The sequence below is a fragment of the Medicago sativa genome, chromosome 3, assembly GCF_051527215.1.
Source record: "Medicago sativa cultivar Bolivia chromosome 3, Bolivia_mono, whole genome shotgun sequence".
Classification (NCBI taxonomy): Eukaryota; Viridiplantae; Streptophyta; class Magnoliopsida; order Fabales; family Fabaceae; genus Medicago; species Medicago sativa.
The window spans coordinates 27769106-27913284 of NC_140751.1; the positions used below are offsets into that span (position 1 = coordinate 27769106).

At 33.1% G+C, this 144179-nt stretch overlaps 10 protein-coding genes, 3 long non-coding RNA genes and 3 pseudogenes across 36 annotated transcripts; 3 read left to right on the plus strand and 13 right to left on the minus strand.

Moving 5' to 3' along the window:
* The first annotated feature begins 15931 nt into the window (after positions 1-15931).
* TOPII (topoisomerase II) lies at positions 15932-24669 on the plus strand. Of its 2 annotated transcripts, XM_085751449.1 has the most exons (19): positions 15932-16567; positions 18095-18387; positions 18488-18554; positions 18646-18916; positions 19002-19201; positions 19408-19617; positions 19724-19837; positions 19988-20098; positions 20817-20981; positions 21076-21417; positions 21511-21644; positions 21742-22090; positions 22173-22359; positions 22446-22495; positions 22585-23031; positions 23132-23294; positions 23404-23483; positions 23568-23646; positions 23775-24669. In XM_085751449.1, the coding sequence occupies exons 1-19, from the start codon at positions 16028-16030 to the stop codon at positions 24488-24490; spliced, it is 4518 nt and encodes a 1505-aa protein (XP_085607575.1). In that variant the 5' UTR covers positions 15932-16027; the 3' UTR covers positions 24491-24669. The 2 variants fall into 2 exon arrangements, with proteins under 2 accessions (XP_085607575.1, XP_085607574.1); XM_085751448.1 differs by having other exon boundaries at positions 19724-20098.
* Positions 24670-25521: 852 nt separating this feature from the next.
* Positions 25522-29371, minus strand: LOC146936876 (cation/H(+) antiporter 28-like). Its single transcript, XM_085751450.1, has 4 exons — positions 28864-29371; positions 27622-28620; positions 26852-27430; positions 25522-26292 (listed from the first exon to the last, which is right to left on the minus strand). The coding sequence occupies exons 1-4, from the start codon at positions 29041-29043 to the stop codon at positions 25669-25671; spliced, it is 2382 nt and encodes a 793-aa protein (XP_085607576.1). The 5' UTR covers positions 29044-29371; the 3' UTR covers positions 25522-25668.
* Positions 29372-29726: 355 nt separating this feature from the next.
* On the minus strand, positions 29727-30398 carry LOC146936877 (uncharacterized). The gene has a single exon (XM_085749294.1). It carries the CDS (start codon positions 30396-30398, stop codon positions 29727-29729), a length of 672 nt encoding a protein of 223 aa, XP_085605420.1.
* A 7160-nt stretch (positions 30399-37558) lies between these two features.
* Positions 37559-38823, minus strand: LOC146936878 (uncharacterized). Its single transcript, XM_085757748.1, has one exon. It carries the CDS (start codon positions 38642-38644, stop codon positions 37703-37705), a length of 942 nt encoding a protein of 313 aa, XP_085613874.1. The 5' UTR covers positions 38645-38823; the 3' UTR covers positions 37559-37702.
* Positions 38824-41000: 2177 nt separating this feature from the next.
* LOC146936879 (uncharacterized) lies at positions 41001-46378 on the minus strand (annotated as a pseudogene).
* LOC146936880 (putative disease resistance RPP13-like protein 1) lies at positions 46266-51059 on the minus strand. The gene is made up of 2 exons (XM_085751451.1): positions 47084-51059; positions 46266-46528 (listed from the first exon to the last, which is right to left on the minus strand). The coding sequence occupies exon 1, from the start codon at positions 50241-50243 to the stop codon at positions 47109-47111; it is 3135 nt and encodes a 1044-aa protein (XP_085607577.1). The 5' UTR covers positions 50244-51059; the 3' UTR covers positions 46266-46528; positions 47084-47108.
* LOC146936881 (putative disease resistance RPP13-like protein 1) lies at positions 50264-50848 on the minus strand. The gene has a single exon (XM_085749295.1). It carries the CDS (start codon positions 50846-50848, stop codon positions 50264-50266), a length of 585 nt encoding a protein of 194 aa, XP_085605421.1.
* Positions 51060-52179: 1120 nt separating the features above from the next.
* On the minus strand, positions 52180-57310 carry LOC146936882 (protein TAB2 homolog, chloroplastic-like; the record flags this gene model as incomplete). The annotated part of the gene is made up of 5 exons (XM_085749296.1): positions 52180-52508; positions 53200-53343; positions 53633-53804; positions 55264-55333; positions 56847-57310. Coding segments are annotated over 5 exons (1110 nt in total), but the record flags the coding sequence as incomplete, so codon positions are not given.
* A 1697-nt stretch (positions 57311-59007) lies between these two features.
* LOC146936883 (putative disease resistance RPP13-like protein 1) lies at positions 59008-76567 on the minus strand. The gene is made up of 2 exons (XM_085751452.1): positions 72600-76567; positions 59008-59270 (listed from the first exon to the last, which is right to left on the minus strand). The coding sequence occupies exon 1, from the start codon at positions 76419-76421 to the stop codon at positions 72624-72626; it is 3798 nt and encodes a 1265-aa protein (XP_085607578.1). The 5' UTR covers positions 76422-76567; the 3' UTR covers positions 59008-59270; positions 72600-72623.
* Positions 59083-92729, minus strand: LOC146936884 (putative disease resistance RPP13-like protein 1 pseudogene; annotated as a pseudogene). 2 transcript variants are annotated; one of them, XR_015030756.1, is made up of 2 exons: positions 88702-92682; positions 59083-59270 (listed from the first exon to the last, which is right to left on the minus strand). The product of XR_015030756.1 is annotated as a putative disease resistance RPP13-like protein 1 pseudogene, transcript variant X2 (transcript). The 2 variants fall into 2 exon arrangements; XR_015030755.1 differs by lacking the exon at positions 59083-59270 and adding an exon at positions 88088-88330 and having other exon boundaries at positions 88702-92729.
* LOC146936885 (uncharacterized) lies at positions 59438-64030 on the plus strand. Of its 17 annotated transcripts, XR_015030773.1 has the most exons (6): positions 59438-59805; positions 59945-60016; positions 60377-60508; positions 60836-60916; positions 61589-61835; positions 62566-63953. It is a non-coding gene; the product is annotated as an uncharacterized LOC146936885 (long non-coding RNA). The 17 variants fall into 17 exon arrangements; XR_015030764.1 differs by having other exon boundaries at positions 59804-60016; XR_015030768.1 differs by having other exon boundaries at positions 59804-60016; positions 63230-63953.
* On the plus strand, positions 64816-66889 carry LOC146936886 (uncharacterized). Of its 2 annotated transcripts, none has more exons than XR_015030774.1 (2): positions 64816-64938; positions 66499-66758. It is a non-coding gene; the product is annotated as an uncharacterized LOC146936886 (long non-coding RNA). The 2 variants fall into 2 exon arrangements; XR_015030775.1 differs by having other exon boundaries at positions 64825-64938; positions 66476-66889.
* LOC146936887 (uncharacterized) lies at positions 85679-100358 on the minus strand (annotated as a pseudogene). The gene is made up of 7 exons (XR_015029981.1): positions 100349-100358; positions 99289-99550; positions 96995-97035; positions 94972-95060; positions 86515-86614; positions 86176-86302; positions 85679-86009 (listed from the first exon to the last, which is right to left on the minus strand). The product of XR_015029981.1 is annotated as an uncharacterized LOC146936887 (transcript).
* Positions 100263-113060, minus strand: CYL1 (alpha-N-acetylglucosaminidase family / NAGLU family). 3 transcript variants are annotated; one of them, XM_085751454.1, is made up of 20 exons: positions 112785-113060; positions 111291-111364; positions 110659-110870; positions 110454-110575; positions 109696-109781; positions 108606-108700; positions 108058-108139; positions 107758-107864; positions 106444-106474; positions 106038-106155; positions 105194-105244; positions 104125-104234; positions 103923-104025; positions 103573-103671; positions 103040-103150; positions 102486-102549; positions 102305-102410; positions 101861-102098; positions 100991-101069; positions 100263-100839 (listed from the first exon to the last, which is right to left on the minus strand). In XM_085751454.1, the coding sequence occupies exons 1-20, from the start codon at positions 113004-113006 to the stop codon at positions 100604-100606; spliced, it is 2346 nt and encodes a 781-aa protein (XP_085607580.1). In that variant the 5' UTR covers positions 113007-113060; the 3' UTR covers positions 100263-100603. The 3 variants fall into 3 exon arrangements, with proteins under 3 accessions (XP_085607580.1, XP_085607579.1, XP_085607581.1); XM_085751453.1 differs by having other exon boundaries at positions 102305-102549; XM_085751455.1 differs by lacking the exons at positions 100263-100839; positions 100991-101069; positions 101861-102098 and having other exon boundaries at positions 102301-102549.
* A 904-nt stretch (positions 113061-113964) lies between these two features.
* LOC146936889 (uncharacterized) lies at positions 113965-115206 on the minus strand. The gene is made up of 3 exons (XR_015033214.1): positions 114579-115206; positions 114413-114484; positions 113965-114322 (listed from the first exon to the last, which is right to left on the minus strand). It is a non-coding gene; the product is annotated as an uncharacterized LOC146936889 (long non-coding RNA).
* Positions 115207-136821: 21615 nt separating this feature from the next.
* LOC146936890 (putative F-box protein At3g21120) lies at positions 136822-140229 on the minus strand. Its single transcript, XM_085751456.1, has 2 exons — positions 137498-140229; positions 136822-137151 (listed from the first exon to the last, which is right to left on the minus strand). The coding sequence occupies exon 1, from the start codon at positions 140188-140190 to the stop codon at positions 138850-138852; it is 1341 nt and encodes a 446-aa protein (XP_085607582.1). The 5' UTR covers positions 140191-140229; the 3' UTR covers positions 136822-137151; positions 137498-138849.
* Between the last annotated feature and the right edge of the window lie 3950 nt (positions 140230-144179).

A 144179-nucleotide genomic window follows, 5' to 3' on the forward strand; every position in this document is an offset into this window, starting at 1 on the left:
GGGTTAATAAATTAACAGGAGACTTATCTATGATTATATTATATGTTGTAAACCAACATAGTTTTAACATTAACAGTATACACTATTAAGCTATTTGTATTTAATAGGAAAATATCCTTAATATACCATTTATATAAGTGTGATATCTATGAATAAATTAGTAAACATTAAAAAGTAGGAGATAACCATAAGGGTCCGTTTGGATCAAGAATTAGGAGGGGAGGGGAGGAATTTTAACGGAGGGGAGGGAATGGAAGATATTTTAATTAAAAATGTGTTTGGTTCACAAGGGAAGGCCAGGGAGGGATTTTAAAATTATTTTACTGTTTTATCTTTAAACTTAATTAAATAAGGATAATAAAGTAACGAAACAATAATGATGTAATCGATAACAACATGATGTAGACGATGAAATAATGGATTAATAATCGGGTTGTTACAAGGAAAAATTGTTAATAATATGGAATAAAAGTTGTTACAATAAAAAATTGTTAATAATCTATACTATATATAAAGGAAACTACCCCTTTCAGCACATTTTTGGGTTGGAATTTTCTTTCCAAAAATACTCTTAATTTTAAATACAAGTAACGCATGTAACAAATAGATAAGAATAAATTTAAATATTAAAACAAATGTAACAAACACGATATGAATATATGTTTATCTGTTTTTTTTTCCTTTTATTATTTAAAAAGTATAACAAAATTAGATGATTATATTTATACTTACTTTTTCATTATTCCAATTATACTCTTAAACAATTTTTTTCTATAATAAAGATTATTGTTTGCGTCATTAAAAAAAGCAACACACATTTGTATTTTTATTTTTAATCAAAACCAAAATTTCATAAAAAAAATACCGTTCATAATTTTCAAACGTTAGCGCAATAAAAAGAACGGAAAGACGGGCACGGAGTGCCCGTCTTTTCGCTAGTATGGAATAAAAGTTGTTACAAAATAATATAACCTATAACCTAATAATAGTAAAAGTTGTTTCAAGCAGTGTTTTGAAACTCGGCTCGGACCGGTTGAACCGGGAACCGGTGGGTAGGCCGGTTCGAGCAAGTCATTGGATCGGTCATGCAATTTGCTCGGCGAGAACCGGCCAAAACCGGTAAAAACCGGACAAAACCGGTGACTCGGCCGAATTTTTGGTTGGACCGGTTCATGTTTTTTTTGCTGAAAAAATCAGAAACGAAAAATAAAAGAAAATTAGAATTAATTAGTCATTAATAAGAACAATTATGTAATTATGTATGGTTTAATATTGATTAATGTCAATTATACACGAATTAACTACTAATTAACACCAATTTCGATTTCCATGAGCTAGAGTAAATGCTGATTTGACTTTTAATTTTTTAGTAAAAACCAGAATATAAAAAAGTCAGGAACCGAATAATTTTTTAGTAAAAACCAGAATATAAAAAAGTCAGGAACCGAACCGTGCACATCAAAATTAAATAGCTAGAATCTTAACCAATGCAGCTACAATTTGTTTGTCTTAACAAATGAAATAGATTGTACATATGTAAGCATATTACATTTTCATTTTTTAAGTGAAAAGAACACATCATTTTTTTTTCTGAACTCATCATTATTTATTTTGACAACAAAACTCATCATTATTAAATATAATACCTACACAATAATAATAATAATAATAATAATAATAATAATAATAATAATAATAATAATAATAATAATAATAATAATAATAATATCATCTCTCGCCTAAAGAAAAATGTACACATCAAATTTTTTTTAGAAAATCTACCTATTATATTAATATTAATATATATGCAAAACAAAATCAATTTCCTTATCAACAAAATATAACTATACTCTTTAAAAAAATATATAGATATATAAATATTAATATACATATTACATGTCATTTTTTTAGTTTTTAAGTGACCGAGTAATCGGTTCAATCCGATTTAATCTAGTTATATACATAAAAAAATTAATCGTAAGACCGAGTCAACTTACCGAGTTTTTCGGTTTAATCCGGTTCAGTCATGCGGTTTAACCAGTGACTCAGTGGTTCGACCATTAACTCATTGACCCAATACCTATGCCGAGTCGATGACCGAGCCGAGTTTTAAAACTATGGTTTCAAGGATAATATAACATAATAATAATAATAATAATAATAATAATAATAATAATAATAATAATAATAATAATAATAATAATAATAACAACAACAACAATAACAATAATAATAATAATAATAATAATAATAATAATAATAAATGTTGTTACAAGGATAACATTGAGATTTAAAATTAATACAAGATAATTTTGACAGTGCAATAAAATTTGCTCATCTCCCCTCCCCTACCCTCCTCTTCTAAAAATTGAACCAAACACTTCAAATTAAAAATTTCCTCTCCCCTCCCCTCCAAAACTCTCGAACCAAACGGACCCTAAGTAATAATTATTGTGAATTTATTTTACTTTAAGATTAATAGTGGAGGTTTTGCTATCAGTTGATTACTATCATACTGGTTAAATTATGGTATAAGACAATGTTTAATATAATAATATAATCGACTACAAGAATTATTGTTAGGCTCGATATAAATCATATAGTATTGATATATTTCTCTTGCATATACTTGACACATAAGAAATTAATTTTGGTGATTCATAATCAACATACCTCCTTGTTGAATGCCATATTATGGATATAGTTTTATATATATTATTATAATTATTAATCAAAGTTCAATAGTTGTACCCCCTAGCTAGGGGTCCTGGCAACACCTGCATGGAACATGGGTCCATATATTACTTCTAAAAAAATCTAAATGGAACTCGTAGAACTTTTACGAATTTATTTTAACAAAAAATATTCACTCTTTAAATATCCACTATTATAAATATCTTTTTTTTTTTGAAATATACTATTATAAATATCTGATCTAAGTAAACCAATTTTTTTGTGCGGTAGTAGTCTTCTTCGTTCTGAATGTATATTTGCATAAACAACCATCAAAATTTGAAGGCCTTATTGGCAGCACAAATCAATATGAATAAGTTGGTAAAATAGGAGTAGTATTTTTAGGCGAGTTAGGGCTAATTTTTTGTTGGCTCAAAGATGGTGACATAAACTCTAATTTTATTTTTGGCTTAATAGCAGTTTTAGCCCCCCTAAGTTTCAAGAAGTTGCGATTTTGGTCCTCTAAAAAAAACTACAAAACTGCAAGAAAAAGAGTAGTAAAATTGTCAAGATCCAGAACGAGAGAGAAGATATGGTAGAGGACCTAGGCTTGTGATGTTGCTTACGAGTATTTTGAGAACCTATTTCAGAGACAAGGTGTGTATGAGCCTACTTGAAGTACATCCACGTCTTCTATTTCATCAAAGGTGCCATTTAGTTTACACCACCAAATAGAATGCCCCAACTTACACTACTAAAATAACACCTTGTAACAACTTTTTCATCATATAAGATCCGGACCATTAGAATAAATTTATAATATATCAATGACTTATATTGAGGTGATGTAAGTTGGATCAATGTATTTGGTGGTCCAAACTATATTTTACCTTCATCAAAAGATAATCTAGACTTGTAGTAGCTCAACTAATTTGAGTTAAAAGAAAATGAGTTGGACGATATAAAAATAAATATTAATCTAACAACCAACTGTTAATATTTATCATTAAAAAATTTCATAAAACGAGCTTATGCTAGCTTTGAAATAAATAGATGTGGACAAGGCTCATGACCGCCCGGATTTTTTTCCAAACATTTTTGTGAAATTATGGTAAATTATGGTGAGGGATTTTTTGAAGCTGGGTGTAGCTGGTTACATAGGGTTTCATTTTCTTCGATCTTGAATGAGACAAATATTATTTTCAAACCTGTTTGTTTGACCTTTTGAAATACTAGTGTGTATACCGTGCATGGCACGGGGAGAAACACTCTTGAATTAAATTAAAAATAATTTCTTACACTACAAACACGAAAAAGGAAAAAATTGAAATTAAGAGGATTTACTTAAGATTCACACTACACATAAAAGAATAGTATCATTCAACAAAGCACAATAATTGCTAATAATGAGGAGAATAACAACCATGGTAAAGATACAATGTAGGCATTTTAAATAATTTGGTTTAACTCCACTACAAATCCAACCAAGACAATCGAATCGGGTAGAATAAATCAATGTTGACAAAAGGAATGATGGAATAAGGAATGAAGGAATAGACACGTGGAATTTGATTTTATTATCCAACATAGCTTTATTAGACATATTTACATCAAATTTTCAAGATAAAAAAAAAAAACTAATGAATTATTATATCATGCTTGAATTTGTTTCCCGCATGCTTGAATAGAGTATCGGAGCTCTCCAAATTTGTTTCTTCACTTTTCATTTTGGCGATCATGCTTGAATTTGGCTCCCGCATAATTATCTAGTCGAACTCAAGGCTCTTTTCTAAGCTTTTACTTGATCCAAATTTAGTCTTCTTAACTTCTCCAATATTAAGCAACCATCCTCATAGCTATTATTTTGCCCGAATAAATCTACCATTGCCAAAAAAATGAAAAAAAAAATTGAAAATTTGAGACCATAAATGAAGGATAACTTGAATGTTAACCTAAAGTAAAACTTTAAAACATATAACAAATATACATATAAAAGAAATAAAAAAGTTTATTTTTTATAGTGGTAAACCAATAAAAGTGGAATCCTTGAGGGTTGATTAAGGCACCAAGTCGTGATAACCATGAGCAAAACAAATTTTTTTTTTTTGAAGGGAAACATGACTAAATTTTTATAGTTTTCTTGATGCATAACCACATTAACAAAAGGCTTTATAAATAATTTGAGCATATATATAATCACTGACATAAAAAGAATTAGAATACCAACGTGATTTTACCCAACTTGCATAAAAATAATTTGATTTTTGCTTGCTTCTACAAAACTACTCTTAATCCAAGTGGAGAAAGATATCCTCTATCAAAAGAAAACCAAAAGGTTAAAAGGAAGCCAAAGAGATTCATTAGAAAATTGGCAAATTAACCATAATATTTCACAACCGAGTATTATTATACACCATAACAAAACCAAATTCACGACTTTTGCAATTCAATTTCTATTTTATGTGGCTCATGATGAAGGCTGCTGTCATAATTAGCATCTACAAAAACAAAATAAATTTATAAAATAAGGGGCAACATGTGGCCAAGACATAAACCCGTAATCTTTCAGTCATATCACAACAGTTGCGCCAAGGCTCCCCCTTAAAAACAAAATAAATTTATATCTTTATATAAATTACAAAAGAGTTCTTAATTAAGCTGAAACGGTCATTCTAAGTTTCTAGCAATGCAAACACGAACACTAACATCATAAATACAAAACTGAATGGTTGATGTGTTTTCAATTTAAAAATATTCCCGTAAAATGATAATCTGCTTCTAATTTCTTTTGAAAGGATACCCATAAAAAAATATTGAAAACATAATAGCAATTAATGATGAACTATTTCCTATGTACTATCTCACTATTAGTTAAATACTCCCTCCGGTCCTATATATAAGAAAATTTTCAAAAAATTTGTTGGTCCTATTTATAAGAAAATATCACAACTTTTAAGGTGTAGTTATTGCTTAAAAGACTTCTCTACCCTTTATTTAATGTTTGTCTTTTTAATATTAGTGGGTGTATTTAATGCTACACAATTTTATGAGGGTATATTTGTAAAAATATTCAAAAAGTTACACTAATTAATGAGGGTATTGGTTTTGATGTTTTTTGGTTTTTCTTCTTATATTAAGGACCGGAGGGAGTATTAATTTATTTATTTATTTTTTGACAAAACGATATACTAATTAGTTGATACTAGATATAGATTATGATAACAATTCTGACATATATTCATAACTCTTTTTTATTTAAATATTTTACTATCTAATGTGTTGTTATAGGTATATTACTAGATATAATAATTAAGGTAACATAACATCCCCTTATAATCTTATTTATCCCCCATACATATTAAGCCAAATTGTTATACTTCACTTATAAATATCTATTATGACAATATAAAACATTAATTGTCTAGGTAATTAATTAGGATTAAGAAACTCAATAAACTAAATCACTTAGAAATAATATCTACTTATTATTCATGTCTACGTTATTAAAATGTTAAAGTAGTAACTTAATGACAATAATTGTAAATATTAGGTGTATCCTTAGATAAATCTCTTAGATTGAATATTTGAATACACTAATTACATTATTATTTTTTTCTACTAACTCGTGAGAAACCGAATAAACCATGGTTTTAGATTTATTTGGGGTTATACAAAATAATTGATTTATTGCCGAATAAACCATGATTTTAGATTTATTTGGGGTTATACAAAATAATTGATTTATTGCCTTGCAGCAATATATGGTCAACACATAATAAGATGTGATATTTTTATTTACACCGACTAATATCTTATTAACTTAATAGTGGCATTGTAACATATTAACTATTTTTGATATAACCAGCAACTAATGTAAAATCATAAACACATCAATTTAAGAGTAACCTTATTATTGCTAGTTTAGTTGATAATTTAAGTTAGTTTTAGTGTTAATCATGATTAGATGATTGATTACACTTTGTTTTAGTTTGTTTTAAAGTTTGTTACAAATTGGTTACAAGTTTTAAGCAATAAGGGTTATAGTTGTTACTTACTTATGCTTCAAGTAACATAACACTAGTGTGTATATAAACCTATCCTTTGTATTTTTTTCACATCAATCAATATACAATTTTCTTTCTTCAATCACATTATCTTTTTCTCTTCTCATTCTCTCTCAAATTCACAAATCAACAAAACCCTAACAAACCCTAAAACTGCTTCAATTTTGTGTTGCTTGTGAAACAAGCTTTGCTGCGCTAACAATTATGCCAAAAATATTAGGTGTGATATAACTTTAATTGTCATGCTATAATATATATACTATCTAATTAATCTTAATATGTTACGTTTAGTTTATATATTTGAACATTTAGTATTTTAGAATTGATAATTAGAATATAACAATTAGTGTTACATAATATCGTTTATAAAGTTAGAATCTGTTATTTGATCGAGATTGCAGTTGTTACGCTTGGTTGAGTGTCTCTGACCCCAAGCGAAATGACCATATGTGGTCTTTATTTATTTTATGTGATATAGATAATTTATGTTTATACAAACAAACATTTTAAACCCAAACATTTGATTATTTACTATTGTTAAAATTATATAAAATTGGACACAAATAATCAATTTAATAATTAAATATCAATCAATGGCTGGATCGATGATTATTCAAGAAAATGGTTGTTAACTCATATATATCTAACAATTCCTATATATATTTGAAATAATTTGTAAAAAGCAAAATTTAAATTTGAAATTACATATAAAAAGATTTGCCCGCTACTTTTTTCATTTTGTGTTTTCATTTCCCTCTCTCTATCTCCTCTCTCTCTCTTTCTCTCCGAGTGCAATGGTGTTCGATCGGGAAGATGACATTCAAATCAAAAAAGGAGTTCAACATCTTAGAAGAGATTGGGTGGGCATCATATGTCATCCTAGACTGAATCTTCAAGGTTTCGACAACAATGCTATTCGAGTATGTATTTAACAAAATTTCCAATTTCCTTTTATGTAAATCAATGAGATATAAGTTTATTGTTAGATTCAGGTTTAAGTTAAATTCAATTTCACGATTCAAGTTAAATTCAAGTTAATTTTCACGATTTCAAGTTAAATTCAAGTTATATTTCACGATTCAAGTTAAATTTTCAAGTTAAATTCAAGTTATATTTCACGATTTCAAGTTAAATTCAAGTTATATTTCACGATTCAAGTTAAATTCAAGTTATATTCAAGTTAAATTTCACGATTTCAAGTTAAATTTCCTTTTCTCATAGATTTACCTAATTTTGTTTTTAATTTCGATTCAAGTTAAATTGAATTTCATAATTTCTGGATTCAAGTGAAATTCAATTTCATAATTTCTCGATTGAAGTTAAATTCAATTTCACGATTCAATTTCATAACTTCACGATATTGTGTTGATTGATTGATGAATTTGTAGGTGTTGTGTTAATTCAAGTATCTTGTGTTAAGTTTACGTGTTTAGATTCATTTAAGTTGATTCTGATATTAATTATTGTTTAACCTGAATCTTGCAGAAAAGATACGATCGTCTTCGTTATGACAGTGCTAGTAACAGAGCGTACTTAGCTGGTCTACCTGACATTGATTTGGAATGGAGTAGTGATGATGAAGAGCCACTTGAAGTTCCACCCGTTAATATTTGGAATCCTAATGAAATTGTACCGTTCAATCCTGCTCCTACTATTCATGTTCCAAATGTTTCTGCTGAGAAGGAGAAGAGTGAGAAGGAGACTGTTCCTGAAAGTGAGAAGGAGAAGACTCAGGAGGAGGAGACTGGTACTGAGGAGGACAAGACTCAGAAGGAGAAGACTCGAGAGGAGGAGAATGCTAATGTTGATTCTGGTGGTTCTGTTTCTGCTGATAATGATATTCATAATCTTGTTGATGGTTCTGATGATGCTCCTAATGGTGATTTTTCTTCTGCTGTGAATGTTAATGATAAGGAGAAGACTCATTCTCAGACTGAGGAGAACAAGACTCAGAAGGAGAAGACTGGTACTGAGGCTCAGGAGTAGGAGACTGGTTTGAACAATAATCATGAGGAGGTCATGAAGGTGCTTGATGCATTGACTAAGAAATTAAGCGGAATCAAAGAAGATAGTGAGTTCACAATGAAAAATTCTGAAGACATCAAGAAAAGTATTGAAGATATCAAAGCTAGAGTGGGAACCGTGGAGACAGAGCTTGTCAATTTCATCCAAAGCTACAGAAAATAGGAGACTTATCTACTCTTTAATAACCACAAAAAAATAGAAAATTGATACTATGTTTAGTTTTTAGCAACCAAAAAAACATAGCTAGTTTTTAGCAACCAAAAAAACATAGCTAGTTTTCACTTCAAGTAAAATCATATAGTACTTCTTTCCCATCAAACTTGGCCGTGTTGTGGTTTTCTCAAGTAATGCTAGGCTATATTGGATTGTGGAAAGTAGTCATTTGTCACTGTATATGTGATAGGTGAACCTGTAGTCCTATTCATGCAGAGCATTTATATGAAACTCACAAACAATACTAGGATCTTTGTATTACTATATTTATAATTGGGATCAGAAACCGCTATACTTGTGATCCTAAGTACTGCATATGGACATTTGGGTGCTATTCTAGCTAGTATCAAGGAGATTCTATAGGTAGAAGGTTTGTCGCTCTACATTAGAGCTTCTAGCAGAAACATAATGTGGTCGTGGCTGCAAAATTATGATATACTATTATGGTAGGGTATAACAAATTATGATATACTAATTAGTTTTTTTTTTTTGACAAAATGATATACTAATTAGTTGATACTAGATATAAATTATGATAACAATTCTGACATATATTCATAGCTCTTTTTTATTTAAATATTTTACTATCTAATGTGTTGTTATAAGTATATTACTAGATATAATAATTAAGGTAACATAACATCCCCTTATAATCTTATTTATCCCCCATACATATTAAGCCAAATTGTTATACTTCACTTATAAAAATATCTATTTTGACAATATAAAACATTAATTGTCTAGGTAATTAATTAGGATTAAGAAACTCAATAAACTAAATCACTTAGAAATAACATCTACTTATTATTCATGTGTTAAAGTAGTAACTTAATGACAATAATTGTAAATATTTGGTGTATCCTTCGATAAATCTCTTAGATTGAATATTTGAATACACTAATTACATTATTATTTTTTTCTACTAACTCGTGAGAAACCGAATAAACCATGGTTTTAGATTTATTTGGGGTTATACAAAATAATTGATTTATTGCCGAATAAACCATGCTTTTAGATTTATTTGGGGTTATACAAAATAATTGATTTATTACCTTGCAGCAATATATGGTCAACACATAATAAGATGTGATATTTTTATTTATACCGACTAATATCTCATTAACTTAATAGTGGAATTGTAACATATTAACTATTTTTGATATAACCAACAACTAATGTAAAATCATAAACACATCAATTTAAGAGTAACCTTATTATTGTTAGTTTAGCTGATAATTTAAGTTAATTTTAGTGTTAATCATGATTAGCTGATTGATTACACTTTGTTTTAAAGTTTGTTACAAATTGGTTACAAGTTTTAAGCAATAAGGGTTATAGTCGTTACTTACTTGTGCTTCAAGTAACATAACACTAGTGTGTATATAAACCCATCCTTTGTATATTTTTCACATCAATCAATATACAATTTTCTTTCTTCAATCACATTATCTTTCTCTCTTCTCATTCTCTCTCAAATTCACAAATCAACAAAACCCTAACAAACCCTAAAACAGCCTCTGTTTTGTGTTGCGCTAACAATTATGCCTAAAATATTAGGTGTGATATAACTTTGATTGTCATGCTATAATATATATACTATCTAATTAATCTTAATATGTTACGATTATTTTATATATTGGAACCTTTAGTATTTTAGAATTGATAATTAGAATAGAACAATTAGTGTTACATAATATCGTTTAAAAAGTTAGAATATGTTATTTGATCGAGATTGCAGTTGTTACGCTTGGTTGAGTGTCTCTGACCCCAAGCGAAATGACCCTATGTGGTCTTTATTTATTTTATGTGATATAGATAATTTAGGTTTATACAAACAAACATTTTAAACCCAAACATTTGATTATTTACTATTGTTAAAATTATATTTTGTCAAAAAAAAAATACTATTGTTAAAATTATATAAAATTAGGCACAAATAATCAATTTAATAATTAAATATCAATCAATGGTTGGATCGATGATTATTCAAGAAAATGGTTGTTAATTCATATATATCTAACAATTCCTATATATCTATTTGAAATAATTTGTAAAAAGCGAAATTTAAATTTGAAATTACATATAAAAAGATTTGCCAGCTACCTTTTTCATTTTGTGTTTTCATTTCTCTCTCTCTATCTCCTCTCTCTCTCTTTCTCTTCGAGTGCAATGGTGTTCGATCGAGAAGATGACATTCGAATCAAAAAAGGAGTTCAACTTCTTGGAAGAGATTGGGTGGGCATCATTCGTCATCCTAGACTGAATCTTCAAGGTTTCGACAACAATGTTATTCGAGTATGTATTTAGCAAAATTTCCAATTTCCTTTTCTGTAAATCATTGAGATCTAAGTTTATTGTTAGATTCTGGTTTAAGTGAAATTCAATTTCACGATTCAAGTTAATTTTCACGATTTCAAGTTAAATTCAAGTTATACTTCACGATTCAAGTTAAATTTTCAAGTTAAATTCAAGTTATATTTCACGATTTCAAGTTAAATTCAAGTTATATTTCACGATTCAAGTTAAATTCAAGTTAAATTTCCTTTTCTCATAGATTTACCTAATTTTGTTTTTAATTTCGATTCAAGTTAAATTCAATTTCATAATTTCTTGATTCAAGTTAAATTCAATTTCATAATTTCTCGATTCAAGTTAAATTCAATTTCACGATTCAATTTCATAATTTCACGATATTGTGTTGATTGATTGATGAATTTGAAGGTGTTGTGTTAATTCATGTATCTTGTGTTAAGTTTACGTGTTTAGATTCATTTAAGTTGATTCTGATATTAATTATTGTTTATCCTGAATCTTGCAGAAAAGATACGATCGTCTTCGTTATGGCAGTGCTAGTAACAGAGCGTACTTAGTTGGTCTACCTGACATTGATTTGGAATGGAGTAGTGATGATGAAGAGCCACTTGAAGTTTCACCCGTTAATATTTGGAATCCTAATGAAATTGTACCGTTCAATCCTGCTCCTACTATTCCTGTTCCAAATGTTTCTGCTGAGAAGGAGAAGAGTGAGAAGGAGACTGTTCCTGAAAGTGAGAAGGAGAAGACTCAGGAGGAGGAGACTGGTACTGAGGAGGACAAGACTCAGAAGGAGAAGACTCGAGAGGAGGAGAATGCTAATGTTGATTCTGGTGGTTCTGTTTCTGCTGATAATGATATTCCTAATCTTGGTGATGGTTCTGATGATGTTCCTAATTGTGATTTTTCTTCTGCTGTGAATGTTAATGAGAAGGAGAAGACTCATTCTCAGACTGAGGAGGACAAGACTCAGAAGGAGAAGACTGGTACTGAGGCTAAGGAGTAAGAGACTGGTTTGAACAATAATCATGAGGAGGTCATGAAGGTGCTTGATGCATTGACTAAAAAATTAAGCGGAATCGAAGAACATAGTGAGTCCACAATGAAAAATTCTGAAGACATCAAGAAAAGTACTGAAGATATCAAAGCTAGAGTGAGAACCGTGGAGACAGAGCTTGTCAATTTCATCCAAAGCTACAGAAAATAGGAGACTTATCTACTCTTTAATAACCACAAAAAAATAGAAACATAATGTGGTCATGGCTGCAAAATTATGATATACTATTATGGTAGGGTATAACAAATTATGATATACTAATTATTATTTTTTTGACAAAATGATATACTAATTAGTTGATACTAGATATAAATTATGATAACAATTCTGACATATATTCATAGCTCTTTTTTATTTAAATATTTTACTATCTAATGTGTTGTTATAAGTATATTACTAGATATAATAATTAAGGTAACATAACATCCCCTTATAATCTTATTTATCCCCCATACATATTAAGCCAAATTGTTATACTTCACTTATAAATATCTATTTTGACAATATAAAACATTAATTGTCTAGGTAATTAATTAGGATTAAGAAACTCAATAAACTAAATCACTTAGAAATAATATATACTTATTATTCATGTCTACGTTATTAAAATGTTAAAGTAGTAACTTAATGACAATAATTGTAAATATTTGGTGTATCCTTCGATAAATCTCTTAGATTGAATATTTGAATACACTAATTACATTATTATTTTTTTTCTACTAACTCGTGAGAAACCGAATAAACCATGGTTTTAGATTTATTTGGGGTTATACAAAATAATTGATTTATTGCCGAATAAACCATGATTTTAGATTTATTTGGGGTTATACAAAATAATTGATTTATTGCCTTGCAGCAATATATGGTCAACACATAATAAGATGTGATATTTTTATTTACACCGACTAATATCTTATTAACTTAATAGTGGCATTGTAACATATTAACTATTTTTGATATAACAAACAACTAATGTAAAATCATAAACACATCAATTTAAGAGTAACCTTATTATTGTTAGTTTAGTTGATAATTTAAGTTAGTTTTAGTGTTAATCATGATTAGCTGATTGATTACACTTTGTTTTAGTTTGTTTTAAAGGTTGTTACAAATTGGTTACAAGTTTTAAGCAATAAGGGTTATAGTTGTTACTTACTTGTGCTTCAAGTAACATAACACTAGTGTGTATATAAACCCATCGTTTGTATATTTTTCACATCAATCAATATACAATTTTCTTTCTTCAATCACATTATCTTTCTCTCTTCTCATTCTCTCTCAAATTCACAAATCAACAAAACCCTAACAAACCCTAAAAATGCTTTTGTTTTGTGTTGCTTTTGAAACAAGCTTTGCTGCGCTAACAATTATGCCTAAAATATTAGGTGTGATATAACTTTAATTGTCATGCTATAATATATATACTATATAATATATATACTATCTAATTAATCTTAATATGTTACAATTAGTTTATATATTGGAACCTTTAGTATTTTAGAATTGATAATTAGAATAGAACAATTAGTGTTACATAATATCGTTTAAAAAGTTAGAATATGTTATTTGATCGAGATTGCAGTTGTTACGCTTGGTTGAGTGTCTCTGACCCCAAGCGAAATGACCCTATGTGGTCTTTATTTATTTTATGTGATATAGATAATTTAGGTTTATACAAACAAACATTTTAAACCCAAACATTTGATTATTTACTATTGTTAAAATTATATTCTATCAAAAAGAAAATACTATTGTTAAAATTATATAAAATTAGACACAAATAATCAATTTAATAATTAAATATCAATCAATGGCTGGATCGATGATTATTCAAGAAAATGGTTGTTAATTCATATATATCTAACAATTCCTATATATCTATTTGAAATAATTTGTAAAAAGCAAAATTTTAATTTGAGATTACATAAAAAAAGATTTGCCCGCTACTTTTTTCATTTTGTGCTTTCATTTCCCTCTCTTTATCTCCTCTCTCTCTTTCTATCCGAGTGCAATGGTGTTCGATCGGGAAGATGACATTCGAATCAAAAAAGGAGTTCAACTTCTTGGAAGAGATTGGGTGGGCATCATTCGTCATCCTAGACTGAATCTTCAAGGTTTCGACAACAATGCTATTCGAGTATGTATTTAGCAAAATTTCCAATTTCCTTTTTTGTAAATCATTGAGATCTAAGTTTATTGTTAGATTCGGGTTTAAGTTAAATTCAATTTCACGATTCAAGTTAAATTCAAGTTAATTTTCATGATTTCAAGTTAAATTCAAGTTATATTTCACGATTCAAGTTAAATTTTCAAGTTAAATTCAAGTTATATTTCACCATTTCAAGTTAAATTCAAGTTGTATTTCACGATTCAAGTTAAATTCAAGTTATATTCAAGTTATATTTCACAATTTCAAGTTAAATTCAAGTTAAATTTCCTTTTCTCATAGATTTACCTAATTTTGTTTTTAATTTCGATTCAAGTTAAATTCAATTTCATAATTTCTGGATTCAAGTTAAATTCAATTTCATAATTTCTCGATTCAAGTTAAATTCAATTTCACGATTCAATTTCATAATTTCACGATATTGTGTTGATTGATTTATGAATTTGTAGGTGTTGTGTTAATTCAAGTATCTTGTGTTAAGTTTACGTGTTTAGATTCATTTAACTTTGTTAAAAAAAAATTCCTACCAACCAAAATTCTAAACCTAATTGTAAAAAATATTCACATTTATTACCTAACATACTTCAAAAGATACTCTAGTGATTTTTTTAGATGAAGAAAATACTCTATTGATGAAAATCCATGAAATCCTAAAATAGACTTTAATCAAAACTATATATTTTTCACAGCTGCAAAACCAACACACACCTCACACTTCTTCCAGTATCTTCTTTTGACCAACCCGTGACATGTAATAAATCAAACCGACCCGACCCAAACCCGGTATATTCACTCACAAATTACACAAAACGAACGTTACAGTCTAACACCCAAACCCGAATCCAAATACCCGAATTGAAACAAAATCTCGTTCAAATTTCATTCTCCCGCTTCAAAGTTCAAACCCTGATTCAAATTTCAAAACCCAAAGACAACCGTTAGATTCTTTCTTCCATTTTCAATAAATCAAACCCTTTTCTTTCATTTCCATTCCTCACAACAAACTCATTTCTCATTTCAACTTTCTCTCTCTAGAAACTTTCTCTCTCTAAAAACTTCCTCTCCGACGACACTACCTCCGTGTCAACCACCATGGAAAAACGCCCTCTCCATTTCGATAAACCACACACACCTCACACTTCTTCCAGTATCTTCTTTTGACCAACCCGTGACATGTAATAAATCAAACCGACCCGACCCAAACCCGGTATATTCACTCACAAATTACACAAAACGAACGTTACAGTCTAACACCCAAACCCGAATCCAAATACCCGAATTGAAACAAAATCTCGTTCAAATTTCATTCTCCCGCTTCAAAGTTCAAACCCTGATTCAAATTTCAAAACCCAAAGACAACCGTTAGATTCTTTCTTCCATTTTCAATAAATCAAACCCTTTCTTTCATTTTCATTCCTCACAACAAACTCATTTCTCATTTCAACTTTCTCTCTCTAGAAACTTTCTCTCTCTAAAAACTTCCTCTCCGACGACACTACCTCCGTGTCAACCACCATGGAAAAACGCCCTCTCCAACCGTCCACCACCGCGAACATTCCTTCGAAAACAATCGAAGAAATGTACCAAAAGAAAACACAGCTCGAACACATTCTCCTCCGTCCCGATACCTACGTCGGTTCAATTGAAAAACACACTCAAAATCTCTGGGTTTACGAAAACGACGAAATGGTTAACCGTTCAATCTCCTACGTTCCCGGTCTCTACAAGATCTTTGACGAGATTCTCGTCAATGCTGCTGATAACAAACAGCGAGATCCATCCATGGATTCGTTGAAAGTAACGATCGATCCGGAGTCGAATACGGTTTCTGTTTACAATAACGGTGACGGTGTTCCGGTTGAGATTCATCAAGAAGAGAAGGTTTATGTTCCGGAGTTGATTTTCGGTCATCTTCTTACGAGTAGTAATTATGATGATAATGTGAAGAAAACTACTGGTGGAAGAAACGGCTATGGTGCTAAGCTCACGAATATTTTCTCTACTGAGTTTGTTATTGAAACTGCTGATGGACGGAGATTGAAGAAGTATAAGCAGGTAGTGATTCATTTCTTGTTTGATTTTTTTTTTTTGTGAAGATTTTGTTGTTGATTTTAGCGGTGGATTTGGTTTTTGATTTGTTAATTGTTCGGTAATTTTGTTTTATTGAGTTTTTATTTGAATTTCTTTGAATTTTTGGGTTTAGAATCTTGTTAGGGTTTTTAGTTTTTGATGTTGTGAACTGAAATTGATATTGAATTTGTTGATTTAGGGTTCCGATAAGGTTTTTAGTGTTTGGTGCTGTGAATTGAACTTGAATTTGTGGATTTATGATGATTCTGTTAGGGTTTTTAGTGTTTGGTGTATGAACTGAAAACGATTTTGATTTTGTTGTTGATTGATTCTAAAGGTTGATTTGATTTTGAATTGTTTTCTTGAGTTTAATTTGTACTTGTTTGTTTTTTTTAATTTTTTTTGGAGTTTTAATTTTTGGTGATGTGAATTGAAATTGATTTTGAATTTGTTGATTTAGGCTTCTGCTAGTGTTTTTAGTGTTTGTGGATTTTCAAAGGAATTTTTGGATTTATGATTTTGCTAGGGTTTGAATTTTTGGAATTTTTGGATTTATGAATTTGTTGACTTAGGATTTTGCTAGGGTTTTTACTTTTTAATAAATGTTTGGTGCTTTGAACTAAAATTGAACTTCCTGATTCAAGATTCTGCTAGGGTATTTACTACTCCCTCCGTTTCTTTTTATAAGCAAATTTTACTTTTTAGGTTCATTCAATTAATGATGTATGTGGTCCATAATATGAACCACATACATCATTAATTGAATGAATCTAAAAAGTAAAATTTGCTTATAAAAAGAAACGGAGGGAGTATTTCATATTTGGTGTTATGAACTGGAATTGTACTTGTCGATTTACGATTTTGGTAGGGTTTCTACTTTTTAATGTATGGTGAAATGAGCTGGGATTGAATATGTTGATATAGGATTTTGCTTAAGTTTAAACGATGAACTGAATTTGAATTTGCTGTTTTAAAATCAGGCTAGATATTGTAGTGTTTGATTAATGAACTCAAGTTTTTGTCGGTCTGATGATATTTTGGTATATGCTCAATAGATGCCTCCATTTTAGTGCATACAATGTAAAATTGTTGCATTTTATGTGTAAAGTTAGGTATATTAATTGTGGGTTTAGAATCCTGTTACAGTTTATAGTTTGAAGGAAATGAACTAAGGTTTGGAATATTTGATTATTACTGTTATGTTGATTTTCAATTTTACATTTCTGCTATCATTTTTGTGTTAACAAACCATTATCGTTGCAGTATTTATTTGAATTGTTGGTTTTTGATTTTGGTGCTATCATTGTTTCGGCTAGTGCTCTTACTTTGGTGCTAACATTGCAGAATTATTCGGATGTTTGTTTTAGTTTTTCTTTCATTTGATGAATGGTTTCTTGTTGCTTTGTTTGTTAATAAAAAAGCCTAATTCTCTGATACTTTAAGTTCACCTTCTATGTATGAGTTTTTGGACAGTTAATGAATCTGTTTGGGTTAAATTTTTGTGTTATGAAGGTGTTCACAGACAATATGGGGAAGAAGTCTGATCCACTGATAACCAAATGTAAAGCTAATGAGAACTGGACCAAGGTGACCTTTAAGCCTGACTTGGAGAAATTTAAAATGACATATCTTGAAGAGGATGTTGTAGCTTTGATGAAAAAGCGTGTGCTGGACATGGCAGGGTGCCTTGGAAAGACTGTTAAGGTTGAACTCAATGGCACAGTGATTCGTTTTAAGTCTTTCAAAGATTATGCTGAGCTCTTCCTGAAATGTGCTGAGAAGTCCAAACCCAATCCCCTGCCAAGGTTTGTTGCTATAGAGACATGTAGTTGAGAACTCAATCTGCGTGTGGGTTGGTGTATTTTCCTTTGTTTTTATCTAACATGACTTGGGTTCTGTTATTAGGACTCATACCAAAGTAGGTGATAGGTGGGAGATTTGCGTGAGTCTAAGTGATGGGCAGTTTCAACAGGTGACTAGTGAACTTCTAAAGTATAGTGTAACTTGCAGGTTCATTGATGTTTATTTCTTGTCTTACTCACCTTAATTTTTTTCTTCACCAGGTCAGCTTTGTTAACTCCATTGCTACAATCAAGGGTGGGACTCATGTTGATTACATCACCAATCAGATTACTACCTATATAATGAACAAAGTGAATAAGAAGAAGAAGGATGCCAATGTGAAAGCTCACACTGTGAAGAATCATTTGTGGGTTTTCGTCAATGCTCTAATTGACAACCCTGCTTTTGATTCTCAAACCAAGGAGACACTGACAACTAAACCAGCTAGTTTTGGTTCGAAATGTGATGTTCCAGAATCGATGCTGAAGGATGGTTAGTAGCTCCTCATTTGTGTTTTTGTACTGTGATCGATCAACAGGATGGTGGTTAGTAACACATGTATTGTAAATCTCTGCAGTTGAAAAATCTGGAATAGTGGACACCCTCCTATCATGGGCAGATTTCAAGCAAAGTAAAGATTTGAAGAAAACTGATGGAACAAAGACTCAGAGGCTTCGTGGGATTGTAAAGCTTGAGGATGCCAATGATGCTGGCGGAAAGAACTCTGATAAGTGTACTTTGATATTGACAGAGGGAGATTCTGCCAAGGCTCTTGCTGTAAGTTATCTATTGTCTATAAACAAATACAATTAGTAAAAGTATTTTTCAAAGTTTGGTCTGACCATTTTTCGTTTTAGTACATGAAGAAAAGGTAGAAGCATATAGTCATTTTACATTTAATTAAAGCCCATCACAAATTCCTACTATTGTACAAAAAATAAAAAATTACTTGATGTAATTTGACAATTTTTTTTTTCATGAAGATGGCTGGGCTCTCTGTTGTGGGTCGAGACCACTATGGTGTGTTTCCATTGAGAGGCAAATTGCTCAATGTGCGGGACGCTAGCAATAAGCAGGTAATGGAGAACGAAGAAATTCAAAATATAAAGAAGATTCTTGGACTGCAGCAAAACAAAGAGTACACAAATGTGAAGTCTTTGAGATATGGTCATTTGATGATTATGGCTGATCAGGTGAGAGCTATTAAAAAATCATAGTATTTTAGTGCATGATTACATTCTATGCGTGGTTTTCTTATTCCCCCGAGGTTATAATAGCTCAACTTTATGTGTGATTTAGGATCATGATGGCTCTCACATCAAAGGACTATTGATAAACTTCATTCATTCATTCTGGCCATCACTGCTTAAAGTTCCATCTTTTATGGTTGAGTTTACCACTCCCATTATAAGGGTTAGTATTATTAATGCTGTATGTTGTATATTTGATAATGAAAACAATGAGCTGTTCATACCGTTGAGTAGCAGATCCCTTTCTGTTCTCATCCTTCATTTATCCCTTTCTCTCTTTTTTATGATGAGATACATTTATTTTGCTATGCAGGCTTCTCATAAAAATGGGACAAAATTGTCATTTTATTCTATGCCAGAATATGATGCGTGGAGAGAAAGATTGGGGAACACTGCAAATGCTTGGGCGATAAAGTACTATAAGGTTAGTTGTTGTGAGCATGGAGAACCTCCATATATTTTTACACTTAAAAAAGTATAAACCACTATACGGGGGATGATTGGGAACTATTTCTAGCCTGTTTTCCTGATATCTATGGGCAAATTTTAGTCTGTTGGTCCGACTCGAAGAGGTTGGCATCAGTTTTTGTTTAAGCTTGCTTCCAGCCTCTTTTAGAGTGTGTTCTACATCAGACGGGATATCTCTGCTTCCATGGTGTGATATTGGTGTATTTTTTCTGCAAATCAGGGGTGTAATTTTTCTGCATATCATCCTTTGCCTGCACTATTAGTAGATTGGTTTGCTTGTTGGTGCTGTAAAGTTGGGCTAACGTGGCTGGTTGTTGTGAAGTTGACTTGTTTGTTGGGGACAAAATGTCGGTTATGCATCATATAATCTGTGTACATTTTGCTCATATAATTTGCTAAGTTTTTATCACTAAGTTTTGCTTTTCAAAAATAAAACTAATTGAATATGTTTCATAAATTATTTTGGACATTTATTTATTAAAACAATTTGAACAAAGTATAATTCTGTTATTCCTGCCATGGCTCTGCAACCCGCGACACATGAAACAATTGCTAGTTTGAGTTGTAGGAGATCAACAATTTGATCCTTTTTAGATTTTCTTCATGCCAAATTAAATTTTGCCCTTATAATTCTCTCTCTCAATGTTTGCTTATTGTTTTTGTTGTTTGTATAGGGGTTGGGTACAAGTACTCCCCAGGAAGGAAGAGAGTACTTTAAAGATCTTGATAAGCACAGAAAAGACTTCATTTGGGAAAATGAACTCGATGGAAATGCAATTGAGCTGGCATTCAGTAAGAAAAAAGCTGAAGATAGGAAGAACTGGATGCGTAGTTTTGAGGTTTGATTTTTACAAATATGAAAATCTGTTTACATAAGCGTACTCTTCTAGAATGTATATTTAACATAAAGTTTACCATTCTCTGATGTGACAGCCCGGTACTTGTCGTGATCATGAAGCCAAACTTATAAGCTACAAGGATTTTGTTGACAAAGAGCTTATATTGTTCTCAAGGGCAGATCTCCAAAGGTCCATTCCCTCTATGGTTGATGGCCTTAAACCTGGTCAAAGGAAGATTCTTTTCTGCTCATTTAAGAAAAATTTGTCCAAAGAAGTAAAAGTTGGCCAATTTATTGGTTATGTGTCTGAGCATTCTGCTTATCACCATGGTGAACAAAGTCTTGCTAGCACAATTATTGGAATGGCACAGGATTTTGTGGGCAGCAACAATATCAATCTTCTCACACCTAATGGTCAATTTGGGACACGTAACTTGGTGAGATGAACCGGCATAGTTTTTTTTTTTTTTTTTTGTATTCACAATGTTTCTTTCTTAAAGATGCACTTACCGAATTATTTTCTTTTTCAGGGTGGAAAAGACCATGCAAGTTCCAGATACATCTACACTCAGCTAAATACTGTAACCCGTAGCCTCTTCCATGCTGATGATGATAAGCTTCTTGAGTACTTGAATGAGGATGGGAGATCCATTGAACCAAACTGGTATTTTGTTTCTCTTTCCTTTCCAATGGTTATTTTGATTGTGATTCGTATGTAACAACTAAGAAACCTCATTCAATTTCTGCTTGTCACCACGCAGGTACATACCAATTATTCCTTTGGTTCTTGTCAATGGTAGTGAGGGAATTGGGACAGGTTGGAGTTCTTTCATTCCTAACTATAATCCACGAGAAATTATTGCCAATGTTCGACGTTTGTTGAATGATGAGGAAATGGTGCCTATGGATCCATGGTACAAAGGATTCAGAGGAACCATTGAGAAAAGCGCCAAGGAAGGAGGCTATATAGTCAATGGCTCGGTGGAGGAAATAGATGATCTAACTTTCAGAATCACAGAGCTTCCTATTCGAAAGTGGACTCAAGATTATAAGACGTTCCTTGAACTAACAACTGAAGGGGCGCCTAATGTGAAGGATCCTCTCATTGAAGTAATACGACCTATACCTTTCTCACCAAACACACCATAGGATAATTTATGCTGTATTCAAATGTAAATTTTCTTTTTTGCAGGATTTTAAGCAAAATGGGGATGATGCAATCGTAGACATTGAAGTCAGGATGAAGGCAGAAAAAGTAGCTGCAATAATGCAAGAAGGATTGTTCAAGAAGTTTAAATTGACCAGCACTATTAGCACAAGCAACATGCATCTTTTTGATGCAGAGGGAAAAATTAAGAAATTTGACACCCCAGAACAAAGTATACCCTTCTATGCATAATTATTGAATCGCAATATTATGTAATGTTTTTCATGCCACTCACTTTTTGTGTCATTTCTAATGCAGTTCTTGAAGAGTTCTATCCACTTCGGCTGGAGTATTATGAGAAGAGAAAGGTGTATTATTGTGGCAATTATGTGGTTTTTTCTCTATATCCTGTACCGATTAATATATGAACTGAAATTAAAGTTGTGCAATTATGCAGAAATATATATTGGCCAACCTTGAACGACTTCTGTTGATTTTAGACAACAAAGTTAGGTTCATATTAGGGGTTGTGAGTGGTGAAATTATCGTAAGCAATCGGAAAAGAGCTGAATTGTTGATTGAGCTGAAGCAGAAAGGTTTTACTCCCATCCCGAAGAAAGGTAAATCTGCAGAGCCACAAGTTGCAGGGGCTAATGATGACAATTCAGAAGATCAGGAAGATGGTGAGCAGGAAACTGCATCTAAGTCTGTCAATGTTGAAGGAGCAACATGGGGTGACTACGAGTATCTTTTATCCTTGTCTATTGGTACTTTGACCCTTGAAAGTGTTCAGAAGCTGCTAGATGAAAAGGCCGACAAGGAAAACGAGTTTGAGATTTTGATGGGAACCCCATCAAAGTCACTGTGGTTGAAGGATCTAGACGAGCTTGAAAAGAAACTTGATGTAAGAGACAATTACTTATTTTGGTTAGTTGTATTTAAAATAATGAATGTCTGTATTATTACTTTCTTTTATTCATATTTATATTTTACTTGTGTTTCAGGAGCTTGATAGAATAGAGGCAGAAGAGGGTCAAAAGCGTTCAAGCATGTCAAATAAAAAGAATCGTTTGGCTACAAAACCTGCAAAAAAGCCACCACAGCCGCGAAAGAATACTAAGAAAGCAAATGTTGAGCCAGAGAATGACAATTCTTCAATGGAAATTGGTAAACCCGAGTTGTTTTATAATTTGATTTGATTAATATTAATATTATGTGTAATCTTTTGAATTTTGACATCCATTCGAGTATGAACTGTCTCAATTTGCATCATCAGAGAATGCTGTTGAAGTTGTAAAACCAGTTGAAGTTGCAAAACCAAAAGGACGAGCAGGTTCTAAGAAGAATGCTCAGAAGGTATGTCAATTGACAATTTCCTGTATTGAATGTTTTTCTTCCAATCATGTTGAGTACTTACACTTGTGCTATATATATCATCAGGAAGCTGATGACGAAATTCTATCTCTTCAAGAACGCCTAGCTGTGTATAACTTAGAATCATCTGGTGAAAAGTCACAAGGTAATTTTTTTTTTTTGTTGGGATGAATTAGTTAAATGTGTTCTGAATCATCAATTAATTTTCGACGCTTGTACATATAAAGTACATATGGTTACACCTAGTATTGATGTTAGTGTTTTCTTCCACAGCCATGGAAGAAGAACCCCCTGTGCCGCCTGCTGGGAAGAAACAGATTAACAAAAGGGGTGGTGCTAAAAAGAAGTCAAATACCATAGTGTTGGAATCAGACAGTGATAACGAAGTTAATGATGTTGAAGATGACGATGACGACTTCGAAGTTCAAGAAAAGGCTGCTCCAGCTAAGAAGGGTGGGAGAAAGCCTGCTGCTCAAAATGCCAAGAAGGCTGCTGCTGAGGATGATGAGTTTGAAGTTCAAGAGAAGGCTGCCCCGGCTAAGAAGGGAGGGAGAAAGCCTGCTGCTCAAAATGCCAAGCCACCTGCAAAAGCAGCTGCAGCTCCCAAGAAAAGAAATGTAGGTAGCAAATCAACATTGGGTCAAAAATTGTTAACTGATATGTTGCAGCCAGCTGAAAGTATAGGTACATCACCAGAGAAGAAAGTGAGAAAAATGAGGGAGTCACCATTTAACAAGAAGAGTGGTTCTATGTTGGGAAAAGCTGCTAACATGGATATAAGTCCAATTGCAGATTTGTCTGAGGGATCTACTTCTAACTCTCCTACTGCAGAGGATGAGGTGGTTGAGATTGCACCACAGCCAGCAAGGGCTAGACCTCAGAGGGCCAATCGTACTCAAATGAAATATGTAGTGAGTGAATCTGAGAGTGACAATGAGTCTGATGATGAGGATGCAGAGTTATCAGATTTTGATGAAGACGACGACTAGACTATTCGTTTGATTGCATTACAATGAAGTTGGAATTTTATGAATTAGTGAAACTAGATGGTGGCTGGCTGTGCTGTTATTCTGTAAAACTTTGATCTGTGTCTTGCAGATTTTCATTTTAGTTTGATGTTTCTGAACTTGAATGAGTTTGCATGAATGAATCAGATTTATGACTCTAACCATATTTTTTTCTATCCCTTGAATTAAATTGTTCAAAAGTTAGTTTGTGTATATTGAGGATTTCTTAGTTCTTATATATTATATAGCACTAATTATGCAACATTTACGCTTTTCTGAATCCCTTCCTGCAAAACTGACTCGGGAGTTTTCTATTTCTGTATGGTCAAAACTGAGACAGTCATAGAGGACACTCTTTTTAAAATAAAGTTCACCCTCCTTCTCTTCCTACAATGACCTATTCCTTCAAATGATTTTAAATAAGGAAGGTGTCAGCCGCATATGCAAGATGTTTCTCCATGTATGCAGTTTTGCCTCCAATTGGAGAACTGTGCAAAACATTAATCATCTAACTGCATCTGTTTCTCTTGATCTGGGAGGATGATGCGGTATCCAACTAATCTAGAGAATTTTGCACTTCTATCAACTTGAAATCTTATTATAGTGAGCTTTACTGCTAGATGTCGTGCAAGATGGTTAGCAAAGCTGCACAGGCAAGTGCTTCTTTGTTATCTGGCCCACCAATGAATATGACTGCTAAATCTTGTTTCTTGACATCTTGATAAACGTTCAAATGATCCAAGGCCTCTGCATGTACAAAATACTTTATAAAATTTCTTCATTTTGAAAATTCTCCAAATTTATTATTCAAACAATGAAACTTGATAGAGGAATTTAAAATTACATTACAACGAAACAATCCTGCATCCAAACACACTCTTATGATTCATACATTTGAATTGAATTAGTCACAAATTAGTTTTTATATATTTTGAAGATTTCTTATATTAACTGGCATCATTTTAATGAGTGGTTGAGTGGATTATCTATTACTAATTACACATCATTTGCACTTTTCAGAATCATTACCTGTACGTATATAAAAAATTGACTAACCAGTTTTCTATTTCCTTGTTTGCTACATACAGTTGTTTCTACTTCTACACTACCTATATCAATTTTTCTATTTTTTTTCCTTCTTATGGCTACCATCTAACCATCTAAAACCTGTTATATGACATGATAGAAAAGTCTTCATCTAATCCATCTATATCTCCTTTAAGTCGATGTTGTTGTATGATCAAAACTGAGACCGTCATTGAGAAATCTGGTCCTGAAAGAACATCCCCTATAGGTCCAAGCTCCGGACACTGTTGCCAATCATTCATACCTCTTGTTAATATAGAGTTCACACCTCCTTCTCTTCCTACAATAACCAATGAGTATTTCCCTTCAAATGATTTCAAAATAGAGAATGTCTCAGCAGCACTTGCAAGATGTTTTTCCATGTATGCAATTTTGCCTCCTATCACATGTTTTTCGTAGAATTGTGCGAAACATTCATCGTCTAACTGCATCTCTTTCTCTTGGTCAGGGAGGATGATTCTGTATCCTACTAATCTTGATGATTCTGCACTTGAATCTACTAGGAATCTTATTGCAGTGAGCTTTACTGCCGGATGTTGAGTGACACGGCTGGCATAGGCAAGTGCTTCTCTATCATCTTTTCCACCAATAAATATGACTGCCACATTTAGTGTTTTTTGACTTCTTGATAATTGTTCGAATGATCCAAAGCCTCTATCTACTAGAATCCCAACAGAACATGCGGCACCTCTTAGTACCTGTTCAAACGAATATTATCTATAGGGTTTGCTACATGTACTGAAAATGATGCCATATTATACCTGTTTAAGTGTCTAACTATTATCGGTATCTAATGGAGATAATAGCTTTTAGTTTTGATATAATGATATTTTGACACGAATTTTGACAATAATTTGGATGTTTAAAACATTTCAAATATGTGGTTAATTAAGTAGTGGATGGTTAATGAACATGACAAGGTGTCACAACTCATTAACCATCTATTGAACGTAACCACGATTTTGGACGTCATTAGTCACAATTTTCAGGTGTTTAAATATAAATGATACTCACTAACCATCTTAATTACGATTAAATATACACGATTTCCATGTGTTCAAATATACACTGAAAATCGTGATTAATTACATTCGGGGAATGATTACCGAGTTATGATACTTTGTTTTATATTCATTAGTCATCCCTCTAACGTAATTAACCAAACCACAAATTTGAATTGCGATAGCCATCCAAAATATTGTCGATTTTTGTCAAATTTGTGTCAAAATACGACAACTCTAGCTATAAAGACATTACCTTTCTGTTCACATATCTGAACCCTTGATTACCACTATCCAATGTTCCATCCTGACGTTGACGCCTATGGAATGGTAATATGACAAGGGCAATCATCAAGTCCTCTGCTAAAATACAAATATCTTGTGGCATGTTATTAATTGTTGACAGTGCCATGGTTCTTTTCAATGTAATACCTTCACCACTATCTAAAACATGCGCTTGAAATGCATTTGTTACTTCCGTGTCTTCTACAGTTTCTGTGTGCGCTCCGTCACCCCTCTCTAAAGTTTCTGATATTTCTTCTGTTAGTTCTATCATGTCGGTGACATATACTAGAATACCAGGATCAGCTTCCCCTTTCGAAATCTCCATAAAGTTTATGGAAGCAGGAACATTGTGAGGTCCATGAACACATAAGAGGATCCTTAGTTCGCTCGATGGATCCAGTGATTGAAGCGCTAAGCGATGAGTAGGTACCTTTTTCCTTGCACGTCTTATAATTTGTGCTACAACTGATGGTATGTACAAAACAGTGAAAAAGATTGCCAATATCATCCCAATGGCCGTCGACCTACTTGTTGCTCTACCACAACCCATCTGTTAATATAGTACAAGAACAAGATATGAATGAACCTATATTATACTGAAGTAACTTATATGCAAAACATGATTTCAGTGACTTGTGTTATACACAACAACAATCAATGGCTATTTTCTCATTCTGAAAATGATACATCTTTTCAAGATGAAAATAGTAAAAAATATGGAATCTAAGCATAAGGATTTACCACTTTGACAGCCAAGTAGATATGCAAATGACCCTTTGTAGTAAGAAGCAATCCTATAGCAGTTGCTTCAGGCCAACGAAATCCCTCTGTGGCACCAGAAACAAGTGCACCACCGACTTTTCCAATTATTGATAAAACTATAAGCATAAGTATTTGTGTCCATGTGTTAATATTACCTGCCTCAAAGTGCCTCAAATCAGCTTCAAACCCAACCCACAAGAAAAAAATTGGAAAAAAAATTGTATTCAACAAATAGTTGATTTTGGTGATAACCCATTTTGAAACCCTACCTTCCCTAGGAAAACAAACACCTACCAAAAATGCACTTAAAAGTGGACTAAAACCATTTAATGATGAAGAGGCACACATTAACACCACAAATGCAAGTGAAAGTATCAAATGTGGACCTTTCATATGTCTGCCTTCTGGATTTTCATTATCAACCCAACTCATAAAAAACGGCGATACTAATAGTGTGAATAATACTTCTCCCAAAACTGCAAAACCCATTATGATCTTTTTTTCAAACTCAATATCAAAGGCCAAATCATCACATGATTCGGGTAGTGGAACGATTATGTAACAAATGGAAAGTAAAAAGTAGCAAAAAAAATCCGAGTACATTGCAGTCGCGATTGTAAGCTTCCCGATATCCGACTTTCCGATTTTGAGCTGCGTTAGCAAACGCGTCAACACTGGTGAACCTGTACTAGCTAGTAGAAGGGAAAGAGCTGTTATGAATTCTAATATTTTTTCTCTGTTTGGGAAGTAACTTACAAAAGGGGAGAAAAGAATTCCTAGTAAGATTGTTATGCAAATTCCTGGATAAGCAACTCTAACATGTCTTGGTGGTTTTTGTAATAGTATATAAGGGTCCATTTCTATCCCTAATGCAAACATGTAACACATCATACCAAAATCAATTATAAATCCAAATGTCCTGTTGAATTTCTCAAATAGATTGCGTACAAATCCTATGTTTCCAACAACTATTCCTACCTGCATTCATATACAAGAGAGAAAAAAAAAAATCATAATCATTATAAGAAAAAATTCATTTTCAAATCCTATTTTTTTGTCTAATAAAGTAAGCTTTATAGAGAAGATTAGTCATATGCAGAGACATCATTATCGGACAAAGAGATCTCGTCTCGACTATGTTGAGATCTCAAACTCCAAACAATTATATGCAGCATAAACAATCATATAATGAAAATCGATTTTTAAGATATAGAAACTTACAAGTATGTCAGAAGTGATTCGAGGATGTGAATAAGGCTTTGTCAGAAAATGCAAACCATTGCACATAATCACCATAGCTATAAATAGAAAAAAGTTTTTTGCTGCTTCAACAGTGAGATTAGTCAACTTTTCACCACATGCAGGGGGTTCTGGTGGCGGTGGCATGGCAATACTATCCATATTAACAATCCAAAATCAACCTCTCTTTCTTTTATTTCTTTGTCTAGATTATCTTGTTTCTTTTCTTCTTCATTTTCTTTGAAGTTTCAATCACTAAGGACAACATTTTCTTTTTTCCTTGTAACTTTTGTTTAGGTATTGAATAATTGTCAAAAAAATGTTTTTGTGAAAACCAATGGTTGTTATTTCTTAGCTTTATTTAAGGAGAAAATAGAGGAGCACTCTAAGGACATCAAAGACATACAAGGTGGTATGATAGTGGATCTTTGAGACATACAGTGTGTGGAAAACAATGAACCGTAAAACATGGATACATCACAAATGTAACGCTTCATCCCTATCACTAATTCATTACATACAAAAAAAATTCATTAAATTGTTGAAAAAAATCATGTGGCTTAAACAATATGGGCCATTCGTCAATTTGTAAAAACTTTCAGAATCAATATAAAGTTTGATTACAAAAAAAATGATATTGCCAATACAAAAAAAAGTATAAGTATTCAAAACACACCAAAAATAAAATAAAATTTCAATACACCAAATCCGTTTTATATCCAAATCCTAATAGACAGTAACGAATGACAATTCAAATATAAAGATAAGTACATATGACAATTCATTCTCAAATCTTAGTAATCTTGTTCAAAAAAACAAAACCTAGTAATAACAAAATGTGCCCTTCATTCACTTGTTCTAGTTGACAACTTAAACCTACATAGAGGGCAAGAATTGCCTATTTCCAACCAATCACTAATACATTTCGAATGAAATATGTGCAAACATGGCATACTAACGCAAACTTTAAAATCTTCTAAACAAATAGCACATTTTCCCTCTTTTTCAACTTCCTCCAATCCCTCAACACATGACTTTGCCGCAGGAACCAATCCAGTATCTTCTTCATCTTCGTTGCTTTCATTACTTTCATCACTTTCATCATCAAATTCAAAATCAATATCATCTTCATCACTTTCATCTTCACTATCCCTTGTTACGCCAAGATCGACTCGAATAGAAAGAACCCTTTGATTCTTATGTGTCATGTTAACCATTTTACGAGCACATTCCAAGAGTTTTGATACCACAACCCAATAAGCATCTTGAGGAATGTCAATTTGAGAAAGCCATGATACAATAATAGTTTCTTGCATCAATTCATCCTTCGACACATTTGATAACGTGTGATACTCTATTTCAAAAGAAGTTTCAAAATTTCTATTCAAAACGAACATATTTGTGCACTCAAGCTCGATATTGAAATACCAGTCATCAGGGCATGATGAAATATTTTGTGTGTCATAATCATCGGTGGAAGAAAAGTTTGGGTATACATCGCAAAGGTATTCAGCCATGGATGGATGACCTGTGAAAAATAATGAGAGGGTATATTATGAGAGGAAACTGGTCGCAAAGGAAACTGGTCGCAAAATAAACGTAGAGAGGATTTGGGAACAAATAAATACTGAGAGTAGGGTTAAAGAAAGAATGAAAGTTGTATATATAACTGATATGGAGAAAATCTGGTGAGATTTAATTATAATATATATATATATATATATATATATATATATATTATTAAAATTGATTTGAAACAAAAAAAAGTTAGAGTTTGTTTCAAATATAATATTAAAGATCCAATTTTTCCAGCTAAATTTAAGGATCCAAATTATATCAATAATATTTTATATTGAGATTTGATAAAAAATTATTTTCTCAGAAATATATTTTTACTTTTCAGAAATAAGAAATTAAATAAAAAAATAATGTAACTAATTTTTTTAATTTTATTTTATATATAACCGATACGGAGAAAATCTGGCGAGATTTAATTATAAACAAAGATATGGTTTAATTATAAGGAAGATAATCATGTCCTTGTGAGTTTAGCTCAGTTGATAGGGACAAATGCATAAAATATGCAAGGTCAAGGGTTTGAACCCCGGCCACCACCAAAAAAATAAGGAAGATAATCATTTTTACATTTCGTAAACAAAGATATGGATGGATCAATATTTTTTTTTGACAAGAGATGGATCAATATCTTTACGTGGTTTAATTATAAAAACTAGCGTAAAATCGGTGTTTTTTTTTATGAAATTTTAATTTTTATTAAAAGTAAAAATATAATTGATATTTGTTTTTAAATTATAACAAATCAAACTAATATTATCTATTTCAATGAAACCAACAATATAACAAATAACAAAAATACATAATCTAAATTCTAATTTTTTTAATGACACCAACAACAATCTTTATTATAGAAAAAATTGTTGTTTAAAGGTATAATTGAGATAATGAAAAAGTAAGTATCGATACACTCATTTAGTTTGTTACACTTTTTAAATGATTTTTTTAATGACATCAACAACAATCTTTATCATAGAAAAAGTTGTTGTTTAAAGGTATAACAACAATCTTTATCATAGAAAAAGTTGTTGTTTAAAGGTATAATTGAGATAATGAAAAAGTAAGTATCGATACACTCATTTAGTTTGTTACACTTTTTAAATGATAAAGTAAAAATTGGACATTTGTGTTTATTTCACTTATATTTTAATATTTAAATTTATTCTTATCTATTTGTTACATGTGTTACACTAACGTGCCCGTCTTTCTGCTATTTTCATTGCATTGATGTTTAAAAACTATGGATTTTTTATTTTTTTTTTATAAAATTTTGATTTTGATTAAAACTAAAAATATTAATGTTTGTTGATTTCAAGTTATAACAAACCATGATTGTATATTTCAATGACACCATCAATAAAATAAAAATATAATCTAAATTCAAATTTTTATAATGACACCAACAACAATCTTTATCTTTGATATCGAAAAGACGGGCACTACCGTGCCGTCTGTCCGCATATTTTACCGTGCTAACGTGTGTGTATTTTATTATGTTTGTTTATATAATTTTGATTACAATTTTTAAATTTTTAAATATTAATGGAATTATTCGTACATCGATTTATCTATAAATTTTTGTCAAAGTATAAAACAAAATTATTTATCAACTTGACATATTTTGGTTTGTCTGTACATAAAACAAAAATAAAATAACGATAATTTTCTTATTGATTATATTTATAGTGACATATATTTGATCTAATTTGTTATACTTTTTTTGTAAGGATAAAGGAAAATAAAACTTGACATATACTTATATCGTGTTTGTTACACGATATATTTTGTGTGGTAACAAAAAAATATTGTGCTTGTTATATTTTTTTAATATCTGAATTCACTCTCCTCCATTGTCTTTTTTAAATGATAATTAAAAAAAAAAACAGACATATACAATTTGTTTTAATATTTAAATTTACTCTTTTGTATTTGTTATATGTGCTATTTAAATTGAAAGTTAAGAGTAATTTCAAAAGGAGAAAAACGTCAGCCAAAAAAAGCAGAACAGACTACTCTCTTTTTTTTTTTTTTTTTGACAAGAAAGACTATTCTCTTTATATAGTATAAATATAGATATTTTGAGAGCTAGTTTCTTCTAATATCTCTTTTTTTACAAAAGAAAATTAATATTTTTTATGAAAAATTAAAGGATTAGTACAAAAGGTATGTCAAATTATGACAGAGAACTAGCGTTATATATAACAACTTTTGTAAGGTCATGAACAACTATATTAATCTGTTAAAAAACTTGACTATGAAAAACAAAGCGAACTACTATGACAATTAAGTAAAATAGATTTTTTTTTTTAACAAGGCAAATGAAATTTTGTAAAAACCAACACACCTCTCTCCTTCACAAGGAATGCATAAAGAGAAGTTCAATGAATCAAAGAGTATATACAAGAGCAAAAGTCACCAACTCACGAAAAAACGAAACAAAAAATTGAGGATTAACCCAAAAACATAGTAGGGTTAACCCACCAATCGTGAAAATCAAAATTTATACATCGTTTTCTTGATTTAATTCTCTAAAAAGATAGTAACTTTAAATTATCGAGGACCTTGTGCCTAGCCTCCTCCTTTTTTGGAAAAAAGACGAGTAGTACGCTCTCTCCAGATCACCCACATAGAAGCTAATCAAATATCATGCATATTAGACCTTAGTCTTGTGTAGAACTCACACAACGAGTTAAACATTAACACATGTTCAAAGAGATATGGAATTCATAGAAGAAATTCCTAACCAATTGAAAACAAGATTCCAAATGTTGTCAAAATGATGTCAGTTAAAGAACAAATGGTCAACTGATTCCGCTTTCCCGCACCCGAAAATACAAATGTTTTTATTCAGTTGAATGATCCCACACTGAACCAAATTATTTCCATCGTAATACAGTTCCAGAATAGTTGGCAAGCAAAAATCGAATGTTTAAATGGACCGTTTTATTCCAAATGATATAATGATAATCACAAATAACAGACTTCGTTGTTGTCTGAAGATGATACACCCCTCAGAAATTATAAACTCTATCATAATATAATTTCTATCTCCAACAATCAACCACACACCCTGGAGAACAACGTTAGCCAAAAGAGCCCATCATCCCCCCCCCCCCCCCCCCCAACTCCTCCTTCATGCATAAAGCCTACACTGTCATATCCAACCATCTCTTCCTAAAGCCACATTAACCTCCTTATTTTTTGCTAATTCATATAACCTCATTAACCATTCACGAAATGCCACATTCCCTTTCCACACATATGCCCAAACACAAAGTGTTGGACCCATCTCATACCTTTTGCAAGAGGTTATTATCAAACCATCTCCCCACCGCTATCCCATCCTCACGATTAACTGCCCCCCACTGCTTCCACCAAACAAACCCTAAACGACCTCCATCTCTCATCCTACTATCCTCAATCTTGTATCTAGCATTCTAGCTGATTGACCTTTAATCCACAGACTATCATGCTCCAGATGCACCCTCCAACATCATATCTCTAACAACACCAAATTAAATTACCTAATAGTACGAACCCTCAATCCTTTATTTTCCTTTGTTAAACAGACTATGTTGCAATCATTCCACAATACTTCCTAATTTCCTCACCCCCCAAAAAGCTTTTAAATAAAGATTCAAATGAAAAGATGATACCAGTGGGAGCCTTGAAGATAGAGAGGAAGTAAACTGAAAGAGAGGACATAACAAATGTCAAAAGTACCAAACGACTTGCCATATATAAATGCTCGCGTTTTCCATCCAAAAAGTCTACTCCTAATGCGATCAAGTAAGGGATACCAAAATTGTAGGCACCGAGAGTCTTCATCTGTGAAGCCCGGATACGAGATACGATACTGCACCGATACGCCGATACGGAAAAATTTCAAAAATCAAGATACGATACGGCTGAGATACGTTAGTAAAAAAAAATTATATAATTAAATGTACAATATAATTATAACCTTTTTTTTAATATGCAAATATATTAACAAACAAAAGAAATCAGTCATAAGCTTGTAGCACATTAACATAAATATAAATAACATTGACGATTAAGAGAGTGATGATTAGTCAATTACATACACAATATATCATAAAAAGAGCACCATCAGTGCTATACTATATCCAAAAGGAACATTGTTAGTACTATACTATATCGATAAAAAAAAGCACTATATCCAAAAAAGAACACATCAGTACTCAAGAGTTAAGTTATTTTAGTTAACATTAATTGGGAACTATCGGGGCAGGTAGCGGTGAAAGATAATTATCGGATACTCTCCTGATACGTATCGGGAAGTATCAGATAATTATTTTTTAAAAAATAAAATTTAATCTTCGGATACTCTCTTGATACGTATCAGGAAGTATCGGGCAGGTATCGATGCAAGATACGCAGGGGATACGATACGTCATCCATTTTGAAGTATCGGGGCTTCACAGGTCTCCATCAATAGGCAACCTTAGGTAAACAACCTTAGTTCAAAACAAATGCCTCCGCGTTCATCCAAGAATTAGAACCATTCAACCAAAAAAAAAAAAAATGCTCTTATAAAATTTCACCTTTAACCTCGAAATAACATCAAACAGAATCAGCACCACTTTCATCACTCTACCACTAGACTAAATTTTTTCTCCCAATAACAACATATATATTCAGCAACTTGCAGGTGAGTGATATTGATAGAAGCATCCCCTCCCATCTTGTAACTAGTAGATAATCCTTCTGATATTGTCGCACTCAACATCACATCCAACCCTTCATCCGTTAGTACAAACAAAAATGGAGAAAAAAGGCCCCCTTGCCTCATCCCCCTAGTTCAGGTCCTAGTTCAGACCAATCATGAAATAACTAGGGATGGCCACACATCTACTACTATGTGGGTCAAGTCCCTCACTACCTTTCAATTTTTTTATATAATAATAATACTTATATACTACTCCACCGAGGAACAAAGAGAAGGACTGGTAAAAAGCCCTTACTTAGTGCTATGGGAACTCTTTCTAACACTCTCTCTTTCATTAAGTGAAATCTATATGGGTACCACACTTTATAAATAGATCATGTATAAATTGGCGAGACCCACATGATTTTCATTTAATAGGAGAGTGAGTGTTAAAGAGAGTGCTAGAAAGAGAGTGTTTCTAGCATTTTTAAAAAAATAATATCTCAAATTGCAAACTTCATTCCACAAAAATAAAATAAAAATAAATAGTACCCATTAGTATAATTTACGTTTAGATTTGTCTTCGATATTACTTGTGGCAACTGTCACTAATAAAATAGTTTTATCTGTTGTGAGTAATATGAAGAATCGGATGCGTCGTATGAGAGATGAATCATTAAGTAAATTTCTGGTACCTTGAAAGTGATATTTTTTATTTACATTGAATTCAATGAGAAAACTGTCCAATGTATTCAGAGTATTAGAAGTCGTAGAGAACAATGTATTTTATGATTTTCTTGGCCCTATTTAAAAAAAATGAAATTCTAATTTTTATAGTGGAGCTTTCTTAATTTTTCTTTTAAATTTCTCATATATATATATATATATATATATATATATGCGCGCATGCATGCATGTATGTATGTATTTATTTTCGTTTTACCGGAATTTGAGTCTTTGATACTCCCGCGAGTCCATCAACTATCCTACAACTTCGACCATTTAAATCACCATGTGGCTAAAGATTTCATCTTTTGGTTCTCCAAGTCCCTACCTTATCGGACAGGTTGCTACTCTCTCACTAGTTTTTTGTTTTGAAAGAACTCTCTCTCACTAGTTATAAGTAGTTCTTACATTTTTCACAAATGGTCAGTGACATAACATGTGCATTTATGTAGATCTTGTTAAAATGTCTATTATTTTTGTGTTTAACTTTTAATATTACAGATGCAATAGTATAATTAAAGGGTTGCGATGTAACCAAAAAAAGGGTTGTGTATGTGAGTTTTAGGTATGCATTATCACTCGTCTACACAAAAAATAATATGTTCGGAAAATGATGCACCTAGTAATTAAATAGCATAGGATTAGGGCTTATCGTACCCATTTTTTTTTATTGCATATGTCATACTTCCTCCGTCTCACAATAATAGTTTCTTTAGCATTTTTTCTTTTTTTCAAAATAATTGTCACTTTAGAATAGCAATGAAGCATTTATTATTTTTTTTCCATTATTATACCCTTATTTATTGAATTTCAACAAACTTAACTATTCCACTAACTACAATTAATAAGGGTATTTTAGTAAATGATATTAATTTTACCATTGAAATCAACACAATCAATCATTTCCTTAATAACTGTGCACAAACCTTAAACGACAATAATTGTTTCATTCAATAATTTTTATTAGACCGGAGGGAGTATATTATGGGACCAAATTTTTATTAGACAATAGTTGTTTCATTCAATAATCGAATTTAGGTTCTCTTAAACCATTCATCGTTTGATGAAACTTATTAATCAATTGATGAGTTCAATTTTATTTAATATCTAAAACACTATAAATAATGTATATAGCTCTATAATTCTCTAATTCTTAAAGAAAGAGACTTGATCAATTCAAAACTAGAGTTATAATAAATTAAAATGCATTTAATCCTTCAAGAGCGTTGGCTATATGATTTCAGCCAATAGTTGGGTACATCCTTTTGGGTGCTTGATTTGTGGGAGTTTTAGCACTAGGCCATTTAGCATTGCTGAGTTAAAAATTAAAATTTCAAGCTAAGACAATTTAATCACACTACTGGTTTTTTACAGTTAATTTAACGATCTGTCATTTTTATTATCAATTGGGGGACATTGTTCGGTGTTTATGATGGGGAAAAAAATTAAATTAAAGGACTTTAATTTGCTAACAAAGAAAAAAAAAATAATAGAGTAAATAATAGAGAGACCTTTGCTAATATATCATGGCTCAAGAAAAAAACTGTATTGTACATAACCTCAGTTAATATAGCTATTCCTAGTATATTATAAGTGGTGGAAGAAGTTTGTTAACCAAAATATAGTCTGAAATCTAATTACTGCATATACAATACTTACATAATTTTGCATTAGATTTATTGGATTGGATGATTGGTGCATGAAAATGTATATGGCAACATCATAGAACATAGTATAAACCTTAACAAGAGTCTCAAACCTTGATAAACACTTGTTATCTGAATAAAGCAGAATGAATAACTAGACCAAAAAAAAAAAAAAAAAAAAGCAGAATGAATAAAACATTACAAATCAAGTAGGCAATTGAAACCTACACAAAGGGCAAGAATTGCCTATGACCAACCAATCACGGATACAAGTCATATGAAACATGTGTGTACATGGTATTCTAACACCAACATTAAAATCTTCAAAACAAATAGCACATTTTTCTACTTCTTCAACTTTAACCACCTTCAATCCCTCAATAAATGACTTAGCCACTGGAACAAACCGATTATCTACTTCTTCAACCTCCATTTCCTCTTCATCTTCTTCCAAATCATATCCTCCGAAATCATCTTCATAATAAACTTCAGAATCATCTTCTTCTTCAGCCTCCATTTCCTCTTCAACTTCTTCCCATTGATATCCTCCGTAATCATCTTCATAATAAACTTCATAATCATCTTCTTCTTCAACCTCCATTTGCTCTTCATCTTCTTCGAGACGATCGTTCCATTGATATCCTCGGTAATCATCTTCAAAATAAACTTCATAAGCTTCTTCATAAGTTTCACTTTCAATAGCCCTTGTAATAGGAAGAGTCAACCCATTATCTTCCTCTTCAACCTCAATTTCCTCTTCATCCTCTTCCAAAGGAATTGTAAGTGAAAAATCAACTCGAATACAAAGAAACCTTATGTTCTTATAAGTCCCATTAACCATATCTCGAGCACATCGCGAGATTTCTTCTGCCACCAACACAAAATATTCTTTAGGGATTTGTATGTGAGAAAGCCACGATGGAATTGTAGTTTCTTCCATCAATTTATCGATTGAAACCTTACCGAGGGTGTGACGTTCAATGTATTCTACAGATCGATGATTTGCATCAGTCTGAACCAATATTTTTGTGTAATCAAACTCTATCCTGAAGTACTTATCATGAGGATGCGAAGAAATATTATTGGCGTCAAAATCGGTGGAAGACATATTTGGGCGTGCTTTGCAATGGTATTCTTCTTCATCCATGGATGAATTTGAAAAGAAAAAATAACGAGGGTAGAAGAAATTGGAATTTTACTGTGAGTAGAAAAGAGAGTTTTTGTTCCTGGTACAAGAATACAAAGGAGAGGGTTTGGGAACAAATATCGAGAGGTAGGTTTTTTTTTTAAGGATCAAGAGGTAGGGTTAGTCGTATTTAAAAAGAAGAGAAATTGATCTCGATGTGTGGATAACGGAGCAAGACTTGACAATAAAAAGATGGATAGGGTTGGCAATCAAGCAATTGATCTTTTGAGAAATTAAAATTTTAAATACAGAGTAAATCTTTTTTTGAGAGGGGTACGGAGTAAATCTTGGGAATCAAGTATGAGTATTTTGTTTGTATTAGATTTTTTTTTGCTTCTTGTATATTAAAAATCTTTTTAGATTTTCTAGGAATAAAAATCTTTTTTGTTGACGTAATATTTTAGAATTTATTTTAAAGGATTATTTCAAAAATATTTTGTATTATTTCCTTAAACAATACCTGGAAAACCCCAGAATAAAATCCATCCAAACCTCACCAATTCGAATTTCAGTTTTTTAAATGTGACGATTTTTTTTTCTTTATTTTTTTTACACTTTTAAATGGTAATCGCGATTATTGTGACATGGGATAACATTAGGGTTGAAAATAGGTCGGATCGGTCTACAAATGCATACAATCTAGCCAACTCAGACATTTGGCCCAGACCAGCCCAAACTATTTTTTAAAATAGTGAAAGCTATTTTTTGGGCTTAAATACAGTTTTATCCCCTATTTTGGCTTAATTTGGATTTTATCCCTATATTAAAACTTGGTATTTTGCTCCCTCCACCATATTTGAGTTCATTTTCGCTAATGTGGCAGTGATAGTGTGAAATATATTATATAATTTTCTGGTTTCACTCATTTTCTGCATCTATACTATATATAAAGAAAACTATCCATTTCAGCACACTTTTGGAATGGACTTTTCTTTCCAAAAATACCCTTAATTTTTAATTTTAATTTTAAATACAAATAACACATGTAACAAATAGATAATAATAACTATACTATATATAAAGAAAACTACCCCTTTCAGAACACTTTTGGGTTGGACTTTTCTTTCCAAATATGCCCTTAATTTTTTAATTTTAATTTTAAATACAAATAACACATGTAACAAATAGATAAGAATAAATTTAATTTAAGGAGAAAACTTACACACAATTTCTTATGAACTATTCTTACTGTCAGCCAATTATAAAATAACACGTGGATTACTAATTCATGTCACAAATCGTCCCCGTTAACCCTCTTTTACCTCCGTTAACCACATATCAAACTCATAAAAAACTAGCACAAAACAAAAACTCACATTACTTTTTTATCAGCCGATTTTATGTTGTACATCTGTGTTGTTCCCCTCAATACAACCGACAAAGATTGCCAAGTATTTTCATATCCCTTCCACAAAAAACAATATTTCCATATTATTTTATTACTTCCACAAAAAACAGTATTTCCATATTATTTTATTATTTTATTAATATAAGTTACTCTTCCTTAGCCTTTGATCAATTGTAACAAACGTGAGCAAAAAATAATGGTAAAGATTGGACTTTAAATCCTCTAAAAAAAAAGATTAGTAACAAACGTGAGCAAACAATAATGTTAAAGATTGGACTTTAAATCCTCTAAAAAAATATTAGTAACAAACCTGAGCAAAAAATAATGTTAAAGATTGGACTTTAAATCCTCTAAAAAAAGATTAGTAACAAACGTGAGCAAAAAATATTGTTAAAGATTGGACTTTAAATCCTCTAAAAAAAGATTAGTAACAAACATGACCAAAAAATAATGTTAAAGATTGGACTTTAAATCCTCTAAAAAAATATTAGTAATAAACGTGAGCAAACAATAATGTTAAAGATTGGACTTTAAATCCTCTAAAAAAAATATTAGTAACAAACGTGAGCAAAAAATAATGTTAAAGATTGGACTTTAAATCCTCTAAAAAAAAAATTAGTAAAAAACGTGAGCAAAAAATAATAATGTTAAAGATTGGACTATAAATACTCTAAAAAAAAATATTAGTAACAAACGTGAGCAAAAAATAATGTTAAAATTAGACTTTAAATCTTCTGATAAAAAGATTAGTAACAAATGTGAGCAAAATATAATGTTAAAGATTAGACTTTAAATCAAAAAGATTGTAACAAATGTGAGCAAAAAATAATGTTAAAGATTGGACTTTAAATCCTCTAAAAAATATTAGGACTCAAAATATTTTAAAAAAAGTTTTGTTAGCACTATAATAAATATTAATAAGTAGGGTTCTCCCAGTTAATAGTTCGTTCTCACATTGTTTAGTTTTTCTCAACCACTATCAACCCGCTGTATCAGAATTCAGAATTAACCTGTTTAGTTACAACAAATCAAAGTCCATTAATTTGATGGATTATATATTTGACTTTGCTGGTTTATAACAGATTATGATTTAAATTGTTTACGATTAATTCTAAGAATTATTTGACTTTGCTGGTTTATAACTGCTTATACAAACTATGATAGCATGACTTTTTTTTTTATATAAAGAGAACCGTGATTTTTTTTAATTATTAAATAAAGGGAAAATAAGCAATAACATCCCCTGCCGTTAAGCTCCTTCCACTGCCGTTTAAAGGAATAAAACATTTCTTTTTTCTTTGTGATTTCAAACATTCTGCATGTATACAATTGATAAACTGCTCCCATGGCCTCGATCCAATACCCAACAAAATATAGTGAAATCAAAGTGTTAAAACCATTTAAACAATTCAAAATTGTTAAACAATAATCACACTCATGTTACCAACAACTAAAAACAGAAACACTAGAAAGCTTCAAACCACCATCTTTTGTTTTTGGTTACATTCAAACACCATTTGAAAGGTCATAAAAAGAGAGGACCGCTAAGAAGTATGGATACGAACACCGACACCAGATACAACACAGATACTGACATGCCAATAGCGTTGATAATTTGAGAAAATCACATAATTTAGGGTAATTATATTTGTGGATGCGGATGCAACACGTGTTCAGACACATCTAATATGAGGAGTGCATGTGATTCATAGGCGAGGAGTAATATCATAATTCATATATGGTTGAATGAGCCAAAATTATACCAACAAATGATGATGTTCAAAAATTGAATGACATAATTACCAATTAGTTTCCAGAAGAATAACATAATTTGTTGTCATTTAATGAGGTTAAAGGGGATACTCATAACTTATATCAACAAGAATTCCTAAACTCAACTGCTCAAGGAAGTATCCCACCACATATTTTAAAGGTAAAAAAAGGTGCACCTTTGATGTTGTTGCGAAACGTAGATCCTAAATATGACCTGTGTAATGGAACACGATTGTTATGTCATGATTTATTTAAGAATATGTTGGATGTGGAAATCCTAACAGGAAGCAATGCTGGAAAAAGAGCATTCTTGCCCAGAATTAAATTAAAAACAAATGCAAGTTCATGACTTCCCTTTGTGCTTAGTAGAAAACAGTTTCCTGTTAGACTAAGCTTTACTATTACCATAAATAAGTCACAAGGGAAGACCATTCCCAATGTCGGAATCTATCTTCCACGGCATGTTTTCAGCCATGGTCAATTATATGTAGCTTTATCAAGAGCAGTTTCTCAACATTCAACAAAAGTTCTCATTAAAGAAGGGAAAATAGAAGGAGAAGATACAAACTTTACGAAAAATGTGATTTTTAAAGATATTCTTTTATTGCAATCATATACAATGTTTCTTTTACGTAACATTTATACATTTATTTATGATGTTTCTTTTACACAACACACACATTTATGTTATGATGTTAATAATTACTATTAGAATAAACAATAAATGATCATTATTTTACCTTAATTTTATATGCAGGTAAACTAAAATATGTTGAGTTCAAAAATAATTTTGTTATATGTCTTGACAATATTTTGTTTATAAATCAATATATCAATAATTTTCATAATATTTAAAAATTTAAAATTTTTAATCAAAATTACATAAACAAGCATAATAAAATAATCATATGTGTTAGTGCAGTAGAAAGAGCGGACAGACGGGCATGATAGTGTCCGTCTTTCCGCTAGTTAAAATAAAAAAGGTTGTATTCAATGCTCTTTAAAACACACAACATATATGGCTACCCACATCAATACACGCGTATGTTTTCTTTGCCATTTATTCTTCTTCTCATTCTAGCTTCTCACTAGGCTTTTAATCGAAAAAATTGTACAACTTTTAATCAAAAAAATGAAAGAAAATAATAGGCTTTTTCATCGGAAGAAAAATATTCACCAAAAATAATTGGTCTAAGTACATGCTTTCCCATGAATTGGTTTGAAAGAAAAAAAGAAGATAAAAAAAATCACCAAAAAAAAAATTGGTTTGAGTGAAATTCGCAACAAAGAATTTTTTTTGTTAAGAAATGAAAGATACAAGTGGATTCAAAAAAAAGTTCACAATAAAAAGGAAAAAAAACGTGATGTATACAACTGTGTATTTTGAATAGTATTGAATGCAGTTTTTTTTTTTAATGCGCTAAAATTTGAAAACTATGAACTATATTTTTTTTTTATGAAATTTTAATTTTAATTAAAACTAAAAATATAGATGTTTGTTGCTTTCTAGTTATAACAAAACAAATTAGTCCTCGTGAGCTTAGCTCAGTTGTTATGCACAATGCATAAAATATGCAAGGTCTGGGGTTCAAACCCCGACCACCACAAAAAAAAAATAACAAACCAAATTAAACATGATTATCTATTTCAATATAACAAAAAAATATAATCTAAATTCTTTTTTTTTTTTTTGACGTTGAAAAACAATTTCATTAACGAAAGTCTGGCAATAAATCAAATGCCAAGACTGCAGAAATACAAGGCGGAGTTTCTTCGACCCATATGCAATCTAAATTTTTAAGAGCATATTTAGCTAAATAATGAGCAGCTTGGTTGGCTTCACGCCTAAATTCTTTTATTATGGCACCAACAAAAATCTTTATTATAGATTCTTCAAAAAAAAAAATCTTTATTATAGAAAAAGTTGTTTAAGGGTATAATTGGGATAATAAAGAAGTAAGTATAAATATACTCGTCTAGTTTGTTACACTTTTTAAATGATAAATGAAAAAAAATCAGGCATATATATATATATATATATATATATATATATATATCGTGTTTATTACATTTTTTTAATACTTAAATTTATTCTTATCTAATGCGCTAACACATGTGATTATTTTATTATGTTTGTTTGTATAATTTTGATTAAAAAATTTAAATTTTTAAATATTAATGGAAATTATTGTTATATTGATTTATAAACAAAATATTGTCAAGGCATATAACAAAATTATTTATGAACTCAACATATTTTAGTTTGCCTACATATAAAATAATGATCATTTATTGTTTATTCTAGTAATTAGTACATCATAACATAAATGTACAAATGACATGTTATGTAAAAGAAACATTGTTATGATAGCGATAAAAGAATATCTTTTAAAACTACATTTTTTCGTAAAGTCTCAATCTTCTCCTTCTATTTTCCCTTCTTTCATGAGAGCTTTTGTTGAATTTTGAGAAACTCCTCTTGATAAAGCTACATATAATTGACCATGGCTGAAAACATGTCATGGAAGATAGATTCCGACATTGGTAATGGTCTGCCCTTGTGACTTATTTATGGTAATTGCAAAACTTAGTCTAACGGGAAACTGTTTTCTACTAAGCACAAATGGAAGTTCTGAACTCGCATTTGTTTTTAATTTAATTCTAGGCAAGAATGCTCTTTTCCAGCATTGCTTCCTGTTAGGATTTCCACATCCAACATATTCTTAAATAAACTACGACATAACAATCGTGTCCCACTACACAGGCCATATCTAGGGTCTATGTTTCGCAACAACATCAAAGGTGCACCTTTTTTACCTTTAAAATATGTGGTGGGATACTTCCTTGAGCAATTGAGTTTAAGAATTCATGTTGATATAAGTTATTAGTATCCCCCTCAACCTCGTTAAATGACAACAAATTATGTTCGTCTCCTGGAAGATTGATAATTATGTCATTCAATTTTTGAACATCATCATTTGTAGGTGTAATTATGCCTCTTTCGACCATATACGATGCATCTCATCCATGCAAATCTAATTGTGGAAAAGTATGACCAATAAGAGTTTGTATTGACTGTTCTCCTTCTCATGGTAATGCAATTTGAGGAGGTATCCTCACCATATCATTGGGTTTGGTAGATTCAACACCGTCACCAATTCGCTTAAGAATTTGTGCAAATTCAGGATCATTCATTGATCGCATATTTTGTACCAAATGTAGGACCTTGGTCTTAGCCCACAAATAAGACCTAATAATACATGTAGATATCATTTGTGCTTTACTACCTTTTTGAGTAACTGGAAGTACTTGACGAAAAACTCCACCCATGATCATAACTTTTCCACCAAATGGAGCATCACAGTCTAAAATATCTTTCAATGTTCGATCTAATGCTTCTAAAGAGTATCTGTTTGTCATTGGGGCTTAATCCCAAATTATGGTAGTTGCTACTCTAATAAGCTTTGCAAGACCTTTTTGCTTTTTTATATTGCAGATGGAATTTGGTTGTACATCAAAAGGTAAATTAAATCGGGAGTGTGCAGTTCTACCACCTAGTAATAATGTTGTAGCTATACCAGATGACGCGGTTGCTAAGACAATTTTTCCTCTATTTCTCAAAGTTGCCATTAATGCTCGATAAATGAATGTTTTACCTGTTCCGCCTGGACCATCAACAAAAATACTTGACTCTATTTACGATCAATGACGTTCATAACGTTAGAGGATTTAAAGTCAAATCTTTAACATTATTTTTTGCTCATGTTTGTTACTAATATTTTTTTTAGAGGATTTAAAGTCCAATCTTTAACAATATTTTTTGCTCATGTTTGTTACTAATATTTTTTTTAGAGGATTTAAAGTCAAATTCTTAACAATATTTTTTGCTCACGTTTGTTAATAATTTTTTTTTTAGAGGATTTAAAGTCCAATCTTTAACAATATTTTTTGCTCACGTTTGTTACTAATCTTTATTTTAGAGGATTTAAAATCCAATCTTTAACAATATTTTTTGCTCACGTTTGTTACTAATATTTTTTTAGAGGATTTAAAGTTCAATCTTTAACAATATTTTTTGCTCACGTTTATTACTAATATTTTTTAAGAGGATTTAAAGTGCAATCTTTAACATTATTTTTTGCTCACGATTGTTAAAATAATGTTAAAGATTAGACTTTAAATCCTTTAAAAAAAAGATTAGTAACAAATGTGAGCAAAAAATAATAATGTTAAAGATTGACCCTTTTTTTTTGTAGTGTTAAAGATTGGATTTTAAATGCTTTAAAAAAATATTAATAACAAACGTGAGCAAAAAATAATGTCAAAGATTGGACTTTAAATCTTCAGGAAAAAAGATTAGTACCAAACGTGAGCAAAAATATAATGTTAAAGGTTGGACCTTAAATCCTCTAAAAAAATTAGAAACAAATGTGGGCAAAATATAATATTGCAGCAGGACGGTGAGTAAGAAGGAAAAATAATATAATGTTAAAGCAATGGAACAAATTACAACAGATTTGAATAGAAGAAGGAGAATTGCACATGATAACAAATTAAGAATATTGCAAACCCATCTGCAATGTAATCTGTCTGACTGGATTATGCAGGTTATTAGGAAACATACAAAGATACATTCAAATTATAATAAAATAAAGACTGAATATTGTGGCAATCAATGGCAACCATGCATTTTTCTTCAATTCATCCACATAGGCCTTGATCTCCTGAAAAGATGCAATAAAAATTTTCCTTTGATTAGCTCCAAAGACATGATTGTTCTATTTGTATTGTTGTAGAAAATGTTCTTTAAACAATTCCATTTAGATTATTACAGTTTACAAAACATAATGAGTTATTCCCGCTGAATTTCTCAGTTGTAATATCCCAAATATAACAGTAAAAGATTGATTTTTGCTATGTTTCAACAAATGTGCATAAGATTTTGATATTACAGACCAAAGATAGTTTTATAAGCCCAGAAATTAAAAAGAAACCAGTTTTCCAACACGACTTATGCCCAAAAAAGTTGTAGTTCTATATCAAACTACCGAAGCTACATTAATTGATTCAGGGAATAAAAAAAATATTATGTGCAAAAAGTATACAAAATATTGAATTATGAGAAATCGCCAATTAAAAACTCAACCACGAGAATTTGTCCTTAAAAAAACAAATACGAAAATATTTTGAGATTAATCAGTTGCCAATATGAAAATATTTTGAGATGTCTTTGGATTGTTATCACAATTAATGACTAGAGAGGTAAAATAAAAACGTACCTGAAACGGGAACACAACTTGTCTATCATATTGTGACTTGGAGATCTATCCATATGACAGGGATGTGAGCAATTTTGGACCAATGTTCCTTCCTTTTATACCTTTCTTCTAACAATGGACATCCGATAATGGTCAGTTGCTTAAGAGAGTCAGGGAGGCTGTCTTCTGGTAATGACTCAAGCTTTTTACAATCCCAAAAACAGAGATCCTGGAGAGAGGAGAGGTGTCGAAGCCCATTTCCATCAAAGGACTTCATTTCATCACGAAACGTGATACATAGATCCACAAGGGAGATGGGTAGCAACGACTCCTTCATCAAGGTGTTAACTATATCATCACCCTTTCCAATCTGCAATCTTGAAAGAGCGGTCAGATCTTGGAGACCCCATTCCGTAACCGGCGGTGTTGTTTTTTGGGACCGAATCACAATGTCTTGTAATTTGGGAGGTAGACTAACTCCTTCACAAAATGACAACTTTTGACATTCCAGTCCCAACGCTTCAAGAGCTGTGAGCATGTCCATCTTAAGCTTGACTTCAAATAATTCAATTGAATCATGGGAACTGATATAAAGTGATTGGAGGCTCGACGACCGAGGCGAAGACCTTTCTAAAATATAAATGGAATCCAGACTCCTACAATACGCTATGGAAAGTGTTTGGAGCGCAGGGAAACCATCAAGTGGGAAGGATGTAAGTCCATCACAGCTCCACCATAACTCAAGACTCACAAGTGATGTGTAATTGCTCCACGTTTCAAGAGGTAGGAAGGATAAATTATTACATTTTTCAATTCGAAGTGATTGCAATGAAGTCGGTAGACCACTTGAGGGAAATGCACCGAGAGACGAAAGAGAATAAAGTGACATGTGTGTAAGACAAGTGCTTCTCAAAATCAATTTTGGCACAGCTAATAGCTTAACACAATTTCTAATCACTACATTTTGCATCATACACAGAGAATCACTCTCAAGCAATGACAATTGTGTCCTTTCACCAAGCCCATTGATATTTAACTTTTTTATTGAAGACAACCAATGCAAAGTAGATGATGTTTCCAATAGATGAGAACAACCTGATATTTCAATTTCTTCTATGCAAGGAAGGTTGGTAGGCAAATGTCCCCTTAGTTCAGGACAATTATGTAACTCCATAGCTCTAAGTCTAGGAAAAGCAAATTTTATGCCTTCAAAGGGAATCCATTCATTCCAATTTGCCATGTCGTCGAATTTTATACGCTCAAGGGATGGAAATGGTTGGAAGGAAAAATTAGAACCTTCTTCAATCTGCACATAATAGAACTCTGGGCCAATTTTCTCCAACATCTCCATACCACATATTTCTAGGTCCTTAAGAGAAGGTAACTGCCCTAGGGGTGGAAGTGTCACACAATATTCACAATTACTTATACAAAGGGATACCATGTTAGAAAACAAAGAATTTCCCAACCAACTCGGAAAGCTTGTACCACCATACAAGCAAATATTTAGGCTCTTCAGATTTATTGGTGGTTGCAACATATCAAGCACAACTTTCACTTTTTGCGACTCTTCACTTTGTTTTCCCCATATCAGCTCTAACTTCTCAATCTTCTCTTTACTTTTCAGGTTGGCATCATATGCCTCTCTGGCATCAACAACATTATCCAGGTTCTTGATGGTAAGTTTTCCCTGTAGGTTTGGGAATTTCCTTAGCTCTTTGATACTTAACCCTACATGTCTCTTACCCACTAAAAAAAGGGTGAGAGTTTGAAGGTTTTCTAGTCCCCCAATTTCCACAGGCAACTCACTTATGTTAGTCCCACTTATATCAAGGTGACGTAAACTGACTAAATTTCCAATATGTACTGGCAATTCAGTGAGACTCCAACATCTTGATAAATTCAAGGTCTGCAAATTGTGAAGGTTACATGTTGTATCAGGCAAGCTTTTGATTTCAGTGGAAGAGAGATCTAGATACCGCAACTGCACCAAATTTCCAATTGAATTTGGTATCTTGGTGATGTTTTCATACCCTGATAGTGATAACACACGCAACCTTTTTTGTGATGGCAGCAAATCATCAACTACCTTGAAGGATAAGGAACTGTCATTGTATGTCGTGGAGTTAGTGGGTAGGAAGCTTCGCAAGCATTTGAAGTTGTATAATTTCTCAAACTTCATGAAAATGTCAAAGTATTCTTGGTTATATGAGAAGTGACGAACATTTTCAGGGATGTCACCACATTCAAGCCTGCGACAACTTTTTCCTGATATGAATGTAGCTAAATCATTGACAAGGTCATGCATGACAAACTTTTCTCCACGAGCATCATCACTTAATTGTTGAATTAACGATCTCGACAACAGTTCAGCAAAACAATCATCGCCTAATTCCTCCAACTTTTTTCCCCCTTGAGAACAATCAAGGAAGCCTTCTGCCATCCACAACAAAACCAATTTCTTCCTATCAAGTGGGCAATCCTTTGGAAAAATTGAACAATATGCAAAACATCTTTTCAAATGAGAGGGAAGATATTGATAACTCAAATGCAAAGCAGGAAGAATATTATCATTTCGCAAGTCCCATAAGTTGCTGTTCAAAATTGAAGTCCACTCTGTTATGTCTACCTTTGAACGTAGAAGTCCTCCTAGTGTTTTAGCAGCTATTGGCAGTCCACCACACTTTCTTGCAATCTTCATGCCGATTTCTTCAAGGGTTGTGTCTTTACTATTGTGAAACTCATCACTTCCCAATGCATGCTTTGAGAGTAAAGACCAACAGTCTTCATTTGATAGAGGTTCTAATTTATGAATAGGAAAAGTGTGTACCACCTCAGCAACTTTTCGTTGGCGCGTTGTTATAATCACCATGCTTCCAGGTTTTCCATTAATGAAGGGACTTACTAGTTCATCCCAATCATCATAATTGTCATTCCACAGATCATCCAACACAAACAAAAATCTTTTCTCCCTCGAGATTTTCTTTAACTCAACTCGAAGAACATCAAGATTATTGCTATCCCAAGTTCTTGAAGTGACAGATTCAAGGAGAGACTTTGTTACTCTCATAATATCAAAATCCTCAGACACACAAACCCATGCCTTCAAATCAAAATGTTGTTGAACTTCTTTATCATTGTAAACAAGTTGGGCAAGGGTAGTTTTTCCTAAACCTCCCATGCCCAAAATTGCAACAACACCTATTTATTGTCGGTTGCGTCTCTCTTTGAAAGCAACATGTTCATTATTGTCTCTTTGTCATCCTTCCTACCCACCATGACAGATTCATTTACCACAGAACTTGAAGGTGTTCTACGAGAAACTCTACCACTTTTAGCTTGCAAACCAAGTATATCTTTATTATGTGCAAACGATTGCAGGCTTTCACACATGATCTTCATCTGGGAATTGATCTCTCTGTAGAAGCTATTAAAAGGAGATGAAAGGAAGTTCAACACCTGAGTAGTTTTGTTTTGAGCATGCGTGTTCTTCACCTTGCATCGAAGGGAATCATAACTGATTTCGTTGAGCAAATCCTCAGCATCAAAGACAACATCTTTCAAGTTATCAAGCCACTGTTTGACAGCAGGATTGCTGATCTGCTTCTCCTCTGCATCATCTAGTACAGCCTGAAGATTGAGCATGGTTGTTTGTAACTGCCTCAAGAGTGAGACATTGAGCTTAGTGTTTTTGATGTAATCAAGAAACTCTGTTGAAGCAAGTTTCTCAACTAAGGTCTGAACAGTTGCAGTGAGAAAAGCGCCTCCTATCATAGTTGCAGCCATCTTCTGTTGATCTTGTAAAAGCAAATCAGGTAGTATGAAACGTGTAGCTAATAGCAGAATTTTGAAGCAAGTTTCTCTATTAAGCATGTGAATGAATGGACAATATAATGTTTTTAAAAGCTGGAAAGAAAAGCTCAGCAGTGGTTAATATTGGACCCACATCCCACAAAAGAATTGATGCAAAGAAAAAGGAAAAGTTGCACACTCAATTAAAGCCATCGGAATCTTTTAAAAGAAGATGCTTTATATACTTTTTTACTTTAGGAATGTGATTCAAATTTGCAATTTCTAGAGGACTCAAGAGGACTTAGCATGTGAATGAATGGACAACAGTAGTGTTTATGGATGGTTGGCAGTGCATATGGTAAAGGTAGACTCAAGAAGCCTCAGATGTTAATGAATTGTAATAGTAATAATAGATATACAAAGAAAACTTCCACACTTTAAAAGCAATTGGCATCTTTAAAGTCTGAATGATAAATTCTAATGTGGACCCTTTCGATGTATAATCGATTGTGGACTAGTATTTTAAATTTGTTCGAAACTCTAATGACGATAGATATTGGCTTTTAGAAGTAGAAGCTTACGACTCTCCTTGTCCTCACTGCTAAGATAGTGACTTGATCGGTGTTAGCCCAACCAAAAAAAAAGAAGGAAATTAGTCCTTTAAGCTGAACTGCTGGAGTCAATGACGAAAGCACCGGTGATCAAAGACATGATACAACAAAAAGGAATTAGATATAAGCTCGCTCGCTCGTTGTGCAGATATCTTGAATATTTAGTTTGTGAATAGTTTACTAAAAAAACGAACTATTAATTACACATGGACTATAGTTGTTCATAACCTATGGAATTGAAGATAAGAATAAAAAACATAGATTGACATTGATTAAAAAGTATAAAACTTGTAGAATTTTATCAAGGAAATGGACTCATCTCCACATATCTGCTAGAGTAAAATGGTTTTTTTTTTTTTGCTAACGTCCTTTGTACGTGTAAACACAGAAGTTAATGAAACTTTTTGTGCAAAAAGACAAGCTTTTAAACCCTTGATTAGCCGTGAAAAATGGACTTATTGAAGCTTCCTAAGTAAGAAAAGAAAGAAGATATTAGGACTCTAATCTACCATTTTACTGTTTGACATAAAAATTTGAGTGAGATGGTGATGAGCATTGTTGGATAAATAATAATGAATTTCGTAATTTAAAATAGAACTTATATTTAAGGACAATTTTTTTCCTCAAATGATGCTTATATTTAAGGGCAGAGGTAGTAAAAGGTTGAAAATGATAATACTACAAAACTTTGTAAGTTGTAACCTTACGTAAATCTTCTGAAATCTAGTGATTCTATTGTAATAATTTTGTTCTTTCAAAATTCAGTCATAATGATTTGTACGATTATACAGGTGGAGGTGGCAAGTCTAGCAAAAGCCAGAAGCCAATACAATCTTCAGAATCTAACTCATCTTGGATTGCTAGGAAATGCAAACCTCCAGAAGCTTTCTTAGCTGCTTCCCAAGCTTCAGCTTCTTTAGTTGAGGTAGGACTTTTCTTATAGGTCGCATATACATACCGAGTCGAAATTCCAACTGAAAGAGTCAGGTTAGAGCGTGCAGTGTCCGTTTCAATGGAACAGAGCTCCAATCCATTCATAAAAGCTGTGACAGTAAATGGTAAGGGTTAATAAAAGTAAATGATAACTAGAAGAAACATACTTAATTATGATATAGCTCATATCGAGAATATGTTTGAGTAAGTAGCTTAATTAAGTAAGCACTTGTGTATAAGGTAATTCTACAATCAAAGGAGGAATTTGGATAATCGATTTTGTTGTTTTCATAAGTTATTTTATAGAGTTTACTGAAATAAGCTGAAAACAAATTATAAACATGTCATAGGCTATAGCTCTACAAAACATTCACCGAAGTGTTTATGCATAAGTTAAGAAATATGCATACTCCGGTAAGACCAAACGCTTATCTCACTGCTTAGTCTTGTTTGTCTACAAATTCTATTCAGGACACTGGTCCAGCTTTTTGTCAACATTTATATACAAATTTACAGCATTTTAGTGAGATAATTGATCAAAGAGAAGTGATAGGAACGCTCTCTTTTCAACACTCTCTCTAACACTCTAGTGGTCTAAAAATGTATGATAATTAATTGATTATGTGCATAAAAGTCATTTTTAAAACAAGGTAATTTTTAAAATTACAATGAATCTGTTGTGAATAATAACACACACACACACACACACACACACACACACACACACACACACACACACACACACACACATATATATATATATATATATATGAATAAAATATGAAAACTGAAGTTTTTTACCTGATAATATTTTAGCACGAGAAGATGCAACAGCCAATCCTGGGATCAAGGTCTTCTCGTCGATTTCAATACCCAATAAATCAAGATCTAGCCCAGAACCATATCCAAATCGTTCCTCTGAGGCTGAGGCCTCCTCTCGAACCGCTATAATATAGGCCATTGAAAGTAAGCTATGTATATATCTTAAGAAAACAATTTAAAGTATTAACATACACAGCCTTGTACTAAAACAAGAGGAATATCATTTGACTCTCGAAAAATGAGAGAATTATAATCTATGTAATGTAGCTATCAATCTAAACTTCAAACCAGTGTAAGCAAAGTAAATGATCAATAAAATGAAAATGAAAACACATGTGCGAAAGACCCTAAATACATGAAAAACCATGTCATGCAATTCTTAAAGAGATGATATAAAAGCTGATGACTTTACCTGAGTAAGGTAACTGAACAAATGCCCATCTTTCCCCAAAAAGATCTTCTGGAAGTTTCGTCGCAAAAGGATTGTCTAATGGCAAAAGAGGCTTGGATCCCTTTTGAAATCCAGGATGTTTCGTGTATACAGTTTCATAGCGTTCCTCTAACCATAAAAGTAATGACAAGCACTGAAAAGGATCAAATGAAGCATATAAAATATACACCGTGCACCTTTGAAAAGTAAGTAGAGTCAGCAAAAGATTCACAATGTTTTATCTTTTACTTTTGTGCAACAAATGCCTCTTAAAAACATTCAAAAGCTGATGTCAGGAAGGACCTTCCCCCACATTAAGACACATGTTACATGAATTCAAATGTAAAATTACTGATTTCAACAAGATGGGCAAATATGGATCTTCTTTGTTTTTGGGGATTCTGGCACATAATCAACAATAAATTATGCAACAATTTAAGATGAAAAAAGAAACAAATGGGGAATAAACCAAATTTTGTATGCTAACTTAACCAACACTTTGTAGTTAGCACCGGTCTACCAGACAGTGTTTGAAATTGGAGACCTCGTAATGTGATCAGCCACAATATATCAGTCACGAAAACTGCAGTATATTGTGACTACAAATCACCAGTGTGTTTGCTTTATTAGCGCACTAGCAATTTTCCATAGCATGTCAGCGCCAAAACAAAAAATTATTGTTGAGCGTTTGGCCTTTTCTGAAGCCAATCCAAACAAACTACACATCGACCTACAACAACTGCAATGCAACTACAATTACAACCTTAATTTGAAATCCCAGTACTTGATGCCTAGCTATTGGCATTTTCCCCCTTTCAGTTGTTCACAAATTTCTACAGGGATGCCACATCACAATCAAATATCTACCCTTCCGACCTTTTTTTTCTTTTCTTTTTATAAATAGTTAAAGTGATTAAACTGAATATGGATTTTCAGGCTATACATTGTTAGTGTAAAACAGTTTTATACTGATATCAAATCAAAATCAACTATTTAGCGACATCACTCTGTATTTTCGAATATATGGTATAACATGAAAAATGGAAGCTTCTCATTGGATGTCAGTGTAGACTGATTTATTCTGTCAATTAATGACCATTAACTCATTCAATATTTATCAACTCCTCCACTTTCATAAGTTAATTAGAGGTCATACATACATTCCACATTCCACAAATAAGTACATATGGAACCTATTATTGGAACCTTCATCTAATGGTCAAGTTAAGAGCCCGTTTTGAAAATACGCTTTAAAAATAGATTGAACCTTTTTGAAAATTCACAAAATTTCAAAACATTATTTTCACTATTTCCTAAAATGCATTCTCTCTATCTTCTCTCTGTCACAATTGAAAGAGAAATCCATAACTAAATGTCACTCTAGCCCAAAGTAAAATTATTGAAAATGTTCTTAGAAAGTAAATGGGCCCCTAAGTTTTTGATCCAAGGTTTGGCATGCACGTTACAAGACCACTTAGTTTTATTGCCAATTAGTGTCTCAGATTGTCAGTCATCCAGCAAACTAATCCATTTCTATTGGCAAGGAAACCTATATAGTTTTCTGCTGAGCAATGAAATTTCAAATCCACAGCAGAGTCAGAAATCATACTCACCCGTTTACTGGGAAGAGCTCTTATGCCAAGCTCCTTACATGCTTTTGTAATAATTGTTTGCATCTGTGACCTACAACGCAACAGAAATACACTTCATCAATATTCCTTACTCTAACAATATATAATATAATATGTAAGCCATGTTATGTTTGGTACATATTAAAGGTAAATAGAGCAGAAATTAATAACTTATAGTAAACTTTCATTCTATTTTACCCATGTGAAATCCCTGCAAGTCTTAAAGACACCACACATGAACATGCCTTTTCATAAGAAACTAAACACAGAAAATAAAGGAATGATTCTTATTCAAACTGAACCAAATTGCTTTCAGACAGTATTCTTAGACTTTAGACCTGACTCAACTCCACAAACTGATTGGAAAGCTGAGCGTTGCACACACTTTATAAACTCTATTTAGGCTGTATCACTAATTAACACGGGACTAGTTTTTTTTATCCAATAAAGATATATGACATAGTTGAGTAGATGACGTATGGTGTCCTATGGTAAGGACTTAGCACCACAATTGACACTCTAAAGTCTAATAAATAAACCATCAATTTAGTTTCTGAAGTATTGCTCTCTCCAATTTAGTCTCTAACGTATATAAAAACAATAAGTAACCGCTTAAGTAAAAGAAGTCATTCATTTTAGTCCCTAAAGTATATGAAAACTCGTCATGTTAGTTCGTAGCATCTTTTCCTTTTAGGGATAGTTTGTAGCATCTCAACAACAAGGAATACAGTGACGAACATCATATACTTTAAAGACTAATTATTTGTATATACTTTGAGAATTAAATTGAGGGTTTTCTCTCACCCTATCAGTGTAACAACTAACAAAAATTGTCCAACAGAATAAGTACCTACTTGCCGGGTTTGAAATAAAGCTTTGCGGCCAAAATCTAGGCCACGGCATAATGTTTTTTTTATATTTATGAAACTGCAATGCAACCACAATTGAGGCTTCATCAGTCACATTTGACTGTGATTCTCCGTAATATTAAGGACCGCAACCACTATTTAAAACCACGACTGCCAGTGAGTAAGTAAACAATAACTACAAAAGAACTCTTTTGTATAAGCTAACATAAGCTATTCTATAGCAAAATATAAAATAAAGTTAAATTGTGTTTGTATATGCTATAAATTTCTTTCACTAAACTGTCTTGGAGAAATGGTGGGACCCCTTCCCGGACCCTACATATGCAGGAGCTTTAGTGCATTGGGTTGCCCTTTTAAACTGTCTTGGAGAACTTATAAAAATAAGTTGAAATTTTTTTATGAAAAATGGCATAAGCTGTTTTCATAAGTTCTCCCAAACAGTTTGACAAAACTTATGTCAATAAATAAGCTCAAATAAGTCAATCCAAACAGGTCCATAGTTAATCAGTAGTTAATCAGTTTATTGAAAATAAGGTAAAAACACCTTATGAACATTTCATAATTCATAAGTTGTTTACATAAGTTCTCTCAAACAGTCTCAAAGTGCTTATGCATGTACATAAGCTCAAATAAGTCAATCCAAACAGCTAGTAACACCGTAACATAAACAATAAGTAGTAAAAGTAATGAATTTACCTAAAGAAGCGAATGTTTCTAGGCACAGGTAAATCCAATTCATCACAAATAGCAACAATAGAATCCTTGAGAGTGATACTATTAATAACATTATTAGGAAAATACTTAGTATATTGAAGTGAAAGAGATTTATCACAAACAACAAGCTCCCAAAGTTTCTTTCCTCTAGCATCAAGAATTGGTCTAGAACAAAAATCCAACTCCCAGCTTAATATACTGTCAGGATCAGCTTCTGGGTCAAGATAACATGTTTCAGCAGTTGGGTCTTCTTTCTCTTCTTCTTCTTCTTCTTCTTCTTCTTCTTCTTCTTCTTCTTCTTCTTCTTCTTCAATGTCTTTCTGTGTTGTTGTTGTTGCTGATGTTTCTGAGACAGAACATGTTTGGAGTTTAAGGAAGTGGTTTTTGTTGGAGGAAAATGGGAAATTGATGATGGATTTTGAAGAGGAGAGTTTGGTAGTGATGATGGGTCATATCTAGGGTCTATGTTTCGCAACAACATCAAAGGTGCACCTTTTTTACCTTTAAAATATGTGGTGGGATATTTCCTTGAGCAATTGAGTTTAAGAATTCATGTTGATATAAGTTATTAGTATCCCCTTAAACCTCGTTAAATGACAACAAATTATGTTCGTCTCCTGGAAGATTGATAATTATGTCATTCAATTTTTGAACATCATCATTTGTAGGTGTAATTATGCCTCTTTCGACCATATACGATGCATCTCATCCATGCAAATCTAATTGTGGAAAAGTATGACCAATAAGAGTTTGTATTGACTGTTCTCCTTCTCATGGTAATGCAATTTGAGGAGGTATCCTCACCATATCATTGGGTTTGGTAGATTCAACACCGTCACCAATTCGCTTAAGAATTTGTGCAAATTCAGGATCATTCATTGATCGCATATTTTGTACCAAATGTAGGACCTTGGTATTAGCCCACAAATAAGACCTAATAATACATGTAGATATCATTTGTGCTTTACTACCTTTTTGAGTAACTGGAAGTACTTGACGAAAAACTCCACCCATGATCATAACTTTTCCACCAAATGGAGCATCACAGTCTAAAATATCTTTCAATGTTCGATCTAATGCTTCTAAAGAGTATATGTTTGTCATTGGGGCTTAATCCCAAATTATGGTAGTTGCTACTCTAATAAGCTTTGCAAGATCTTTTTGTTTTTTTATATTGCAGATGGAATTTGGTTGTACATCAAAAGGTAAATTAAATCGGGAGTGTGCAGTTCTACCACCTAGTAATAATGTTGTAGCTATACCAGATGACGCGGTTGCTAAGACAATTTTTCCTCTATTTCTCAAAGTTGCCATTAATGCTCGATAAATGAATGTTTTACCTGTTCCGCCTGGACCATCAACAAAAATACTTGACTCTATTTACGATCAATGACGTTCATAATGTTAGAGGATTTAAAGTCAAATCTTTAACATTATTTTTTGCTCATGTTTGTTACTAATATTTTTTTAGAGGATTTAAAGTCCAATCTTTAACAATATTTTTTGCTCACGTTTGTTACTAATATTTTTTTTAGAGGATTTAAAGTCAAATTCTTAACAATATTTTTTGCTCACGTTTGTTAATAATTTTTTTTTGAGGATTTAAAGTTCAATCTTTAACAATATTTTTTGCTCACGTTTGTTACTAATCTTTATTTTAGAGGATTTAAAATCCAATCTTTAACAATATTTTTTTGCTGACGTTTGTTACTAATATTTTTTTAGAGGATTTAAAGTTCAATCTTTAACAATATTTTTTGCTCACGTTTATTACTAATATTTTTTAAGAGGATTTAAAGTGCAGTCTTTAACATTATTTTTTGCTCACGATTGTTAAAATAATGTTAAAGATTAGACTTTAAATCCTTTAAAAAAAAGATTAGTAACAAATGTGAGCAAAAAATAATAATGTTAAAGATTGACCCTTTTTTTTTGTAGTGTTAAAGATTGGATTTTAAATGCTTTAAAAAAATATTAATAACAAACGTGAGCAAAAAATAATGTCAAAGATTGGACTTTAAATCTTCAGGAAAAAAGATTAGTACCAAACGTGAGCAAAAATATAATGTTAAAGGTTGGACCTTAAATCCTCTAAAAAAATTAGAAACAAATGTGGGCAAAATATAATATTGCAGCAGGACGGTGAGTAAGAAGGAAAAATAATATAATGTTAAAGCAATGGAACAAATTACAACAGATTTGAATAGAAGAAGGAAAATTGCACATGATAACAAATTAAGAATATTGCAAACCCATCTGCAATGTAATCTGTCTGACTGGATTATGCAGGTTATTAGGAAACATACAAAGATACATTCAAATTATAATAAAATAAAGACTGAATATTGTGGCAATCAATGGCAACCATGCATTTTTCTTCAATTCATCCACATAGGCCTTGATCTCCTGAAAAGATGCAATAAAAATTTTCCTTTGATTAGCTCCAAAGACATGATTGTTCTATTTGTATTGTTGTAGAAAATGTTCTTTAGACAATTCCATTTAGATTATTACAGTTTACAAAACATAATGAGTTATTCCCGCTGAATTTCTCAGTTGTAATATCCCAAATCAATCAATAAATCTTACAAAAGAGAATAGTCTCTCTCTTTACTGTTGAATTCCAATTTTGTTGATAGCGTCTTCCCTCAAATTTTTCTGCATCCTTTGTCTGGTTTGTCTCAATCTTTTTGTTCAAGGGGTTCTTCTAATTTGGCGTTTTCCTGTGACATGGAGAATGTGGTGGATGTGTTATGTCGAGAGATATGCAATTCTCTGAGGCTATTGGTCGATGTTCCGACAGGAAATTCAAATTTTTTGTCTGCTTGTGGATGCATCGCAGAGAATGTCGAAGCTAGGCTACCCCATTACATTGATATCTCTATTTTACCCCTTCTTCTGAAGACTATATAAGGATGTGTTTGTGGTTCGATTGGAGCAGGTATCAATTTTCTGATTTGAATCGACATAAGATTGCTTCATTTGTTTATTGTGTTCTTCGATTGAGTTTGGGGTTTGAATCATTGATGGAGAAATCAATTGATTGTTTAGCTGACATTGTTCCTGGTCATGTGCTTCAGATGTGGGAGGTTCCATCCTTTTTGAACCCTGAACAACCAAACTCAATAGAGATGGTGCTTATAGATGAAAAGGTTAGTAAATTGTTCTGCTCCAATGTTTCGTTTCTTCCATCTTTATTTTTTGGATTCTTTCATTTGTTTCTTTAATTTCTTTATTTTTTGTTCTTTGTTGTGTGTGACTTACTCTGCTATTTCTCCATATATGCACACTACATTGCACACCATATGTTTGATAAAATGCCATAGTGAATTCTGATCAAAATTAGCATCACCATATGTTTGATGTTTTCTTCTCTGCATTTATTTTTTATTTTCATCCACATATTTGAGTAATGTTGTAATTGATCATGTTGAAAGTGTGGATGTGAGTTCCATTTCAATGCCATTTTTTTTTTTAGTTTGTTTGTGTTAATTGTGTTTGCGATTTTTCAGCGAAGAGGAGAAGTTCGTGTTTCGAGTGGACGATTCGGAACGGTTGCGTTTAAGTCTGATCCTGATCAGTTGAAAAGTGCTAGAGAAGATATCAAGGAGCTTCTTGGGACTAAGTTCGGTCATCCTCTTATGGTAATTTTCAGTGCTTTTTTCTTCGATTTTGTTTAATTTTTTATGATTTTTCTGTGGAAGTATATTGCATTTGATTTAGCGTTTTCTTTGTCTGGAATTGAAGCAGTATAGTGTAAGCTTCAATAAATACATTTTATAAGTATACATTTTGAGCTTTATCAATAAACACACTTTTTTATTAGGTCATAGGCCTCTTAGGGGCATGATAAAAGATATAATTATACATACATACTACAAGATCTATCCTATTATTACTATTTTCCCTTTGATTTTCTAACATTTGTTGAAATCCTACTTTTTGTATCCTACATTTTTCCGGTTTTTTAGGATGAGATCGTTCTTTATTAAGCAAAAAATACGCCATTTTAGAAGCATAGAGAAGAGGAGGAACAAGTGGCAAAGAGGAAGGTATGGTTGATGTATGTTATTTTGTTCTCAATATACTTTTTCAATGGCATTTTTCAACTGCTTTGGATGAGTTTTATAATTACATTTGATATATTAGCTGGCAGTGTGTGTAGGAGATTCAGAGTTAGTTAAAATAAAATAAGTGACATTGGTGGTAACTGCGTGTTATTCAAATTGTCCTGATGTAGTCCAACTATAAATGAACAAAATCTGATTTAGAACTTTTTCATAGAATGTTCTAGCTAATCCCACAACTCTAATTCAAAATCAGGTCCATAATCCCACAGCTCTAATTCGAAATCAGGTCCACAATGCAAAACATTTGGTTCCAAAATCAATAATGTTTTCGTTGTTTTCAACCTGCATCACTACATTTAAACTTGACAATCTTTCTTTTTAGTTGCTCAAAAAAGGCTAAGTCTTTCTATTTATCTGTACGAAAATGTAAAACTATTACAAAAGAATTTACAAGAGCATACTTTATTTTTTACTGTTGGTCTTTTATATAATGAACAAAGAAGGTTAATTTTACCTTTGTATCTATTCAAGTGATTTACAACATAATATGGTGTATTTTCATAGCCTAAGTGTTTTACCATTTTTTTTAATCATGTTCATTCTTCTTTTGATTTTTCTTTCACCCGTATTCAATGAAATCAACAACTCTTACAGAAGATAATAGCTATTTCTGGCCAATTTCTACTGTGTATCGGCATTTCCGGTGGGATCGATTTTTTCTACAATCTAATGTGGTTTTCATGTGGAGTGTCGTTTCTACCGCTGAGTAAGCACTGTAGTTGAATAACCCGGAAGAGAGGGTTGGCGTTTTAAGGTTAGGGTTCTGAGGATGTGGGAGGTTCCATCCTTTCTGAATCCTGAACAACCGAACTCAATAGAGATGGTGCTTATAGATGAAAAGGTTAGGTCATTGGTTGCCTTTATTGTTTTCCATTGGTGTATCCTTTAGTGTATATGGCTCTTACTTTTCTGTGCAAACTAGGTTACTTGATTGCGATTGATTTATATTTTAGGATTTCATGAATATGATGTTTGCTTCTTATATTTTCTAGAGATGCTTATATCTTTAAAGAGTACAATGGAAGAATTTTACAAAGTTCCACTTTTAAATGATCTTACTCTTTTATATTATTTTTTGCTAAGTTTGCATTTGATCATATTATGAGGAGTTATGAAAAGTTTCACTGAAGCATACTACACTTCCAGCTTCATAGTAGGATTTCCCTCCTTGAATATATTTCAAGATGCCTGAAAAGATACTAAAATGTATTTGAACCATATTTCAATTAAAATCAAATAATGAATGTGAGTGTTAAAGGCAAGATAGTATATATTTGTACTACACTTAATTTGGTTTTCAATGATATAGAGCAAATGATTATAAATATTGATATTGATATACATCAACTTTGGCTTGAGGCAGATTTTTGTTTAGGTGGTCAACATTTGTAGATAGTTTAGTATTGAGCAACCTTGATGCTATGTTTAGCATTAATCAACCTGCACGAGTGGCTGCTTTTGCAATTTCTTTTTGCTATTAGTTGAATATTATAATTTGAAATAGCGATGTTGTGTCGTTCTTGCTTTGCTTTTTCCCTATTCTATATTATGATTTTTTCTAAATTTGCTAGGAAACCTGTATCAAATCATAAAGGAGCCATAAGTTGTTATTACTGCTATTGTTGTTGCTTTGCTACTGCTGCTCTAAATGGGAGTCATAACATAAAGTTTTTTCAATCAGATTCTGGGTCATTTTCTTCATGGTAAAAGGATGAAAGAGCCAAATGGAGTTGAGATTATATTAGCACTAACTGGTGTAAGCAAAAAAAAAAACATATGGTTATGGCATGTGCTACTTCAGCAGGCTCTACCACAATAGCTTTAGTTGTTGTTGTTAATCAAATTGGTGGTGGCTAAGTCATTTGCATTGTCGCAAACCATGAAGATCTAAGGGCCTAATTCAATATGGTTGGAAAAGATCAAATACCAATGTTAGACCAATATGAATGAGCATTTTTTTTTTTTTGCAAATTGACTGAAATCTTAAGAGTCTGACGAATTAAATTATTTATTGTTTTTGTACTTCCTTTGCTTTGGCTTGGTATATTTGGCTATTAAATTCTGCAGTGGTGGCATGGTCTGTTTTTTATGACTGTTTAGTGGAAAAGTGGGTTTCATTAACTTAAGGGTGTCTGGTGAATAGATTTATTGTTTTTGTACTGCCACCGTTTCAGTTTGGTATGTTTGGCTATTAAATTTTGCTGCGGTGGTTGTGAAATTGTGTCGTGTTTGCAGATTTTTGTATTATGCATATTTGGTTATGCCTTATTCTCGAGCGATTTTGGTTTGCAACTGTAGCCGTGCACCTGTTATGCCTATTTTGTATATCTATTGCGCTGCAGGAAAGAAGAAATATCAGTTGCCACTACATCAGCCGGAGGAGTTGCGAGCTTGAATGCACAACTGTTTTGATGGCCTGATTGTGACACGAGCAGTGGAAGTTTTTAGCAGTGTTTAGTTTTCTCCTGTCTAGCACAGTCTGGGGAATCTCATGTGGATGCTCATGATGGTTTTTGGTTGGTTTCAATGATTTTTGCGGTGTTGTGTTGTGAGGTATGATGAGCTTTTTATCACATTTTGGAGAAATAAGTGGTGCGGGGTTGTGTTAAGCCACTATGAAAATCACTATGAAAGCTGCAACTGGTGTTCTCTTAGTAAATTGAGAAGGACTGTGGAAACTAGGTGATGTACAAGAGTATTTGATGCTGTCTTTTTTCTTCTGGTTTTTACCTCTGGTGTGCAAAGTTTTCCTGCTGACTATATTTCATTGGTTTGGCTATTTTAGAGCTCTGATTAGTCGAGTGGGGGCCTTGGTGTTAAATCTCATTGCTTGAAGCAATAGGTAGTTCATTGCATTGGGTGTTTTGCAAGATCATTAGAGACTTATAGCATTAGATTGTTTTGTTTTTTGGTGTATCTCTTCCAGGATTGATCTAATTTGTATGATTTTTATGGGCCATAAGATGTTCCTTGGTCACTGTTGTTAGATGTGTGATTCTATTTAATAAAACTCTTCTAATTATCGGCCAAAAGAAATAGAAGATATTCAAAAAACAACTTCAAAAGGTAGGAAGTAAAATGTTGCATCTTTTTGTATGTTTTTATGCCGGGATGCATTTGATAAACACGTTAAAATTGTACCACTTTATATTAAAATTGTACCACTTTATATTAATTAACCAATGTCAATCCTATCCGTGAAACCCATTAATATGCATTAAAACTACGTCCTAAAAAAAAAAATTATAGGGACCAAAATGTTACTTTTTTATGAGAACTAAAAACAAAACTAACTATGCTTTTTAGGGACCAAATATTGATTTAACCCAAAAAAATGAATATGTTTCAGGAGAAAATTTACCGTTGGATTAGAAGTTTGAAATAGAGAATTGATGCAAGAATATTCTGTAGAAATTTTTTAAGTTTTAGTGTTCTAAGCTTTGTATCTGTGTGGTGTACACATCATTCAGTATGTGATCTGTCGTGGCTATAACGCACGTAATATTAATTTGTAATCATGTGTCATGTAGAATCTGAACGACGTGTAGTTAAGTGTCGATCGTTTTCCACCCGTGCGTCGCACGGGCACCACACTAGTAAATCTTACAAGAGATGCTAGCCAATTTTGCCTAATTTTTCCTGTAGATCAACATTTCTGTTATTACTTGCTGGGGAAGAAATTTTGGCAGACATAAAAGGACAACTCTGACAGTAAGGACACTTTACAGCTGGAAAACTTACTTTAGTCTCACAAAGTAAAAACACTTTCCAGATTTTGTGGGATCTTATCCCATTTTTTCAACCTTTTAGCCCTGCAAAATTTATATAGCCTCTAAAAAAAAATCTATAAATACTAATACTAGGAGAAGCTTTGTCCCAGGCATTGGTGTTCAGCTGCACTCTGCATTGTGATGAGTTTCTCCATTCCATTCCAAAATTAACATGTATGTTTCCTTTCATCTCTACTTGATCCTTTTCTCCCTTTAAAGCTTTCTTTTGTATGCAATCTGCCAAAAAAAAGAAAAGAAGAACACAATTATTGAAAATACTTCATTCATACGAAATTCATAAATGTCAATCACAAAATGAATCATGATATCTTTTACTACTTTTTTGCTTCAAAGATAACAAAAATTACTCGGCATGAGTTATATATGCACATGTATAAGTTATTGTAACTATTAACTGAAGTTCATTGGTATGTATTCTTTTCTACAAGATATCTACAAATTCAAGGATATATTGTCATTCTCCATTTGTATATTCAACATGCAATTTTTTGTCTTTCTTAGTTTCCAATACATAAGTTTCCACAGCCAATTCATGAAATTCTTGAATGAAGCACACAAGCAGCATGAAGGCACACCAAAAGAGCACAGTAATTGGAATATTTCACAAAAGTTAATTTTTATTTTGAAAGTAAACATCAGTCTGAGGAAAATTTAATCTTTTATGCAATCTGTCCAAGGTATGGATATGGCAGTCCATCTAAACATATATAAAGAGAAAACTAACATAATTGTTTGAGCAATGCTTGCAATTATATACAAGAATGTATGATGATTTATAACACATCAAGAGTCGAGAAAAGGGACATAAAAGCATGTAGAATAAAAAAAAAACAACTTTGTTCCATTATATCATGTTATATTATCAATTTGTTGCATTATCTCATGTTATAGTAACAACAAGATCAATGGTTCTGAGCTTACAATCAATTATGGTGGTGATAAAACTGGCTGGGAAAGAACCATCTAAAAATTTCAAAGGCAGACAACTCTTCTTCTCACCTGAAATAGTAAATCAAAAGCCCATTTTAAAAAGTAAACTTTCATTAATATAAAGTGAATATTAAAAGAAAAATAAAACAAACCCAGAATTTTAAGTCATAATACATATGCACACTTGCCCATGTTATAACTATTGATTCCAAATATATGTACAAGTAAGTTAAAACAATGGACTTGAATCAATAGTCATAACATGTACATCTGCAAGCAAGTTCTAATTTGTATCTCTCTTAACATAAATCAATTGCTTTTTCTGCATCTTTTGGTTGTATTTGGAATCTGAGAGGTACAAATTTGATGTGCCAATTTCACCCCTTTGAGTTTCCTTCATATATATTATGACTTAAAATAAGATGTATTCCTAGATTCACATGAGGTTTTTCAACATGTGTTCAGCTCACAAGGCTAGCATAATTAGTCTATATTAATCTTTCTATTCAAATGCCACAAGGAACGAATAATTACTACTAAGTACTTTATTCATCAATTTTTGAGACTATCTTCTTTATTAAAAATAGTAATTAAATAGCTAATACAAGACAAATTTGTTTTAAAAATATACTGTAAATTAAATATTATCAATATACTAACACAAAAGCCAGCATGTTTGTCCAAAAAAGAGATTCATTAACATAAGTTAAATGCAATTGTTTTCATATTTTTTTGTACTTACAGTGAATATATGTCTTAGGACATGTCTTTTTCTCCTTTCAGTTATGTGGAAGCAAATTTGGCAACTCCTTCATCACACAGTTTCTCAAAGTGTTTGGCCAGCAGCCCAGCAAGCATGTAAACAAGAACAGGATTACTTCCAACTTTGTGTAGATTACAAAAGTAACTTTAACCACAAAATGTCTCAGTAAATTATTATCACCTTCAGACCCCAACTATCTTTGTAAACCTGAAAATAGTTTAGCATTAATGTTGGTAAGTTTAGTTATCCAACAAAACAAGACAAACTTTCAAAACAAAAATCTACCTGTGTGCTCCAGTTGAATATCAGACTATCAAAGATTCTTGGCTAGGGTGTGTATTATCTCATTGGCTAGCGTCACTGGCAGCCTTCAATGCAGCATTCTAATCTCCCATATGCATTTTTATTGAAGGCCAAATTACCTGCACAAATAAAATAATTAAGTTGAATTCATATCAATGAATGCAACAAAATAATTTGCTAATAGTTGCTAAATTCATGACAATAGATTTGATTTGAAGTACATTTAATCTATCAATTAAATATATTCAATATAATAATAAACTTAGCCAAATGTTAAATAGGTAGAAGTATGAGTAGCATGATGAGTAGAGTAGTCACATTGCAAATAATACATATATTTTTTCCATCACAAATCACAACTGATTTTTGCAGGAAAAATTGGCCGTTCATACAAATAGTACTTTTATACATATAGTATGCAGACATCAAGCGAGATTGTGAACGACCCAAGACATGATATAGCAGCTTTAAACTATTTAACCAAAGTTATTACAAAGTGTCATCGTTCATGATGCATTTGGATGAAGTTATGAATGAAAATGCTTTTATGGTATCAATTATTTGAATTGAATAACTTTAAAGAAAAAAACTACACTTTCTATGTTATGAGAAAATTACATGTAAGGTATATTTCTTTTTGGGTTTGTTTTTCTTATTTTTAGAAAAAAGGCTTTGATTAATCATATTAGATATTGTTACAACTTAAAAGCACAAACATACATGATCAAAAGTAGTAGGCCAAACTGCAGGTTGACTTCAAAAGTCTTAAAGCTTTCTATGCATTATATTCAAATAGTCTAAAATGTTAACCTGCAAATACATGATAATCATATTTCTTAGTGTGCAAATTAACTCTTAACAGGACTAAATCTGCATACAAAATCATAATTTAATTTACAAAATACTAGAGAATGTAATTGTTTAGAATTCAATAAACATTAGTATAAAGATTAGTTCGTCCATTAACAATAGCATTGATCAAATGCATTTTATGACATTTCAACACAACTAACTAAATTTGAATAATGAACATTTGAATTAAGATCATTAAAGTGAATTGAGGAAAATCAGTTTTTGGATTCTATAACTCAGATGGGAAGCAATCTCATATAATAGAAGGCTTAAGATATTCAAATTTACAAAATAAAAAAAAAATGTCCTGACATAACCAACTGAACTAAGGGGCCTAATTGATTCAATTTTGATTTTTCAAGAACAGTACATAAAAGACAAGGAAAAAGGAAACATGTCATAGAGTAAGGGTAATTATTATTAGTATATACCAATTCATTTCCAAGTTCAACCGCAGCATCTTGATAACTACTTTTTTGGCCGGGACTACTTCCACACAAAAAACACCCTCTTCAACTTTGATAAGCTTAACTCGCTATTTCTTTCCATTTGTATTTGTATCTTGAAAACCTGCTAAAAGTTTCACAAAAGACAATTAAGATGGCAAGGATGGCAAGATTTGTAAATATTTTTAGCTCAAAATAATTGAAAATAACACAACATACCATCAATTCTCTGAATTTACAGGTTCTGCAAGATTATGTTTTTTCAAATATCAATATACATGTAAGACCATGAATACCATGCTTCTAGACACCAAATATTTCTGGAGGCATGCCACCAGCATTATCGATCATATGACAATATCAATTTGAAAAGTATTAATAAATACATTAGTTTCCACAAGTGAGGGGAGCAAAACAATTTTTTCCACCACCTAAAGTCGGTACTGGGTACCATATTAATTTAACAGACACATCAAAGAACATCAGTTGGTATATTCAAATCTAACACAACCAAAAAGAATAGAAACTTAACATAGCCGAAAGGTAAAGTATTTAATTTCGAAAAATGAAGAAAAAATATGAAACACAAGATTTTGCAATAGGATAATATAAATAAAGCAAAAATAAGACAGGCAGAGCTGTCTATTGAAATAAAAATGAAAAAAAATACCCATTTTAGTGAGATTCTTCCATCGAGATTTTGTTAAGGAGAAGTAGAGAATAAAAGACATGAAACTCGATTGATGAAACGACCTCAGGTTGCTCAGAAAACTCCTTCAAAAGGGATACCCATTTTTTAGATATTCTCTTTTTGTGATTCTATCCCGATAAAATGATAGAGAAGGTTGAGGAGATGAAGAAAACATGGTTTGGTTGGCAAAACAAGGCCGATTTCGTGGTGGTTCAGGGGAGAAAAGGCGGCGGCTACGGCGGTAAGGGTTTAATGAGGAAGATGGAGAAAACGTGGTTTGTTTGTTTTAGGGTTTGAAATGAGAAGAATCAGAAATGAGTGTGGGAGAAGAGGGTCGGACCGGGTTTGATGAAGAAGGTTGGGCACTTGGGCTTGGCCCACTTCTGATTAATTTCATAGGAGGGTGTATGCCAATAACGGTGGTGTAAATTGCAATATGTTCAAATCTGCATTTTAAACTTACTATTTACTAAAACAATCCCAAACCTAGAATTTATGAGTTTGTTATAGTTTTTTTTAATAAAAAAACCACTTTTTTAAAAAAATAATCACTTTTAAGAGTTTTGTATCTGTTTGTTACAGCTTTTTTAAAAAAATTATAATATAAAAACGGCTTTAAATGAAAAGTCGTTAAGAGCCCGTTTGTTATAGCTTTTCTTTAGGAAAAAAATCACTTTTTTTATGAAAATAATCGCTTTTAAAAATATTGCATCCGTTTGTTACAGATTTTTAAAAAAATCAAAATCTGAAAACAGCTTCAAATGAGAAGCTGTTGAGAGCAGCTTCTCAAAAAATAGATTTTTTTTTTAGAGAAAAGAGAATATATGGATCTAAAAATTGAACTAATTTTGTAACAAAAAAATTGCTTTTATATAGTTGTATCCAAACAAACTAAATTATTGTTTTAAAAAAGTAATTTTTTACTACGGTAAACAAATGCAAAATAAATTATGATTTTTCATAAAATCTCTAAATTATTTTATGTGAAAATCACTTTTATTTTTATCTGTAACAAACGGGCCCTAAGAGCAGCTTCTCAAAAAATAGATTTTTTTTAGAGAAGAGAGAAAGTATGGTTTAAAATATTGAACTAATTTCGTAACAAAAAATACCTTTTATATAGTTGTTTCCGAACAAACAAAATTATTTGTTTAAAAAAAAGTGATTTTTATTACGGTAAATAAACGCAAAATAGATTCTGATTTTTCATAATCTCTAAAATATAATCTCTAAATTATTTTATGTCAAAATCACTTTTATTTTAATCCTTAACAAATGGGCCTTATATCATTTAATTTTCAAAGTATCTTCATCTTCAAATATATCTTGAAAAACTTATTCGAAATATTTATTTTGTTGGATAAAATATTTTCAAATATTCCTTCAATTTTTCTTTTCAAATTTCAAAGAATAAAAATAATTGAATACTAATTATTATTTTTGAAATTCAATGTCTACTTTATTCGGTTCGATGTCAAAATTTAATTATACTAATTAACAATTAATAATCTTAATAAGATGGACTAACAAGTTTTTTTTTCTTAGTTTTAGTTTGTGATCCTGTGTAGTGGTGGTATCATAGTAGAAAACTTAAAATTAATTTTAATAACTCGAAATGGAACAAGAATAATATGAGGAATGTCGTAAAATGTAATTGTTATCCCAAAAGAATTGGTACAAAAAATTGTCCAAGAAATTTACAACTTTATTAGTTTTAGTTTTTGTTCATGTGTCGTGGTGAGGTTGTGTAGTCTATAGCCATTGTTAATTCCACCCATGCATCACATATATTGATGTAGTACTTTTTTTAAATGTTTTGTACATTTTTTTTTTTTTTATGTTTTGGATTTCGTTTTTGGAATTGAGGTGAAGGTGATTTGTTTCTATTTCTTGCATTGTGATTATATTTGTTCAAGTGTCGCGGTGATGTCGTGTAGTCTGTGGCCGACGTTATTTCCACCCAATCGTCACATATATTAATGCAGTACTTTCATAATTTTACCGTTGTACTGTTTTATGAATTTGTTGCTGCATTTAATTTGGTTATCAAGATCAAATTAGTCCTCGAGTGTATTCGTTATTTATTACCACTTAGAGTTGATGGGGACCAAGAACATATGTAACCTTAATATTTTTTTTAATAAATATTACCTGTTAGTGTTGATGGATATAAAAAACACATGTAAACTTTTTTAAAACTATTTTTTCACCATTTTAGTGTAACGAGCAGTAATTAGACCGCCAACGGTAACAAACAATGGGTAGAGCGAAATTCAAATTTTAAAAAAAATTAATTAACTGAACAAACGGCTATGAACAGTGTTTCAACGGTTATGAACAGTAGCAGCCACTTTACAAAATCAAATCTATTAATATCCCACCTTCCTTCCTATCTTTCACACCCTTCTCATTAAAAAAATTCATGTTTTCAAGGATGGGCAAGTGTTTCCTTCTCTGCATCACCTTGCTTGTGTTTATTCTGCTACTAATTATTATCATCGATTTTGATGAGTTGGGAGTGGTCTTTGTAGTGTTAATGGTGTGTAGTGTTCTTCCATTGTTAGGCTTCGCCTGGATGATTACCTTTTGTTAAGGTATTGTTCTAATTCACCAATTTTCTTCTATTAATTTTTTTTTGTAATTTTGGAAACTTTAATTGTTTTACATTTCTCTCAGAATCTCAAAGAATCTAAGCAAATTTTATGTATTTAAAAACGGAGAACTTTTGTTCCAATTTTGATGAATGTCGTAAATGGTATCTGTGCTGGTCATTGGTTTTTTACATTATTTGTTTATAGTGGTTTTTATATGTGTTACGATCTTGCAAAAAAAAAAATGTGTATATACTAAATTTGTACTCTATTTGATATTGTTCAGGTAAAAATGCAGTATCCTCGAAGAATAATGAATGTTGCAGTTGACTTTTTGTTCGTGTGGGGTTGTACCGGATGAATGTGATTGGGAATTCTTTACACTGGAGATCGTCCTTTGAAGATATTTCATTGTACTGATGAACCATTGTTGTAGTTTCTAATGTTTAGTGTTGTTCTGCGTTAAAAGATAATTTGGTCGTGACAATGTTATGTAGAATAAAAGTTATGTCTAACTTTACAAATTGTGTCGTGATTAGTTGATATTAATTGTAAGGAATGTTGTCTGTAACCCCATTGTACTTTCCTATCGTCTGTCGTTATATTTATGGCAAGTTTCTAATTATAGTTTGACTGTTAATTGTTTTGGTTCAATACATGTTATTTCGATTTAAATTATTCGCCTGTGTGATTCAAACTGTAGCTTCGAAATATATTTGACACCTTGCCATTGTTGCACATTCGTTGTCGCTTGAGCATACTGCCGAATTTATACTTGAAGAATTTGGTGCATTAGTCCGTAACTGTCACACTGGTTCAGTCAACCCGTGCATCGGCACGGGTTACACACTAGTATAACAGTAAAAGATTGATTTTTGCTATGTTTCAACAAATGTGCATAAGATTTTGATATTACAGACCAAAGATAGTTTTATAAGCCCAGAAATTAAAAAGAAACCAGTTTTCCAACACGACTTATGCCCAAAAAAGTTGTAGTTCTATATCAAACTACCGAAGCTACATTAATTGATTCAGGGAATAAAAAAAATATTATGTGCAAAAAGTATACAAAATATTGAATTATGAGAAATCGCCAATTAAAAACTCAACCACGAGAATTTGTCCTTAAAAAAACAAATACGTAGCAGAGATTAATCAGTTGCCAATATGAAAATATTTTGAGATGTCTTTGGATTGTTATCACAATTAATGACTAGAGAGGTAAAATAAAAACGTACCTGAAACGGGAACACAACTGTCTATCATATTGTGACTTGGAAGTTTATTCTTATGACAGGGATGTGAGCAATTTTGGACCAATGTTCCTTCCTTTTATACCTTTCTTCTAACAATGGACATCCCCTGATCTCCAGCATCTTAAGAGAGTCAGGGAGGCTGTCTTCTGGCAATGACTCAAGCTTTTTACAATCCCAAAAACAGAGATCCTGGAGAGAGGAGAGGTGTCGAAGCCCATTTCCATCAAAGGACTTCATTTTGTAGAAAGTTAGAGACACAAGGGAGATGGGTAGCAACGACTCCTTCATCAAGGTATTAAATATATCATCACCCTTTCCAATCCACAATGTTGAAAGAGCTGTCAAATATTGGAGACCCCATTCCGTAACCGGCGGTGTTGTTTTTTGGGTATAAATCTCAATTGATTGTAATTTGGGAGGTAGACAAACTCCTTCACAAAATGACAACTCTGGACAAACCAGAGTCAATTCTTTAAGAGCGGTGAGCGTGTCCATCTTAAGCTTGACTTCAAATAATTCAATTGAATCATGGGAACTGATATAAAGTGATTGGAGGCTCGACGACCGAGGCGAAGACCTTTCTAAAATATAAATGGAATCCAGATTCCTACACTGATGTATCTGAAGTGTTTGGAGCGCAGGGAAACCATCAAGTGGGAAGGATGTAAGTGTGTTACAACTACCCCGTAACTGAAGACTCACAAGTGATGCGTAATTGCTCCACGTTTCAGGAGGAAGGAAGGATAAATTCTTACAATATCCAATACCAAGTGATTGCAATGAAGTGGGTAGACCACTTGAGGGAAATGCGGTGAGAGAAGAAAGAAAATAGAGTTTCAAGTGTGTAAGACAAGTGCTTCTCATAATCAATTTTGGCACAGCTAATAGCTCAACACAATATGCAATCGCTACATGTTGCATCATACACGGAGAATCACTCTCAAGCAATGACAATTGGGTCCTTCCATCAAGCCTATTTATATTAAATTCTTTTATTGAAGGCAACCAATGCAAAGTGGGATTTGTGTCCAATAGATGAGAACAGCCTGATATTTCAATTTCTTCTATGCAAGGAAGGTTGCTAGGCAAATGTCCCCTTAGTTCTGGACAATCATGTAACTCCATAACTCTAAGTCGAGGAAAAGCAAATTTTATGCCTTCAAAGGGAAGCCATTGATTCCAATTTGGCATGTTGCTGAATTTCATACACTCAAGGGATGGAAATGGTTGGAAGGAAGAACAAGAACCATCTTCTCCCTGGACATAATAGAACTCTGGACCAATTGTCTCCAACATCTCCATACCACATATTTCTAGGTCCTTGAGAGAAGGTAATTGCCCTAGGGGTGGAAGTGTCACACAATATTCACAGTTATTGATACTGAGGGTTACCATGTTAGAAAACGAAGAATTTCCCACCCAACTCGGAAAGCTTGTCCCATCATACAAGCAAATATTTAGGCTCTTCATACTTATTGGTGGTTGCAACATATCCAGCACAACTTTCACTTTTTGCGAGTCTTCACTTTGTTTTTCCCATATCAGCTCTAACTCCTCAATTTTCTCTTTGCTTTTCAGGTTGGCATCCTGTGCCTCTCTGGCATCAACATTATCCAGGTTCTTGATGGTAAGTTTTCCCTGTAGGTTTGGGAATTTCCCGAGCTCTTTGATACTTAACCCTACATGTCTCTTACCCACTAATGTGGTGAGAGTTTGAAGGTTTTCTAGTCCCCCAATTTCCACAGGCAACTCACTTATGTCAGTCCCACTTATATCAAGGTGACGTAAACTGACTAAATTTCCAATATGTGTTGGCAATTCAGCAAGTCTGTAACAATCTGATAAATTCAAGGTCTGTAAATTGTAAAGGTTACATGTTGTATCAGGCAAGCTTTCGATGCAAGTGGAAGAGATGTCTAGATACCGCAACAGCACCAAATTTCCAATTGAATCTGGTAGCTTGGTGATGTTTGAATACTTTGATAGTGATAACATGTGCAGCCTTTTGAGTGTTGGTATCAAATCATCAATCATCTTCAAGGATATGCAAGAGTCTTGCCATTCAGGGGAAATAGGTAGTAAGCTTCGCAAGCATTTGAAACCGTGGAATGGCTTAAACTTAGAGAAGATGTCATACTTTTCTTGATTATATGAAATATGACGAACCTTTTCAGAGATGTCACCACATTCGAACCTGCAACAGCTTTGTCCAGATACGACTGTAGCCAAATCATTGACAAGGTCATGCATGACAAACTTTTCACCATGAGCATCATCATTTGATTGTTGAATTAAGGATCTGGACAATAATTCAGCAAAGCAATCATCACCTAATTCCTCCATCGTTTTCCCCCCATGAGAACAATCAAGGAAGCCTTCTGCCATCCACAACAAAACTAATTGCTTCCTATCAAGTGGGTAATCCTTTAGAAAAAGTGAACAATATGCAAAACATCTTTTCAAATGAGAGGGAAGACATTGATAACTCAAATGCAATGCAGGAAGAATATCATTGTTTGATAAGTTCCATATGTTGCTGTTCAAAATTGAAGTCCATTCTGTTATGCCTACCTTCGAACGTAAAAGTCCTCCTATTGTTTTAGCAGCTATTGGCAATCCTCCGCACTTTTTTGCAATCTTCCTGCCTATTTCTTCAAGGGTTGTGTTTGTACTATGGTGAAATTCATCACTTCTCAATACATGCTTTGAGAGTATAGACCAACAATCTTCATCTGATAGAAGTTTTAATTTATGTATAGGAAATGTGTGTGCCACCTCTGCAACTTTTTGTTGGCGCGTTGTTATAATCACCATGCTTCCAGGTTTTCCATCAATGAAGGGACTTACTAGCTCATCCCAATCAATACAATTGTCATTCCACAGATCATCTAACACAAACAAAAATCTTTTCTCCCTCGTTTTCTTTTTCAATTCAACTCGAAGGATATCAAGATTATCGCTTTCCCAAGCCTTTGATGCAGCTGATGTAAGGATATCAAGATTATCGCTTTCCCAAACCTTTGATTCAGCTGATGTTGTATTTCTAACAACAGATTCAAGGAGTGACTTGGTTACGCTAACAACATCAAAATCCTCCGATACACAAACCCAGGCTTTGAAATCAAAATGTTGTTCAACTTTTTCATCATTGTAAACAAGTTGTGCAAGGGTCGTTTTGCCAACGCCTCCCATGCCTAAAATTGCAACAACACCTAAATTATTATTTCTACTGGTGTCAATGTCTGATACCAGCATATTGATGAGTTTACCTTTATCATCATTCCTACCCACCATGACAGATTCATTTACCACTGAACTTGTAGGTGGTCTACGAGAAACTCTACCACTTACAGTGTGTTGCAAGCCAATGGCAGTGCTCTGCTGGACAAAAGTTTGCAGCCTTTTACAAATCTTCTCCATTTCAGAATTGATCTCTGCATTTGAGTTGGTAGTTGAAAGCAAGTTCCAAAACTTATCTGTAATTTGTTCCTCTGCTTGTTTATTCTCCACCTTGCATTGCAATGCATTGTAATTGATTTGATTAAGCAAATCCTCAGCATCATAGATTGCATCTTTTAACCGATCCAACCATTGTTTGATTCTGGGGTCGAGGATCTGCTTCTCCTCTGCATCATCCAGTACAAACTGAAGAGCAAGAAGTGTTATTTCCATCTCTTCCATCAATGATTCGTTCAACTTCATTTGTTTTTTGATATAATCACGAAACTCATGTGAAGTTAGTTTGTCCATTAAGGTTTGAAGAGTAGCAGACAGAAATGCACCTCCAACCAAAGCTGCAGCCATCTCTGATTGGTATAGTAAAGCAACAAGGAAAAAAGTTTTAGATGAAATTTTGAAGGAAATTAAGAACTATGAAGATTGAATGATAGAAATAATTGCAAGTAAGGAGCAATGACTCGCATGTGAATGAATGGTTGATAGTGCATACAGTAAAGGCAGACTCAAGAAGACTTATTTGTTGGGTATGAAACAAAATTTGAAAGTTGGAAAGCAAAGCTCATCAGTCTTTAATGGACCCACATCCCTCAAAATAATTGTTACGTACAAAGAAAAAGGAAAAGTTGCACACTCAATTAAAGCAATCGGAATCTTTATGTACATTTTTACTTTAGGAATTGCTTTACCAGTGTGATATTATCCTTTTCCTAATCACCTGTGTTAAAGATTAAAAATAATGTAGTATTATACAGAAGTGTTTATAACATATCTAACCCAAATATAATGTAGTATTACCCAGCAAAAGAGATTAATGTAATAATCATTTGGTGATAAGTATATGATTACAAAAAATATGATATTATTTCAAAACACAGACCTGCTAAGAAAATATGATATTATTGCATGGGCCCAAAACTAAGACTTGGTAAAGTACGGAGCAAAGAAAGTTAAGAGGTATGGTAAAGGAGTTAAGACTGAAGAGGACTTAGCATGTGAATGAACCGACAACAGTACTGTTTTTGGTTGGTTAATTGGCAGTGCATATGGTAAAAGTATGACTCAAGAAAACTCACATGTGAATGAATAGTAATAGTAATAATGCTTGTTTGTTGGCAAAGATCAATAATGGTTTATGGACCAATTTTTTAAAATTATTTGAAACTCTAATGTTCGGATTATAGCCACTGGGGAAATACTTGGGTGTTATTGACCTTTGATGCCATTGGTAAGATTACTTCATTTTATATGAGAAAGAATGATGAATGAATGATTAAAATAAATTATTTAAATAAGAGAATGAGTGGTTAAGAAAGAGATAAGAATAAGAGTATTACTTTTCCCACTCTATGCATTTCCACGCGCGCCCTATTTTTTTCCAATTTTACCCTGGTCCGGATTACGTATTCTGGATTGAATTGTTAGAATTTTGCAGATGTTTCCGGATTTTAAAATCCTGAATAGTATTTTAGCAGAACTTTTGCAATTTTAAGCTCTACAATTCGTAAAATAAAATGCAAATAAAATAAAAAACAGAAATAAAAAGACACAAACATAAAAACAACTCATTTTATTAATATATGAACAATACATTACAATAATTTTCAAGATTTTTAAGCTTATTACATAAGATCCTAAATCTATTTCTAATCTCCTAAGAGCCTGCCTAACCACTAGTATGTGATAGGACAAACCAGTAGTTTGGCTATTGGAGGAAACCCGAGGGAGGAGGGAAGAGGAGGGCGGGAAGAATAAAACAATGCCCCTGAGGGAGGTGGAGGGTGCTCAAACTTACGCCCAGACAGGCGAAGCTAAGAACCACACTGACCCACATGACCCTCAGATGAACCGCGCTTAGTTGTAGCGCGGTTCCATCCTCATTGACCGTTCATACAAACCCTGAAAGTTTTCAAATAGGCCCTTATCTATGAAAGGCCAACGATGGAAAACCATGGTTGTAGAAGGAAGAAGAGGAGGAGGAGAGGGTGGGAGAGGATGGTGTGAGAAATGGTGGGGTTTGGAAGGCTATTTATAGGGAGGGGTGGGTCAAAAAGGGTTGGGAGGCCATAAATGCAGTCAAAAAACGTGGTAAAACGCGTTTTTTTAACTTGACCACCGACAAAAACGTGTGGTGCAGACCACCGGCCAAGACTGATGCATTCCGGAATATATAATCTAGAATGCACATCTGTTTTCCGGAATATATTTTCCGGATTAATGCGTTTTCCGGAATATATTTTCCGGATTAATGCGATAATGGTGAACGAGGGAAAAGTTGGCACTTCTTGTAGGGCTAAGGACATTCCGGAATGTAAAATCCGGAAAGCTTCAGCATTGGATTCTTTTGAAAGAGAGTTTGAATTCTTTTGAAAGAGAGCCATTAATGTGGGTTTGGACGGTTACAACCACTAACACGTTTTCATTGACTGTATTAATGACCTAGGACTTGTTTTAGGCTATAAATAGGCTTCCATCTTCAACAAATACCTTCATTCTTCACTTCACCTCTTTTCTTCCATTTTCTTCAAATGTTTCTAGTTTTTTTGGGGTGTCGGTGGTGTCATGGTCATTGTTGACCGTTCATATGAACCCTGCAATTGCATTGCAGCTTGTGTGGGGTTCATATAACGTTCAACAGAGACCCTTGCATCAAAGAAAGACACAGAAAAGCACATAACAATATGGTCCAGAGTTCGTTTTCCGGAAATCACTAACAATCTTGTCCGGATTATATAATCCGGATCAGAGATATTTTTGGAAATTTTGCAGGGCGCGCGAGAAGGCAGTAGGGTGGGAAAAGTAAATCTCTAAGAATAACAAATGATATGGAAAGGGGAAAGGAGTGGTAAGTATTTTGTGAAGAGTGCTTACAGAATTTGTGTTACAGAAATTGCAGATACTCTCATATGCATGTTAATGGTCGATGGAACTTTATTTGGAAGCTAAAAGTGCCTCCTAAAATTAAGAATTTTCTTTGGCGTGTGTGTCGTGGTTGTTTTCCAACACGTGCTCGCTTAAATAGTAGAGGAGTCTCCTGTCCACTTGATTGTGTTCATTGTAATTATAACTATGAAGATAGCATTCATATCATTATTGAGTGTCCTAAAGTTGTGCAAGTATGGCGGAATGCGAATTTATGGGACATAATTGACAGGGTAATTCATCAAGATTATAATATTAGTGCTCTCATTTTCACTCTTTTACAGAATTTACCTTCAGGGCAATGTGAGCTGATGGCAACAATCATGTGGAGTCTTTGGAAATGTAGAAACATGAAACTTTGGCAGCAACAACTTGAGTCTGACTCGCAGGTGTTTCAACGTGCAACCCATGTACTTGAAGAATGGCGAACAACTCAAAGAATTAGATCAAGCAGTAGCACTCAATCTACAACTCCACAAGTTAAGCCTTTCAGACAAGAGGAAGATGTTTGGAAGAAACCGGCACCTGGCAGGTACAAATGCAATATTGATGCATCTTTTTCCACTTCTCTTAACAGGGTTGGCTTGGTCATGTGTCTTAGGGACGAGGATGGTGCTTTTGTTCTTGCAAGAACATAATGGTTTGCCCCTCTTTGTGATATAGATGTGGGGGAGGCTGTTGGTTTACACACAGCTTTGGATTGGCACTCTAATCAACAGTTTGATAGTGTAGATTTTGTTCTTGATTGTAAAAGGATTGTTGATTGTGTCAATTCTAGTTTAGATGATAGTAGCGAGTTTGGATGTATTATCACTGCTTGTAAATAGCTGCTAGTAGATAGATTTCAGAACTCTCATGTTGAGTTCAGCAGGAGGCAAGCAAATAGGGTAGCTCACGAGTTAGCTTAGGCAGCCCTGTCTAATCCTAGCCCCCACGTTATTGATGATGTACCTACATGTATTTGGCATATTTTAGCTAATGAAATGCAATGATTTCCTTCTTTCAAAAAAAAAAAATTTAAAAACTTATGTATTAATGCCAAGTGGTGTGAGGGGAAGGTTCAACCATTAATGTCAATTGCATTTGGCTAAGAACTTTAATTTCTTGCAAATGTTGTATAATGAACAGAAGTTTATAATGGTATTAGTGTTCACTTACAGATATGATTTGAGAATATTACAATGCTTAGTACACTCTAATCTTGCTTGTGCAAATTATGTAGGATATACAATGATGCCGATGATAAGAAAATACAGACTGAATAACCAAGTAAATCCAATCCTGTGGCAATGACAACCATTTTGCTCCTCTCAAACATTTTTACAAGAAGAATCATCACAATGACATGCCCCACTTTTGTCTTCAATTCATCAAGTGAGCTGATTTTCATCCACTTAGGCCTTTCCTGAAAATGAGACATTACATACATGATGATTACCATAATTCAACAATTGGATTGCTAAAATAAAATGTCTAAGAGCTATGAAACGGAGTAAATGAGAGTTACTCATAGAGTGAGTGGAGGATCGCGACCATACGCCCTACATGATTATTTACTTTATTATTCAAACATGTGCAAATACATCACTTTTTCTACTTATTCAATGCATCTTTTGATTAGTTTAGTGAACTTCAAACTATTATTTTAAACAATAAAATTGGGAAATATTAAGTTTGATACTTTGTTTTTCTGAAATTATATCTTTCTTAAAACAATATGTTCAATGAGTTGATTGATTAAAATTTTATTTAATAATATAATTTCTAACAATAAAAATAATTTATAATTTTTTTGTTTCATGACATGGTTGAAGTTAGTTAATGTTGTAGTTGTCATTGGAATCAGGGTCGTTCCTAGCATTTTACGGGCCTTAGGCGTAGTATAGGAAAAGGGCCCCTTACATAAACTTTTGACTAAACTTTTTTAGCTCATTGTTCTAATTTTATTAGCTCTTCATTTCATTTTTTTTTTCTTTCTTTTCACTAATAGATAAATGTTTTTAGGCAACATTTTAAAATAAATCAAATACTCAATAGAAACCAAAACAAAACACAAAAATAGTAAAAGTTAATAAATTTAGCACATGCAAAGTAGATTAAAATTTTAGCACATGAGAAATAGAGACTAAAATTTTAGCACTTGAGAATAATAGCACCAAAAAATAATTTTGACACTACTTTATTAATATGATTTTTTTATCCTCTAAAGAAAAGATTAAAATTGATTTCTCAAGTAGGTCCATTTTCAACTAAAATATTGTTTGTTTTGTTATGAAGATTATCGCAATTTCTTGGCTAAAAAAAATATCACCAATATTTTTATAATTAGTGAAACACATAATTAGGAACAAAGGGCCCAAAATAATATCATCAATTTCTTGAATAATAAATTTCTTGTCACATTATTAGAAACAAAAACCACAATTTTTTAATATAGAGTGTGTATATATAAATCTATGTTTAATATGGGTGTATATATAGCAAATCGCACTAAAATGCCCAAAACATTAAACAGTTCGGCCCATTACCTTTTAATTGACAGATCAGTGGTCACTGTTTGGGCCTCTTGATGAAATTTGCTAAATATACCGCCAATAAACCAAATCTTGCTATATGCATCCCTGCCCAAAAATAATTTTTCGGGCCCCTACGGGCATGGGCCCTAGGCCGTCGCACCCCCGGCCTATGCCTAGGGCCGGCCCTGATTGGAATCAAAGAAATGAAGAGATTTCTACACTGATAATATCGTTTTTAAAATATCAACATTAGTCCTCGTGAACTTAAGCTCAGGTGGTATGGGATTCGAACTCCGGCCACCACCAACAAAAAAAAATATCAACATTAATATGGTGTTCTTATTAACTCCATTCGTCTCATAATTATTGTCTCTTTAACATTTTTTCTTTTACTCAAAATAATTGTCACTTTACAATAACAATGCAACATTTATTATTTATTTCCACTAATATCTAAAATAGTTAATTTTCATTCGATGTCTTTGTAAAACGTTATTATTGTGCCAAAATAAAATAAAATAAACTTTTTTTTTTGAAGGATAAAATAAACTTTATACTTTAAATCCTTATCATGAATGCTTAGAATTTAAATGAGTACTAAACCACGAAAAACTTTTATCTACAGTTTAGTGGAAATTATTTTCTATTGTCCTTTTCACTTTTCTTTTTTAAATAAAAAAATTGCTCTTTATGCTTCCAAAATTGTTGTTGAAATATATAGTAATTAGTAAAACATGTGTCAACAACAGAAATCTTACAAATCCTTTACAAAAAAAAAAAAAAAAAAAAAAAAAACGCACAGAAATCTTAAAAATTGTAACAAAATCCAAGATCTTAAATTTTCAAGCCATTTGATTGAGGGAGCACAGGAATGCATACCACTTGTACATAATGCCATTATCACAACCACCATTGGCCGCATAATTGCAAACATTACAGGAACACAATCGGCGCTTAACATTTATGAGAGCTTGTTATTTTTATTTTATTAAACAGGAAAAGAATATTATTATCGAATAAAGTTATCCTTATGACCATTTTACTCTCTCCCTTAAGATTATAAAGTCCAACTCTTACCTCTGAGTTGATACCTGATGGCCTTGTTATTATGGTCGGTCCAGCTGGTAACATTGATCGTTTCAAAGCTCGGTTGGTTGTCAAGGGATACATTCAGATTTTTGGGTTGGATTATAGTGACACTTTCTCATTTGTTGCTAAGATGGCATCAGTTAGAATCCTTCTCTTCATTGCAGCCATTCGACATTGGCCTCTCCATCAACTTGATATAAAAAAAAATGCACTTTAACATGGTAATCTTGAAGAGAAAGTCTATATGGAGCAACCACCTGGGTTCGTTGCTCAGGGGAAGTCATCTAATATTGTTTGTCGACTACACAAATCCCTTTATGCTCTTAATCATTATCTACATGAAATTAGCGACACAAAAAAAAAAAAAAAAAACGATACATGAAATCATTACAGCAAATTAAACAAATATTTGTATTCTTTTATTTTATTATTGTTTTCTTTTTCAAATGGGATTTATATTATTAGGGAGAACCAAGAGAATCTCAGCTTAAACAAGGACTCCAAGAGTAAAATGGAATTAATATGATGCAAAGAGCTAAACTAACAAATTCCTGCATGAGTAATAGAGAATGAGGATTGATGATAGAATATTGTGTGTTTTCATTATTGGCCATATGACTCTACTAATAACCAAGTTGGTTTCAAATGGGAATATGCTAACAACCTGATCTTTTAAAATTAGGGAACGTTTTCAGCAGTTGCAGGGCGGTGTTTTCGTTTGACAATGACTTTGGTGGCTGCTACAAGGCCCCTTATCACCATTTTTATATACAAAATGACCTCTGGTTCTGTAGTAATGTGAGGGCTGGAAATTGCAACCGGTTGAGCACATGACTTTAATTGTGAAACATGAAAAACATTGTGAATATTTGGTGCAATCGGCTGAGGTAATTCAATCTGGTAAAAAACTTGACTGATGCGATCAAGAATCTTGAAATGACCATAGAACTTTGGACGGAGTTTGTGAAACGGAGTTTGTGAAACGGAGTTTGAGATACACAGCATCACCAATATAAAATTGAAGATCTTTGCGGTGTCTATTAACTTGTTTAGACATTATGTTTTGAGCTCTCTCTTAGTAGTAATAATATCATAGTTAACAACCATTGATCATTTGCATCCTTAAACCATATCATGATTATAAAAAATAAACTCCTTATTTAATCCTGCACTCAATTTTTTTTTTTTGCATAAATAGTGTAATTAACTCTTAACATAAATATAAACTAACACAGAAAAACTGATTAACTAAATCGGTTATTAACTTTCTATTTCTTTCTTGTTTGACACCAAATCTATCCATCGACTCTATATTGGTCATTGTGAAATTCACATCTATATGTTACCTCAAATCAAACCGTTCTCAATTCACAAAACTGTGCAAACATAGTGTGTTGTCCTCTCTCTGATTTTGAACTAAACACAAACTCCATACATTTATGGTCTTCCATAAAAATTTATGTTACTCAAACAAGTTGCCAATATTTAGAACCAATAACAACATTCATTCTTCTACATTCCATGTCTTTATGCTTCATGTTATAACAAAACAGTGTAACAGAACAGAAGATTTCAAACAGTATTATATGAACATTCGCTGCATTGTAATCTGTCTGAATTGAAAGACATGATTGTTCGTCAAGTGAGCTGATTGTCATCCACATAGGCGTTGATCTCCTGAAAAGATGAAATAAGCATTTTCCTTTAATTAGCTCCAAAGACATAATTGTCAAATTTTCATTATTGTAGAAAATGTTCTTTAGACAATTCCATTTATAAGATTTGATTCTGTGCAAATATTACAGACCAAAGATAGTTTTATAAGTAACCAATTTTCCAACATGACTTATGTAGTTCTATATCAAACTACCCAAGCTACATTAATTGATTCTGGGAATAAGAAAAACATAAAAAAAAAAAAAAATATTCTGTGCAATACATACGTAACAGAGGACCCATGAGACCCCATTCCGTAACCGACGGTGTTGTTTGTTGGGTAGAAATCACAATTGATTGTAATTTGGGAGGTAGACAAACTCCTTCACAAAATGACAACTTTGGACAAACCAGAATCAACCTTTCAAGATCGGTGAGCATGTCCATCTTAAGCTTAACTTCAAATAGTTCAATTGAATCATGGGATTTGATTCCAAGTGATTGGAGGCTCGACGACCGAGGGGAAGACCTTTCTAAAATATAAATGGAATCCAGACTCCTACAATCCTGTATGGAAAGTGTTTGGAGCGCAGGGAAACCATCAAGTGGGAAGGATGTAAGTGCATCACAACTATTTGATATAATAAGAGTCACAAGCGATGTGTAATTGCTCCACGTTTCAGGAGGTAGGAAGGATAACTTCTCGCAATATTTAATCTCAAGTGATTTCAATGAAGACATATATACATCATTAAATGAATGAATATAAAATGCAAAGTTTTGCTTATAATAGTGACCGGAGAGTGTATCATCCAACAGAAAAAATAAATGCTTGTTTGTGGACCCAGATTAGACTAAAGCAACTGGCATCTTTGAAGTTTGAATGATAAATTCTATTGTGGACCATTTCAATATATAGTTGATTGTGAATCAACTAGTATTTGAAAATCGTTCGAAACTCTAATGACGATAGTTATTGGCTTTTAGAAATAGAAGCTTATGATTCTCTTTGTCCTCACCGCTAAGACAGTGACTTGATCGGTGTTAACTTGGACAAAAAAGAGAACGAAATTAGTCCTTTAAATTTATTTTCTCCTTGACTCTTCAAAATGAAGCTGAAGTGCTGGACCCAATGATAGCAATTGAAGTTTGAATATTAATGTTGTACTGTGAGCGGTTAATTGAGGGCCACCTCTTTCAAGTATTTCCTATTAATGTCATTTAAGGATATTTGAAAACTGAAATTTTTTAGAACAATATGTTATCATCAGTAACAAGTCATTGATGAATGGCTCCCTATGCGTTTCTCTGCCCTTGAAATTTCAGTTTAGTTTCACAAATCTAAATAAAAAATATTAAGAAAATTCTTCGATAAGGATTCTATATGATATTTAAAAACTTATGTATTAATGCCAAGCGATGTGAGCGGAAGGTTCAACCATTAAGGTCAATTGCATTGGCTAAGAACTTTAATTTCTTGCAAATGTTGTATAATGAACAGAAGTTTATAATGGTATTAGTGTTCACTTACAGATATGATTTGAGAATATTACAATGCTTAGTACACTCTAATCTTGCTTGTGCAAATTATGTAGGATATACAGACTGAATAGCTACGTAAATCCAATCCTGTGGCAATGACAACCATTTTGCTCCTCTCAAACATTTTTACAAGAAGAATCATCACAATGACATGCCCCACTTTTGTCTTCAATTCATCAAGCGAGCTTATTTTCATCCACTTAGGCCTTTCCTGAAAATGAGACATTACATACATGATGATTCTGATAATTCAACAATTAGATTGCTAAACTAAAATGTCAAAGAGTTATGTAACAGAGTAACTGACGAGAGTTACTCATAGAGTGAGTGGAGGATCGTGACCAGACGCCCTACATGATTATATGGTTTATAATTACCTGAAGAGAGAGGATCCTCTAAGGGCACGGTCGACAGAAGGTGACACATCATGAGGTGTGTTGCTGATGAACAATCCATATAAGCCCATACCAAAAATCAACATAACAGTACCAGCAAGATAAACATCTGCAGCAACAAGATTCATTTAATTTTTTGTCATATCATAGAGAAGGCTAAATGTCAGTGAAAACTAAATCTTATCAGAAATTTGGACAGAAACCGAAGTAAAGTTAAAACAGAGAAGAAAAAAGTTATTTTCATGTTCTTTGTTTGGAAACATGCAGGCAAGATAAAATCTAGAATATCTTTCTCATAATGATGGAGAATAATATTTTTACCAATTGCTTCAACCAGGCGTAGAACCATCTTTCCGGTGTGAACTCCTTTGACACAACTTGACCAATAAACTTTGTATGCATCGACAATATGAACGCAACCCTAAAATGAGCATGAATAAGTTAAATACATGTAGGCTTATTCCTGACCCTAATAAGTTTCTTAATTTGACACTATCTCGAAAATGACCTGATCAACACAACCATATAGATCACTTTGTTCAAATCATAAAAGAATAAGCATTAGCCATTTTGTAAAATTTGGTTATGATGACAATGACAAAGGATCTTTTATGTAATCCTTCCAAGGTTAAAAAACTCATTCTGCTTATAGATTTTTACATAGCAACCAATCATATTAATCAAGGTGAGCCATTGAGTTGAAGTTCTGATACTAAGTTATTTTTACTATAAGATCATTGCAATATGGTAATGTCATAATATCTATCTTATTTATTTGCTTTTCGTTTCATAAATATTTTTATTATCCAAACATGTGCAAATACATCACTTTTTCTACTTATTCAATGCATCTTTTGACTAGTTTAGTGCACTTCAAACTATTATTTTAAACAATAAAATTAGGAAATATTAAGTTTGATACTTTGTTTTTCTGAAATCATATCTTTCTTAAAACTATATATTCAATGAGTTGATTGATTAAAATTTTATTTAATAATATAATTTCTAACAATAAAAATAATTTATGATTTTTTATTTCATGATAATATCTTCCTTCAAAAAAATGTCAACATTGGTGCTCGTGAACTTAAGCTCAGCAGGTATGAGATTCGAACTCCGGCCACCACCAACAAAAAAAAAATATCAACATTAATATGGTGTTCTTATTAAATACTTCCTTCGTCTCATAATTATTGCCTCTTTAACATTTTTTCTTTTATTCAAAATAATTGTCACTTTACAATAACAATGCAACATTTATTATTTATTTCCACTAATATCTAAAAGGGTTAATTATGTTTCTAGTCCCTATAAAATAGCAAACTTGTAAGTTTAGTCCCTACTTAATTTTAATAGCATTTTTAGTCCCTACCTGTTCTAAAAATGCATCACCAATATAAAATTGAAGATCTTTGCAGTGTCTATTAACTTGTTTAGACATTATGTTTTGAGCTCTCTCTTAGTAGTAATAATATCATAGTTAACAACCATTGATCATTTGCATCCTTAAACCATATCATGATTATAAAAAATAAACTCCTTATTTAATCCTGCACTCAATTTTTTATTTTTTTTTGCATAAATAGTGTAATTAACTCTTAACATAAATATAAACTAACACAGAAAAACTGATTAACTAAATCGGTTATTAACTTTCTATTTCTTTCTTGTTTGACACCAAATCTATTCATCGACTCTATATTGGTCATTGTGAAATTCACATCTATATGTTACCTCAAATCAAACCGTTCTCAATTCTCAAAACTGTGCAAACATAGTGTGTTGTCCTCTGTGTCTCATTTTGAACTCAATCCTTTGATCTTTATCAAAACACAAACTCCATACATTTATGGTCTTCCATAAAAATTTATGTTACTCAAACAAGTTGCCAATATTTAGAACCAATAACAACATTCATTCTTCTACATTACATTTATTTATGCTTCATGTTATAACAAAACAGTGGAAAAGAACACTAGATTTCAAACAGTATTATATGACATTCGCTGCAAGAATACTACAAACCCTCTGAATTGTAATCTGTCTGACCGGATCATGCAGGTTATAACAAAAATGAATTGAAAGACATGATTGTTCGTCAAGTGAGCTGATTGTCATCCACATAGGCGTTGATCTCCTGAAAAGATGAAATGAGCATTTTCCTTTGATTAGCTCCAAAGACATGATTGTTCAATTTTTATTGTTGCAGAAAATGTTCTTTAGACAATTCCATTTATAAGATTTGATTCTGTGCAAATATTACAGACCAAAGATAGTTTTATAAGCCCAAAAAGTAATAAGAATCCAATTTTCCAACATGACTTGTGTAGTTCTATTATATCAAACTACCCAAGCTACATTAATTGATTTTGGGAATAAGAAAAACATAAAAAAATAAATAAATAAATATTCTGTGCAATACATCCATGAGATGATATTAAAATATTAAGAGATTTCTTATTAATGTGAACAAAATACGTGAAAGTCAGATCCACAAGGAAAACGTACCTGAAACGGGAACACAACTTGTCTATCATATTGTGACTTGGCCATGAACCAATATGAGAGGGATGTAAGCAATTTTGGACCAATGTTCCTTCTTTTTATACCTTTCTTCTAACAATGGGCAATCCCTAATGCGGAGTTCCTTAAGAGAGTCGGGGAGGCTGTCTTCTGGTAATGACTCAAGCTTTTCACAACCATCAAATTGAAGTGATTTCAGCGAGGAAGGGAGACAGTTTTCTGGCAATGACTCAAGCTGTGGACAAACCGAAAAACTGAGATCTCGGAGAGAGGAGAGGTGTCGAAGCCCATTTCCATCAAAGGACTTCATTTCATAGAGTTTTCTTATGTATAGAGTCCCAAGGGATATGGGTAGCAACGGCTCCTTCATCAAGGTATTAAATATACCATCGCCACCCTTTCCAATCCACAATCTTGAAAGAACAGTTAGATCTTGGAGACCCCATTCCATAACCGGCGGTGTTGTTTTTTGGACAGAAATCAGAATTTGTTGTAATTTTGGAGGTAGACAAACTCCTTCACAAAATGACAACTCTGCACATTCAAGAATCAACGTTTCAAGAGCTGTGAGCATGTCCATCTTAAGCTTGACTTCAAATAATTCAATTGAATCATGGGATCTGATCTCAAGTGATTGGAGGCTCGACGACTGAGGTGAAGATCTATCTAAAATATAAATGGAATCCAGACTTCTGCAATCATCAATGTCAAGTGTTTGGAGCACAGGGAAACCATCGAGTGGAAAGGATGTAAGTTCATCACAACTACAATGTAACCCAAGATTCACAAGTGATGTGTAATTGCTCCACGTTTCAGAAGGTAGGAAGGATAAATTCTCACATTGATCAATATGAAGTGATTGCAATGAAGTGGGTAGACCACTTGAGGGAAATGCAGTGAGAGCAGAAAGACAATAGAGTTTCAAGTGTGTAAGACAAGTGCTTCTCAGCATCAATTTTGGCACAACTAATAGCTTAACACACTTTTCAATCACTATATCTTGCATCATACACGGAGAATCACTCTCAAGCAATGACAATTGGGTCCTTTCACCAAACCCATTGATATTCATTTTTTTTATTGAAGACAACCAATGCAGAGTAGATGGTGTTTCCAATAGATGAGCACAACCTTGTATTACAATTTCTTCTATACAAGGAAGGTTCCTAGGCAAATGTCCCCATAGTTCAGGACAATTATGCAACTCCATAGTTCTAAGTTGAGGAAAAGCAAATTTTATGCCTTCAAAGGGAAGCCATTGATTCCAATTCGGCATGTTGTCGAATTTTAAACACTCAAGGGATGCAAATGGTTGGAAGGAAGAATTGGAACTTTCTTCTCCCTGGACATAATAGAACTTCGAACAAATTGTATCCAACATTTTCATACCGCATATTTCTAGGTCCTTGAGAGAAGGTAGCTGCCCTATGGGTGGAAGTGTCATACAGTATTCACAATTAGTGATGCGGATAGATATCATGTTAGAAAACGAAGAATTTCCCAACCAACTCGGAAAGCTTGTCCCACCATACAAGAAAATATTTAGGCTCTGCAGTTTTATTGGTGGTTGCAACATTTCAAGAACAACTTTCACTTTTTGCGAGTCTTCACTTTGTTTTCCCCATATCAGCTCTAACTCCTCAATTTTCTCTTTGCTTTTCAGGTTGGCATCGTGTGCCTCTCTGGCATCAATAACATTATCCAGGTTCTTGATGGTAAGTTTTCCCTGTAGGTTTGGGAATTTCCTTAGCTCTTTGATACTTAACCCTACATGGTTCTTACCCACTAAAAAAAGAGTGAGAGTTTGAAGTTTTTCTAGTCCCCCTATTTCCACAGGCAACTCACTTATGTCAGTCCCACTTACATCAAGGTGACGCAAACTGACTAATTTGTCAATATTTACTGGCAATTTAGTGAGACTCCAACAACTTGATAAATTCAAGGTCTGTAAATTGTAAAGGTTACATATTGTATCAGGCAAGCTTTTGATTTTAGTGAAGGAGATATCTAGATACCGCAGCTGCACCAAATTTCCAATTGAATCTGGTAGTTTGCTGATGTTTGTATACCTTGATAGTGATAACACACGCAACCTTATTTGTGATGGAAGCAAATCATCAACCACCTTGAAGGATAAGTAGTTGTAATTGTACTTTCTGGAGGAAGTGGATAGAAAGCTTCGTAAGGATTTGAGATTGTATAATTTCTCAAACTTCATGAAAATGTCATAGATTTCTTGGTTATATGAGAAGTGACGAACATTTTCAGGGATGTCACCGCATTCAAGCCTGCAACAACTTTTTCCTGATATGAATGTTGCTAAATCATTGAGAAGGTCATGCATGACAAACTTTTCTCCACGAGCATCATTGCTTAATTGTTGAATTAATGACCTAGACAACAATTCAGCAAAGCAATCATCACCTATCTCCTCCATCGTTTTCCCCCCATGAGAACAATCAAGGAAGCCTTCTGCCATCCACAACAACACCAATTTCTTCCTATCAAGTGGGTAATCCTTTGGAAAAATTGAACAATATGCAAAACATCTTTTCAAATAAGAGGGAAGATATTGATAACTCAAATGCAATGAAGGAAGAATATTATCATTTCGCAGGTTCCATATGTTGCTGTTCAGAATTGAAGTCCACTCGGTTATGTCTACCTTTGAACGGAGAAGTCCTCCTAGTGTTTTAGCAGCTATTGGCAATCCTCCACATTTTTTTGCAATCTTCCTGCCTATTTCTTCAAGGGTTTTGTTCATACTATGGTGAAACTCATCACTTCCCAGTGCATGCTTTGAGAGTAAAGACCAACAATCTTCATTTGATAAAAGTTCTAATTTATGTATAGGAAATGTGTGTGCCACCTCTGCAACTTTTTGTTGGCGTGTTGTTATAATCACCATGCTTCCAGGTTTTCCATCAATGAAGGGACTTACCAGTTCACCCCAATCATTATAATTGTCATTCCACAGATCGTCCAACACAAACAAAAATCTTTTCTCCCTCGAGATTTTCTTTAACTCAACTCGAAGGACATCAAGATTATTGCTATCCCAATTTCTGGAAGTGACCGATTCAAGGAGAGACTTGGTTACTCTCATAATATCAAAATCCTCAGACACACAAGCCCATGCCCTCAAGTCAAAATGTTGTTGAACTTCTTTATCGTTGTAAACAAGTTGGGCAAGGGTAGTTTTTCCTAAACCTCCCATGCCCATAATTGCAACAACACCTATATTATTGTCGGTTGTGTCTCTCTTTGAAAGCAACATGTTCATTATTGTCTCTTTGTCATCCTTCCTACCCACCATGACAGATTCATTAACCACTGAACTTGAAGGTGTTCTACTAGAAACTCTAGCACTTTTAGTTTGCAAACCAAGGATATCTTTATGTTGTGCAAACAATTGCAGGCTTTCACACATGATCTTCATTTGAGAATTGATCTCTCTGTAGAACCTATTAAAAGGAGATGAAAGGAAGTTCAACACCTGATTAGTTTTGTTTTGAGCTCGTGTATTCTCCACCTTGCATCTCAGGGAATCGTAACTGATTTCATTGAGCAAGTCCTCGGCATCAAAGATAGCATCTTTCAAGTCATCAAGCCATTGTTTGACAGCAGGATTGTTGATCTGCTTCTCCTCAGCATCATCCAGCACAACTTGAAGAGTGAGCAGTGTTGTTTTCAGCTGCCTCAAAAGTGAGACGTTGAGTTTGGTGGTTTTGATGTAATCAAGAAACTCAGTTGAAGCAAGTTTCTCAACTAAGGTCTGAACAGTTGCAGAGAGAAAAGCTCCTCCTATCATAGTTGCAGCCATCTTCTATTGATATTTGTTAAAGCAAACCAGCAACTTAAGGTATGGAACTTGTAGATAATAGTTGAATTTTGATGGAAATTAAGAGCTATGAAGATTAAGGGATAGCAGTAATTGCAAGTAAGGAGCAAAGACTCAAAGAAGACTTACTTAACAGTGCTGGAAGAAGGCTCAAGAAGACTTATTTGTATGTCCTCAGCAGTGGTTAATATTGGACCCACATCCCACAAAATAATTGATACAAAGAAAAAGAAAAGGTTGCCCACTCATTAAAGTTATCAGAATCTTTAAATGGCAGATACTTCATATACATTTTTACTTTAGGAAAGTGATTCAAGTATACAACTTATAGTTAAAGTCCTCTCAAATACAATAATGTTATCATATTATCATTTTTCAGTATCATTTTTCTTATCACCTGTGTTAAAAATTAAAAATATATGATTGGTAAAGTAAAGCAGCAATAGGAAAAAAGTTGTAAATGAAATTGTAAGGAGGAAAAAAAGGGCTTAAATATGTTATTCGTCCCTGCAAATAGGGGTCGCTTAAAATTTCGTCCCTGCAATCGCTAATCCTTTTTTTTTGCCCCTGCAAAGTTTAATCAGTTAAAAATTCGTCCCTTGACCCAGTTAATGACTGCCACGTCATCAAAATTACCATAATGGCATGGGAATTGACGAAAATACCCCTGGGCTAATTTTTTTTTCCTTCAAAAAAAAAAAAATTTCAAAATTTTGAAAATTCTTTTTTAAATTAAAAAATCTGAAAAAATAATTAAAAGTAAAAAAAAAAATCGGAAAAAAACTGTTAAAATTAAAACTGAAAAATTTCGGGAAAAAATCGTAAAAAAAATTCGGGAAAAAACTGAATTTTTTTTTTGAAGGAAAAAAAACAAAAAAAAAATAAGTCAGGGGTATTTTCGTCAATTCCCATGCCATTTTGTTAATTTGATGACGTGGCAGTCATTAACTTGGTCAAGGGACGAATTTTTAACTGATTAAACTTTGCAGAGGCAAAAAAAAAGGATTAGCGATTGCAGGGATGAAATTTTAAGCGACCCCTATTTGGAGGGACGAATAATATATTTAAGCCGAAAAAAAGTTAAGAGCTATGAAAGTAATACTAATAATGCTTGTTTATGGACCCACATCCGACAAAATAATGGATATACAAAGAAAAGTTGAACACTTTTAAAGCAATTGGCATCTTTGAAGTTTGAATGATAAATTCTACTGTGCCATTTCAATGTATGATCGACTAGTATTTGAAAAATGACGATAGTTATTGACTTTTAGAAATAGAAGGAATTAACAAAAATAGAGAGTGACTTGATCGGTGTTAACTCGAAAAGAGAGAAGGAATTAGTCCTTTGAATTTATTTTCACAATGAAGCTGAACTGCTGGACCCAATAATATTAATGTTGTACTGTGAACGGTTAATTGAGGGCCACCTCTTTCAATTATTTCCTATTTATATCATTTAAGGATATTTGAAAAATGAAAAATTTTAGAACAAAATGAAATTCTGATGTGTTTCTCTGCCCTTGAAATTTTAGTCTAGTTTCACAAATCTATATAAAAAATATTAAGAAAAGTCTTTGCTAAGGATTCTATATGAGATTTAAAGACTTATGTATTATTGTTCAACCATTATATGCCAAGTGACAGTCAATGTGAGCGAAAGGTTCAACCATCAATGTCAATTGCATTTTGCTAACAACTTTAATTTCTTCCAATTGTTGTATAATGAACAGAAGTTTATAATGGTATTAGTGTACACTCTAATCTTGCTTGTGCAAATTATGTAGGATATACAATGATGCCGACGATAAGTGTACACTCTAAATCCAGTGGCAATGACAACCATTTTGCTCCTCTTAAACATTTTTACAAAAAGAATCATCACAATGACATGCCCCACTTTTGTCTTCAATTCATCAAGTGAGCTGATTTTCATCCACTTAGGCCTTTCCTGAAAACGAGACATTACATACATGATGATTACGAGAATTGGACAACTGGATTGCTAACATGAGTTTGGTGTTTTTGATTTAATTACGCGTTTAATTTATAGCATAAACGCTTATGATATATGTTTGGGTAAACAGTTTAACTATGCATTAATAGCATAAACGCTTATCACTTCTATGTATAAGCTATTTTTATAACAAAATAGAAAATAGAGTCAAACTGTTTTCATATATGCTATAAGCTATTTTCAAATTCTAATATGGAGAGCTTATGCAAATAAGGTGAAGATAGATTATGAATTTGTCATAAGCTATTAAAATAAGCTCTTTCAAATAGTCTGACAAGTGCTTATGCCAATAAATAATGACCAGATCCAAATCATGCCCTTGATCTGTCTATGGACACATAAAAACAAATTAATAGAACCTTGCTGATCTTTTATTAAAGAAGTTGAGAAACTATACATTTAGAAAGCAGAGGAGTGAGCCAGCCAAGGAACCTCCAACAGCAAGGAGTGCGAAGAAACGAAAGTCGAAAATGACCTGATCAACACAACCATATAAAATAAAGATGAAAAATAATTAGGTCAAATCATAAAAGGATAAGTACTAGGCATTATGAAAAATTTGGTTATGATGACAATGACAGAGGATATTTTATGTAATCCTTCCAAGGTTAAAAACTCATTCTGCTTTTAGATTTTTACATAGCAACCAATCCTTCACAGTTTCTCCAAAGGTTTACAACACATGGAGTACTGAAGTATATAAGGTCTTCCAATTGAATCTCTTCCTAAAGCATATATATTATGTTGATTCTAGTCCCTATAACATGAACACCATTTGGATATACCGTCGTTGGATGCAAAAACATATAAAAACAAATTTCAAAACTAACATATATTAATTGAACTGGATCAAAATAACAATGATAAAAAATATAACGTGTCTTATAATTAGAGACTAATAGAACCGAACAAAAACCTGTATGAAACTAAAAATATAAAATTTGGTATATTTGAATGAAAAAAATAATATGATCATATTAATCAATAATAAAAAATGATATGACCAAAGTACCCTTTCAATGGTAGACTCAGTTTTTTTTTTTGAACAAATCAAAATGATATATATATATATATATATATATATATATATATATATATATATATATATATATATATATATAAATATTACGAATCCAACGGTAATTCCCTCCGCACAAGGAGTGCAAAGAAGGAACACCGAAAAATATTTACAGACTTAAGGAACCAAAAAGAGATCACCAACCAAAAACAAATTACATAAGAACACCCATACAATACATGGGGTGTTTCCACCAATCGTTGTTTCGATTTCAGCCAAAGGAAGGAATGGAGTTTAACTTTTACAATGAGAGTAATAGGAGATGAAACCGTATTATGGAAAATCCTGTAATTCCTTTCCTTCCAAAGCACCCAAATAGTTGCAAACCAAATAATCCTGAAGAATGACTGAGTAGAGAACGGCATACCTGCCATTTTAGTAAACTGAATAAAATGATGTCGAAGCTCATGAGCATGCACAAAAGAAATGCCCAACCAATTCCGAACCAGCCCCCAAAGAGCAACTGAAAGCGTACAATGAAGGAGTAAGTGATTCGTTGTTTCAATACAGGCACAACCAACCACACACGACGCATCTGAAGAAGGTAGAACCCCGCGAAGCACCAGGTTGTCTCTAGTCTGTAAGCGATTCCGAAGAAGACGACACACCAATAAAGATACCTTGGAGGGAATATACTTATACCAATCATCATCAACAGTAGACCTGTCCGCCATATCGACTGTGGTAGTAAAAAAACGATAGACTCCCCGAACAGTGTAACCAGAAATAGGATCTAGTACCCACCACCAAGTGTCATGAACAGTGTCCTGCAAAACAATATTATGTAATAACAAAGAACACTCCCGCACTGACTCCTCCTCCCACGCAAACAAACGACGCCTCCACACCCACGCCCCACCTTCTACTCCCCAACCTCGCCCCTCCATCTCTCCCACTGTGGCCTCCTTTTCCACCGCCAAATCAAAAAGGCGAGGAAACCTCAATCGCAACGACATGTCTCCTATCCACTTGTCATCCCAAAACAAAGTTTCATGACCATCCCCGACGACACGCCTAATGTTATCTTCAAACCAATTCCCCACTCCCTCACCAACCCCCTCCCGTAAACGACACATCATCATCCACCAAACTGATGACTCTCTATCACCCTCATAGAGCCGCGCCCCTACCTCACCATAGCGGGCTTTCAACACACGATACCACAGACACCCTTTCTCCGAAAGCATTCTTCACCACCACTTACCTAACAGAGAAACATTAAAAGCTCTCATCCTCCTAACCCCCAACCCCCCATCCTCCTTTGGTAAACAAATTGAGTCCCAGTTAATCCAAGCTATTTTCCTATCAATCTCACTCCCACCCCAAAAAAAACGTTTAAAAATAGATTCAGTATTTCGAACCATTCTGATAAGTGGGTTGCCAGGGGTGGCAATATGATCCATGAGATCTATATCCATCCAATTCATCCACTACAAAATCCATCCAATCCATCCATCAAACAAAAATTTTTATTAATGGATTGGTTTGGATCAATCCATTAAAAACTATGGATGGATTTTATCCATCCACCTTATTTTAAATATCCAATGGATTACTTTTTTATAATAAAAAAGTTCAATGGATAACTTCAAAAAATATTAATTTTTTTATTTAAATAATTATATTTTTGATTATCACCTATTTTTTTAACTAAACTATTTTTTTTAATTAAATCATCACTCTCCCACTTTTTTTAAATTCATAAAATAAAATACCGAAACGAATAATTTTTTATGCAAAATAACTTATTATGAAAAAGTCTCATTCAAAACATATTATCTATGCAAAACAGCTTATTACAATATATTTTTTAAAAACAGCTTATTCGAAACAGCTTATTTATGCGAAAGAGCTTATTATGATCTTTTTTTAAAAAAAACAGCTTATTCGAAACAACTTATTTATACAAAACAACTTATTGGGATTTCTTTTTTAAAAAACAACCTATTCGAAACAGCTTATTTATGCAAAACAACTTATTACGATCTCATTTTAAAAAACAACTTATTCAAAAGAGCTTAGTTATGCAAAATAGCTTATTAGGATATCTTTTAAAAACCGAACTTGGAAAAGCGGAATCAGAAATGGTAACACATTAAAGATGCTTAAAGTGAATGTGGCATGCTGTAGTTTAGTATGTCCATTCCCAGCTGAAGCAATTCTTTGTACGACTAACTCTGACTGTAAATAGTAACTAGAAGATTAAAAAGAAAATTGGAATCATGCCACATTAGCTTCTTGTTATAAGGGTCAAGGCTAAAAACTGAAATCATAACTGGTATAGTGGTATTACAGGCCTTTCTAATTTGCTTGACAGGCCTTTCTAATTAAAGCATTATATGATGCAACATATTACAGTTTGAATCTGAACTCGGACTTTTATTACACGTGTTTAAAGATTATCAAAACTGTAAATTGTCCTCACTAGTACGTAACTACTTCTGTATAACACTGCCAAATGGACTCACGTCGCAGCCCATAACTTATAAATAGATGGTTTTGTCCATACCAGTTGGATCCTTAAGAGATGATAACAGGTTTAATGTTGGACAGTGTTTGGAATATTGATCCTGTTGTGAGCATTCTTGAGTATGTCACTGTTGTGGTTGGTTATGCTCAGTTAATTAAAATTGGTGCAACGGTGTTGTTTGTGTGATTAAGAGCATGAGTCATATGGTTTATGTCTTTTGCTGTTTGTTAGAGATGCTCGAGGCGCGGTAAGTCTAGTGGAATTTTGGCTGTTGAGTCAAAGGGATGTAAATGACTTGTACAAGTCACACATTTATAACGATCTCTTTTAAAATGATATGATCTCTTTGACGTTAGAAAAAATGAGATCCATAAATAAGTTGTTTCGAATAAACTGTTTTGCATAACTAAGCTCTTTTGAATAAGTTCTCTTTTAAAATGAGATCGTAATAAGTTGTTTTGCATAAATAAGTTGTTTCGAATAAGTTATTTTTTTTTAAAAAAAGAGATTCCAATAAGTTGTTTTGTATAAAGAAGTTGTTTCGAATAAGCGGTTTTAAAAAAAGAGATCCTAATAAGCTGTTTTGCATAAATAAGCTGTTTTGAATAAGTTTTTTTTTTAAAAAAAGAGATCCTAATAAGCTGTTTTGTATAAATAAGTTGTTTCAAATAAGCTGTTTTTTTTAAATGAGATCGTAATAAGCTGTTTTGCATAAATAAGTTGTTTTTTCAAAAAAGATCGTAATAAGTTGTTTTGCATTAATAAGTTGTTTTTCAAAACAAGATCATAATAAGTTGTTTTGCATAAATAAACTGTTTTTTTAAAAAAGAGATCGTAATAAGTTATTTTGTATAAGATAAGTTTTTTTGAATAAGCTATTTTAAATTTGAAATTTTGGTTTACCAGAATTTTAATTTATAAAATTTAATATTTCTAAGTTATTAAAAAATAATACGCTTTGATTTATGGATCGGATGGATTATCCATCCATTAAAATCTAATAATGGATGGATTGGATGGACTTTATTCTAATTGGATGGATTGGATGATTTTTTTTAAGAAAAAAAATAGTGGATTGTAATGGACCAATGGACCTTTTTTGATCCATCCATTAAGATTCAAATTCATATTCATCCAATCCATCCATTTTGCCACCCTAGTTGCCATTAGTGTTGGCAAAGGCATAGTTAAAGGATGTAGTAGTTGTTGAAGATGGTACACTTTGTGATGACGATGGTGGTGGTGGTTTGGAATCATTGGAAGAAGAACTTAAAGAAGCATTTATATATGAAACTTGATGGAGAAGATGTGATGAACGATGGATGTGAAGAGAAAGAGATGGTTTAGAGGGAGTGATCAATGTGTAACAAGATCATTGCAATATGGTAATATCCACACATGTGGTTAATAAGGACAAATCATTTTCGTCTCATGGAGCGAGGGCATGCAAATATCTGTTATTTATTTTCTTTTGGTTTCATAGGCATCAAAATATTCAATGTATCTTTTGACTAGTTATATTTCTACTTTAGTGCACTTCAAACTACTATTTTAAACAATAAAATTGGGAAATATTTGGTTTGATATTTTGTTTTTTCTAAGATTATATTTTTTAAAACAATATATTGAAGGAGTTGGTTGATTATAAATTTATTTATTAAATAAAATTTCTAACAATAAAAATAATTTATAATTTTTTGTTTCATGAAATGGTTGAAGTTAGTGAATGTTGCAGTTAATGATGGTATCAGTTTCACGCTACTAATATCTAACTACCCTTATAAAAATGGAGTGATGTGGTAAAATAGTAAATTTTCATTAGTTGTCTTTGCAAAACTTTGTCCTTTATTTTCATATAAAAAAATCTCAAGGAAAAAAAGATGTTCAGAAATCTGTAACAGGAAGAGAAATTGAAAAAGAATTCACTGTAGTTGCAGTTTGCTAAAGTCACCAAGTGAGACGTTCTATATCTATCCATCATAATGTGAAAATTGTGGTTAATTCCAACCATAATGTGAAAATCGTGGTTAATGACGATTAAAAACGTTTTGTCCAAAAAAAAAAAACGTTTAAAATTATGTTAATTATCAAAATTGTTGTTGAAATATATAGTAAAACTTTTGTCAAACAATCCAAGGGGTTAAATTCTCAAGCCATTTGATTGAGAGAGCACAGGAATGCATACCACTTGTACACAAAAGGTTGTACAACAGATAACATATATACATAATGTCATTATCACAACCACCAATTGGCAGCAAGCATAATTGCAAATATTACAGGAACACAACCGGGCTTAACATTTAAGAGAGCTTGTAATTTTTGTTTTATTAATTAAACGAGAAAAAGGAAATTATTATTGAATAAAGTGATACCAATGATCATTTTACTCTCTCCGTTAAGATTGTGTAAGGTCCAACTCTTACCTCTGAGTTGATACCTGATGGCCTTGTTATTATCAGTGAGACGACCGTATGATTTTTATAAAAAATACTTTTCATAGAGAGCTTGTGAGATTGTTAGAGTATCGCCTTTGGCCTTAACTGGGTATAGCTCACTACCTTCCTGCCATTTGTTTGACATTGGAATCCATTGTTTTCGCCATTCAATCAACTTGAACTTCTCATTCTGTCTCAAGCTTTCTGACAAATGACTAAAATAGGTTGAAGCTCGTGGAAGATAGTAATTTTCCAGAATCCCACTCCAAAATTTGTTAGCTGATCAGAAAACATGCGGAAACAGAAATCGTCAAAACTAAAAATAAGAATGAAATAAGCAAAACAAAGTTCAATGATGTGTTTTACCGTAATCGTCAAAACTAAAAATAAGAATGAAATAAGCAAAACAAAGTTCAATGATGTGTTTTACCGTAATCGTGGAGCTTGCTCTGAGTGGTTTCATTTGTATCAAACCACATGGTCACTTGCGTCCTCGCATTCCATTCGTACTGGGGAGAAAACGTAAACCATGCAATTTAATTACTAGAATGTTGTCTAAACAATAACAAAATGAGAATTACTTTATTCAAGTACAATCAACGAAAGAGATAGAAAGAAAGAAAAAAAGTTGAATTTCCTAGTTAATCGCAACAGTAGGCATCTTTTGTGTGCATGTAGTCTTGGTTTTGGTATGCTTTGTCATAGCTGATTGTATGCAATAAGCAATGTAAAGATTATTTTCAACTTAAAGATGCTCAGAAAGTCTCTCTCTTAACTACACTTGAAATGAGGAAAATTAATATCTCGTCATAACTACATTAGATATATTATCCATGTTGGTGTAGCAAGTCAGTTCCTCAACTCTCTTTTAAAGTCATTGAAATGTCGGCCTTCATAATAAAGCACGTTCAGGCATTAGGTTTTTACGCTTAATGATATAGACTAAACATTTTACGGTTGACTGTCACTTCATACGGTTGACTGTCACTTCATTTGGGAACAAATTCTTGCAGGTATCATCATGAAATCTGCATGAGGTCCTAACATACACATCTAAATATATTGTATCCGTATGACATATGCGGAGAGGGTGTGTTGATTATGTTGATTTCTTTACCTAATTATTTGTTGATATGATTAAGTTTCCTTAGATAGAGTAGATTCATAGCTTTGATGTTTCCTATGTTTTGGGGATATCCTTTTATGTTCATCTCGTAAATGTATATTTGTAGAGTAACATCAAATAATGAAATGAGAAATGCATCAGTTTCAAGCATTTGCAAAAACAATTTGTTCTCACCTGCTTCAACTCACTTGGATTTACTGCCAGTTTCTTGGCACTCTCAAGCCAAGTTCCAAGAAGAAAGTTATCATCAGAAGCAAGTAATAAATCAATATCTTTTATCAGTTCAAGGAACTTATGGCTGTTCAATTGCAAAGCATCAATATTCTTCTTCTGAAACGAAGTAATTGCCTTGATGTACACTTGGTTTGCAAATTTTGATAATACTTGTCGTGTCAAGTCAACCAGGTCATACCTGTCAAGAAAGATAACAATGCTATCTATCATTATCACATGTAATCACTGTGTGTGCGCGTGCACCATTTCTACAGCTTCATGCAAAATTGAAGTTTATACTAAGAACAGCACCATACTTACAAATATTATCATTCCATCCATCATAACTGATTACCTATTATTGTGAAATGGATGGAGTAGTATATACTAAGGTGAGTAGATTACCTATACGTGAGACTTCCTTTGAGATTCTTTCCACCGGCTAGGAATAGTTGTAATGCCTTGATCACGTCTTCAGGCGGATACCACAAATGAGCCTGTGGCATACCAGCTGGTGTTTGCTGGAATAAGTATCTTCTATTTCTAGGGGGCAAGAAGTAAATTTTCTTTTGATGATTTGACATACCAGATTCAACAGTTGCGGATGGATCCCAGTCAGGAAGCACTACAATATAATCATGGTTATGATCCTGCCATAAAATTACAAGTTGGTCCTAATCAGTATCCAGGTCTGATGATGATGCAAACAAAAGGTAATGCAACATATACTCATGCCAGTAGTATATACTTCAATTGAGCTACCCTAACTTGCTAAAAGAAAATTTATAAATGGTTTACAGCACCGGGAAAAAGCTAAAAAATCATGCTTATAATTTTTTTTACTGGTCTACAGGTTTGCCAACAGAAAATTAATAATGGGGTATAAAGCATGGTCTTATCTATATTATTGTCAAAGTACTAGTGTACTACGACTTGTACAAGCCCAAGCCCACAAATAAAATATAAGACTAATAATAATTAAATAAGAAAAAAACAATGAAATCTGGAAACCATTCCCAGAGATTATTTAAGATGCTATAAAATATTTCTATTATTTAAGATGCTTTAAAATATTGAACGATGCAATCAAAAGATATTGTGAAGTAATCTTAAACATAAATCAGTTCGTACAATACATACAGCGATTCCGTCAGTACAGTTGTATATTGTATGATAAAGGATTTCCCATGCAGCGTCAATTTGGTGGATTGCTTTACCATATCGTCTATGGGAATAACTCTTGAGCCATTCCTGCAAGAAAAATAAATTTATGACTCCTTTACCTTATTAGCTAATGCAATCCGTTGTTGGACACATAGTTTTTACGGATTGTCCTCGAAATTTAGAAAGATGCTCAGCACAAAATTCAGATGCAGAAGCTAATGTCAGCTTGTATGTGAAGCTAATATTTAAAAAACTAGGTTATTGCACGACTTTCAAAATTTCTTTTTTCACAAGTGCTTCATATTTTATAGAAGTTTATGCAAACTGACTCTAGGTGTTTTGAAGCTATACCCTTTTCTAACACCAATATTTCATTTTATTATTTTCATAGCAATAGCGTATCTATAGTGTATAACATAACCGATAAGAATGTGAAGAAAGAAAAAAAACTGGTAAATACAAATTTCAAAGTATGTACTTCTAGAGAGTGTGTATATGAACAACATTACATTGATTTTAACTTTCTCATCACGGAAGGCCATTTCAGACATTAGCTCATAAACAATAGGATTGTGCTCTATTCCTTCCATGCACATACCAACACCTACCTGCATAAAACATTAGTAAGATAAGCTTAAAACCAGAATGTAAAAGCTATAAATCAGGAAACGCAAGCGCTAAAATGTTTCCAGCTGTAATCCTGAAGGGAAAAAAATTATGCCAACAAAGTGAAGAATAGAGAATACTACAACCATATAATGTGCATTAAAACATAGGTTTTAGCAGCAATGCTTATGAATTTCAAGTTTCTAGCATACATAAATTTATATATTATTGTTGATGTAAACATTAGGTGTACCATTGTCGAGTTTGCACTGACACGAGCCTCAACAGGACCAGTAGCAATTGCATCCAAAACACCGTACATTTCAATATTACCACCGAAGTTATGTAGCATGCACCTGGAGCAAAGTAGGATTGAGAAAGCATGATTCTTTTTGTTTAGAATATTGTATATCTTCAGAGAAAATAGTAACATGAGCTACCAAAGAGCTAATTACCATATATAAGGAGTACCATAAAATTGAAAGGAAGTTTTCCATATTGGTTTTACATCAGCAAATAGATCAAGAACGATCATCTTTCCAGATGGAACAGACTGTAAAAGTGCCTGAAAATAGTATCATATATAGTCAAAAAAAATATTCTATTCTTCCATTATTTGTGCTAGCTAATGAACGATCTCTAGTTGTTACTGAGACCATATTTATTACAAATAATATAAATAGGAAAATTACGGGACTGATTCTATGCAATTACAGTAATTAGGGTAACGGTAAATCCTTCTATTTATGACTCTATTTATAATTTATAATATTTTCTGGTTGTGTGTACTGGTCAAATCATCTTTTGGTGTGGACTTCCTTTGTAGATTCTGCTTAGGTCTCTCAGAATGGCAACTACAATCAGTACTGCAAACCAGGAAACTTTGATCTTAAGCGCAGTTGTTACCACAAAATCAAACACAAAATTGACAGGTGTCATGCTATGCATGATTTCCCTCCTAAGTCAGCCAGTGTGGCATAGACTTTACTGCAGGCTACCTTTAAGTCCACTTAGCCAACATCTGAACAACCAACCATCATTACCAACTTCCTCAATTGGTATTAAAAGCATCACCAAGTTTCCGGTTCCACTACATCTGTTGCATACACGGGTCATTCCTATGCTGGCTTTCCCAACTCCAAGTCTCGCGGTCTGATATGAAACTGGTACCTTATTCTTATAAGAGGCATATAAACCCTTTAAGATCGACTCCAACCGCAAGAGTTAACTTGCAATTTTGATAGCTTGAACCAAACCATCAACAAATATGTACAATTAAATGGCTTATCTGTATGCATAGCTCATGACATAATATCATGGTCTTGTTTGATCAATGTAGCTGATCAAACCTAGTGGGAAAATGTTTTGTTGTTGTGGCATGTATGTGAATTTCGACAAAATCAAAAGCATCCATTTATGGTACTATGATCAAATAGCTAGCGGCTCCTGAAGCCAAGAAAAAACATGCACACGCAAATATTGAAGAAGACAGAAGATATCTGGTTATGTATTAGAACTCCATACTTTCATTTGAGGTGGCTTCCAAAACGATGAATCAGAGTAGAAGAGCCAACCCTGCAAATTCAATTCTATTTGTCAGCTAAATGTCATTATACAAATGGGAAGGGGATAATTGTAACTCTTCAATAACACAAACCAATAATAAAAACATCCACAGCAAAAGTAAAAATATAAAGAGTAAAGACAAATATTTGATTTGTGGATAATTAAGTGTATTATAACGTGATTTGATTAGTGTACAGAGGGTATATATAATCCACTGAATATAAATACAGAAACTTATAACCACTTTGGGTATGTTTCCCAAATTTCTCTCTTCATTTTACAATTGAAATATCAATCAATGCTGAACTATGAGTAAAAAAACTGAGCTATGAGTAAAAAATAAATACATGATACTATCTCTTCAAATAACGTATTTACAAGATATTTACACAAATTTTAACACATCAAACAATATTGACGATAAGATATTGAGGACTGGAACAACTGTGATTCAGAAGGACATTGTTGAATAAGGTAAACTGGTCTCTTGTTATGGAACCCTTCCCAATTAGTTAATAGTCAATTAATTTGGCTAGTTAGGAAGGCAATTCCGATTTATCTTTTCCCTCCCTTGATTGCCTGAAAGACTAACTTTATAACTTCACAAAAAATATAAGAGTCATTTATTTGTCTTCACCAAATAGCTAAAACTTATGAAATAGTTGGCATATGAAATTCATGAAGGAGTTGTTGTTTCCAAAATTGAGATGCTTATAAAGAGAGATATATGTATTTATAGGATGCATGATATATAAGGAATTAAAAAAAGAAACAGAAAGATCCATGGTCAATTGAAGCATACTTGCATTAACCACACAGCATCTTTGTCACCCTTGGAAATGCCTTGATATACTGCAGCTCCAAGAGTTGATATATAGGCCGGATCACTGGTAGGCGGGGAGTTTTCGTTAAATGTGTCACTGCAGTCAACAATATAAAATGTATGTAATTGTCAGCAACCAAGGGTGATATGAAGAATAGAAACTGACTCCAGTCGTTAAAAGTAGTGTACGTCTGTGGTTAAGGCCAATAAGGTTCTCATAAAAATGTGAACATGAAAACTTCAATTTATGAACGAACATGTACATCATATTAAGGGAAAATGCCAATTAAAAGAAAAATGACAAATAGATATGGTAGATCATCAACTTGAAACCAAATAGTACAATAAAATAATAATATTAAGTATTGAGGACAAGTGAATCTACCAGTTGTATATGTCTGTTACATCCCCATATTCTGTAAAATTTAAGAACATATGTCAATAGGAAGATATAATCAGAAGGAAATATAGGGAAGAAAAACAAAATATTAGGGAAATCATCACCCAAAGACTAGAAGTTTTGTCCTATTAGGAACACATAATGGTTGAGTTTTTTTAGGGACATCATCACCCAAAGACTAGAAGTTTTGTCCTATTAGGAACACATAATGATTGAGTTTTTTAGAAATTTGAGAAAAACAAATTGAAGTGTATATTGCATTACAAAAAAAGAACTTAAGGCGAGAATTATTGTCCTTTTCACATGTTTCCCATTCGCAAACAGATGCCCCTTTTACCATTCTACCTCTATTCAAAGTTGAAATCCATATACTAAAATACCCATACTCTTGGTAGATTCTATATGTAACTGTTAAGCTTCCCACATTGAATGAGATATGGCCTAAAAATGAATTTAAAAGTGGGAGGTATGTCTCACTTTACGAGGCAGTTTTGTAGGGTTGAGTTAGGTCCAACCCAAATTCCAAGATGGTATATCAGAGACTATCCGAGATCCGTTTGGCCACTTGCTATCAGGCCACACACGAGGTAGACAACTTTGGGCACGAGGAGAGTGTGTTAAGACTTAAGAGTCTCATGTTGGATGAGATATCCTCTGAAAATGAGTTTATAAATGGGAGACATCTCTCACCTTGGAAGCCGGTTTTGTAGGGTTGAGTAAGGCCCAAATTGTAAGAGTAACCACTAAACAGACATTAAACTGTCTAACAATAGCTAGCCATGTTACTATTTATTATGCTGATCCTATTATCCCCTTGAAGCTTTACATTCTCCAGATTGGAACGTGCAACTGATTATCTCCTACCCTAGATCTCCACATGCACTTGCTCGTCTTACCCAAAATACTTACATGCATGCTTGCCACTAGACATCAGTGCATTGACCCACATGGTTGACTTCACTAGAAGCATTGGCCTTCCTCCAACCCAACTGACATATCCCTAATAATCAAGCTTCCAAGATCCTTTGATTCTCGGTGAATAGTTTCTGCTGCCGCCTCTGGAATTTGTTACAGCCTAATTCAAACCTCCATTACCTCCCTTGTGTGATTAATGGTTGGGACCAAGTCGTTTTTTAGTAACAGACTAGGCAAGTCCACCTGAGCTACGTCCTGTCGTTTTTATTAGATTTCTTCTCTCGCAAAACAGACTTCCCCAACACATTTCCATTAATAACCCTTCCTTCCCTATGAAAAAGATGTCCATAAGAAAGAATGGAACAAGAGTGAAACTAGGCACACCTTTAATTTGTTTCCGGATAAAAGCTTCCCCAATTTCAACAAATAGAGGATCAGAGGGATCAAGAAGGTATGTGCAGCACCAGCGAGGATCAGCATCAACAGTGTTCCTGGCAGTAATATTAACGAAACAACTTCGTTGATAAAAAGAAGTATAAGCTGGAAAGTGAGCAATAAATCCAAAGCCTGCCAACTACTTAAAAGAGTATCATACAGTTGTTTCGATGTTGGGAATACAAAGTTGAGCAACGGATACTAAAAAAACAAACACCAAAATATTCCTATAAAAGAGAAGTGAAATACCAGTCACCAAGTCTAGTTATTTTCGCTGAAGGAAATATCTTCGTCAAAGCAGCCGGGACATTTCCAGAGAAGGATGGTAACACTAGAATATAAAAATTCAATGTTAAAGAAGAGCATTAAGTTCAAAAAAATGTATGGAAGAAATTGAGACTATAAAACCATTTTCCCCTCTATAAATCTTGATGTTTTTTTATAAGTTTAAGGTCATAAAAAAAATTAAAAAAAAAATATATACATCTTTGAAAATTGTTGTATGAGTTGTTAGAGTAATTAATTAGTTGGTTGGTTGGTTTATTATGTGGCTGTTAGCCTATTAGCAAGTCTTTAAATAGCCTTCATTTGTAGAGGAGTGTATCTTTGAAAATTTGTAATTGTGAAAAGAGTATCCTCTGTTGTGAAGGGCAAACCCTCGTAGAAAAGATTTCTCTCATACTATCTTATATCCTTTCTCAATCTCTTAATAAAATTGTTTCTTTGTTTACTCAAATCTGCCTAGTTTTGGGAGTTCGTTCTTTCTTATACCAAGAGAAAGGTTCATAACAGTATACCTGGAGTCATCCCTAGCTCGAGCATTCGAGAGATTATCTGTTTCTGTAAGACCAATTGTTGATCTAACCAGTTTTGAGATAAGGGCCCACCCCATCTGTGAAAAGATAGATCTCATTAGAAACCAAAGCACCTGAAATGATAACAACTATCTTTTAATCAAAACAACCAGAGAATGCAACAGTAACAAAACGAATAGTATTTATGACGCTTTCATTAGTAAACAAAGATTGATAGAGAATGAAAAGTGTTTTTACTTGTTGGATTCTGATTCAAATCTCTGAAGTTTAAATATCAGATTGTTTAGTAATTTTCTGTAGTTTTCTCATTAAATTTTGTTAAGTTATCCTTTTAACAAATAGATTAGAAAGGACATTTCCTAAAACATTACCAGCCTGAACTTTTTCTTTACATAGGACTTTCAATACTGAAATTTAGGTGAAACAGTGTCAGGCTTGTTGCAATGCACCTATTCATATGATAATCCAACCTTAAATTCCGATCTCTTACCCAATTTGAACTGTAATTTGCAGTCCATTAGAAAATTTTCGACAGGCCTTACCTTTTTTCAAAAAGTTTTGAATTTCAGGGTATGGAATCAGGGAGGATAATTGGCAATGCCAAGGAATGTAAAGGATTCTATACCCTTTACAATTCTTACAATAATTGGCAGTGTCAAGGAATGTGAAGGACACTATACCCTTCACAAGTCTGGGTATAAAAAATGAGTCAATGCGTACACATACTTGTTTCTGCATATACTGGGGTAGACTCAAATTACTTAAGACTCGGGAAAACATGTGAGTTTACTCACAAGTTAGAGATTATGATGGAAACGAAATGAAAAGGTAAAAACATATCCTATGAAAAGGTAAAAAAAACATAATTTTTCTTCTTCTTTTACCTCTTTACAATATGAAATATGAATGAATAATGAACACAAACACAAGCCGACCCCACTTAGTTGGAAAAGGCTTGGTTGTTGTTGTAATGAACACAAACGGGAGATTACTTAATTTTCAATCCCAATTCTTTAGCTTTCTATACAGGAAGAAAATCAACTACAGGGTTTAAATTTATATGTTTACCTACCCATGTAAATTTCCCATGCGCGCCCAAGCAAGAAAAGCAGGTCCACCAAAGAAACCATTCAAATCTTCTGAACTAATATTAAAATCCTACGATTAGAATATACTAGTCAAATCACTATTGAAAGAGAAAATAAATTAAATAGATACTTTTATGAAATTAAAGTACACCAATGAGAATAAAGCAAGCATCTAACTTAGTAACTCTTCGGATAACTATTTCAATAACATTGTGTCTTCAAAGCCAGTGGCACAGTCGCATGTATCTTCATGTGGGAATATGCCCAAACTGACTTTCTACTACTCCTATTTGTTAGATATTACAAACTTGATTCTTATAACAATATTAATAAATAAAAACATATGCGCTAAGATGTATGGAAGAAATATGTGTGCTCTATCATCCGTCCAAGCTTATGCACATATAGCATTCCCAATTATTGTTACCAAAATCAAAATGAAAACAAGCTAAACACTATATTTGAAAAGTTAAAAAGTAAAAAAAAAAAAAAAAAAAAAAATATGTGGCAAAACTTGCATTTGAAGAAGTGACATAATCAACAAGGAATAAATAAAACATCAAAATTCTAACATCCGGAATAAGTAGTTCTTTAAAAACTTATCAAGTAAATGATAACTTATGTGAAAGAAAGCAAGCATTTTACCAAAATATCTTTTGCATTGTATAGATTCTATGAACCGATTTTTTTACACAGTAATTGTACTCAAACAAAATAATCAAATTTCCTTAACCCCACTTACGTTAAAAACCTTTTGCCAGATAGTTTCCTGGCCGGTGAATGCCAATGGCAGGTTGACCCCCTGAAGTGCCATCCAGTCTACCTCTTTTTCCCACCTTTCCCAATCCCACCAAACAAATGAATCTGCAAAGAACCATGAAGAATAAAATATTACATAACTTATCACAGATGAAGCAATAGGTTGGAAAGCTGATTTTGGTACTCACAACTAGACGTCACGACATTTTGGTAATAGTTCCATGGAACAGGACGTTTAATCTTCACACCCCCATCTTTTAAAAGGGGCAGAGACCCTGGCTTGGGGATTGAAGTTGTCTGAATGCCACCTGTTTTATCCCATGAGACATGAGCGCCGCACCAATACTTAAGATACCAATGGAGGCCAGACGCAATCTCAACACCTGTGGTTCCTCTAATGCTGAGAAACATATAACAATACAATGTCACTTCACATTAAAGAAGGAAATAAAATTGATTAAGCGGCCATATCTATCAACAATAGCCTAGGACGATGAAAACAAACCACCGCATCCAGAACCTTGAATAATCATACAGCAAATCAGTGCTAGAATTTTCATATAACGTTATGAATAAAACATTGAAGCACTTGACCAATTTTAGATTTTCAAACAGTATTGTCGTCATGAAGTTCCTTAGTATTTTCAACATTATAATCAAGATTAATTACATGAAAAGCGAGAAAAGAATCAAAATAAATTGTAAACAAAATGAATTCAAGAATCTCGTAATATTAAAGAAAACCAAGAAGCAAAAAGGAATAAAGAATACGAATCAGAATCAGAATCACGGTCTGCAGTATAAATTTCAGTTGACATACATAATCTCAGGCCCTTTCTGGCTTGACTTATTGTAATTGTTGATTATAAAACAACTGTCTCCACCACAGGCATCCTGAAAATATCAAAATCATACTTTTACATTCTATCATAAAAAATAAGAACACATGCAAACACTAACTCCTTTGGTATCGTAACATAATAACAATACAGTTAGATAAAGCAGAATAACGAATCAAAGTTTTTCAATTTTATAGAACCAAAAATATACTTAACTCTAAAAAGAGAAATAACGTAACACTAACTACATTGACAAGCTAACATGACAGCATATTATTACTGCTTCTACAAAAAAAGTAACATGCAAATTGCAAAGTGATTATCACAAGATCAACACACTGATTGAATAGATTATATTATGCAACCAAGTGAACAGAGAGTATTCTCTCCATACTTCATACTATAAGGGATTGTTGGGCAAGGGCAACCCGGTGCATTAAAGCTCCCGCATACGCAGGGTCTGGGAAGGGGTCACATCGTTTGGTGTATTGTACGCAGCCTTACCCTGTTTTTTACACAAGAGGTTGTTTCCAGGAATTGAACCTGTGACCATTCAGTCGCATAACAACAACTTTACCAGATGCACCAAAGTTACCCCTCTGCTATAAGGAATTGTTGATTCCACAAAAAATATTAAGGAATTGTTTGGATTGACTTAATTCAACTATCTATTGGCATAACTCATAAGCACTTGTGGGGCTGTTTGAAGAGCTTATGATAACAGCTTATAACATGTCCCTAAACAGTTTTCAGCTTATTTTCAAAAGTTTTTTCTGCTCATTTCTATAAGCTCTCCATAATAGCTTATGAAAACAGCTTACAGCTTATAAGAAAATAGATTGACGTTATTTTATCTCTTTTCATAGAAATAGAATATACATGAGTACTTAACTTTGGTGACTGAACTCAACAACTTAACTTTGGTCATGGGACGGGACAAAACAGGTAGCAAGGGACTAGACAAAAACAGGAATTCTTGTTTCTCACTAATGCATGCGACAACTTTTTGTCGAAAGTACAAACTATAAAAAATTACCAGAATAACCTTTTTATTTTGCAACATGAAAAATACTATCTCTCCTGTAAAATTTTGTATTGTTACTGTTATATCCAGTACATACTATTTTGGGAATCAAATGCAACCTAAGTAAGTTGTTTATCAGAACATGGCCAAGTCAACAACTTCTACAAAAAGTATACTTTTACGAAAAATAAAAAACTACAAAAAAAAAAAAAAAAAATTAAGTGAAACTAGCCAATCAAAATTGGAACCAGACACCAAGGAGAGTCGAACTTGAGACCTTCAGACACACAATCATGCCAACCAAGTGGGTTTATGCTTGTAGATAATTAAAAAAAAAAAAAACAAAATTCAATGAAAACTAAGAAAAGGGTAACCAAAAAACAAAGTCAAACACAAAATTGAACTCAGTATCAAAAAGAATGAAGTTAAAAAAAGGAAAAAGTGAAAGAACCTTAGAAACTATCTTAAATTCAAAGCTGGAGAAATGGGTAGGAAGAAGTCTTTTGAGAACACCTCTGGCCGCTGATTCTTGCACAGATGGAACTGCCCTTTTGGAATCCAAGCGGTGAAGCAGAGATTGTATGGCCTCATGATGATTACACAGTGCCAATGGAAATGAAAACGTTGCAATCAAAATGAAAAGTTGAAAGAGTAGAAGCTTCAATTTCAACATTTTTGTTGTTCTTGTTCTAAGAAATGAAGAAGTGATTGAAACAATGTAGAAAACAAAAGACAAAAAAGACAGTATCAATGTTTATGGGTGGCACTTTGGTGACATAATGTCACCGTGACATTAAATCTGAGCCACACAACACACACCTTTGTGTGGTCTAGATTTAATGTCACCCATACAACACATCTGAGCCACACAACATAAACCTTTGTGTGGCCCAGATTTAATGTCACCGTGACATTATGTCCCTGAAGTATTATCCAAAATGTTTATCTAGTTCCAAACTACCTTTTCAATAGAAAAAATCCAAATCATAAATCATTTTAGAAGGAAAAAAAAATATTATTAAATGATTTGGGAGTCTGGAGTCATAAGGTTAAACTAGAACTCCACCCGTGCGATGCACGGGTCTATTTAGCTATAACTATGACATTGAAATATAGTAAATAATATAGGAATGCGTAAGTTGATAGAATAATGTACATAAAATTATCCAATGACAATAATTAACCTGTAACAATAATGATTATACATTTTGAATTTTTTTTTAAAGCACATTTAAAGTTACATTAGTATCATTACCATCTTCATCTTATATCAATATTTTCAGACATCCTCTTAAAGTAATTTTTTACATTGCAACATTCAGTTGACCATGTAAAAACACTAACGTTGAAAGATGTAATTCAACATGTGAGATTTGCGCTAGTTATCATTAGAGTGCGTAATACAAAAAGAAAATGGTCTCAACTTTAAAATGAAAAAAATAAGGTAGATATTTTATAAAATTGACCCTATCAAGCATTGGTGTCTTATTTATACACGTAAAATGCAAGATAGTGTTTTAAAAGGCACGTGTCAGTTATAGATTACTAATTTCATATCACTTGTGCTAACATGCATGACTCATAGAGAACTCATTATATAAGAAATCACAAAGCAAATGACCATTATAAGAAAGGAAGTAATCCCACGCTGTCATTGTTTATGCAGAAGATGAATTCAGTTTAACATGCCAAACAAAAAACGAAACAAAATGAAGAAATAAATGTTCTCATACAGAGTTTAACATCAAATTGAATCACAAAATAAAATAAAAAACAGTTTTATTTGGCACAAATCATTTTCCATCTGGAGGCTCAACCTTGACAGTTGACACCAACAATTGTCTGCTTCTTTGTGGTAGAACATTGGCCATTTTCAGCACAATCTGTTTAAACAAAATCCATTGTAGACGATCTCTTTGGGCCTTGTATGCTCAGCAGAGTCTCATTCGAATCAGTATTGTTGGAAGAATCAACACATTCCAATAGTCCCTATACAATAAATAAATTAAATTAACAATTTAAAAAAAGTTATAATAGACTGTAATATAACGAAAATATAGTAACTTAATGAATGCATACCACAGTTAAATTTCCAGCATGTATTTTGGTTACATCAGTCTCATATTCAGCACCACGTATTTCATTTGACAACTGCACAGCAGTTTCAAATGTCTATATGAAGATGTGAAAAAACAGGACTCAACATAAAATGATACGAAAACAAATGTAAGGGTTCTGTACTCACTCTTAAGCCATGTTTGTCTATAAATTTCTTAATAGTGTCAGCGTCTTCGGTGGCTCACCACTGCAAGCAGCTACCAAGCACAAAACTTCTTCTTAAGGGATCTACTAACTTGGATCATATAAAGATTTCCTTCCACACAAAAAAAAAGGAAGACACAGGTAGAACATTCAAGAAGATGAATTGAAGAAACAAATGAGAAAGGTGGAGACTACTGTCGAGAGAAGGAAAATATTGAATTTTTTCCAACGAAAATGAACATAAACCAATTCAGTATGACACCATTGTAGATCATCAACCCAGGATCAATTTCGACGTATTAGGAAGAGCAGCAGTATGACACCATTCTAGATCCGGTTGTTGATGTTATTGGGAAGAAATATAGGAAGCCACGAATTTTGGTCTATAAAGAGGAAGGGAAATATAACAAAGGGATAAAGTGTGTGTGAAGAGCTACCTTTCTCAGCATTGGAAAAGCACAAACAATTGTTGAGTGGATATTAAAAGCTGAGGAAGGCTGGATTTGATTTTCAATGAGGAAGCCGTTCCAATTTTCCTAAAAGAATGCATTTAATGTGGCATGAGAATAGGAAAGGATTCAACAATGGGCAGCCAGAATTTGAATTTCATTCTATCAAAAATTTAACAAAAAGTTAATGCAATTTAAATTGGACAGCAAGAGGTGAAATTTAATGCAATTCATTGTACCAAAAATTTAACAAAATGGCACGTTATAAAATGTTCTCATTGCTAACATCAAGATTTTTGAAATTCATCTGGTGGAATATAGAGGGAATTTTTTAGGGTTAACACTAACAACAATTAATGCATCAGATTTAGAGGGAAAAATGTAGGGTTTAGTGTTTGCAGACCTAATAACATTAAGGAGTAAGGGATATGTATTTAATTTCTCTAAATATGTTAACATTCGGCATTAATTCTTATAAAAAAATTCTTTGAAGTTTGGTCTCTTTAAAAAAAAAATAAATATTGTTACCAATTTTAGTTATTTACAAAAGGTCATGCCGCATGTTTCAAGTTTTTTTTTATGACATATCATTGTTAAGACTTAAAAATATTATTAATTTAACTATTTAATATTTAATTTAACAATTTAATATATATGAATTAAAGTTTTTCTTCGAAGCCAAAAACAATATATTATAAATAAAAAGTCTCATCCAGAAGTCCTAGCTCAACGGGCAAAATGCCGAAATTGTTAGGTCGGATGCCATGACCGGGGTTCGAACCCCGCTACCTCCACTTGTGTGTGTGAGTTTATAATGGCTTTGTCATTTCGTCTATCTACCAAAAAAAAAAAAGTCTCAATCAAGCACAAGGTGTGCCTAAAAGAAAATCAGGAAAGTGATATAGGAGACCCACGGATATAAAAAAGAATTTGATTTGTATGACTTCAGCTACCGCCAAGAAAAAAGTTTGATACAATCACATAGCTAAGCAAGATTCAAAACTTTGATGCTAAAAATTCGGGAATTTTGCTCCTTCCAAATGACCAAAATACACGCAACGAGATCACATGGAAATAAAGTAGGAAGTCCTTGCGAAACAAATCTGAACCACCTAATTACAAGACATGCATACATGACTTCAGCTACCGCCAAGAAAAAAGTTTGATACAATCACATAGCTAAGCAAGATTCAAAACTTTGATGCTAAAAATTCGGGAATTTTGCTCCTTCCAAATGACCAAAATACACGCAACGAGATCACATGGAAATAAAGTAGGAAGTCTTTGCGAAACAAATCTGAACCACCTAATTACAAGACATGCATACAAATATAAAATAGATAAACACTAGACATCCCTAGCCAGTGCAAAACAAAAGACCAAATACTATCAAAGAAATTGCAATCCAAAAAGAGATGATTAATATATTTCTTTTTCCTGTAACCGCCTCAGCAAAACATAGAACTTCTAGTAGCCACTAAACGACAGACCAAATTATATTTTGTCAGGATCCTCTTGTTTATGGCTCTCTACACTAATAACGAGACTTTAAGAGGCGTGACTTTATTTCAAATGATGTTTTAAAAAGAATCATGGTTGTGTTGATCATCATAAGTGAGAGAATATGATAAACTCATTTTACCAAATCCACCTGTCAATAACATTAACCTGCAAGACAACATTATTTAGGCAAAAAAACACATTCGGCTATCTGTTCCTCCTCCCAAACTCATAACAACATCTTGGAATACCTTCATTTTTCATCTTAACTCATCTTATAAAAACTTCTCCGACGGATATGGACACGAAGATGTTGTTTTGAACTTGTTCCAGTTGCAATGTCAATAGAAATATGTCAGTTGATATGGCAGCTAGATCAAATTCATAACAACATCTTAAAATACCTTCCTTTTTCATCATCATTCAACATTTTATATTGTTTTACATGCAATGTTTGCTCTGTAGAAGTTTGGGAATGTGAGTTGTTGTTCTGGTATAAGCCAAAATACAACGTTAGTTAACTGTCTTTGACACAACGACAATTAATTGTCGTTGTGTAACGAACAACAATTATCTGCCATTGGAAATACTAACGTAATTTTGAGGTGTGGGAGAACAATTTTTGAAGTTTAAAGAGCAATTTTCCAACAAAGTTAGATACAAAAAACCTGGTAGGTCCATTACAAAAATATTTGGCCGAAGAAGGCCCAAATCACAATCAAGAAGAGAATTATGCTCTTCTCCCAATTGATTTTGCTCGCTCCTAACTGAAATACCAAAATTGCCCCTGCGTGAGTTAACTCACGCACCTTATATTTCCTGCGTGACTTAAGTGTATAACACATCAAAACAGAAAACACAACCCATTTATTTCCAAAACTTTAAAATATATACGACGTTTTCTCCCAATTTTTGTGAATTTCACCAACTTCAACCAAATCAACAAGTAAGTTATGCTTATCCTACTTCATTGCTTTTTTTTGGTTGAAATTTTTGATTTTTTGGAGAATTGACATTTTTAGGTTTTTAGAAATTTGGCTTGCATGTTAGTTTTTAGGATTGTTAGTGATGAATTAAGTTAAGAATTGTAGTTTAGATGTTGTTTAGAGTGCAATGTGGTAGTTTTAGGGTTTTGAAATTGTTTTATTTTAAGTTGATTGAAAGATGGACTCTAGGTGTTTGATAAAATGTCTCAATGAATTTTTTTTTTTTGGATTGTTAATGATGAAATTAGTTAGAAATTGGTTTGTTATTATTAATTATAGTTAGTTTGAGTGCAATGTGGTAGTTTACGGATTGAAATGACGCTGCCAAAATTTAACTGTTGTTGTTGAATTGTTAGAAATGACACAATGTCCATATGAAAATGTCTCAATGATTTTTTGCTTTTTGAAATGTTTTGCAGATATGTCTCAGAACCTAAATGAGGGGAAATAGGGAGTCCGCTACTAGTAGTGACGGAGGGAAAAGCAAGCACTACGCCCTCATATGGCTGGTAGAGGGAGAGGTGGGGGCACGAGGTTTGCGGAGGGTACATCGTCGCAGGCTGGTGTGTCCCAAATAGTGGACCCGTATGGTTGTTGGACACTTCAGAACCAGGATTGATTCGATGGAGCATGCTCATGTCATCTGGAGGTCATACGAGAGTCGACGAGACCTGACGCCTTTTCAGGACTTATACTGGTACTCCACATGGATTATGGCCGGCAAAACCAGGATGTGTCGTCACTTGCCGGAGCGGGTTCTGAGGTAGTACGGCTATGTCCAGACTGTTCCCAGACCTCCGAACGAAGAGGTTATTGTTTAGCAGCTGTGGGCCAGACATCCTCCCGACCCATTCCAGATCATCCAAAATATCAGAGCCGTAGTTGACAGCACTATGGATGGGATTCCTGACGTGTATTCAAATCATGTTGTTGCCCGCGTTATGGAGACCATCCGGCAACAATATCGCGTGTTGGAGGAGGTGACGGCTCCGCGAAGGAGGAGTAGGATTCCACAGGAATAGTAGGGTCTTATTTTATGACGTTTGTATATTCTTAGTTTTTTATGACATTTTGTCGGATATGGATTTAATATATTTACATTTGCGCGTTTGCGTTTTATTTATGACATTTTGGTAAAATTTCGTTTATTTTGCATATCAAAATTATTAAGGAATGAATTAATGATTTAATGATAGGTTGAATGAATGATGAAAACATGTATTTTTGATAGGAATGGATGTATGTATGAAGGAATGAATGAAGTTAGGGAATTAGTGTTTTTGCCTTTTCTAGGACTGAGCACAAACATAGCGTGAGTTAACTCACGCAGACCCTGCATCCAGTGTGAGTTAAGTCACGTAGAATTAAGTCACGCAGGGGTATTTTGGGAAGTTTGGTTGGGAGTGAGCAATTTTTGATGGGAGGAGAGTAGAATTCTCAAGAAGAAACCAAACCGTTTCCCCTAAAAAGAAGGAAATCAAACCATCAGTTGCCTGTGGAAAGCAATTGACCAACTATTACTATTATTTCAACTATAATTTCAATTATAATAGGTCTCTAGAGGCCAAATTCTAATTTAAATAGGAGCATAGTTAATACATCAATGGAAACACGAACTTATAGAAATTGAAAATGTTGTTATCCAAAAAAAGAATGTCAAACATACCGACTTAGAGTTAATAAGAGGGTGGTGCATGAGAGAAACTGGCATATTAGGATGGTGGCAATAGAACAACAAAAAACAAGATCAAGCAAGATCACAAGAACAGTGAAGCACAATACTTGCATCAAATACCTAACCACAATGACAATCAAGCAAACAACAAGAAAAAACGCGGACGAGCAAGCAACGCGTTAAAGCTCAAAATCGCTAGCATTAGAGAAAACAAAACAATGATTCATGATTGATCGGTAGCGACAGCCAAATCAGATTTCACCCAAACTTATGATCAGAACAAACTATCGTGAGTAGAGAGGGAATTGTGAATCACAACAAAATTATGAAGTAGAGAAAGAAATGAACCGGAAAGGGAATTGCGAAAACCTATACCAAAGAAATTTTAGGATCGCAACCTAGTTAATACCATGTTAGGTAAAACTGCTTGATGCCTTTCTCTTTGTTATTCCTTGTAAATAATGTTGGAATATAACTATGGTGGCAATGATTTCTTACACACCAAAAACTATATTATGAGAATAAGATTATGAAGAGAAGTTTTCACAAAAAAAATTATTTTATTAGGTAGTGAAGTATTTCCAACAAACTACACAAGCTTATTTATAGCTATATTGATGACTTACGCCTCAAGTAACTAACTATACTAGATTTAACAACTAACAATCATAGTTATTTATTCTTTTAACTAACTCCGAAACCTAACTCATAACCATATTGTTTGAATTACCTCGTAATATGCTCCCTTAATTCAAACAATCTGTCTCAATTCTCAATTTTAAACATTGAATAAGAGATAGAGATCTATCAGTTTTCAATCTCTTAGTGAGCATATCAGCAATATGTTATTTTGTTGAGCAATTTACAACTTCTATTCTTCCATTGTTCACTTGCTCCCTGGGAAAATGAAAAATGGCTTCTATGTGCTTGCTCTCCTTCCATGTAGTACTGGGTTTCTAGCAAGATTGGTTGCAGATTTGATGTCAATTTGAAATGCTATTGGCATTCTAACCTCAACCTTCAATTCATTGATCACTGCCTCAATCCACAGTGCTTGACATGCAACAAAAGATCCAGCTATGTACTCTGATTCACATTATGATCAGGCTACAACATGCTATTTCTTAGAACACCAAGAGATTGATGGTCCAAGTAATTTGAATAAGTAACCATTGGTGTCCCTTCTGTCAACTATATCTCCACATGAGTCAGCATCAGAATAACATACTATCACTGCATCTTATTATTTCCTTGCATTTTTGGGAATAGGAAACCATAACACAGTGTGGCTTTCAAATACTTCATGATTCTTCTTGCTGCATTCATGTGTGAACTTCTAGGATCTTCCTTGAACTCACTCACAAGCCCTTTTGCATAGTATCTAGTGAACCAACAATCTGCTTGAATAATGTTGAATCGGCTTTCTCCTCTTCCGTCAAATATATACAGTCAAATATATGTAGGCTTATTCATGACATGAATAAGTTTATTAATATGACACTAGCTGTATTATCGGAATTTGAAAGGATTCCTGGATGCCAAACCTCGAAATTTTGACATCAAAGAGCGATAACTGTACTTTGAGGGATGAAGCCTTGGTGGAAGAACTTCTGGATCCAGATACTAGACAATGGAATAGGACCTTGTAGACCAAGATTTTCGGGTGTCAAGCCATTGATTGGACTTGAACCTTCAATCTACCGGACTTGCTCGATTTTATTCTTGGGAAGGGAAAAAGAGATTGAAAAACCCTTTTTTGGATCCGGGGGTTGGTTACGATTCGGGAAGGTGTTAGGCACCCGCGTCGTTCACGGTACTCCGTGAGAACCTCTTTCTAACTTTATTTTTATTTGAAAATTTATTGTTTAAAGTTGAAATGAAAGAATGGAGGGAGAAGAAGTTGGAGTTTTGGTTATTTTTATTTGATCGATTTGGAAGGAATAAACCCTTGCCTACGTACCCTTAAAAGGGATCAAAACCATCGTAGTTCACTCTTAAAAATATTTTTTGTGGGTTAGGTTGATTTTAATTATTTTTTTTGAAAAAAAGGTTTTAAGAAGGATTGCGAGACCTCAAGGTATAGAAGAATAAATTGGAGTGAGGTTGTTTCATTTTATTTAAGAAATTTGGTCTAAGTGTAATTAAGATTCATTTAGGAATTTGGTTAAGAAAATAAAGGGAAAACAACTTGGATTTGGATCCAAGGTTTGTTAAGAAAATAATTTGACTTTTGCTTATTTGATTTTTGAGATAAAAAGGTTTTACTAAACTAACGGTAAATTAGCGTAACGATGCGAAAAAAATAAAGCAAGCGTAAAGCAACAAATAAAATAGTGTAGTGTCGGTGCTTGTGTCGGTGTGTGCAATTACTACGCTATTACATACCATCCTAGATCCATTCTAAGAGAAATAAAAATGCATGAAAAATAAATTACATCAATGCCTAAAATACACACTAAATATCATGGAATTTAAACCAATTAAAATACTAAAGTAAAATACAAAATGCAAGAAAATAAGCACATATGCTAAAAAAAGCAGGACTAAATGAAGTATGCATATAATGATTTTTCCTAAGGAAAATAAAACCACAAATCATGAGATAGAAATTAAACATAGATGAAAATGCATGATATTAGAAAATGACTTTTGAATTAAGATGCAAGAAAGTATAACTAAAGTTAAACAAAATACATGATAAACGATGCATGATATAAAAAATGGTCTTGAATTAAAATGTATGAAAAGCATATCGAAAATTTAAACAAATCATATGATCATGTAGCGTGCAATATAAAAAATACTTTGAACAAAGAAACAAATGCATGAAGTCATGGTTAAAAATTTTAAAAAAAATGATTGAATTAAAAATGCATGAAACAATATTATATGAGTTAAAAAGATGCATGTTATAAGGATTAAAATATTTTTTCAAAAAAAGAAATGCATGAGGCATAGTGCAAAAATATATGAGTTTAAAAGACATAGTTTTAAATTTTAAAAGAAGGACTAAAATGTAAATAAGGCATAAATAAAGGATTAAAATGCAAACAAAGCAACTTGGCTCAGCCTGGATTAATTTGGACCGTCTGATGAATCAGAGGGTCCAGATTAAATAACCAGCAAATTCATCATAGCCACCAGATAGCAATCAAAAGGTAAAAAAACGAGGGAACACAATAAGCAAAAGTTAAAGAGTAGTGTATGAATAAACAGAGAAAACACTTTGAGCCATTGAATCTGAGATCTAGCTCTTCAAAGCTGAAGGTTCACGTAGGTACTATAAGCTTGCATAGCGTGGAATCAAAATAAAAACCATTTAGTATAAAACAAAATTTCCACAATGAACAAGCATAAGTCCTTACGTTTTTCTCTCTGCATTTTAAAAAACAAATCCTCTCTCTTCTTCTCTCTAAAGTAGCGCTGCTACTTCTTCTTCTCCGGCAGACTTAAGTTTTCCGACGCGGTGGCCGGTGGTGGCACCACCGCGCCGGAGTTACCAAATAACTCCGTTTTAAAAACTTTTACCACTTTTACCCATCCTTTTTACTCCTCTTTTCAAATCCGAAGTTACTTTTTACAAAAACTAAACCACAAAGCCTAGATCTACACTTTTATTTTGAAAATTTTTAGAACACAAATGAACAAAAAGCAAAGATGGAAAGCGGTTACCTCAGTTTAAACTCGGAGAACTCAAAAGAAATCGACGGAAAACTTCGAATACTTGTCCGATTTGCTACCGTCTCGTACTTGTTGCTGTGGATCCGAACCGACTTTCTTCTTCACGTTCTTTTCTTTCACGAATTTGACGCGTTACTTGTGTTGATGAAGATGACGAACTGGGTTTTCTTTGTGTTGTTGATGGTTTCGGATTATTTGTGTGTTGGATTTTGGATTTGTGATGTTTAAGTGGTTTCTGGAAGAAGCTACAAGTTCATGTGTTCTTAAAAATTCCTGGAAAAAAAGTAGTGTTTAATCCAGAAAAATAAGAGAGAGAAAGGGTTATAGTGTTTATTGATGTGATTGGTGGCTGCGGCTACAGTGTTGTTGATTGGTGACCAGTCTGACTGCAGTAAATGCAGTGTTATTTATAGCTGCAAATTAGGGTAACTTGGACCAAAGGACCAATAGGCTGAAGACACCTGTACAGGACTAACACAAGACACTCTTGGACAAAGTTAGAGCACATAATAATAATAAGAATGTAAATCAGAATAATAATAAAAACGAAAATTAAAATTAAAACAAAATATTTAAAAACGAAAATCATTTAAAAGATAAAATAAAAATACTAATAACCAAAGTAAAATAAGGGAAAATAATGAAAGTAAAATAACGACAATAAAACTTAAAAACTGTCCCTTTCGGTAAATGAGGTATTTTAAAATACCTCTCTGCCGAAATTTCGACTGAAACGGTTAAAATAACACGGTGTTTTAAAGTGGGAGCAAAACTCTTTAAGTGGTTAAAACATACGGATAAAAGACATTTAATTAAGCAAAATTTAAAAGAAATGAATAAAAGACTTTAAAAAAAAAAAATTTAAAAGTACGTGCAAAAATTGTAAATGCCTAAAAATACGAATAAAGTGATATAAAATGCAAACGAAAGCTTACATGCTTTAAAATACAAGACAAAAGATTTTAAGGGATTAAACAACGAACAATGAAACTTTAACTGGTTAAAACGAAAAAACAGAGAATTCGAACCGTTTTAAAATACGGATAAAAATGGGTAAAAACAGAGAAAAGTGGTCAAAATTTGGGGTATGACAGATGCCCCTATTTAAGTTTCTTCGTCACGAAGATTTGAAAGAAGACTTTTAAATCGATGGGTCGAAGAGACTTAAATACTAAGTACACCGAATTTTGACCAGTTGAAAAGCTGAGAATGCGATGAATATAATGATATGAATGCATGCAATGCAAGTATGAATGCAAAGACGACAAAAACAAACTGACTGGGGAACAAACTGAAAAGTATCACTGGGGAGAAAAGATTGACTATTACCTTTAAACTGGTAAAGACGACATCACAAGAAAGATAACACACATGTATATTACCTTTAGAATTGGTAAAGCCGACATTACGAGAAAGATAACCACATGTCAATTACCTTTAAAATTGGTAAAGACGACATTACAAAAAGATAACCACATGTCTATTACCTTTAGAATTGGTAAAGACGACATTACGAGAAAGATAACCACATGTCAATTACCTTTAAAATTGGTAAAGACGACATTACAAAAAAGATGACCACATATCTATTACCTTTAGAATCGGTAAAGACGACATTACGAGAAAGCTAAGCACATGTCTATTACCTTTAGAATTGGTAAAGACGACATTACGGGAAAGATAAACACATGTCAATTACCTTTAGAATTGGTAAAGACGACATTACAGGAAAGATAAACACATGTCTATTACCTTTAGAATTGGTGAAGACGACATCACAAGAAGGATAAACACATGTCTATTACCTTTAGAGTTGGTAAAGATGACATTACAAGGAGACAAGACATATGTCTGTTACTTTTAGAATTGGTAAAGACAAACAGAGCAAGAAAGAAATCAGTCAATTACCGTGAATTAGGTAAATACAAACAATGCAAGACAGAAATTAGTCAATTACCGTGAATTAGGTAAAGACAACCAATGCTAGAAAAAAATAGTCAATTACCGTGAATTAGGTAAAGACAAACAATGCAAGACAGAAATTAGTCAATTACCGTGAATTAGGTAAAAGACCTGTCTGTTACCGTGAATTAGGTAAAGACAATACAAGAAAGAAATTAGTCAATTACCGTGAATTAGGTAAACGACCTGTCTGTTACCGTGAATTAGGTAAAGACAATGCAAGAAAGAAATTAGTTAATTACCGTGAATTAGGTAAAAGACCTGTCTGTTACCGTGAATTAGGTAAAGACAAACATGCAAGAAGGAAATTAGTCAATTACCGTGAATTAGGTAAAAGACCTGTCTGTTACCGTGAATTAGGTAAAGACAAACATGCAAGAAGGAAATTAGTCAATTACCGTGAATTAGGTAAAAGGCCTGTCTATTACCGTGAATTAGGTAAAGACAATACAAGAAAGAAATTAGTCAATTACCGTGAATTAGGTAAAAGATCTGTCTGTTACCGTGAATTAGGTAAAGACAAACATGCAAGAAGGAAATTAGTCAATTACGGTGAATTAGGTAAAAGACCTGTCTATTACCGTGAATTAGGCAAAGACAATACAAGAAAGAAATTAGTCAATTACCGTGAATTAGGTAAAGACAATACAAGAAAGAAATTAGTCAATTACCGTGAATTAGGTAAAAGACCTGTCTATTACCGTGAATTAGGTAAAGACAATACAAGAAAGAAATTAGTCAATTACCGTGAATTAGGTAAAAGACCTGTCTATTACCGTGAATTAGGTAAAGACAAACGAAGCAAGATAGAAATCACATGTCTATTACCTTTAGAATTGGTAAAGACGAACGCAAAGCTTGAACAAACATTGGGTAATTAAAAACTTTTGGTAAAGATGAAAATTTGGTGGGACCTGCCCTTTGAAATTGAATCAGACACATTGGGGATGACATTTTTAGGATACATTTGAGACAAGACACTGGATAATAATGCAACCATGCATGAATGATATTTGTATGCATGCTATGTATGCATGGATGAATGAATATGTATGAGACTCATATGACAATATAATGGTAAGACTGTTGAGACAAGACTGGGCAGGTCCAAAGAAAAGTGGCCCGACATCATGTTACAAACACCCAACACCCTTCATTGGGGATAACATCACTGGAGATGAATCAAAACATTGTCGGGGTAAAGCCCTTCAAACCACTGATGGGGTAAAGCCCGCATTCTAACCATTGATGGGGTAAAAAACCCAAAATCAACTCAAACAGATGGGGTAGAAATCCATAATCATCTACTGAGAGGGGGAAGAGCCTAATAACCAATTACTGAAGGGAGAATGCCCCATAATCAAACCACTTAAGGGGAGAATGCCCCATAATCAATGCGCCATAACCAAACCACTTGAAGGGAGAAACGACCCATTAATCAAACCATTGAAGGGAGAAAGCCTCATAATCGCACCACCTGAATGGATACCAAGTCATTAATCAAACCAACTGAAGAGGTAACAACCCATTAATCATACCATTGCAGGGGTAGCAACCCATTAATCACACCAACTGAAGGGATAACAACCCATTAATCAAACCACTCGAGGTAACAAACTCCTTAATCAGGCCACTGAAGAGGTAACAACCCAATAATCGAGGTAACAGAAGGGATAACAACCCATTAATCGAACCACTTGAAGGAGTACCAACCCACTAATGGGAACACGGCCCAATAATCAATTACTGATGGGAATACGACCCAAATACTACAAGCAGAAGTCATTATTCATCAAACCATAGGCAGAAGTCGCCATTCATCAAATCACAGGCTAAATTCGCCATTTCTTGGGATAAAACCCATCAATCAAAGTCTGGCAGAAGTCGCCATTTGTAACCCAACACCAAGTGCATTCTTTTCATTTGATCCACTTGAACTGTGATGTCTCTGTCGTTGTTTTTTTTTTTTTTTCATGTTTTGTATTTTTTTTTGAATCCCTAATTTTTGCCTGGACCGCCCTTTCAGGTTTTCAATCCACCGGGAATATATTTTTTGTATGCCCCTAATTTTTGCCTGGACCGCCCTTTCGGGTTTTCAATCCACCAGGACGCTCATTTTTGGCTTAAGCCGCCCTTTCGGGTTTTCGACTTAGCGAGCTCTTTTGTTGTATTCTTTTTTGTATTCTTTTTTTTTTTTGACAGAGGTCATCGCACAGCACTTGTTCATAACTATCTTGCAGAGTTTAACTGTCCTTAAGACGAATGTTGATGTATGTTTCTACTACTCATAAGTTCAAAGAAGATGTACCTATTGTTTATACTTTTCAAAAGACATTAAAAAAGTTTTAAAATTTTTGCTTTAAGTATTCACATCAAAAATAGAAGAAAATTATGCAAACAGAATAAATGAGAATTTCAAATAAATGGGCACAGGCTCAAATTAGATGTAAAGGAGTGGTGACCTGCCAAAGGCGTGGCTCCACAGATTTTAAAAATTTGGAAAATGGTAATTATATGGGAAAGATACATTGAACACAATAACCGCTATGCTCCCTAACAACTTTGAATTCCACTGTTCCAAGTCTTTGACCTGCAGATGCTTTATATCGGGAGTCCTTTGACAGTTAAGATGCCCCAGATGAATCATACTTGATATGATGAAGATGCCTTGCCATAAGTCGGAAATCTTTTGACGACTGGAATGCCCCTAGTGAGTCATGTTCGACCAGATGCAGTTACTTTGTCATAATCCTTAACTTTTGCATAGGTCGCCCTTGCGGGTTTCAACCTATCAGGATAAACACATTTTCTTTTTTTTCATGTCTCTAACTTTTGCATGGACCGCCCTTTCAGGTTTTCAGTCCATCGAGACGCTCTTTTTTGCCTAAGCCGCCTTTTCAGGTTTGCGACTTATCGAGCTTTCTTGTTTCATTTTTTTTTACAAGTCTCTAATTTTTGCATGGACCGCCCTTTCGGGTTTTCAATCCATCGAGACGCTCTTTTTTGCCTAAGCCGCTTTTTCAAGTTTGCGACTTATCGAGCTTTTCATTGTAACAAAGTATTTCTTGACTGCATTGGCATTCACAGGACATACAAGTTTGTCACCACGCTTTTGTAATTAGGCATTCCTTTGCCCCTGGAATCAACATATTTTTGAGCACAAAGCCACTTTCTTGACATTCACGGGGACGGCCTTCTTTGTCGAATACATGCTTTATCCTTTCGATATAACTGTCCATGGCACACGGCAGTAACACTTTTAAATTCAATCAAGCTTGGCTTTCATTGGAACTTCCGTTGCCGAGACTTTGACCTCCATGTGAAGCATTGCCTTTATATTGTGTACTGAGGGATGGTGGGGGGGTTGCCCCTGTTAAAGTGTGCACTTGAAGTACAATATCCCTGCAAGGAAGATGGTAGCATCTCATGCTAGTCTTTGTACATGAAAGTCCTCTTCTGGACAATCTTTCTTGATATTTGCAGCTTCGAGGGCCAAGATGCCCCAGTAGACGAGAAATCTTATTGGAAACTTCTTCACCATCATTCCTTTCGGCCTCGGATACAAGGAACTCAAAGTCGAGAGAGAGTACAAGGTTAAAGTGTTCAAGGGGTTTATTAATGCATGATTTGATTATTGATATAAACATTATGATTATGCAGATATGTGGAAATGATTAAAGAAAAAGAATTTTTTTTGGTTTTTTTGTATTACCATTTTTCCAGAAATAGTACAAAATAAAAACAAAGTCGGGATCAAAGCGACCTTTTAATTAATGATGAAAATACATAAAGCAAAAAGCCCTAAATAAGTTCACTTCCGTCTCGGGTGGGACGAAATGATTTCTTTTTTTTTTTTTTGAAAAACATAAAGCAACAAACAACCATATTAATTAAACAGATGAGTAGTAGAAATAAACATCAACAAAGACCCAAATGCAGCTAAACATTCCATGTACCAACATCAGGTTCCATGATCCGATAACAGATTAACTTGCACCTTCAAATTCAAAGCTCTTCAAAAGGTATGAGATTTTTCTGGATCAACTTCTGAACTATCTTCTGCAATGCAAAACAGTGCTCAATATCATGACCTGGTGCCCCTTGATGGAAATCACATTTGAGGTCAGGGCAATACCAAGATGGCAGAGGATTCGGCACCCAATGAAGTGGCCTGGTTTGAACAAGTTCCTTCTTAAGCAAGATGGGAAGCAAAGTTGCATATTTGATAGGAATTGGGTCAAACTGTGATGTTTTCCAAGCCTGATTTTGAAGAATAAGTTGCTGAGGAGCCCAGTTCTGGGAAGTAAACGGCCGAGGAGCCTAATTCTGAGTAGTAAGCGGCTGAGGCTGTTGAGGAACCTGTTGTCGAGGTCGTTTCATGCTCCTTGACTGACATAATGGTTGAGACTTTTGCTGAACAAGCAGTGGATCCTTTGCAGCCATCAACGAAGATACTAGGCTAGTTAACTTCTCCACCTCAAACCGAAGTGTTGTTACCTCTCCACGAAGCTCATGGACCTCTTGCTCAACCTGATCAATCTTTTGTGTTTGCATGAGTGTTTGCATGTGCGAGCCGAACTTAGATGAAGACATCGGACCACTTTACTGATGGATTGACCTTTTGTAGAGAAAGACACATGATAAGACACAGACTAGAAACTATGAATGCAAAAATGATGCATGATATGTTTATGCAAAAATGTACAATATTTTTGTTATCGAAGGATTTATCAAGGTGAATTGTAAACATGGCATATGAACATGGTTGCATTTGAAGATTTGTAAAGATATTGCAATAGGTTTCCTTTTCAAAAGGTAAGAATGAACCCAAGGAAGAAGTTCTTAACAAAAGCAAAAGCTTAGTTGAGATTTTTGAAATTGTATTGCCTGATGTTCATTCTTACAAGGCCCATTCCTTTGATGTTTACAAAAAGCTTGGCTAAATCCTTCAATATTTTTTTTTTTGGATGAAAAAAAAAAGTTTATGGATGAATGCATGTATGCATGATTATGCAAGGAATACATGATGAGGTTTAAGATATACAATGTTGGAGCTTAAGGACAATAACGTCATTTGGTAAGGACTATGGTTTCTATTCGCACAAGTAACAAGGGTTCTACCAAGGTTCCCGAATTACAACCGCCACAGAACTTTATCGGATACCGTGACAACGCCCGGTCCAATAACGTTCGTAGGAAAGTCTAGTTCGAGTGTAACATTGCAAGTGAACTAATACCGAGACATCACCCGGTTTAGCCACCCGCGTTACGTCCTAAAAAGGCCAAGATGGGTTAAGGGTTACTAAAGGTCCTTAGCGTTCAACGGAAACTTAAAAGCAATAGAGTCTAAGCGAGACACCACCCGCCGACATATATCACTTTAAGCTCCTCCGCTAAGTGTGGTTATCTCACGTGTGACAAGACACGAGAATACTCTCGGTATGCCACTATGAGTCTACCACCCCTATCTTATGTTTCACTCGAGTCCGGGTATAGGACTTTTGTCTCACCACTCACGTAAAAGTATTTACAAAGTATATACAAATGATAAAGCAAAAGTAATAAAGAAAGAAAGGTGGGCTTAACCCGCGTAGGATCCCCAGTGAAGTCGCCATTTTTGTAGACCAAGATTTTCGGGTGTCAAGCCATTGATTGGACTTGAACCTTCAATCTACCGGACTTGCTCGATTTTATTCTTGGGAAGGGAAAAAGAGATTGAAAAACCCTTTTTTGGATCCGGGGGTTGGTTACGATTCGGGAAGGTGTTAGGCACCCGCGTCGTTCACGGTACTCCGTGAGAACCTCTTTCTAACTTTATTTTTATTTGAAAATTTATTGTTTAAAGTTGAAATGAAAGAATGGAGGGAGAAGAAGTTGGAGTTTTGGTTATTTTTATTTGATCGATTTGGAAGGAATAAACCCTTGCCTACGTACCCTTAAAAGGGATCAAAACCATCGTAGTTCACTCTTAAAAATATTTTTTGTGGGTTAGGTTGATTTTAATTATTTTTTTTGAAAAAAAGGTTTTAAGAAGGATTGCGAGACCTCAAGGTATAGAAGAATAAATTGGAGTGAGGTTGTTTCATTTTATTTAAGAAATTTGGTCTAAGTGTAATTAAGATTCATTTAGGAATTTGGTTAAGAAAATAAAGGGAAAACAACTTGGATTTGGATCCAAGGTTTGTTAAGAAAATAATTTGACTTTTGCTTATTTGATTTTTGAGATAAAAAGGTTTTACTAAACTAACGGTAAATTAGCGTAACGATGCGAAAAAAATAAAGCAAGCGTAAAGCAACAAATAAAATAGTGTAGTGTCGGTGCTTGTGTCGGTGTGTGCAATTACTACGCTATTACATACCATCCTAGATCCATTCTAAGAGAAATAAAAATGCATGAAAAATAAATTACATCAATGCCTAAAATACACACTAAATATCATGGAATTTAAACCAATTAAAATACTAAAGTAAAATACAAAATGCAAGAAAATAAGCACATATGCTAAAAAAAGCAGGACTAAATGAAGTATGCATATAATGATTTTTCCTAAGGAAAATAAAACCACAAATCATGAGATAGAAATTAAACATAGATGAAAATGCATGATATTAGAAAATGACTTTTGAATTAAGATGCAAGAAAGTATAACTAAAGTTAAACAAAATACATGATAAACGATGCATGATATAAAAAATGGTCTTGAATTAAAATGTATGAAAAGCATATCGAAAATTTAAACAAATCATATGATCATGTAGCGTGCAATATAAAAAATACTTTGAACAAAGAAACAAATGCATGAAGTCATGGTTAAAAATTTTAAAAAAAATGATTGAATTAAAAATGCATGAAACAATATTATATGAGTTAAAAAGATGCATGTTATAAGGATTAAAATATTTTTTCAAAAAAAGAAATGCATGAGGCATAGTGCAAAAATATATGAGTTTAAAAGACATAGTTTTAAATTTTAAAAGAAGGACTAAAATGTAAATAAGGCATAAATAAAGGATTAAAATGCAAACAAAGCAACTTGGCTCAGCCTGGATTAATTTGGACCGTCTGATGAATCAGAGGGTCCAGATTAAATAACCAGCAAATTCATCATAGCCACCAGATAGCAATCAAAAGGTAAAAAAACGAGGGAACACAATAAGCAAAAGTTAAAGAGTAGTGTATGAATAAACAGAGAAAACACTTTGAGCCATTGAATCTGAGATCTAGCTCTTCAAAGCTGAAGGTTCACGTAGGTACTATAAGCTTGCATAGCGTGGAATCAAAATAAAAACCATTTAGTATAAAACAAAATTTCCACAATGAACAAGCATAAGTCCTTACGTTTTTCTCTCTGCATTTTAAAAAACAAATCCTCTCTCTTCTTCTCTCTAAAGTAGCGCTGCTACTTCTTCTTCTCCGGCAGACTTAAGTTTTCCGACGCGGTGGCCGGTGGTGGCACCACCGCGCCGGAGTTACCAAATAACTCCGTTTTAAAAACTTTTACCACTTTTACCCATCCTTTTTACTCCTCTTTTCAAATCCGAAGTTACTTTTTACAAAAACTAAACCACAAAGCCTAGATCTACACTTTTATTTTGAAAATTTTTAGAACACAAATGAACAAAAAGCAAAGATGGAAAGCGGTTACCTCAGTTTAAACTCGGAGAACTCAAAAGAAATCGACGGAAAACTTCGAATACTTGTCCGATTTGCTACCGTCTCGTACTTGTTGCTGTGGATCCGAACCGACTTTCTTCTTCACGTTCTTTTCTTTCACGAATTTGACGCGTTACTTGTGTTGATGAAGATGACGAACTGGGTTTTCTTTGTGTTGTTGATGGTTTCGGATTATTTGTGTGTTGGATTTTGGATTTGTGATGTTTAAGTGGTTTCTGGAAGAAGCTACAAGTTCATGTGTTCTTAAAAATTCCTGGAAAAAAAGTAGTGTTTAATCCAGAAAAATAAGAGAGAGAAAGGGTTATAGTGTTTATTGATGTGATTGGTGGCTGCGGCTACAGTGTTGTTGATTGGTGACCAGTCTGACTGCAGTAAATGCAGTGTTATTTATAGCTGCAAATTAGGGTAACTTGGACCAAAGGACCAATAGGCTGAAGACACCTGTACAGGACTAACACAAGACACTCTTGGACAAAGTTAGAGCACATAATAATAATAAGAATGTAAATCAGAATAATAATAAAAACGAAAATTAAAATTAAAACAAAATATTTAAAAACGAAAATCATTTAAAAGATAAAATAAAAATACTAATAACCAAAGTAAAATAAGGGAAAATAATGAAAGTAAAATAACGACAATAAAACTTAAAAACTGTCCCTTTCGGTAAATGAGGTATTTTAAAATACCTCTCTGCCGAAATTTCGACTGAAACGGTTAAAATAACACGGTGTTTTAAAGTGGGAGCAAAACTCTTTAAGTGGTTAAAACATACGGATAAAAGACATTTAATTAAGCAAAATTTAAAAGAAATGAATAAAAGACTTTAAAAAAAAAAAATTTAAAAGTACGTGCAAAAATTGTAAATGCCTAAAAATACGAATAAAGTGATATAAAATGCAAACGAAAGCTTACATGCTTTAAAATACAAGACAAAAGATTTTAAGGGATTAAACAACGAACAATGAAACTTTAACTGGTTAAAACGAAAAAACAGAGAATTCGAACCGTTTTAAAATACGGATAAAAATGGGTAAAAACAGAGAAAAGTGGTCAAAATTTGGGGTATGACAGACCTTAATTTATAATGTTTTCAATCAGCAGGAAGCGCTAAAAATTGTAAGTATTCCTATATCCCAATCCCTTCCAAAAGACAAGATTTGATGCCACTGCGAGAAAAATGGTTGCTGCACTGTCAGATCAGCATACCACTGATTGAGCAAAATCAGATAAAATCTCCAGCCCGGACCATCTCATCACTGGAACGAAAGACTATGGAAAGAAATTTGGAAACCACCAATCCCCAACTAGATCAAAAACTTCATGTAGCGCTTGGCAAAGAACATTCTCCCAACTAGACACAACCTACAGAGGAAAGGTATTGTTCTAGACACCTCCTGTCCTTTATGCCAATCTGAAGCTGAGACTGTGGAACATTTATTCATGAACTGTATTTGTCCAAACTAGCTCTGTTTGCATCGCCGTTGGGTTCCCATGCTCCCTTTAATATGGACTGCATATATGGTTGTTAGATTGGCTATCTTGTGCTGATAAGGATGGCTCGCAGCTGTTCTGCACTATCCTCTGGAAGCTTTGGTATGCTAGAAATCAAGCTGTTTTTAATGGGGACACTACAGACCCCGTTAATTTAGCTCACAGAGCTGTTCAGTTTATTCAGTAGTTCAATGAAGCTAATGTCAAGCAAAGGCCTCAACCACCCCGCCAAAGGAGGGACAATGCTGGCCAATATGAAAATATTTTGAGATATCTTTGGATTTGATTGTTATCACAATTAATGACTAGAGAGGTAAAAGGAAAACGTACCTGAAAACGGGAACAGAACTTGTCTATCATATTGTGACTTGGTAATTTATTGATATGAGAGGGATGTGAGCAATTTTGGACCAATGTTCCTTCATTTTATACCTTTCTTCTAACAATGGGCATCTCACAATGATCAGTTTCTTGAGAGATTCAGGGAGGCTGTCTTCTGGTAACGACTCAAGGTGATAACAACCATCAAATGAAAGTGATTTCAGGAGGAAGGGAAACATTTTTCTGGTAATGACTCAAGGTGTTCACAATAATAAAAGTCAAGATGTTTCAGAGAGGAGAGGTGTAGAAGCCCATTTCCGTTAAAGGACTTCATATTGCGGAGAGCATTGAAAGATAGAGACACAAGGGAGATGGGTAGCAACGATTCCTTCATCAAGGTGTTCAATATATCATCACCCTTTTCAATTATCAATAATGAAAGAGTGGTTAGATCTTGGAGACCCCATTCTGTAATAGGAGGTGTTGTTTTTTGGGACCGAATATTAAATGATTGTAATTTTGGAGGTAGACTACCTCCTTAACAAAATGACAATTCTGGACAATCTAGAGTCAACTTTTCAAGAGCGGTGAGCATGTCCATCTTAAGTTTGACTTCAATAAAGTCAATTAAATGATGGGATCTGATCACAAGTAATTGGAGGCTCGACGACCGAGGTGAAGACCTTTCTAAAATACAAATGGAAACCAGACTCCTACAATGTTGTATGTAAAGGGTTTGGAGCGCAGGGAAACCATCAAGTGGGAAAGATGTAAGTGCACCACAACTCCTTTGTAACCAAAGACTCACAAGTGATGTGTAATTGCTCCCCGTTTCAGGAGGTAAAAAGGATAAATTCTCACAATATTTAATTTCAAGTGATTGCAATGAAGTGGGTAGACCACTTGAGGGAAATGCAGTGAGAGAAGAAAGTGAATCGAGTTTCAAGTGTCTCCAACATCTCCATACCACATATTTCTAGGCCGAAGCACTATGAGTTAGATGGGCGCTTCAAGAGGCAATGAGGTTAGGCATCCAAAGATTGATGCTCTCCTGTGATGCTCTCATTGTGGTGAATTGTGTCAACAGAGCTGGTGTAGTAGCATCCATTGAACCTGTCATTGTTGATTGTTGGAATTTAATAGAGAAAATCCCATTTGTAATGGTTACTCATGTTAGTAGAGAGCTTAATATAGAAGCTCACAATTTAACATGAGAGAACTCATTCCCATGTTGACTGACATTTGGACTATGTGACCATGTGATTCAAGGATTGAATTTGTGTTGTGGAATCACTAACATGCAAATGCAATACAAAACTACCGACTATAGAGTACAGACCAACAACATGGGTTTGGTAGTTTTCATATAAGATAAAAGTTGTTTTTTTAAGCCATCTTAGAGAGCTTATAGAAATAACTTGAAAATAGCTTATATACATGTCATAAGTTGTTCCCATCTGCTCTCTCCAATAGTCTGACAAATGCATAAGCCAGTAGATAATGACCTAATCCAAACAAGCCTTTCTGATCTTTTATAAAAGGTGTTGAGAAACTAGGCATACATGTAGAAAGCAGAGGATTTTGCAAAGAAACGAAAGTCAAAAACGACCTGATCACACGATCAAAAAGCTTTTAATCAGAAAATGGAGTAGATCATTTTGTTTAGAACTAGAATAATGAAGATGAAAAAATCTAGTTCATATCATAAAAAAAAAAAAAAAAAAAATGAGTTACTCATGTTCCAAAATACTTTGATCAGAGTGAACTCAATTGGCATAAAGTCTTATAAAAATTTGGATATGGGAACGAATAATTTTTAGTGGAAATATTTGTACAGCAATGCCGTTAAGAAAAGCTTTGTACTTGAATAAACTACAGAAGTTAAAGTCAAATGTGAAAGTTCTTTTTATTAATCCTAATTATTATAAATTGTATTTATTTATAATAATTAGGATTAAGACAATCCATTTATTTATTCTTGTCAAATCAGCAAAGTTTCTGTTCTGATAATCAAACACAATCTATAACACTAAGACATAAAGTAGCTAACTGTTGTATATTTTCACATAGCTAACAGTTTCTCCAAAAGGTCTACAGCACAACCAATTCTTTGATGGGATTGGGGATATACTTTATTATAGGCCTTCTTACCACATTCTTTGATGAATCAACTATATCAAACAAGTATCCAATTTCAGAAAACTGGTGACATTAGTGTACTATAAGCAATTATATTACTAGTATCTGTTAATAACAGTAAAGGATCAGGAACAAGTTACTTCAAATCAATCTGATCTCTGTCTGACTTTGAATTCAATCCTTTGAGCTTTATGAAAATACAAAGTTTCATACAAGTTCTGGATTTTATGAACTGGAACTGTATGTTGCAGAGATGAAGTTGCATTTACTTCCATAGCTGTGTATGCACACAGGTTTTATCAAAGGAGATATTGTATGTAACAACTATATTATTTCAACAAATGTTTATAGGAATATGAATATTTAGAATCAATATTAATTCAACAAATGCATGGTTTTATCATATGAGCATTCACTCAAACTTACAAATTAAGAATCAAGTCGCAAAAAAAAAAAAAAAAAAAATTACAAATTAAGAATATTACAAACCCTACTGCATTGTACTTTGTCTGACCGGATCATGAAGGTTATTAGGAAACATTCAAATGATAATAAAATACAAACTCACTACTATTAGCTAAGTAAATTAAATCTTGTGGCAATCAATGGAAACCATGCATCTGGCTCCTCTCAAATAAGTGAGCTGATTATCATCCACATAGGCCTTTGATCTCCTGAAAAGATGAAATAAGCATTTTCTTTTGATTAGCTCCAAAGACATGATTGTTCAATTTTTATTGTTGTAGAAAATGTTCTTTAGACTATTCCATTTAGATTACAGTTTTCAAAAACATAATGAGTTATTCCTGCTGATAACAATAAAAGATTGATTTTTGCTATGATTTCTCAGTTACAGCTTCATTCAACAAATGTACATTGAATTTGATTCTATGCAAAACGTATACAAAAATTGGTCTTTAAAAAAAACATACGTAGCAGAGGACCCAAGAGATGATGTGAGAATATTAAGAGATTTCTTATTAACGTGAACAAACGACTAGAGGTAAAAGAAAAACGTACCTGAAAACGGGAACACAACTTGTCCTCATATTGTGACTTGGTAGTTTATATCTATGACAGGGATGTGAGCAATTTTGGACCAATGTTCCTTCCTTTTATACCTTTCTTCTAACAATGGACATCTTGAAATGCGGAGTTCCTTAAGAGAGTCAGGGAGGCTGTCTTCTGGTAATGACTTGAGCTTTTCACAATCATGCAATCCAAGTGATTTCAGCGAGGAAGGGAGGCAATTTTCTGGCAATGACTGAAGCTGTTTACAATCCCAAAAACAGAGATGTTGGAGAGAGGAGAGGTGTCGAAGCCCATTTCCATCAAACGACTTCGTTTCAGAGAGATACCTGATATATAGAGACACAAGGGAGATGGGTAGCAACCACTCCTTCATCAAGGTGTTAAATATATCATCACCCTTTCCAAACGTCTCTCGTTTGATGACGAGGGACAAATAGATTATTGACAAATACATAAAATAGATTAGACTTCAAAAGACAGACTAATCAAGGACAAGGAAGTGTATATATGATCACAACTTGACAAGAAGATATAAAGGAAGTTGATTAACCAAAAAGCACTCCCTCTTATGAGAAGAGCTGAGTTCCTTTATTGGCTGGCAATGAGTGTAACCTATTATGTTCAAAACCAAAGAAGCTATCTAAGGAGTGAATGAGAGTCTAATAAAGATTTAAGTTAATTGTGTATTTCGTTTACCAAATTGATTTTAGCAACTGCATTGAAACTAGTATAATAAATAGCCTTTGTAATTTTCAAATCATTGAGACAAAAATACAAAATTAGACTAAATGTTCTCTCACTCTCTGCAACTTTTCTCTCAAAAATAATACAAAATTACACCAAGTAGCATATTTGCATGCATACAAAGCAAATAAACGATTTATTTTAACAAAACATCTCAGTTAAGAAAATGCTTATAAACAGAAAAGCTCCACTTATAAACTATTGTTATTTGACATTAAATACTTGTACACAATTTTCTGTACATTTGAAATTCAACCTTTTGTTATTCGGTTTTATTAGCTAATTTGGAACCTAAAAGAAAAAAAACTTAAGTACAAAGTTAAGCATAGTTGCATAGATATTTCGAGTAGAATGTAATGAAGTTCAGATGAAGATATGCAAAAGATCATTCTAACATAAAATTGGAGGTGATAAGTATATACAAAAGATCATTCTAACAATTGAAATTGAAACATATAACCATATAAGTTTTCAGATAGAGTGACTGAGAGTAAACCTTCAAAATAAAATTGATAAAGCAAAATTCTTAATATCGAAGATATGGGCATTTGACAAGCCACCATTTTGTGTACTGGGCTAAATCCTAATAGACATAATCATATATATTGTGGGTGAAAACAAGAAGAAAAGTTTGTATATATTCCTCCAATTGGAAGAAGGCTTTCTTTGTGGAATAATATCTTGCAATAGAATCTTTCTGTTGTGACACCAATCTCATCGATCATCCCGGTACTTAAATCAAACCAAGCTAGTTCACCGTCTTTTTTTCTGAAGAGTATATTGCCCTTCTTCCCAGCTCCAATAAGATGATCGAGGCAAGGTAAGGGACCAACAACGAAGTGCTTAGTCCATGATTCCTTTACACCGAGTTCACCCAAAACTGAAACGTAAATTGTTGATGTCTCTGTATAATGTAACATAAAAGCAACAGATCCGTTTAATAACATCAAGTGTCTCTGGACCAAGTTAAAATCCAAACTGTCATCTACATAAGAGGGTATGGGTGTTGTAATAAAAGATTCCTTGCAGAAGTCAAACGACACCAAATACGTATTTGTTTCTGTTTTATCCCACCAATGAGACACTCCATTCAAGTACACTCGTTTACGAATCGAAAAAGAAGGAGTCATGTCGACATTAATTTTCTTCCAAGAGTTACTGTGTAGGCTATAGATCTCCCAAAATTGATCAGATGGCACACGATTAGGGTTAAATTTTGGAGAATATTTTGTGTAGCCAATCATCTTATAATCATCTTTAACATGATCATAACCAATTTGATAATGATCGGCCGAAACATACCAAGAAGGATTATTCTCAGGCAAAGGAATGAGTTTGAATTCGTTGGTAGTTGGATTCCACAATACAACTCTCGTTTCGCCGTAGAATTCAGCTTTTAGACAAAGAATACCATTAAAACTAAGGGGATGTAAAATTTCAAAACCATTATCATCCTCTTGAAATGGTCCGTCGTCGTCATCATCCTCCTCATCTGGATGAACATGTGGAACAAACCATCCTGGTACCAGTGGTCTTCTCAAAACTATAGGACGGACACACTGTTCCTTTTGAAGTCGATAGACATCCTCGGTCAAAGCCTTTGGCCAATCTAATTTGACTCTATTCTCAAACCTCTCACCAGAAAGAGAATACAAATAATAATAAATTTGGCGTATCTCTTGTGGGTCATCATCTTCTCTAAGATGTAGGAGAAGAGATGTATCATCATAATAAGAACATGGTCTTGTTAAAAGATAGTTGCGGTACATAGTCATGAAACAAGGGTTGTCAAATAAGAGGGACCAAGGTTTACGTACACATTCAAAACGCTTCAAAGATTTAAAAGGAAGTTTAGAGAGAATAGAGAAGACAATATCATCTGGTATATGATTGCTGCTAACCTGAACAACATTTGACGATGCGGATGACATCTCCATCTGAAACAAAAGAAAGAAGAGAAAAGGGTTTGAGAAAGCGATGACACTTGCTACCACGTATGTTTCCTTATATATAAAAATATTTTTTTTTTGTTACAATATATATAATAATAATAATAATAATATAATTCGACTGATTTTATTTATATATACACCCAATACTATATTATTTATATAAATAAAAATCATATCATCTTTTGTCAAAATAAAATAAAATCATATCATGTGACTGTATATTTGAGCTAATATTATTATACCAATATTTTTTTTTTTTGGAAGGAAATAATATAATAACATCAATAAATTATTTATTTTTTGAAATAATCAATAAATATTAAATACACTACTCATCTTTTTTTTTAGGGATACTCATCTTTTTTTTTTTTACCAAAGCAAAGTTAACTATCTTTAATCAACACTTTTTTTTTTACCAAACCAAAGTTAACTATTATCTTTAATCAACAAATGTTCAATACAAGAAGGATAATAATAAAAAAAATACGACGATTAGCCCAATAACAGGCCGCCTTAGTTAAAGTATGAGCAACCATGTTCGTTTGTCTCCTGACAAACTTCACCTCGAAGTTTGAATGTAAAGATAATTTGATAAATAATACTAGAAACAATAGCATAGATTCTGAATCACCATGGCCTGGAGACGTTAGAGCTTGCACTAGAGTAGCTGAGTCGGACTCGAAGACAACCCGGTCCCATCTGTTAACATCAGCAAAGTGAATGGAATCGAGTAAGGTTACTGCCTCCCCCTCCAAAACTGTCATATATGCATAGGGATACTCATCTTATTTATAGAATTTTAACTCTTCATGAAATCATTATCATATTACCTCAACAAAAAAAAATTAAATCATCATTATATGTAACAAAATTTTATTTAAATTTGAAGATAAGAAACAAACTTTGTTTTTTTTTATAAAAAACAAAATAGACTTTGTTTAAACAAAAAGAAACTTTAGTTTTCTAAATATGCAGCATTAATTAGTTTGATTGAAAAAGATAAGAGTAATTAACAAAGGTATGATTGACAAAAGGAATGGAGAGAGTATTAAACTCTACCCGTCAGTTTCTAGTTACATATAATTTCATCCAACTCTTCATCAAACACATAACAAAAATATTCTTCCGTCAAATATTCTTTCAGATGAATATTTAGCGACTAGTGTTTGCATATTGAGCATCACTAGAGGAGTTGTTTGTTAAAACAAATGATATTGACTCAGTCCACTATGGAATGAATCTGAGATGAGAACACTAGAGAAAACTAGTGGAGAAGCAAGTTGACAAGATGCTTGCTAATTGAGATCCCTTAGTGGATAAAACCGTTTCCAGAAGTGTTAATTCATTATGATAGTCTGCAGCTATTACAAAAATTGAGAATCGTTAGAGACGATAATTAAGGCATGAACACATAAAAGGGTTAGAGAGCTAGCTACTCTCAAAAGGAACGGTTAAAGTATATCATGTACGTACTGATAAAGAATTAGTTAATCCTTTGACGAAAGGAATTACTAGAAAGAAAGTCTTAAACACATCCAATAGGATGGGACTAATGCCCAAAGGTCACAAGTGATGGTAACCCGACCTACATGACTGGAGATCCCAAGAAATAGGTTCAATGGGTAATAACAAGTCACAAGTGATAGAACATGCTATGATAAAAGTAAGAAAGCATGATTCCTGCAGCGATAGAAGGATGAGATAATAGAAACTCTTAATGAGATCTATACTCTATTTGGAGTGGAGTACATAGCTACAGGAGTACTCTTGATAGACTCACCTATACGAATGTGGAACTAAGGGCCGGTTCCTATGGAATTCGAGGCAGAATACCTAGAGCGTTCGTTAAAACTGGGATACACGTGCAAGGCCATAAACGCATGGGCTTTTAGAATACACCTTATGAAAAGGTTTGTGTGTGGGTTCTATGTCTGAGATAGAGTTCAATACTGTAAGCAACTCTTGTTGATCAGAATTTTACTCGCTATTGTTTTATCTTGGTTTTCGGGTGTCAAACATTGATTACGTTTGAACCTTTTTAAACCGGTGATATCTTATTTTTTCTTGGGAAGGGAAAAAGTAAGCAAAACCCTTAAGAATCGAGGTCCGGGAGTTGTTTTCGCTACGGGAAGGTGTTAGGCACCCATAACGACTATAGTATCCTATAGGAACCGTCTTTAATTTCTACGCGCGCGCTTTATTTTTAAATGCTATTTTGAAAATGTTTATTTAAACCTAAGAGTTTTCTAAGTGAAGAATTGGAGGAGGAAGAATGTTTTTGGATTTTTATTTTATTTGAATTGAAGGAATTTTGATTCCTTGCCTACGTACCCGATTAAGGGATCAAATCCACCGTAGTTCTCTTCTAAAAATGTTTTTGTTTTTGTTGGTTGATTTTAAGTTTGAAAATCGGAATTTGAAGAATAGAAAGAGGCCGTTAAAGGCATGAGATTATGAAAAGAGTGAGGTTTGATTAGTCATTTTGCAAAAGAAGTCAAAGTTTGATTATTTTTCATTGAAGTTTGATTAAGAAAATAAAAGGAAAATTCAATGGGGTTTTGACCCCAAGGTTTATTGTGAAAAACGTTTGAGTGAAGTTTGTTCAAGTTTTTTGGGAAAATGATTTTTCTAAGTATAAGGCCTAAACATACATCTAAACATACAATCCTAAACATACATCTAAACATGCATATTCTAGCTATATAGTGATGTGTGTGCATGTGTCGGTGCCTGTGTCGGTGTACATCATTAGAGTCCATTGTCCTTATTACATCATACCCTAGATACATTCTATGGCCTCTTTGCCAAGAAATTAAAAGCATGAAAGTAAAATTTTACAAGAATTCCTAAATCTTTACATTCTAATTTTTATATGGAATTGAAACTTAGAAATGCAAGAAATAAAAGTGGAGAAAGAGATGAGGTGTGGAATGAAATGGGAATGCTTATGGAGCATGAAACAATGAATAAATGGTTAGTAGCACAAGATATAAAGCAAGTCAAAGCTATCATAACAAGAGTAAGAAAATTAACACAAGAAAAACAAGCAAAAACAAATGTGAAATAGGCCTAAAAAAATCATCACCAATGCAAGGCTTGAATATGACCTATAATCCTCATACTTCAAAGGGCCTCCAAAGAATTTCAATTCAATTTTCACAAAGAGGATTAAAGGAATATACATTACCAAGCATTTAAGACAAAAATTAGGCAAATTTCACATTATTTATTCACAAACAAAACTTGGAACACAAGGCATTAATGACATATTTACAAACAGCACCAATTTCATGGATTCAAAGTCACAATTTTTCATAAAATTCATATAACAAGGTTCCATATCAAATACTCAAGATTAAAGGCCAAGATCATGCAAAATTTTCACAAGGAATTATCAAGAAGTAACATAAAATCACAAGAAAACTCCACATATATTTTTATCAATTTTAACATGCAACAATTATCACAAAAATACCACAAAACTATCAAGAAATATGTATGAATTTTTTTTGGAATTTTTTAGAGAATTTTTAGACACAAACACATGTAAAATTTCACAATTTTCAACAAAAAAATGGTAAACTTTTAACAAGAAAATACTACATATTTTTTTAACCAAGATTTAACACATAAAAACACCAAAAAAATGTCAAGAAAGTGATCAAGAATACATGAAAATTTTTTAGGAATTTTATCATAGAAAAATCATGCGTAGGGGGGTGAAAATAGCAAAAGGATCATTGGAACGTGCAGGAAGGGGGGTGCGCATAGCAGTGTAACACACAGGTATGGGGAATGGGCTCAGAAAGAGAATGGACGGGTCCAAGAACGGGTCAACCCGGTCCAGGCTCTATATAAGCCTAGGAACCGGTTCATCCCTCATTCCTAACCCTCCTTTCTCTCTCTAACTTCCAATCCTCTCATCTCTCTCTAAAGAACAGTCCGCCGGAAACTGGAAAGAGGTCGCCGGAAAG

Bases quoted from the DNA above. Each gene is read 5' to 3' on its own strand.
- TOPII (XM_085751448.1), top strand. From the start codon at position 16,028: ATGGAAAAACGCCCTCTCCAACCGTCCACCACCGCGAACATTCCTTCG. The intron at 18,555-18,645 runs GTGACTAGTGAA...TTTCTTCACCAG, and splicing joins GTGATGGGCAGTTTCAACAG to GTCAGCTTTGTTAACTCCAT. The intron at 22,496-22,584 runs GTGTATTATTGT...GCAATTATGCAG, and splicing joins AGTATTATGAGAAGAGAAAG to AAATATATATTGGCCAACCT.
- LOC146936876 (XM_085751450.1), bottom strand. From the start codon at position 29,043: ATGGATAGTATTGCCATGCCACCGCCACCAGAACCCCCTGCATGTGGT. The intron at 27,431-27,621 runs GTAAATCCTTAT...CTATATTAACAG, and splicing joins TCTACTTGGCTGTCAAAGTG to ATGGGTTGTGGTAGAGCAAC. The intron at 26,293-26,851 runs GTAATGTCTTTA...TCGTTTGAACAG, and splicing joins TCAGATATGTGAACAGAAAG to GTACTAAGAGGTGCCGCATG.
- LOC146936877 (XM_085749294.1), bottom strand. From the start codon at position 30,398: ATGGCTGAATACCTTTGCGATGTATACCCAAACTTTTCTTCCACCGAT.
- LOC146936878 (XM_085757748.1), bottom strand. From the start codon at position 38,644: ATGGATGAAGAAGAATACCATTGCAAAGCACGCCCAAATATGTCTTCC.
- LOC146936880 (XM_085751451.1), bottom strand. From the start codon at position 50,243: ATGGGAGGTTTAGGAAAAACTACCCTTGCCCAACTTGTTTACAATGAT.
- LOC146936881 (XM_085749295.1), bottom strand. From the start codon at position 50,848: ATGGCTGCAACTATGATAGGAGGCGCTTTTCTCACTGCAACTGTTCAG.
- LOC146936883 (XM_085751452.1), bottom strand. From the start codon at position 76,421: ATGGCTGCAGCTTTGGTTGGAGGTGCATTTCTGTCTGCTACTCTTCAA.
- CYL1 (XM_085751453.1), bottom strand. From the start codon at position 113,006: ATGTTGAAATTGAAGCTTCTACTCTTTCAACTTTTCATTTTGATTGCA. The intron at 111,365-112,784 runs GTTCTTTCACTT...TGATATTTTCAG, and splicing joins AATTTAAGATAGTTTCTAAG to GATGCCTGTGGTGGAGACAG. The intron at 106,475-107,757 runs GTGTGCCTAGTT...TAAATTTTACAG, and splicing joins TATCCGGAAACAAATTAAAG to AATATGGGGATGTAACAGAC.
- LOC146936890 (XM_085751456.1), bottom strand. From the start codon at position 140,190: ATGGAGATGTCATCCGCATCGTCAAATGTTGTTCAGGTTAGCAGCAAT.